General features: G+C 33.2%; 8 protein-coding genes and 2 long non-coding RNA genes across 16 annotated transcripts in view; 5 read left to right on the forward strand and 5 right to left on the reverse strand.

Moving 5' to 3' along the window:
- The first annotated feature begins 10,506 nt into the window (after positions 1-10,506).
- LOC112328260 (uncharacterized) lies at positions 10,507-11,401 on the forward strand. The gene is made up of 2 exons (XR_002983016.2): positions 10,507-11,071; positions 11,163-11,401. It is a non-coding gene; the product is annotated as an uncharacterized LOC112328260 (long non-coding RNA).
- A 25,084-nt stretch (positions 11,402-36,485) lies between these two features.
- LOC127905532 (uncharacterized) lies at positions 36,486-37,067 on the reverse strand. The gene is made up of 2 exons (XR_008059682.1): positions 37,026-37,067; positions 36,486-36,791 (listed from the first exon to the last, which is right to left on the reverse strand). It is a non-coding gene; the product is annotated as an uncharacterized LOC127905532 (long non-coding RNA).
- Positions 37,068-57,285: 20,218 nt separating this feature from the next.
- On the forward strand, positions 57,286-64,314 carry LOC7456933 (short-chain dehydrogenase RED1). The gene is made up of 3 exons (XM_002310550.4): positions 57,286-57,899; positions 62,854-63,013; positions 63,654-64,314. The coding sequence occupies exons 1-3, from the start codon at positions 57,398-57,400 to the stop codon at positions 63,988-63,990; spliced, it is 999 nt and encodes a 332-aa protein (XP_002310586.2). The 5' UTR covers positions 57,286-57,397; the 3' UTR covers positions 63,991-64,314.
- Positions 64,315-65,966: 1,652 nt separating this feature from the next.
- Positions 65,967-81,955, reverse strand: LOC18100965 (uncharacterized). Of its 3 annotated transcripts, XR_002983010.2 has the most exons (8): positions 70,528-71,036; positions 69,812-70,059; positions 69,535-69,690; positions 69,237-69,396; positions 68,969-69,111; positions 68,573-68,608; positions 66,746-67,631; positions 65,967-66,651 (listed from the first exon to the last, which is right to left on the reverse strand). XR_002983010.2 is itself a non-coding variant. In XM_024605906.2 (7 exons), the coding sequence occupies exons 1-7, from the start codon at positions 70,601-70,603 to the stop codon at positions 66,879-66,881; spliced, it is 1,572 nt and encodes a 523-aa protein (XP_024461674.1). In that variant the 5' UTR covers positions 70,604-71,036; the 3' UTR covers positions 66,730-66,878. The 3 variants fall into 3 exon arrangements, 2 of the variants coding, with proteins under 2 accessions (XP_024461674.1, XP_052310267.1); XM_024605906.2 differs by lacking the exon at positions 65,967-66,651 and having other exon boundaries at positions 66,730-67,631; XM_052454307.1 differs by lacking the exons at positions 65,967-66,651; positions 69,812-70,059; positions 70,528-71,036 and adding an exon at positions 81,908-81,955 and having other exon boundaries at positions 66,730-67,631.
- A 2,363-nt stretch (positions 81,956-84,318) lies between these two features.
- On the reverse strand, positions 84,319-86,294 carry LOC7456931 (60S ribosomal protein L30). The gene is made up of 6 exons (XM_006380387.3): positions 86,149-86,294; positions 86,029-86,073; positions 85,789-85,894; positions 85,572-85,673; positions 84,675-84,743; positions 84,319-84,574 (listed from the first exon to the last, which is right to left on the reverse strand). Exons 2-6 carry the CDS (start codon positions 86,047-86,049, stop codon positions 84,534-84,536), a joined length of 339 nt encoding a protein of 112 aa, XP_006380449.1. The 5' UTR covers positions 86,050-86,073; positions 86,149-86,294; the 3' UTR covers positions 84,319-84,533.
- A 2,606-nt stretch (positions 86,295-88,900) lies between these two features.
- LOC7456930 (uncharacterized) lies at positions 88,901-94,321 on the reverse strand. Of its 2 annotated transcripts, XM_052454438.1 has the most exons (6): positions 94,003-94,321; positions 93,102-93,568; positions 92,111-92,948; positions 90,129-90,329; positions 89,883-90,034; positions 88,901-89,710 (listed from the first exon to the last, which is right to left on the reverse strand). In XM_052454438.1, the coding sequence occupies exons 2-6, from the start codon at positions 93,537-93,539 to the stop codon at positions 89,240-89,242; spliced, it is 2,100 nt and encodes a 699-aa protein (XP_052310398.1). In that variant the 5' UTR covers positions 93,540-93,568; positions 94,003-94,321; the 3' UTR covers positions 88,901-89,239. The 2 variants fall into 2 exon arrangements, with proteins under 2 accessions (XP_052310398.1, XP_024461014.2); XM_024605246.2 differs by having other exon boundaries at positions 92,111-93,568.
- Positions 94,322-95,670: 1,349 nt separating this feature from the next.
- Positions 95,671-101,408, reverse strand: LOC18100964 (uncharacterized). The gene is given in 6 exon segments (XM_052454383.1): positions 95,671-96,477; positions 97,553-97,665; positions 100,477-100,494; positions 100,496-100,562; positions 100,798-100,842; positions 100,845-101,408. Coding segments are annotated over 6 exon segments (504 nt in total). The 5' UTR covers positions 100,990-101,408; the 3' UTR covers positions 95,671-96,361.
- An 11,107-nt stretch (positions 101,409-112,515) lies between these two features.
- Positions 112,516-118,447, forward strand: LOC7490234 (MICOS complex subunit MIC60). 2 transcript variants are annotated; one of them, XM_052454764.1, is made up of 12 exons: positions 112,516-112,779; positions 112,961-113,027; positions 113,432-114,148; positions 114,689-114,793; positions 114,872-115,024; positions 115,130-115,207; positions 115,373-115,465; positions 115,554-115,673; positions 116,897-116,974; positions 117,132-117,311; positions 117,666-117,767; positions 117,893-118,447. In XM_052454764.1, the coding sequence occupies exons 1-12, from the start codon at positions 112,769-112,771 to the stop codon at positions 118,127-118,129; spliced, it is 1,941 nt and encodes a 646-aa protein (XP_052310724.1). In that variant the 5' UTR covers positions 112,516-112,768; the 3' UTR covers positions 118,130-118,447. The 2 variants fall into 2 exon arrangements, with proteins under 2 accessions (XP_052310724.1, XP_024461549.2); XM_024605781.2 differs by having other exon boundaries at positions 114,692-114,793.
- Positions 118,448-122,917: 4,470 nt separating this feature from the next.
- On the forward strand, positions 122,918-134,360 carry LOC7456929 (protein CELLULOSE SYNTHASE INTERACTIVE 1). Of its 3 annotated transcripts, none has more exons than XM_024605464.2 (8): positions 122,918-123,417; positions 123,547-123,714; positions 124,115-124,188; positions 125,089-128,146; positions 128,973-131,517; positions 132,602-133,056; positions 133,643-133,759; positions 133,896-134,360. In XM_024605464.2, the coding sequence occupies exons 2-8, from the start codon at positions 123,649-123,651 to the stop codon at positions 134,034-134,036; spliced, it is 6,456 nt and encodes a 2,151-aa protein (XP_024461232.2). In that variant the 5' UTR covers positions 122,918-123,417; positions 123,547-123,648; the 3' UTR covers positions 134,037-134,360. The 3 variants fall into 3 exon arrangements, with proteins under 3 accessions (XP_024461232.2, XP_024461231.2, XP_024461233.2); XM_024605463.2 differs by having other exon boundaries at positions 122,918-123,245; XM_024605465.2 differs by having other exon boundaries at positions 122,918-123,154.
- A 9,736-nt stretch (positions 134,361-144,096) lies between these two features.
- The window catches only part of LOC18100963 (heavy metal-associated isoprenylated plant protein 23), a 1,311-nt gene continuing 1,228 nt past the window's right edge, over positions 144,097-144,179 (forward strand). The window contains exon 1 of the mRNA XM_006380383.3: positions 144,097-144,179. This exon is cut by the window's right edge and continues 445 nt beyond it. The gene's annotated coding sequence lies outside the window, so the exon portion shown is untranslated.

Consider the following 144,179-nt stretch of genomic DNA (forward strand, 5'->3'; position numbering starts at 1 on the left):
CTCCACATGGGACGGTACTGTTTTCTACATTATCGGACTAAGCTTTGTGTTTTGATGTGTTCAAAAAAATTTTGTGTTTTGTTTTATTTTTTTTATTCATGCATTGTATAGAATTCTTTCATGCATCACATGTTTTAATTTTTTAAAGCACACACAAGCTTCATGTTAGCTGGGGGACTAGCAAATTACCTTATGACTTTTAGTCAAGGTTTAAGTTTGTGTAAACCCCAACTTTTCGTTGAGTGTTTAAACTTGTAATGATTGGTACATGTGCCAACCCATTACCTATTGGGCCCCCATATTGCCTTCAAGAGGGTGATCACTGGGGCAACGAGAGACCCTTTTTAGAGACCAAGTAGTAAACTTACCATTTGTCTCACTTAAAAAGATTAGAACCTGCCTTTAGGATGTATGCTCTGTACACATTGTTTTACATCTGAGCAAACCCTTCTTGAAGCATCTTGAATTCAGGACTTACGGGGGATATAATGGTCATCACTCAAGAAATTTCTATTGTAGAGTTTGAGCAATAATAAAAATTCTTGTTTCATCATGCAAGAGATATGACCATATGTCACCCCTCGAAGGGCGAGTTCATCATATAGATTACATGTTCATACATTTGTCATGCATGCACCGGGATGAAAAGTAGGTTCCCCCATCTGAGGTCAATTGCACTGATTGAAAAAAGATGAAAAATGAAGAAAGAGGTCAGATAGAGGCTCATTATCAAAAGAAAATTGGAGCATCAAAGGTGAAGTTGCTAGTCTCAGTTCTGCTTGAACAAGTGTTGAGCATCAAATGGAAAGGGAATGTCTGCACAATCTTAAGTGGGAACACTACTTGTCCACGTCCAATTGAAGCTGCACCTCTCCTTTTCAGTCATGAACAACGGCAGCAATGCTTTCAATCATCAACTAATGACAACCGTTGTTCTTGTTCAACTACACTGATAGTCGTTCAAAGCCTTCATATCTTCCAAGAGCACCCAATAGCTGCTAGCTTTCTGTGCCTGGTGCATTAGCCTTCTTTCCAACCATCTCTATTGTGAACACCATTCCAATCCAGCAGCATCGAATGCTGGTCTGAAAAAAACAGAAGCAGACATTGAACTTCAACGTGGCAGAGCTCTCTCTACAGAAATCTGTTTGTGGCTCTGCAAGTGGGGAATCCAAGAAGGGATGCAGTAGTTTCAGATCATCTATAATTTTCTCCCATTAGTGTTAGCTTGAAAACGCAAATGTAGGGAGAAGAGACAGATTTGGACTGAAAAAACAGGAAGAAAACTAAAACTTCAACAGAGTAGAGCTTCCTCTACAAGTGTCTGTTTGTTGCACCGTCAGTAAGGAATGAAAGAGGAAATAGGTGCTGCAAGTTTCGGGCGCTACCAAGATTACCTAGCTATTGGAAGGTTTTCCAACAACCCTTAACCAACCACAACAACATTGGAAGAATGACATGATATTGTGAAGATTGTTGAAAGAATTGAACGAGCTATACAGAAGTGAAAGATTGAAGGTTTTGCCATGGATTCCAGAACAATAATGAGAGATGAATAAGAAGATGGCTCTGAAGGTGAAAAACCTTAGTTGTGTGCCAGGTCTTGTTGTAGCATAAACTTGTCTTTGTCAAGATTGAGATCTCTTTGCCACTCAAGTTTGCCTAACAACATCTGCCAGATTCCAAACTTGTTACCTCGAGTATGTTAAATCCCATGCAACCACTATTTCTAGGTGGTATAATCCAAATAAGAGATTTGAATATCATGGGGGGACTTCAAGCCATTCAGTTGAATAGTTGCAAGAATTTCAAGAACCGACTTCAGAGGATAGTGAACAGAAGGCAAATTAAATTTCTAAAAGATGAGGTCATTGGCCACATTGTCATGGACATCCTCAGAATGACAAGTGATTGAAATTGCTCGGCGAAACATGGATATCGCTAGAGTAGCTGATCCAAGAAAGGTGTTGAACTGTCAATTTTTGTAATTCCTCATAAGGCTATTTTGTAATTTTTGGTTTGTTTAATGTACTATTTGTTTTTTTTTTTATTTTGGTGAGTTGTAACATGTAAATGTGGGTGTATAAAAAAAACATAATAAAAAGTGATGTGTGTGTTTGTTTTTATTTTATGTATGTTATTGAATTATAAAATCAAAAAGACAAAAAAAGAATTTAATGTTTTAGTTTGCATATGGTCAAGTATTTTAAGGGCAAATAAAATCATGTTATATTTCCCGTGAAAATGCAAGAACATGTTTCTGTAAATATTGTGGGATTTAATAAGTGATTTATTAAAGCCTTAAGAATTTGGTCAATATGTTAATTTTTTAAATCACATCAAATCATGAAGCAGTTTATCTCAGGTAGGGTGCGCTAGGGGCGCTAATACCTTCCCTAGCTACAACATGTCCCTTACCCATGAATGTCTGATAAGGACCAGTACACCTAGGTTTCCTAGTACCCTTAAATCAAATACTAGGTAGCGACTCCCAAAAACAAGGAAACGAATGAAAATCGCCATCCGATGCCGCGCGGGGGACGTGTGACACTTCTCGACATAGTGTTTCTTTATCACTACAATCATTTTTAAGTTTTTTATGGATCAATATTTTTTGGCACTTTATAAAAGACCAAGTCCTATTTGGAAGTTTTAAAAACACTATGATAACTCATTGATAGTTGGATGAAGTTTGTATCTATATCCAACATTTCTAAGCTTAGAAGAATACCTATTATTATTTTCGAATTAAAATGTATTTAAGAAAGTCATCAGCGCTTAAAAATATGGTTACTAATTAATGGGTTTGTTCTAATTCTTCTTCTTCTTCTTCTTTTTTCCTTAAAAGAAATCTTAATTAGACTACACAATATAGGAAATAGCTCTTACCCATTATATAATTTATAATAAAGAAGAACAATTTTTTTTTATTAACGTGGGTGTTCAGGCCAGTTTGCGCGCATCTCGACTAATTCCACGGGCCCTGAAGTTAACGATCATATATGCCTCCAGTGACCCTGAAGTTTATGAAACTCGAACTGGTGATATTTATACAGCAAACCTAGAATATAACTAGTTGATCTACACCTCTCATGTTAGAATAACAACCACTTGAATTCGAACCTTGTTTCACTAAAAGGCAAACGACTAGATATACAATCAGTACTGGACTGGATCGCCTTGTATATTAATAAAAAAATTGAGAGGAGGTGTTATTTAAGAAATTATATAATTGTATGGGTGGTTAAAAACGTTGTCAGCTACAAAATTTTAAAACATAAAAAAAGTTATATTAATCAACTAATTAAATTAGAGCACTTTAAACACAGTTGAGATTTCTCTCAAGTACTACATGTCATTTTCAATTGATTTGCTTAATTATTTCGTAAATTAAATCAACTAACAGATAAGAAAGAATATAACATAGCGGGAAAGAGAAGGTTATATGGTCAAAGAAACAAGAGTTTAACTAGCTCAAAACTCTTATTTCTTAGCTGACTAATTTAATTTAGGTTCAGTGTCTATGAAGTTTGTAAATTGAGTTAAGTTATTTTTAATTTTTTTTATTTTATTTAAAAGAAGATATAAATATGATTGGTTAGAAGTAAGTTTTGATATAATCAAACCGTCTGTCATGAAATAGACACAAGCTCTTGATTTAATAAGAAATTAAAATCTTAATTTCTAATTTATTGATTCTAACATACCAACTCCCTTTTTTTTTTTTAATTTTGCTTTAGTGATTTTTACTAATAATGTAACTCATTTTTGCTATAAATTATTTATAAAAAGATAACTTTTAAAATTATGAATTAAAATAAAAGGTTATATACTTTTCGTAAGCCATACAAAATAACAAAAACAACTAAAACAAAAGAAAATAGCTTTTTTATATTTTTTTACTCATCACTATATTATAATGACTATTTTGTTTTTTTCAAAAAATACTTGTTTTTAAATTAGAAGTAATTTTATGTTTTCACACGGTGTGTTAATAATTATTGATTTGTTTAGAGCATTTTAGTTTATCTAATATTTTTAAATAGTAAAATAATAAAAATACTATGAAGGATAAAAAAATTAACACAGCTAGCGCAAGGATATTTCAGTATTTTTTGGATTTTTTTGTTTTTAATCTAAATATATTTTTGATTTTTTGAAAGAGAAAATGAATTTAAAAATTAACTAAAAAATAAATTATGGCAAGTTTGTCGGAAACTAAGATACTATTAACATTTTATGCACATGATATTCATGTTAATAGAAGAATTTTATAGCAACACATTAAGGAAGGTGGAAATTATGATGACGTTAAAACATAAAAAAACGAAGAATAGTTCGTTTTGCAACTCGGCAAGTCAAACATAGTTTCCCGGTTTATCTTGACATGGTGTTTCTTTATCACTACAATTATTTTTAAGTTTTTTTATGGATCAATATTTTTTGGCACTTTAAAAAAGACCAAGTCCTGTTTAGAAGTTTTAAACATTGTTTCCCGTTCATCTTGTTCTTATCCAATTTTTAACCTATGTTTTTGATAAATTTTCAGGAAAAAATCAAAAATAGCAAAAAAAAAAATAAAAACCCCAAAACATGCATTTTTAATATATTTGCATCGTTTTTAGCATTTTCAATGTCATCTCAGAAGAATTTAAATTTTCAAAGGTATTTTGAACGCGTTCAACTTTTAACGCGTTAATTTTACAATCATTGATTTTCCTTATTGAGTCGACGTTGATATTGCTCGTTTTCAAAAATACAAAAAAATAAGAAAAAATCAAAATTGACAAAAAATAAAGAAGTTGAGGGACCAATGTGTTTTGGGGACCAAGCCACTTGGCCTATAAATAGAGGTCACAACACACACAAAGGGGGTGGATAAAAAATTGAGGGGAAGAAAAAAAAGAGGAAGAGCCATCAGCTAAACAAAAGAAAAAAAAACCTAAAAAAAAACACTATCACTTTCTTCTCCATTTTCCAAGCCACTGCTCTCCCTCTCCAAGCAGGCGACCACCCCCCAGCTTTTTCCCTTTTGCTTTCTCTTCCCCAGCCGCTGACCATTAGATAACTCTCGTCTCCCCCAGCCACTTTCCCCTCTCTACACCGGATTGACATCCCTCCTTACCAAATCCATTCTCTTCCCCTGACAGACCAGACCACCACAACTCAGTCTCTCTGCTCAACAACCGTTTCCACCTTCAGCTCACAGACCCCCGTCTCCTCCCACACTAGCAGCCCGAGCACGGCGGCGCCCACAGACTCAGATCGGTCGACCCTTCTCCAGCAGCACACCCACAGAGGCTGCCGCTCACCCTTCAACCAGACGATATTCCCTCTCGCTCTCCTTCACCCGACAGAACCGAGCATGTCCCCATCCATCTGCACCGACGTGTAAGATGCCCAGTCGCCAGCAGCCCTTTGGTCATACACCGGCCACCCGAAGCGAAGGAGATGGAGACGTAAACCAAAGAAAGATTTGCAGTGAAACATATCTGAAAAAAAAAAGATGAGGAAGCACATCTGAAAAAAGGAGAAAGAACCAGAACTTTGCTTGTGTTTTTTCTTGTTTGCAGGTCACCGTCGGCGAGAAAAGGAAGAAGGGATAAAGCCGTTACAGACCCCCTGCTTGCCTAGATTTTCTTGCGGCAGCGCGTGGGTTAGTGGCGGTGGCGTGTGGAGAAGACGCGCCGCCACTATTCCTGCAGTTGCAGAAGGCCTTTCCTGTAATTCCAGATTGTTTCGGAGGCTATTTTTGTAATTTTTGGTTTGTTTAATGTACTATTTGTTTTTTTAATTTTGGTGAGTTGTAACATGTAAATGTGGGTGTATAAAAAAAACATAATAAAAAGTGATGTGTGTGTTTGTTTTTATTTTATGTATGTTATTGAATTATGAAATCAAAAGGACAAAAAAAAAATTTAATGTTTTAGTTTGCATATGGTCAAGTATTTTAAGGACAAATAAAATCACTTTATATTTCCCGTGAAAATGCAAGAACATGTTTCTGTATATATTATGGGATTTAATAAGTGATTTATTAAAGCCTTAAGAATTTGGTCAATATGTTAATTTTTTAAATCACATCAAATCATGAAGCAGTTTATCTCAGGTAGGGTGCGCTAGGGGTGCTAATACCTTCCCTAGCTACAACCAGTCCTTTACTCGTGAATCTCTGACAAGGACCAGTACACGCGGGTTTCCTAGTACCCTCAATCAAATACTAGGCGGCGAGTCCCAAAAACAAGCAAACGAACGAAAATCGTCATCCGGCGTCGCGCGGGGAATGTGCGGCAAAATGGTGACTCCACATGGGACGGTACTGTTTTCTACATTATCGGACTAAGCTTTGTGTTTTGATGTGTTCAAATTTTTTTCGTGTTTTGTTTTATTTTTTTTATTCATGCATTGTATAGAATTCTCTCATGCATCACATGTTTTAATTTTTTAAAGCACACACAAGCTTCATGTTAGCTGGGGGACTAGCAGCTTACCTTACGACTTTTAGTCAAGGTTTAAGTTTGTGTAAACCCCAACTCTTTGTTGAGTGTTTAGACTGGTAATGATTGGTACATGTGCCAACCCATTACCTATTGGGCCCCCATATTGCCTTCAAGAGGGTGATCACTAGGCAACGAGAGACCCTTTTTAGAGACCAAGTAGTAAACCTACCATTTGTCTCACTTAAAAAGATTAGAACCTGCCTTTAGGATGTATGCTCCGTACACATTGTTTTACATCTGAGCAAACCCTTCTTGAAGCATCTTGAATTCAGGACTTACGGGGGATATAATGGTCATCACTCAAGAAATTTCTATTGTAGAGTTTGAGCAATAATAAAAATTCTTGTTTCATCATGCAAGAGATATGACCATATGTCACCCCTCGAAGGGCGAGTTCATCATATAGATTACATGTTCATACATTTGTCATGCATGCACCGGGATGAGAAGTAGGTTCCCCCATCTGAGGTCAATTGCACTGATTGAAAAAAGATGAAAAATGAAGAAAGAGGTCAGATAGAGGCTCATTATCAAAAGAAAATTGGAGCATCAAAGGTGAAGTTGCTAGTCTCAGTTCTGCTTGAACAAGTGTTGAGCATCAAATGGAAAGGGAATGTCTGCACAATCTTAAGTGGGAACACTACTTGTCCACGTCCCATTGAAGCTGCACCTCTCTTTTTCAGTCATGAACAACGACAACAATGCTTTCAATCATCAACTAATGACAACCCTTGTTCTTGTTCAACTACACTGATAGTCGTTAAAAGCCTTCATATCTTCCAAGAGCACCCAATAGCTGCTAGCTTTTTGTGCCTGGTGCATTAGCCTTCTTTCCAACCATCTCTATTGTGAACACCATTCCAATCCAGCAGCATCGGATGCTGGTCTGAAAAAAACAGAAGCAGACATTGAACTTCAACGTGGCAGAGCTCTCTCTATAGAAATCTGTTTGTGGCTCTGCAAGTGGGGAATCCAAGAAGGGATGCAGTAGTTTTAGATCATCTATAATTTTCTCCCATCAGTGTTAGCTTGAAAACGCAAAAGTAAGGAGAAGAGACAGATTTGGACTGAAAAAACAAGAAGAAGACTAAAACTTCAACAGAGCAGAGCTTCCTCTACAAGTGTCTGTTTGTTGCACCATCAGTAAGGAATCAAAGAGGAAATAGGTGCTGCATGTTTCGGGCGCTACCAAGATTACCTAGCTATTGGAAGGTTTTCCAACAACCCTTAACCAACCACAACAACATTGGAAGAACGACATGATATTGTGAAGATTGTTGAAAGAATTGAACGAGCTAAACAGAAGTGAAAGATTGAAGGTTTTGCCATGGATTCCAGAACAATAATGAGAGATGAATAAGAAGAAGGCTCTGAAGGTGAAAAACCTTAGTTGTGTGCCAAGTCTTGTTGTAGCATAAACTTGTCTTTGTCAAGATTGAGATCCCTTTGCCACTCAAGTTTGCCTAACAACATCTGCCAGATTCCAAACTTGTTACCTCGAGTATGTTAAATCCCATGCAACCACTATTTCTAGGTGGTATAATCCAAACAAGAGATTTGAATATCATGGGGGGACTTCAAGCCATTCAGTTGAATAGTTGCAAGAATTTCAAGAACCGAGTTCAGAGGATAGTGAACAGAAGGCAAATTGAATTTCTAAAAGATGAGGTCATTGGCCACATTGTCATGGACATCCTCAGAATGACAAGTGATCGAAATTGCTCGGCGAAACATGGATATCGCTAGAGTAGCTGATCCAAGAAAGGTGTTGAACTGTCAATTTTTGTAATTCCTCAGAAGGCTATTTTGTAATTTTTGGTTTGTTTAATGTACTATTTGTGTTTTTTTATTATTATTATTTTGGTGAGTTGTAACATGTAAATGTGGGTGTATAAAAAAAACATAATAAAAAGTGATGTGTGTGTTTGTTTTTATTTTATGTATGTTATTGAATTATAAAATCAAAAACACAAAAAAAGAATTTAATGTTTTAGTTTGCATATGGTCAAGTATTTTAAGGGCAAATAAAATCATATTATATTTCCCGTGAAAATGCAAGAACATGTTTCTGTATATATTGTGGGATTTAATAAGTGATTTATTAAAGCCTTAATAATTTGGTCAATATGTTAATTTTTTAAATCACATCAAATCATGAAGCAGTTTATCTCAGGTAGGGTGCGCTAGGGGTGCTAATATTTTTCCTAGCTACAACATGTCCCTTACCCGTGAATGTCTGATAAGGACCAGTACACCTAGGTTTCCTCGTACCCTTAAATCAAATACTAGGTGGCGACTCCCAAAAACAAGGAAACGAACGAAAATCGCCATCCGATGTCGCGCGGGGGACGTGTGACACTTCTCGACATAGTGTTTCTTTATCACTACAATCATTTTTAAGTTTTTTATGGATCAATATTTTTTGGCACTTTATAAAAGACCAAGTCCTATTTGGAAGTTTTAAAAACACTATGATAACTCATTGATAGTTGGATGAAGTTTGTATCTATATCCAACATTTCTAAGCTTAGAAGAATACATGTATTTAAGAAAGTCATCAGCGCTTAAAAATATGGTTACTAATTAATGGGTTTGTTCTAATTCTTCTTCTTCTTCTTCTTCTTCTTTTCTTGAAAGAAATCTTAATTAGACTACACAATATAGGAAATAGCTCTTACCCATTATATAATTTATAATAAAGAAGAGCAACTTTTTTTTTATTATTATTAACGTGGGTGTTCAAGCCAGTTTGCGCGCACCTCGACTAATTCCACGGGCCCTGAAGTTAACGACCATATATGCCTCCAGTGACCCTGAGGTTTGTGAAACTCGAACTGGTGATATTTAAAGAGCAAACCTAGAGTATGACCAGTTGAGCTACACCTCTTATGTTAGAATAGCAACCACTTGAATTCAAACCTTGTTTCACTAAAAGGAAACGACTAGATATACAATCAGTACTGGACTGGATCGCCTTGTATATTAATAAAAAAATTTAGAGGAGGTGTTATTTAAGAAATTATATAATTGTATGGGTGGTTAAAAACGTTGTCAGCTACAAAATTTTAAAACATAAAAAAAGTTATATTAATCAACTAATTAAATTAGAGCACTTTAAACACAGTTGGGATTTCTCTCAAGTACTACATGTCATTTTCAATTGATTTGCTTAATTATTTCGTAAATTAAATCAACTAACAGATAAAAAAGAATATAACATAGCGGGAAAGAGAAGGTTATATGGTCAAAGAAACAAGAGTTTAACTAGCTCAAAACTCTTATTTCTTAGCTGACTAATTTAATTTAGGTTCAGTGTCTATGAAGTTTGTAAATTGAGTTAAGTTATTTTTAATTTTTTTTATTTTATTTAAAAGAAGATATAAATATGATTGGTTAGAAGTAAGTTTTGATATAATCAAACCGTCTGTCATGAAATAGACACAAGCTCTTGATTTAATAAGAAATTAAAATCTTAATTTCTAATTTATTGATTCTAACATACCAACTCCCTTTTTTTTTTTTAATTTTGCTTTAGTGATTTTTACTAATAATGTAACTCATTTTTGCTATAAATTATTTATAAAAAGATAACTTTTAAAATTATGATTTTAAAATAAAAGGTTACTTTTCGTAAGCCATACAAAATAACAAAAACAACTAAAACAAAAGGCAATAGCTTTTTTATATTTTTTTACTCATCACTATATTATAATGACTATTTTGTTTTTTTTTTAAATACTTGTTTTTAAATTAGAAGTAATTTTATGTTTTCACACGGTGTGTTAATAATTATTGATTTGTTTAGAGCATTTTAGTCTATTTAATATTTTTTTAATAGTAAAATAATAAAAATACTATGAAGGATAAAAAAATTAACACAGCTAGCGCAAGGATATTTCAGTATTTTTAATAGTAAATTTACATACATATATTATTATATTTTGAATCAAATAAATTTAAGTAATTATGGTAAGAGGTACTGGGGTATTTTAGTCCGAAAAAAATAGCCAATTAAGGAAAAATCTTCAGCAACCCTCTATTCCCTTCATCATTCTCAGCCTTTCTTTGCCAGATTTCAGCTAAAGAAACAACCATGTCTCCATCTTTCATCTATTCATATTTCTCTCCCTTCACTGCCAATCATCATAGCATTATCAACCACCACAAAACACATTTTTCTCCTCACAACTCTCCCACAACAAAGCACAACCCAAACCAGTTACCACCGCCTTCTACCGATCAGCTCCACCAAAACCCATCCAAAAATGGCATCGCTATCAACAAACAATGATGATAGCAGTAGCAGTAGAAAAAGCACGTGAAGAGAGAAAGAAAACAAAAAAACCAGAAATTTCCTTGGCCCGATTTCCCTTCTCAAGTGGCGGTGGACTTCATCACCGGAGTAGGGAGGAGAAACGAAGAAGGCATTCCTGAGCTGAAAAGAGACGCGCCCCAGTAGTGGTAGAGTGTACTCCCGCACGTCGAAAATAGTGACAGCACGTTAAGCCACGCAACTTCATTGTTCCAGTCCAATTCCAACAGTCTTCGGCCTAAGTTAGCAGCTCTCGAAGGTCATATTTGTAAACCAATGCATTGATTTGTCTATTTTGAATGATTTGTAATATGTTGTTGATTTTTATATGTATTGTTTAATATTTGAAGGGTTGGGAACTGTGTTTTTGCATGGAAAACCGGGGGTAAGAAGCCGTCGAGGATTTATCTTTCAAGCTATGATTATGTTGGGATTAATAATTGTGTTGGGAGGATGAGTTTGAATTATCCAAGGTATAATTTTTTAACTTTAATGGAAAAATTCTACTTGTGAATGTGTACATTTGGTTTATTGTAAAATTTGTGCTTTTATTTTATTTCAACGATATGATCATATGTTATTTTTTTAATTTTCCAGGTGTGGTTGCTTGTTGATTTTTTGTTTTATCAAATAATCGATACGAGAATGGTACAATCCTCTTAAAGATCTCAAGTTCAAACCTTTTTATTTTTAAAAGGTTATGTTTTTGTTTTATCGAGTAATCAACCAGGGGCGGAGCTACGTAGGGTAATGAGAGGGCAATTGCTCCCTTAATCTTTTTTTTTTAATTTCTTTTATATTAATATTAATAATATCTAGCAGATTTAATTTTTTTTTTGTTGGTTATCAATTAATCTAAATTAGCTATTATTAACTTTAGAGGTAAGAAAAAAATCGAAAAAATGATTAAATCAAAAAAATCAAAAAAAAATAACTGAAAAAACCAAACTGTGAAAAAAAATCAATTAACCCAAGTTAGTTTTTTCATTTTGAAAGTATTCTTACATTAATTTTATTTGATATGAGTTAGTACATATATTTCAAATTAATTTCTCTATATAATGCATATCTATATATTACATAATATATAATATCAAATATTTGTTAATAGTTTGCCCCCTCATTTAAAAAATTCTGGCTCCGCCACTGAATCAACCTGAGGATAGTATATTCCTCATAAAAATCCTGCCCTCGAGAAGTTAGAAATCTGTCATTTTTAAAAATATAAATAAAGGATTTTATTTTTGTTTTTTATCATAGAGTTAATCCAAGAATGATACATTCCTTGTAAGAATCTTGTTCTCTAGAAGTTAAAACTTTATTGTTTACACATAAAAATCAAAAGTTTGTTTTGAAAAGATGGTTGATATGAATTTGTTAAAGAATAATATAAATTATATCTTTGGATTTTACCTAACCGCTTAAGCTATTAAGTTGAATTGATTCTTTGACAGACTTTATAGATATTTTTCTAATATATGAATGAACATATTATTTATCATGTGTGAAATGCTTGCAATTTATTTTCCGATATACTTCTCCTTATCATTACAAGTAAGATTGTGCTAGGTCAACATGCCACCACAAAAACCCGTTGCGTGTGAATAGTGGTCTTTGGATACATTTTAGACCAAAGAAATGGGCCAAAGCCCAACTTATCATCCATTATTCCTTCTAGGTTCAATGCCTATAATTTAAAAATAAGAATTAAGCTTTGTTGTTGGGCTTTAATCTCAAATCACTGTTTTAGATCTTTATAATCTTTTACCTTTAATAACAAATACACATAATAGTTTAGACAAGTTCTTAGCATGAAAGTACATTAGGTATCATTTATTTTTAAAAACAAATGCATTAGCTTATCTCAGGTAAGATATTTTAGAATAATTTTCATCTTTTATTTAACATAACCAACTCCTTATCTAGAATCTTTTACTATTAATTAGTGTTTCTAATTACTATAAAACTAACTATCAACTTCTTTTTCTATTTTACCCGATAAATCCTAATCATCTTGCCGAAATGTCCCTTATGACACCTGTAGTTATCGTTTCTTCTTAGATGATTCTTTCAGTTCTTGTATATATCTTCACACAGTGACGGAGGCAGGGGGAGGCTGGCAGGGGCCCGGGCTCCTGCAAGGAAATTTTTCCCAGCCTCTCCCTTTGTAAAATATTTAAAATTTTAATTTTTTTAAAATATTTCTTTTAATTTGACCCCCTTTTACTTTTTTCTTCTTGCTCCGCCTCTGTCTTCAGAGAGTACCCACCCATTGTTTACTTTCAAGGTTTAGCATCCAAACTAAGCTCATAAGGACTTTATTGTCCTGAGTTTGAAGGAGATATTAAATTATATTTAGTTTTCATATTTAATATTGTTTATTATAGATGATTCATGATCATTAAATCTATATATTTACCTTCCTTGTAAATCTAAGTTTGATAGCTATATACGAGTCTTGTACTGTTATTTTGATATGCACAATACAAAATAAATATTTTGTCACTATCCAAAGCTATTTTCAAAAGGCCATACTAAAAAGCCTCGGTGACTGCAAAGTTCTTGTTTTTATGATTTTTAAAAACACACAGCTCTAAACTCTTACAAGAAACCATTACAAGCCCAGAATTTACTGTTATCCGACAGTTTTGGAATTTTGATAATAGTTGATGTTTCTTCTGTTTGTTGTTTGCTTCTTTGCACAGAATTCTATTTGTAGGCATAATAATGTTATGCTAAGTTGTTTCTGTGATCAATGATGATCTCGGTTATCAAGTTCTTGTATCTCTCATGGATAAAACCTTCAAATTTTAAAGGGTGTTTGTTTATGTGGTTGTTTTTGCTTTTGAAGCAAACCACATAAAAAAAATTGTTTGGTAAATTATAAAACATAATTTACTGTTTGTGGGATCCAATTTAATTTGCATTTTAAATGCAGGTTAATCCAAAGCAACTTTAAGTTGCTTATCTTCTTATGCCGTATGTGGAGATTGACTTAGGCCCCGTTTGTTTGCTGGAAAGTAGTTTTCTTTTGGAAAGTGAATTCCGGAAAAGTATTTTCTGATGTTTGGTAGTGTAATGGAAAATAAGTTGGAAAACACTCTCCAGTGTTTGGTTATGTCATGAAAAATAAGTTAGAAAATAACTTATTAATGTTTTATTTTTTTCAAGTTTATTAATATAATGAGGAACAAATCTTACAAATTAAAAAGTTGAATGAGAATGAAATTGAAAAAAACATATAATTTCATAAATTATCTCAAATAAAATAAATAATAATCAAAATAATAGAGATCAAATAAAAAATAAAAAAATTGAAAGATGAAGAAATTAAAATAATAATAATTAACATTTCATAAATTATTTCAAATAAAATAAGTAACAATCAAAAGAATGAGGACCAAATTTGATAGATAAAAAATTTCAATTAAAAAATGATAAGAAAAAAGCAAAATAAAAATAAGGACCAAAGTTAATATAAAAATTAAATTCTAAGGGATGAAATTGAAAAACAAATATTCAAAACAAAAAATGTATATAGCAATCAAAAGTTTGAGGACCAAATTTGATATAATCGGCAAATAATATGACATTTCTAAATTTTTCACAACTTCCGGAAAGTGTTTTCCGCCCAAAATAAAAGAAAAACACTTTCCTGGAAACCAAGTCAAATTTTTCTTTGACTGGAAAGTGTTTTCCGTTGACCAACTTTTCTAATGGCAAACAAACACAGGAAAGTTTGAAAAATGGTTTCCTGAAAACCACTTTTCAGGAAACAACCGCCCCCTTAATTCACTCTGTACTGTTCACTTTACAAGAGTGAATAGTGGAGAACATCTTCACTGTTCATGGTTGGATTGGGTTCGGCCCAAACCTAAATATATTGGACCGGGTCTGACCCAATAAAAAAAATCCATTTTTTATTTTTAATTGTGTTTTATTAAAAAAACTAGTGTTTAATAGTATTCAATGACACAATATAAATTAGAAGGAGATCACATGATGACGTAACATTTGTAAAATTTGATCATAATCCCAATTTTGTTCCTGATGATATTTACTTGATTTTGTTGTATGCTCAAAAAACCATGAAAACTGTAGTCCTTATCGGATGAATTTTGTACGTGATAGAATTGTAGATAGTTTAATGGAATAATAAAAAATATTTTATATAAAATATTAATTATTTCATGATATAATAACAGTAGTTAAATCTATAATATTTAAATTAAAAACCATCAATATTAATATATATCTTTATTTCATGATATAACCTTAATTTGAAAAACATTCTTAATCAAACATATTAAATTATTTTTTGTTCAATTTTCATTTCAATCACAGTTTTAACCAAACATATATAAATATTAAACCAATCTAAAAAAAAAATATTTTTTATAAAACAATATTTTCCAAACCACAATTACAAAATCTATTTCAATACTAAACACACTTTTATTATTATATAAAAGTGCGGGAGTGAAGAATATTCAACACATCGAGAGGATATTCTTCATTCCAATATAGAATTTTCAGCTAAGTGGGTGACATTTATAAGCAGTAGATGACAATGAAAGAAGAGGAAAACAAACAATTTGTTTAATAATCATGTTTATCTTTCACATGTTGGATTTCTAGCTGACTTCGTCACAAGAAATAATATAGCTTTCAAAGCTCATCCACAAGTGAGGTCTTCTCAAAGAAAAAAGTAGTAAGTGATAATTGATTATTAAATACAGAATTTAAATTAACCAACGACTTTAGGTTTAGCGTTTCAACACATGACTTTCAATTTATGCAAATGAAATTTTGATAGGTGTAATTAAACGAACTTGAAACATATTTAACGTTTATGTACTATTGAAAGTTTCAAGCAAATGCGCCATAAATTTATGAACGTTGTTAAACGTGTTCATCCACCCCTCTTCTAGTCTTCGCCATCAAATAAGACAGACGGTCTTTTTTTCAGAGTGCCTCACACCCCCATCAGATTTCTTGAAGTATGTATTATTTCTTTATTTCCAATCAAGCAAGATCATGCAACAAGACATTGCATTCTAGTATAGCTTCTTCGATTCAATTCATCGTATAAATGGTGTATTAATCTGCTGCTCCTGTAACTCCTAGCATTCTTGTTTGTCTGGGCTCCAAAAGGCCTAGAATAAGCAAGGGAAAGCCACAGAGATTGTGGAGGATACACTTAATGTTGCCACCAACTTCAGGCGTCTCTGGCTGCCTTAACCATCCATAAATTTGATCACTAAACACATCTACCAAGGTACATATTAAAAACGCTTATCTCTTAATCAGTTTTACCTCTCTTTCCATGCAACTTTAAAGACTCGTAGCTATATAAACAACTTTATGGCTTCGGATTTAAGGCAAACAACCTCCTCTCTCATCCTCTCTCTTCTTATTTCTTTAATATATAGCTCTATTACCATGTCATTTTCTTTTCAGGCAAAACTCTTTAATTCTTATACTAGATTAATTATCGGAGGGTCACCATCTCAATTAAGGTACGTTGAAAAATCTAGTTATCACCGTCACTCAGCCGTGTAAGAAAAAACAACCTCGCACTTGAGGACAACCTCGCACTTGAGATCGTGGCCTAACAGGGGAAGAGATTTGTTCCCTTTTTCTGTATCCGGGTTCGATACTCTCTGTGCATGTTTGTCACTCCCGTGGTGTCTTACCTGCCCACTAGGTTTGCAGGGTGTTTAGTGGGCCTGGAAATTAGTCGTGTGCGCGTAAGCTGGCCCGGACACATCGGGTTATCAAAAAAAAAAACAAAAAACAACCTCATTCTTAAAGGCTTCACGACCATATCCGATATGGTATTAAAAGAATCAAATTTCATCAGGTTTAAATAAAGGGTTTAGATAAGCTGATATGGGATGCTTGGTACCAGCTGGTATAAAATAATCGTTTATCATCACCGTTAGCAATTTCATTCTTATATTTTCTAATTAATATCAAGGATCTTAGATTCTTAGTTGCATATATAATTTGCTAAACAGGTTATGCTACCCACAGGTGTTTCGGGTTCGGCTATGCGAAATAAGTTGGTACCCAATCTGTCGCCATCGTATTGCTGCAGATTGGAAGAAAATTCAGAAGACAAGCCAATGTTAGAGTAATTTTTATAAGGATATCACTGCTACGTATAGAAAGTTTTGAGGTAGATGGCATCCAACGGACATGGAGCTTCATCTAATTTGCACCAGAAAATTGCAACCCATTTATATTGAAGGGATAGATATGCTCGGAATTTTCCAAGACCCACTTGAAGAAATGTTTCTACAGTTAGAAGAAGACAAATAACTATTGTCATACACACAAACAACAACAAAAATAATGTGGGTCCGCATCAAAATCCAAGCTTTCTCCTTTTTCTTTCCTATAAGATTATGGATATTCTAAAAAGTTTTGCAGCAGAGGACATTTGAAAAGAGCTTCATTAATTTGATTTCCACAATAAATTGAATTACCTGTATAAGCATACAGTAGCAAATTAAAATTATAGGAGAAAATCTAAAGAAACTCATCCACTAAAGTTCATATTGAAATGCATCTATATGGTGGTTTATAAAATATAAGAACAAGTAATTTGTTCAACACGAATTACAGACTAAAATATTCTTTGCAGACCATTACCATGTAGTGCAGATAGCAAAAAGGGCGCCATCTCCTCGTCACTCCCATCATACCCTATCTGATTTTGCATCCGATCATACTTGGCTACAATCTCATCTGGCAAAACCTTAGCCCTGCAAAGTGGGCATGTAGCCAAAGATTGCTGTAACCATTTGTCTAAGCAATCCTTGTGGAATGTATGTTTGCAATTCAATTTCCTCACACTTTCGCCTTCCGAAAATTTGGACAAACAGACAGCACATTCCATCGAATCTTGTTGCCTCGTCAATTTTTCACTGTAAGAAATAGTTGGATTTTTTTCTTCCATGTGTTTAAGATACTGAGTGGTGCTAATTATTGGTTTATTGGACTTCAAGGTACTTCCGATGACCGACTGGAATAGAATTACAATTTCAACGAGTAGAAGACTGAGGAAGACTATGGACATGGTATAGAGGTGGGAGAAGAATTCAGAGAGAGAGGCCATGGCTGGTGCTAATGAAGAAGTTGAGATGTGAAACTTTACAGTACGATAATACTATACAGTGTTCTTTAGGCTTTATAGTGAATGTGGCTAGGTGCAGTTCCCTAAGCTTTGCTACATTTAATGTTCACCCAAAGTTGTGGAGAATGCACGTGACCGACCTTAAGTGGTGAAATGTGGAATTCAGGAAATATATTAAAATTAAAATGGTAGAATTTTCCTGGTTCAGTTAAAAAAAATATATAGTCCTAGAATTCTAATTACGATTCTAAATTAATATTGAAGTTGACTGAATTGATGTAAAATTCAAATAAGTGGAAGAAATCAAGATAGTTAAAAATGCTTAAGTATTTCAATATATGTAAGATACTTTTCAAAATATATTTGAATTAAAAAAATCAAAATAATGATTTTCAAAGTGTTTTCAAAAAATTATCAAAATGTTTAAGGGTATTTTCACTTATTAGCACCATTCAAAAAACTATTGGTCAAATAATAAAAAAATTAGTGAAATAACATAATTTGAAATATATTGTGGTTCCCGAATGTGATATTTAGAGATGTTTTTGTTTGGGAACTGTGACATTTACCAAACACCAAGCTAACTCTAAATACAATCTTTAAAAAATACTCTAATCCTAATCCAAGCTCCTAACCATAATCCTAATCTAAGCCCCAAACAATAAATATTAGGCAGTGTTTTTTTTTCCATTACAATATGCTTTCTAAAGTGCTTTTCAAATTGTTTTTCGCTTGAAAAACATTTAATTGATGTTTTTTAGATGATTTTATTGTGGTGATGTCAAAAAATATAATGCATTTTCAATTAAAAAACACTTTTAAAAACAAAATTGTACTATAATATCAAATTCACATTAACCCTAAAATCCAAACTCCAAGCTCTTAACTTTAAAAACTAACTATAAATTTTAAACCCAAACACTAAATATTAAAAACTAACCCTAAACTTTAAAATTCAAACTCCAAACCCCAAAATAAAATCTTTAAATTTTTGATGTGATTACACACATATTAAATGGTAAGGACAATAAGGTTGGTGTGGTGTGAGTTATCACATTCACTTCATTCTTTAAGAGAAAAATAAATAAATGAAAGTCTAAAATAAAATCTCTAATTAAGAATTATCAAATCTCTTGTCGATGTACAATTAAAACTTGCTATCCAATTACAAATGAAATTTAAGCAGTTTATAATTAAAATTTCTTTTTGATTTAGGGTGAATTGCATAAAAACTACAATTTTTTCCCATTTTAAACTAATATTTCTTTTATTTTCTTTCTTTGGTTTTTAGGCACATTCATGTAAATTATTCTATTGTTACTTATATAACAGTAATTGGTTTTGGTAATAACACAACATATCAATGTTGACTTCGTTCACTTATAAATGCTTTAACTTAAATGCTAAAAATCATAAACATAAAAATTAAGAACTAATGAAAATTAATAATTTCTCAAACAGGTAAACCTTCAACAATACTAATATTCCAAAAAAACTCAACCCTATAATTTATTAAATGTCTATAACTAAGTGTCCAAATATTAAAAGCCATGTCATTAACTCCAGTATCATCCTCAAATTCATAAATAAAAAGTCCTTTTATATTATCATCATCATCATTATTTAATGTCTCAACCAAACCTGAAATACCATCATCTTTATTGTTACTAGGCTTGGAGGAGTTATACATATGTTGCTCAGCATATGGGTTCTCAAACATACTTTGATCACCTATTTGTAGCATATCATGCATCAATGACAAGTTTAATCCACCTTTTATTGTCCTAAACAGACTAGAAGACTGTGATTCTTTTCTACCTGTTCGAGTAGATATGGAGATGGAGATAAGAGTTAGATCACACTCTATATTAGAGGAGGAGCTGATTTATTTAGGTTGACTACCAACATATAACTCTGTCATGTTCAATCCACATCGGATGAACAATTCAATAATAGTCCCAAAACTCACATCATATAAAATTGGTATGGGATAATATAGATGTTCCCTAACATGACACTTCAAAGTAATATCAACTTCAACATCATTATAATTCCACCCAACTACTTGACATATAACTTTTTTAATATCTTCTAGCGACATGCCTAAATTAGCATTCAATAACACATTGCTTCTGCCATTGTAAGTTATATTATTGTTCACATCGGGAATAACAGTATAACCATAATGATATAACATAAACATGTAATAAGACATTCTACAAATAAAAATTCATTTTGATTATTTGGACATAATTTAAATAAAATTGCATGAAATCAATCATAATTGCATCAATTGATCTAATTTCTTCCTAATTAATGTTAAAACAAGATACCCAATTACAAAAATTAATTTAAAAATTCAATGCAATGCCTAATTAATCTAATTTCTACCTATTTGATGTTATTTTCATGCTAAATTGTATGATATCAATCATAATTGCATCCATTCTTAGCTAATTTATCACAATTAAAACAAACCCAGATACGATAATTAATTCTAAAATTCAATGCAAAGCCTAATTAGTCTAATTTATACTTTATTGATGCTATTATCATGCTATGACATGAAATCAATCATAATTGCATCAATCTGTAGCTACTTTATCACAATTAAACCAAGATACCCAATTACGATAATCAATTTCAAAATTCAATGCAATACCTAATTGATCTAATTTTTATCTAATTGATGTTATTTTCATGCGTAATTGCATGATATGAATCATAATTGCACCAATTCATAGCTAATTTATTACAATTAAAACAAGATATTAAATTACAGTAATTAATTTCAAAATTCAACACAAAGCGTGATTGAACTAATTTCTACCTAATTAATGTTACTTTCATGCTCAATTCCATGAAATTTATTATAATTGTAACAATTCAAAGCTAATTTATCACAATTAAAACAAGATACCCAATTACGATAATTAGTCCCAAAATTCAACGCAAAACCTAATTGATCTAATTTATACCTAATTGATATTATTTGCATCATAAATTACATGCAATCATACCTAATTATATTAACTAACTCTTAATTTAGCTTAAATAAAAAAAAACCCTAATATATCAAACTCAACCCTAAACAATAATCCAATCAAAACTCAAACAATAACAAATTAACTATGAAACCCATAAAAGTAAGAGTAATATAGAATGTTTACCTTGATTAATCTACTAGGGAGTGGTGATAGTATTGTGGTAGTGATGGAGACGGCGATTTTAAGTTAAAAATGACTAAAAGAAGGCTATAAATAGTCGTTCCACGATGATTTTTGGGCTGACAATAGTGGAAAAGAGGTTTGAGGTGTGATTATTTTGGAGAGAAATAAGAAGATATACAAATTTTTATTTGGTAAGATGTCGTAGTTTGGAAACGTGATAGTTTAAGTTACCATATTTTTCAAGCTCGACGTGCATCAAACTGTGCTATTTTGTTAAAAAAAAAAAATAGATTGTGTTTTTTTTTTTTATAAAAAAAAGTAGTTAATAGTGCTTTTTTTTAAAACAAAAAAGTCACTCAAAGAAAGTGGTAGAGGTGCTAATAAAGCACTTTGGCATTAGCATTATTTTTTGGATAATAATTTTGGTCCAAATACGTTATTGTCAAAGTGATGATAAAGGTCAATTTTAGGGGCCGAGTCACGTTACGACTGCTCTATCTTCACTTCCCCCTCGATCGATTTGGACTTTCTGTCATAAAAATCAACACATCTAGATGCACCTCGTGAAAAGTATAGGATCAGGTAAAACGCATGAAAAATTATGTTTGATGATTCTAGAACTCGTCATAGTTTTAAAGTTACCGCTTTAGAACAACTAATTAGCAAAAACTAAAGGAGGGGTATCTATTGGGTCAAGATTTTTTATATTTATATTTTATTTATTATCTAGTAGGTAGAAATTTTAAATATTTATATGTTATTCCTTAAGCTTCGGGTATTTATAAACATATCTATTATCCAATTATTATTTATTTTTCAACAAAAAATAAAATAATAATATACATATTTGAAAGTGCATTTTTATTTTTTGAATTCAATAATATATATATATATATATATATATATATATATATATATATATATATATATATATATATATAAAAGGTTAGGTTTGGGTCGGGTTTTAAATCAAATTTGACAATATTCATACATTATTCATTACCCATCGAATAAGATAATTATCCAAAACAAACTCATTTAGTTGGGTCGGATTAGATCAATATTCATCAAATTCAAATAAAATTGTAAGGTGAATTCATTATTTACCTCCTTAAATCATGATTTATTAGAAAAGTACTTTGGTTTTTTATTTTTTTTATCTTTTAATATTGAATTTATTGAATATTAAGTTTCATAATTTATTTTGATTTATTTTCTACGAGGTCATGCTGGTTTTATAACTCGAGTCATGTGTTTGACGGGTTAACTTAGATTGACTTAGGTTTTTTTATTCTTTTCTTTTTAATTGATTTGTTTTTCAATTTTACCATTCAATATTGCGTTAGATAGGAATTGTGCTTCATAATTTAATTTAATTGCTTCATATGATGTTATCTCGATCTCATGACCTTAATAATTTGATTGACAAGTTAATTTGGGTTGACTCGAGTTGTTTTTTGTCTCTTTTTTTAATTGGAATTTTTCTAATTTTATCCTTCAACATTAGGTTGATTGGGAACCATGTTTTATGATTTGTTTTAATTTACTTTTTATATGGTTATCACGGTCTCATAATCTAGAATATGGATTTGACAGATTAATTCAGGTTGATCTAGGTATTCAATATGTTGTCATTTTAAATTATTTTTAAAAAAAATATTGTCTTGAATTTTTTTTAGCAAAGTTATGTTTTTACCAGTCATCCAGATTATTTTTGGATTTGCCAAATAGAATGGTTACCTCAAATCAACCCCAATATATTTTTAAAAACATTTACTACTACAAAATACTTTAGCAATGTATAAATATTTTTTTTATATTTAAAAAATAATTGTATCGTAAGCCAATAATCTCTATTACTTAATTGTTAATAGTATAGTATAATGAGAGTTAGTTTTTATAACGACATACAATTCTTTTTGGAGACTCCATATTTGATCACGGAGCGTCTGCGTAAGGATTTTGTTAGTACAAGGTATTTTAGGCACAGTGGGATAAATTCTCCTAAGGGGTGTTTGGGGAGGGGGTTTTCACCAGAGTTTTTAAAATTTTATTTTTTTTGTTTTAATTTTTTTTTTGTTTTTTGATGTTTTTATTGTATTGATATCAAAAATAAATTTTTTAAAAAATTATTTTAATAAATTTTTAAATAAAATATACTTTAAAAAACAATCGTTATCTCTGACTCAAACATTATCTTACTGTATTTTATTTGTTTTGTTGGGTTTGGGTTTTTCCCTATTTGTAAAAACAAAATTACAGGAACTTGAAAGGGAGTCAATGGAAACTTGTGTGGTTACTCGGTGTTATAATACTGGAAACAATGATTCGCAACAATAATGATTATTAACACAATTATTTAACAATAACATAACAGTCTTTATTGATCATTATTGTCAAAATAATAATCCAATATGTAATCACTTGCTTATTAATAAGATTTGGTATTCCAAGTTTATCTTTCACACTTCTTCACTCTTTTTTATAACTATAATGAATGTTTTATATGATATTTAATTACCAAGTTTAATTGTACATATATTTAGTAAATCTATAATTTGAAAAATAACTAAGATTTATCCGGAATTACTAATGATTCATGACAATGATAATTGCAATTATTATTGAAAACCTGCAAAACCTGCATTAGCAATTCTTAACTATGGATGATGTCACCATTCCATATCAGCTAGAAAACGAGAATCTCAGTCGCTTACATAGCACGAGGGTCACCTCTCTTTCTAAGAGGCACCATTTTAAAAACAAAATTCATTACATGGTTGAACTCATATTAGTTAGGACAATACCTCTTACAAGGTCTATCGTATACGGATGTAGACACACATCATCGTGGGTGTCATATGTGGGAATGTTAGCAATTGAATAATGACGTGTGTCCACATTTGCATATAGTAGGCCCCCAATAGGTATTGTCCCAACTAACATGGGTTCAACCACATAGCAAATTTTGTCTTTGAAAAGGCGTCTTTTGGGGAGAGAGGTGACCCTTATGCTATATAAGTGACTAAGAATCTCGTCTCCTTGCCTAAGAATCTCGTCTCAGACAGCAGCAATGATAATGTGTGTCCAAATCCGCACACAGTAGTCTCTCCAAGAGATATTGTTCTAGTTAATGTAGGTTTATCCATGTAGAGGTTTTGTTAGAGATTAATATCAATTATATCTTGAGGTCTCACCTAATAGCTTAAGCTTTTGGGTTGAAATGGGTCTTTGATATGATATCAAAACCTTGATGACCAAATGGTTATAAGTTTGAATCTCACCATCTTCATTCTCTCTTCTAATTAAAATTAATTAATAGCACAAGGTAGTATAGATATGTGCAAGTTTCAAGCCCAAAAGACTTTTACTTGAGAGAATGTGTTAGAAAATAATATAAATCATAAATTGAAGCCTCACCTAATAGCTTAAATTTTTAAGTTGGGATAGTTCTTTGATATGTTTTGTCCATGCAAAAGCATCTCTTAATGAGAGAGGTGATCTTTATGCTATATAACCGATTAAGACCCTCATCCTCTAACATATACGGGATTGTGACATCATCATTTACAGTTGTGATTATCATTGTCATATCAAAAAAACTATTTTAACTTCTAACTTTACTTATGATTACTACTTAGGTGGAGGAGAAAAATGGTTTATTTCTTAGAGATAAGAAATTATGTAGATCTCAACCTCTAACTTTGCTTATGATGGAACTAGCAAATTGCTACACCAATTGGATGGTTGGACCTAATAATCAGATTTCTACAAGCTAAGCCCATTGAAATTCATTAGCCCCATGAAAATAACATTCAATGTTAATGTTATGATCAATTGTTTTACTCTTAACTCACCTTGTTGCTAGGTCTATTAACTTCTCTACTAAAAGAATGGGGAGACTTAGCTCCTTTACAAGCCGTCAATTTTTAATAAAAAAAAATTATTTTTTCTTTTCATTGAATTTTTTTATTTTTTTTTTAATTTTATCATTCAATATTTAGTTAATTTTAAATTGATATTAATAATTTATTTCAGTTTGCTTTCTATGAGATTTTATCAGTATCAAACAAACATCCTGATATTTAGTTGGCGCTCAATTTTGCGATTTTTCATTTTTGTTATCATATCATTAAATAAAATAAAATAAAAAGAACGACAAAGTTGTTTAACCTAGTGGAGTCCATAATCCGAGTCACGAATTGGACAGGTTAAGCTAAAAAGCCCAAGTTCATTTACAAATATCAAGTCAATCTAATATATTGTCATCTTAATATTAAAAAAAATCATCTTAAAATTTTGTAAATGCAAACCCTGTTTTTTTTACCGATCATCAAAGTTGCCTTTGAACCCGTCAAATTCACTAGGTCACATTAAGGAACTCCTATATAGATTAATTTTAAACTCGAGTTAGGTAAGGAATCAGATATGGAGGTTTAAAGGTTGACCCACTAAGCCAGACCTTTTTTTTTCATTTTTTTTTTCTTTTAAATTCCATCTTATAATTTTTCTTTCTTTCAAGTAAATCCTTTTTGTTTTTTTTTTCAATTTCACCCTTCGGTATTTTGTTGATTTTGAATTAGTATTTATAATTTGTTTCGGTTTGCTTTCAATGAAATTATCATAGTCTCAAACAAACATCACATTATTTGATTATTGCTTAATTTTGCAAACATCTATATTTTTTTTATCATATCATTAAGTAAAAAAAGTTTTTTAAAAAAATTATTAAATCTAATGGAGGCCATGACACGAGTCGCGAGTTTGGTAGGCTAAACCGCGAATCTCAAGTCGATCTAATATGTTATTGTCCTAGTATTGAGAAAAAAAGGGGGAAATTACACTAAGCCATAGTTTGATCGTTTTTTCACTTTGCCTCCATTGTTTGAGAAATTATACTTTATATCGTCAACTTAATATCTTTATAACACTTTACATTCTCAAGTTTTAGCGCAAAAAGAAAAGTCAACAAAAGAATTGGATTATTTACAAGTTTGCTATTATTTTCTAATCAATGACTAAAAAGCCCTTACAATATTAAAATTACAACTTTGCTATTAAATTGATAATTACTATTTTGATATCAAGCTAATATTACAGCTTTGATAAAAATTAGAAAAGACCTAAAACTTTTATAGTGATATTTCATTAAACACTTTTTCTACAACACAAAATAAACCTTCATTTCATGTCTATTTGGGAGTGAGTTTCCAATTGCGTTTGTATTAGGGGTGATCATTTTCGGTTCAGTTTAGTTTTTATTAAAAAAAAAAGTAACCAAAACTAGTTTTTTTTTTTGAAAAAACAAACCGAAACAGGTTCAAACTGACTGGTTTCAGGTCGGTTATTTTGGGAAAACAATCGGTTCAAATCGACCGGCTCGGTTTTTTCCGGTTTGATTCGGTTTGGCTCGGTTTTTCTGGGTTTGGGTTTGGGTTTGGTTTGGTTTGGTTTTTTTGGTTTCAGGCTTATAAAACCGAATTGAACCGGTCAGTTTTTTAAAAATTCTAATCGGTTTAATCGGTTTTTTTTCATGATTCGGTTATTGTTTTTCGATTTTCTCGATTTAATAGGTTTTTTTATATTTTTTCTCACCCCTAATTTGAGCATTTGCCTTTAAAAAACATCAAGTGATGCTTTTTTTAATGTTTTTTAATGATTTTGATGTATTAATGTTAAAAATAAAAAAAAATATGAAAAAAATTATTTTTATACATTTCTAAGTGAAACACTTTTGAAAAGTAACCTGCACCACAATATTAAACATGCACAATAAGTGTCAATGATTTTCATCAACACACATGCCATAAAATTAAAGAATATTTTTATGTCTATAAATCATCACCTCCAAAAGATATTTATGGAACTCGAATTCATATTACCCCCTTCAAATCTGAAGTGGCCTATTCATTTTATTCTTATCCACGCAAGCTTTAGTAGTAACAACGAGATGTAATATAATGTTTGAGAAAGGATTAAGTCCTAATTGGAATTCATAGATTTCAATATCTGACATCAGTAAACATTTTACTACTAAACATTAAAGTCATAAGACTCCATTCTCAAGAAGAACAAATTCCACAGAAAGATTACCTTTTCATTGCAATTACCATTAATGAAATCATCATGGTCATACCTTTGCTGATTTGCTAACAATTCTTCCTTTAGCTCCTTAACAAATTCCATGCATTCCATCTAACACTTTAGTCTCTTCTTCTACAAATAACAATAAAAAACTTAAAGGTGTTGGAAAAAAAAATTATAGTAATTGAAACAATAAGACTAAAGCATTTTTAGTCCCTCAACTTCCATTTCTCTTATTCTTTCTATAATTTAAACAAAAATCAAACCCTAAATAAGAGTAATAAAGAAATTGTATTGACAAATACAAAACACATGAGTGTTGATGGATCAACATAATGTATGCCTAACTCACTTTCTTGAAAGGCCCATGAATAGAAGGGTCAGAGATAAGGTGGGGACACAACACCCTTGGGCTAATCCGATTGCTAAGACCAAACGCTTGTAGGTCTGGCAAGATATCATACCCAACTCCATTGGGCTCAGCCCAAGCACTTGTGAGTCTGGAAAGATATCAAACCAACTATATTGGGCTTAAATATGCGATGAGCTCAAGTGCTCATGGGTCTAGCAAGACGTCAGACTCAACATCATTATGTTCAACTACGTGCTAGGCCCAAACACCTGTGGGTTTCGCAAGAGGCCAGACCCAACTTTATTGAGCTTAGTTATGTGCTAAGTCTAAACGCTCATGGGTTTGGCAAGATGTCAGGCCAATACCCTTGGGCTCAGCTATGTGCTTAACTCAAATGCCTATAGGTCTTGCTAGACCCACGAGTGCTTAGGCTCAATGCGTAGCCATGTGCTAAGTTTAAACGCTCATGGGTTTGGCAAGATGTCAGGCCAATATCCTTGGGCTCAGCTATGTGCTAAACTCAAATGCCTATGGGTCTAGCAAGATGTTATACCCAACTTCATTGGGCTTGGCTACGCATTGAGCCTAAGCACTCATGGGTTTAGCAAGACTTCAGGCCCAACACCATTGGGCTCAACTACATGCTTAACCCAAATGCTTGTAGGTCTAGTAAGATATCAGACCCAATTCTATTGGACTTGGCTACGCGCTGAGCCTATGTGCTTGTGGGTCTTGAAAGACATTAGGCCCAATATCCATGGTATTAGCTACGTGTTTAGCCTAAACATCTATGCATCTAACAACATGTTAGACCCAACTTTATTGGGCTCAACTACGCGTTGATCCCAAGTACTCATGGGTCTGGCAAGATGTTAAACCCAACACCTTTGGGCTCAACTATGTACTAAGCCCAAATTCTAATGAGTACAGCAAGCAAGATGTCAGTCGCAATACCCTTGGGCTCGACTACGTTTTGAACCTAAATGTTTGTGGGTTTGGCAAGATATAAGATCCAACATCCTTGAGCTTAGCTATGTGCTGAGTCCAAATGCCTGTGAGTTTGGCAAGAAGCATGACCTAATTCCCTTGGGCCCGACTATGCACGAAGCCTAATTGTATTTGAGGCTAGAAAGGTGTTAGACCCAACATTTTTTAGTTTAGAATCATTCCAGATGCAAATATATAGTCGATGGTCTCTATTAACCTCATGTTAGGTCATAAGGCTATCCCTAAGACCTTGAACCCGGGATGCTAAAAGCTTAGGGTAATTATTTCCCGACATCCTTGGGTGGTTGAAAGTCCTCTAGGAGCTGGATATATTCCAATCGACATTATTGATATGAAAGAGTTATTCTTATCAATATTAATGTTGATGTAATGGATTTCTTCCTTACTAAGATATTCAAGAGAAAAAGACTTTTGATCCCTTGAAAAAAAAAGGATATGGTTCATTGTGCAAGGGCTATAAATACCCTCCAAACAACCCAAGTAAATGATTCATAAAGCATTTATCACAAAAGACCAAGAACAAACATTATTGTTCTTAAAGTTTAATGTTTGTTTCTTTATTTATTACAATCCTTTACTATAAAGTCAGTATTAATCATCAGAGGGTCTTAAAACTTTACAAAAGGGATTGTTTTGCAAGAACTAAGACCTCAACCACCAATCCTCTACTATTTGCATTTCAAGGAATGAAATGTTATGTGAACATGTAATCATTCACTCTCCAAACACTTAAACCCTATTCCTGAGCATATTGGATTCTATGAGATCATCAAATGCCATTTATAACCATTACAGCCTCAACTCTTTCCATGTTTTGTATATCAGTACAAGCACAAAATGAGAAGTAATTGAACACAATGCTATTATTTACGAGTAATATGAAAGGCTCTTCTTTATGGAAAAATAATCAATAGCTAAATTGACCTTAAATCCTTCTACAAAGCTCTATTTTCTTTGTTTAAATTCCTTTGATATAGTCAATGCTTCAATGGGATTTATGCTTCAATGTTTCCATCCAACCACCAACTCGACCCCAAAGAGGATCTCTAGTAAAAAAAATAATTTTATTTTAAATTTTTTATTGATGAAGGATGTAAAGTATAATTGTCTAAAAAACAAAAGTAAAGTAAAAAAATGATCAAACTATAGGAGATTCGATGTAATTTTTCAAAAGAAAAAGGTTATCTTGAAATTTCTTTTAAAGTCAAATCATATTTTTTTTTACCGTCATTCAAGTTGCTTTTAGATATACCAAGTTGACTGCATCACGTTAAGACCACTTTTACGTGGGTTAATTTTAAACTTGGTCCAGACAAAGAGTCAGGTCTAGAGGTTTCAATATTAACTTGTTTGATCAAATTTAATAATGATAACAAATAATTCCTATGGTTTAATATTTTTTTATGTTCAAAATTTTTTTATTCGATTAGCATAGTAGCACTAGCCAGTAAACTAGTTAATTATCTACATTCATTGGTGCTTGTTTTAGCTTTTTTGTGTGCTTTGACCGCCCATTCTAGCAAGAAAGAGATGAGTCATTGTAACTTCCATTGCACGACACTGATCTGATCCTGACTTTGCCTTGACATGATCTCCATGGCCATTAGCTTTGTTTATCTTTACTCGTTTGAATTCTAAAGTTTTCTTTCTATGGTCAGTGCTAGTTGTTGCACTGTCTCTGTAGTTTAATTTCCACGAAGTGGGTGTTGAATGAGAATTTGCAGGGATCGTTTTAGTTTTCAGGACATGAAGTACTTTTTGGCCTGCTTGAGAACGACAAGCACTATGACAGCGAAGCTGTTTTCTTCTCGATTTGCCATTAATACTTTTCTTTTCTTAGATGGATTTATTTCTGTAATTATGGTTGAGCTTGTTTCAGATTTTCATTATGAATTAATTTAATTTTACTTGTGAATCCATTATATATTGCAGGTGAAGAGAGTTTATAAAAAAAAAAAACTATAATTGAATGTAATTCAATCCTAATTCAACACTTGACTTGATGTGTGATTGATAATATGGTGCAATGTATATTTTAAAAGTAATATTTAATTTATAATGTATTAAAATAATTTTTTTTACGTTAACATTTCAAAACTATTAAAAAACATCTAAACAACATCAATTTTATTCTTGTTTACAAAGTCTATTAGTTATTATTAAATTAATTAGGAATAAATAAGTTTTTTTTTTTTTTTTTTGCATTTTAAGAGCTCAATTAAATAAACAAAAATCTTGAAAGTTAAAAAATTTTTATTAGGTTAGCTCAAGAGAAATGAGGTATTTTAATAAATAAAAAATATTATTTTAAAAATAAAAAGTTATTGGTGTATGCAACGGAAGCCCACGGCGCCCTTCGAGTGGAGCTTGTTGTGCCTCCTAATGGCAAAACACCAGCTTTTATCATGTCATTAGAAACGTTATGGTGTCCTTTTTTTTCCTTTTAAGACGACGTGTGTGGGGATGCCAGCAAAATCTTAAAATTGTCCTCTAATTTATATAGATATCAAATTTGATCCTTATTTTTTTTACTTCTAGTTTTTGTTATTGGATCTTTTTAAAAATCTCGATTTGTTTTTAATTTCATCATTCAATCCCAATTTGTAATTTGTTATTTTTTTCAATTTAGTTCTCATTCTTTTGATTGTTTTAATTTTTGTTAGTCCTTTTGATAAATTTATTTTTATTTTTTATTTTAATTTTGGTCCTCATTCTTTTAATTATTTTTTTGGTCATTTTGCTAAATTAATTTTTCTTTTCAATTTCACTAATAATAAAAAATAAAATTTATTTTTATTTTCAATTTTGATTCTCATTCTTTTAATTGCTATTTTTTATTTTGGATCATTTTGAATAATTTTTTTTTTCAATTTCAACCTTTAACATTTAATTAGTTGAGAACTAGGTTTTTTTGGTTTTTTTATATAGGGTGTTTTCGGTCTAATGACTCAGGTCACAGGTTTAAAAAGTTAACACGAGTGATTTTCTTTGTTTTCTTGTATATCGATTTATTCTGATCTCATAACATAGACCGCAGATCAGACAAATTAATCTGGGTTGACTCGATCCTTATTATCCAAGTTACAGGTTTATCATGCTAACTTATATTGAATCAAAATGGTTTTTTTACCCAATTTTATACCTCATTTAAAAGTTCTTTCCCTCATTAATGACTTAGAAACACTAGGAAATGGAAGGGTAACCAACCTCCCTATTATAGATATATTATCCCCTTAAGATCTCCAACAAATTTCACATTAAATAAAAGTCCTCATTGAAGCCTTTCTAGCTAAACACCAATAGCTTCATGCTTTTCTACTTTCTTAATGGGTATAACACCTAGTTCCACTACATGCATCAATAAGGGTACATATACTTCTTCAGTTTCTTAAAAGAATAAGGCAGAACAACATGCAAGAAAGTAGGTGTGAGAACACTTGTACGTTCTCCAACCCTTCAAAGGTGCCACTCCTGCCATGAAAAGCATTCTTAACTGGATGCTCTAGACTTGAACTCTAATGGTAAAAAACTATAGCCTCAATAAGTCTTAGCCATAAAAGTGGCTACCCCCATTTATCTTCCTCTGAATCTTATTCGTGTACTCCTTATAAAAGAAAGACTACAACACGAGATGATATAGATAACAAAATAAGCTTCTGGGAATGAATATTACCCCTTCAAGTAGGGTATTCTCTATTTTATCATCGAGTGATGCATACTCATTTCTTTGAAGATTGTGTGTACACTAAGGCCAACTTAGGTAACTAAATCAAAATATAAAAAAAATAAGTACATTTAGGCACCAAATAAGTATAAAATACTAAACATTAAAGAGGAAAAAATATAACATTTTACATTTTCATCAGTTATGCTCTATAACTTGATGAGAATAAATTCATTAGCCTTTTAAATTGCATTTAATTTCAAAGACTATAAGGGCAACTGATAAGCCAACAAGAAAAAAAAAAAGAGTAATGGTTAACCTTTTCTCTAATGGACCTTGGTTTAAGCAAACAACCACTATTAACACTTATGACCCCTGATCAATGAGATTTATTTTGGATGTAGACAATATGCGATTAATAGAATCAAAGGTGTGGACAATGAATTACCATTCTTTACTCTTTCACAAAGATCATAATTACTTATTTCTAAAATCAATAATGTTTTGGTAATTCTTTTGAGAGAGCAGAATCCATTCAAAATTGGTAATTAATTCGGCTGAGACAGCAGAAACCATTCAAAATTCAAATACCACTTCACAAGATTTGTTTGTTAGAGAGTGGATAAGGATGTGTGGGTGTGGGTGTCTGTACTCCATGGATAGCTGTACAACTTTATCCACGTAAACCATCAAACGAAGACGAAGTTGCATTCTTCTCTTAGAATTCTCTTCGTCTAATAAACTTGATAAAAAGTTTAATTAGGCCGTATACCATACATGCAATTTGAAAGTATTTAGTGATTGATCAGTTGCTATCACTGATTAGGTTTAGAACATTTACATAGTAAAGTATAGGCTGAAACACCTCCGCCATAGAAAAAGCTCGCTTCCAATTGGGGAAACGGTCTGTTTTTAACAGATAACTTTATATGTGCTTGTCATTTGAACTTTATAAGTGAAGAGTATTATATTTTCCGTTTATATGTCTTCAAACTGAGTTGGGTCATTTATATAATGGCATTATAGTTTTTATATTCACTAGGGAACCACAAATTGGTTCATTATCCAGCGTCTGTACTCTGATGTAGGTATAATGTATGCAACTTCAGCGGCTTTTTGTGAAAGCTCTCCACCACAAATGGCGTCTCTCTCTCCATCATAACAACACTAATTAATAAGAAAATTTATCTTGAAGCACTGCATGTAAGACTTTATTATAGACTATAGAGATGTGGCTGAGCAGTAATGGTTGTCATTAGCATATGTTATGGTGACCGTATGTTTTTTTAGCATTATCACTGCTAAGATTATAACTTAAATGATTTATAAAACTCATATTGCAATGTCATTTGCCAAGTTCTTTTGCCACTTCTACAATCTTTAATTAGGCTTATTAGGTTACTTCTTTCCCCATCATGACTTGAACCACAAATGTTAGTATAATTACCCACCATGCCATATATAACACTGCAAGTTGCATATCAAATAATGTTCTCAATATAATCTTTGTTTAATTTTGTCTCATTGAATTCCAAGCTAACTATTCTAACAAGAATGCTTCGTTTTGTATTTTTCACTACCATGTTTTGGACAATTACAGATGATACTGATCGATTAGAACTATACTTCCAAGTTCCAAGTATCTTCTTTGGTGAAAAAAAAGATATGTGGTACACCCTTATACGGTATATACATAAACTAAATTGTTTGTCGTGTTATGCTGCAAGTCGGATTAAAAAAAAATTAACATAAAAGGAAATATCCAAGCATTGCTAACCAAGATTTTCAAAAATGTTTTTTTTTACACGACACGAAAAATACAGTATAAACTCGGATCAGAAATTTGAATCGTAAAATCGTAAGTAATTTTTTAACTAATTACATATTGACAATTTCAGTAATTAAGAAATTAAATTACATTAAAATCTGATAAAGTAAGTCAACAATATTATAATCAATGAGTGATCTAAATAAAATAAGAGAGATAGATAGTATGAATCAATAAATTAATGACATGGAAAAATAAAAAGTCTCAAAACAAAACTTCTCAATACAAGGAAATCATTGAATGGTAGAAAGTACACATGAACTTGGTGACAACTTGGTTGTTCCCATCACAGACTCATTATGGGTTGCAAGCTAATGAGTTTAAACTAGTAATTAACTAACATAAATTCAATAATAAAATAAACCCCTAAACAATGTCTAATGCGCTGGGAAAAAATCAAATTCAAAATAATTATTCAAAAATAAATAAAATAATAAAAAAATATAAAAAAAAATTTCATGTTAAAATTCCTCCATATAGCCCAAATCTTCAATTTTTGCATATTCTTGGCATATTTGAGTCTTGATTTCAAACATGTCGTTCTCTCTCGTCTGGATAAAATACTAGGCCTACGATATATGGTTGGAAGGCTTTAAATGTCTAGTTTCCAGCCCAACTTTATTCACAGTAAAATTCCACCGGTAGCTCCAGATATATCCCAAACAGTACACGAAAGTCTAATTTGACATATTTGACAAGATTCGTCAACTAACTTTGACCATTTGAAATATTATGTTTTCGAACTCTATTTGACCTTAAATTTACCACAATATATTTTCATGTGTCTAATATTTTCCTATAAAATTTTAGCTCTATCCAATGTACGGTTTGAAAGATATGTTCAATCTCGTAAAACTAGTCAGCAGATATTTTAAGACCAAATTTGGACCTGACTTTGTTCATATTACAAATTTAGCAAACTCGTAAAATCAAACTGAGTTTACCGATTTTACACAAGTCTGATTTTACTGATTTTCGAGTTTGTAGTCTGATTTTGCACGTTAGATACATGTTGTCTCGTAAATCGTATAATTTTACAAGTTAACTCATGATTTTAACAACAATGTTGCAAACATTTTTCTAGTAAAAAAAAAAACCATATGCGGGTTGACCTGATGTGACCCGATTGAATTGGCGGATCCAAAAACAACCAAGACGGCCGGTAAAAATCAACAAAATTCATGAGTCGAATCAACAATATATTGGATTGACTCGAGTCAACCCATATAAATCAGAAAAATTCATGTCTCAGGTCATGAGACTATGATAACTCAGATAAAGGAAATAGAAACAAATTATAAAACACAATTCTTAAATATCAATCCAATGTTGAAGAATGAAATTGAAAAAAAAATCAATTAAAAAAATAACAAACATGAGTCAACCCGAGTTAACCTGTCAAATCCACACTCTGAGTCATGAGACTAGGATAACCCTATAGAAAGTAAATCAATATTAATTATGAAGTCTAACTCTCAACCAACCTAATATTGAAGGATGAAATTGAAAAAAAAAACATAAAAAATGATCAGAGTCAACCTCGGTTAACCTGCTAAACCTATGACCTGGATCATAAGATCAAGATAACCTCATTGACAATAAACAAAAAAAATGACTGAATCGACTCGGGTTAAACTGTCAAACCCTTGATCCAAGTCATGAGACTAGGATAACCCTATATAAAGCAAATCAAAACAGATTATGAATCATAATTTCTAATAAACTCATTGTTGAATGATAAAATTGAATATAAAAAATTAATTTAAAAAAATACAATAAAACAATCCGAGTTTACCCGAGTTAAACCCAACAAAATTTTAAAAAAAAAATAGATCTAAAAAACTGAGAGAAAAAACTACTGTATTTCGTGGGGATGCACAATCACCGCCTTAATAATTTAGTGGAACCATTTTCTATATGACCTTGACAGATAAGCTAGCCACTTGGCCATATAATTAATTAATTTATTAAAGGATCAATTAAATTCGTGGCTGCCAAGTAAATTTGACCCCATTGACGTCCAACTACGCACCCACCATTCCTCTCCATAGCTATGATGTGGTGCCTTTGTGATACTAAAATGGCATGCCACAAGTAAACCACTGTTAAAAGAAGAGCCACTATTTTAAAATGTAACATCGATCCACTGCTTCTCTTAAAAAGAATTTCGTGCATGCAGCACCATTATTTTCTTCTATCTGTGCTCTAAAACCGCCTTCTAACGTTATGATAATGCAAGATTAGTCAGCTTTGAAACACATACTCTAGTGTTGGCTAGCTCACTAAGGCCTCGTGAAACGCCTATAAATACCCTAGCTAGCCAACATCTCCATCCCAGAACCGAACACATTTAGCTCTTAGCTAGTTTCTTGTCTTAGCTAGCTCTTCACTTTTCAAAGCCAATATGTCTTCAATTGGAGTTGCTTGTGCTGAAGTCTACGTGAAGCAGAAACGCCAGATGGAGAAAATAAAGAGAATGGAGGAGGAAAGAGTGAGAAGAGGAGAGAGTGTCGTTGAAGAGGATAAAGTTGGTGGTTCTGCTTCAACCAGTGGAAAGTGCAAGAAGAAGGTCCATCCAGGTAATTTTCCTGCCTCGGAGTCTGAAGGGAAGCAAGGAGAAGCGAGGGATAATGTGGCTTAATGTGGCATAATTACTAGGGAGATGTTTGTGTGTGCTTCTTGTGTGAATCTGTGTATATTTTTGGGTTTTTTTCTTTTTTGCTTCTTTTTAACTGATCTTCAACTCAGTTTCTCGTTGTATTTCCTAATTTCTTGTTAGATAAGTGCTTGGGCAAGAAGAAGGTCCATCCAGGTAATTTTCCTGCCTCGGAGTCTGAAGGGAAGCAAGGAGAAGCGAGGGATAATGTGGCTTAATGTGGCATAATTACTAGGGAGATGTTTGTGTGTGCTTCTTGTGTGAATCTGTGTATATTTTTGGGTTTTTTTCTTTTTTGCTTCTTTTTAACTGATCTTCAACTCAGTTTCTCGTTGTATTTCCTAATTTCTTGTTAGATAAGTGCTTGGGCATCGTTTTTTATCCAAAACTCAACTTTGTCATGATCTATATGGTAGTTTTGTCCTTGCTAAAACTGCTATTTAGCACGCAGCACGTAGGTAGCATATATTACTACTACTCCTCTCCTTCTTGTGATGAGCTTTGCTACGTGGTACTGTTAACCCTTTCCCATGCCATGACTTCCCTTTCCACTGCCAATGATATGGGCATTGTAGCACAGATAATGGTGCAAATGGGTTAAATTTACTAATTCTGTCAACAGAAAAAAGGAAAGTATATTTCCATGCTTAGTTAAAATGCCCACCTCCGTTTGTCAGGACGCAAATATTGTTCCCGTTTTCGTCGTTTTGGCTCTCATGAAAGTTCCATGCACTCAAATTTACTCTCTAATCTGACAAAGCACTGGTTATCCAATAAAAAACGTAAATAATTTGTGAAGATTTTACACTACATTCTGTCAGTCACATTTATAAAGATATCCTGAATTTTAGTATCAATATAAATGTCTCAGGATGGTTTATGGGTGTGTTGGCAGTACATTACAGGACTTCAGCTATTCAATTTAAGTTCAAATTATTGGCTAAGTTTTAGGAGATTAGCAAGCTCTTTCAAAAACTATCTCTTGTTTTACAAGTTCAAACTTGCCCCTCTTTGGTATCAATATAAATGTTTTCGTTTTTGGAATGATTCTATGTGAACCTATGATTTCTTTGTAATTTCTCAATTCAGTTTTTGTTCGAATAATTTTATTTAAATAATATATTGTTTATCAAAAATAGTACAATTTTGTATATGAATACCTAACAAAATATAATTTTCAATTTGCAATCGTAGTTTGTCCTTGCCAATATATTTTTATTAAATACTAAAAAAATATTAAAAACTTTAAATTTTATTCATTCTACATATCTAAATGGTTGGTGATGACAGCTCTAACAACTGGCTATCTAAAAATAAACCTCATAGGATTGGCTTGGTAGATAAAAAGGTTTTTTTTTTCTTGACATCCTATCTTTCTAGGTCCAAATACTGAGATCATCATTTAAGAGTATTTATTATTATTTTTTTAAAATACAACAAACTAATATATAAAGAATGAGTCCTTAAGATTGTAGGATATTCCATACACTCAATAAAAAACTAGTTGTCTAAATAACTAACAAGAATTGCATATTGTGCAAACGTTTTGATTCCATTATTACCTCTTAAAAATTTTAAAATCCTATATTCTGTAAGCTTTCTTGGATAAAAAAGCTAATATTTTTCATTTTCTATCAGTTGATTATATTTAATATGTAAGTATGCGTATACTTTTTAATTTAATTTCATACCATATTAATTATACATTTTAATCCTAAAAAAATGATTTCTAGAAATGTTTTTTTTTCTATTTGACTGTTATATTTTATAATTTTTAGTATTAACTCATCAATTGATAAAAAAATTGTTAAAAAACTGAGAATTATTTCGTTACTATCAAATATTTAGACATGCAAATTTTAAACCTAATTTGATAGATATTTTATCAATACACAAAATTATATAGTAAGATATGAATACATTTTTCAGTAATGTTTTTAGAAGCAACATGAGTAATTTTGTATGGTTTGTAAATAATAGATTTGAACGTTCATAACACATAGTAAAACCATAGCACTTTAGCATATGCATGGTAGATAGCCTCCCTATTAATGTGGAATAGTGAAAACAAATTTTTGCAAAGATATGTTAATTCTCTCTTTTATCAATATTTTTAGACAATTTTTTTGTTGGCCTAACCCAATTTTAACGGGTCTAAAAAACCTCAGAAGAAAGGCACTAGCTCAAGCATCGTGCTTGGGCCTAAAAGAGCATTAAGCCCATAGCTTGACACCTGGACCCAAATGTTTGCGGGCTAGGGTGAGGGTGCGCACTAGATGGGATCAAGTGTTGAGCCAACCTCAAGCGTTGGTCACATGCCTAACATCTCAATGCTTCATGGGCTTAGGCCTTGCAGCCGAACCTAAGCATGTTGTCCAACATTCTTGGGCCCGATGCACATCTTAACTCCTTGTAGGCCATTCCTTGTGGCTTGGACCTAACACTTGGCTCATGAGATTTTTTACTTGACTTAATGCATATAAGACACGGGACGTATAGAGCTAAGTCTACACTTCATCTCATTAATACACACACAAGGGATATTTGTTTCACGTTAATGATTATGTTAGGGATATTTGTTCCTCATTAATGTTTGTATAAAATATATTTATCCTTAATTAATGCTACATGGGTGAAATGACTCATCACCCTTCTCTTTCAAACAAAAAGACAAGGTTCATAGGATATAAATACCATATGAATCACCTAAGTAAGAGGTTCAATATTTCCATTCTCAACACAAACATACAATTCCTTTACAAAGTGTTTATTCATACCAAAATAAAAACAAACAGCCTTATTCTTAGAATTTAATACTCATTTGCACACTTATTACATCTTCTCTCTATAAAGATTCTAACATGAGCATCTAAGGGTCCTTAAATCTATCAAAGAGATGTTTTTGTAGGTATCAAGATTTTTTCATCAAGAGATCAACTTTCTTAACTATAGAGAGTAGATTTAATTGAATGAACATTTTATTAACCCATAATCCAACCACCAAAAAAACCTTATTTCTAAGGATTTGGATTTCAAAACTTCATCACATGGTGAAGCACATGATTTGGCATGATGAAAAAAAGATGTTCATTTATTTCTTTGAAATCATGGAGTCCAATGCATTTAAACAAAATTAATACAATCAGAATTGATTTATTAACCAAAATAACAAGTAGAATTCATCTTGCTATGCATGCATTCAAGCTAGATTTGAGGTTCAATTTACATTAAATAGGGTAGTATTAGCCTAGGGATCATTAATGTTCAAGTTTACCAAGACCCTAAACTTGTCAAGTCTTATAACTAGAATTTTACATAATACCAAAAGAATAATTCATCGATATTTAACATTGATTCTGTTAGAAAAACATTTGCCAACAGAATCACGAATGATAATTGGCCATTGAAAAACTTGTCTTTGATGATTTATATTTTGTCGGTCATGACGTCGATAATATAATCACTAATGGATTTTCAAATGAAAAAGCAAGCCAAACAAACAGTTTTATCAGCATTATTTCATCATTAATTTCATCGGTGCATATGAAACATCACCAATAGAAAAAACCATTTGTAATTCCATTTGTGATTAAATTCATCGTACCCATGTAATTAACCCATCGATGATTTACATATCATTAGTGGAGATTCATGTAATGTTTTCCAACTCTCTACAACTTTCTGAGGGACTTAGTCCGTTGGTAATTCTATTGGTATTTTATATTCCATTGGTAATTCTATCAGTATTGTATTTAATATTTTTATAAAAGAATAAATAAAATACATAAGACTAAATATTTATTAAAAAGTTATAAAAAAATATCAGTTTGAATATAATTTATCTAGAGGACAAAAGCTGAAGAAGGAGGAGGAGGTAGATCTTCGCCGAGACCAGGTGGGCAACGAGGTAGACTATATGTACCATCAATGTTTGACAACAACTCATACAATCACCTAAGTCCAATCATCTCAGACCTAATTTGGGTCATCTCAGCATTAAATCGGGTCGTCTGAGCTTCAACTTGTTCTAGTACAATTGTCTGGATAGCTAAAGATTGGGTGCTCAAACCTGATTACAAGAAACCAACGGTCGATACACTACGACCCATCAGCATATCCTCAACTGTTACGTTTAAGATACCAAAAACCCGATTTCTATCGGGTCTAATAGACGATCCAGCTTCTAATCACAAATCCAGATCGAGTTCTGGATGGGTTAAAGGATCGTTCTCGTATCTCTCCTGTAATCGAGTGTTATAAATATCCTGAAAAATAAAAAAAATAAAAACAATCAGTAAATTTTTTAAAAAAAATAATAGCATAAGAAAAACTTTGTTGAAATCTAACTTATCACAAACTTCTAAGCTCGGTTATCTACGAGTTGTTGCACCTCTTTCAAAAAATCCTCATTTCGCATGTGAGTTTCTACAAAAAGCTTTATTGTTCTTGGTTCACATCCAAGAATCGTAGTTCGCAAAAGGAAGCTACTATTAGTTAAACAATTTTCATATAAAACAACAATTTAAAAAAAATATATGAATTTAATAAAATATAATTTTAACATGCGTTTCGCATGCAAAACGAATGAAATGGATTCGTCGGTATGTATCATGAATCTTCATGTTCTAGTTCTCTATACCGAACGGATTGCCGCATGAAACACTTAAACATCATGTGCTGGATATAAGCTTTCTAAATTGCCTCCGACACGTGCGGATGACTGAAATCCCTCCACATAACCATGTCTTCCCAACCTAAAAGACCTTTCTTTTATATATTTCTTTGATTTTTATTTTGCAGATCATACTAGAAGTCACGCAACCTATATGTTATAAATAAATTATCGGTTAAGATAACAAAAAATAAAATTTGAACATTGAAAAAAAAATAGAATATTTTGAATTCAATCTTACCTGATGGCGTTGTGATTCTCCCACACCATCCTCACAATAGTATTGTTAGCATGCTCCCAGTAAAAATTTTCCTTACACGTCAATTTTAAAAAATAATAAGTTCATTAAATTAAAAAAAAAACTAACCGAATTAAAATAATAATTAAAAAATTATTTATGTATGTACTAACCTTGAACTTTTCAAACCATACATCAATCATAGGCTTCCATTCAAGATTTTTGGAAACTTAACTCCACTGAAACAATGGCACTTCCATCGATGATTTTATCATCGATGTTATCGTGCGAGCAGCCTCCACATTTGTAAACCTGAAATCTCATTCATTCATTGAAATTAATTATTAAAACATTATCCATTGTTGTTTATTTTTTAATCATGCAGGAAAGTAAAATAAACTTACTTGTTGTGGTCGGGTTTTCACTTAGCAATATACTTCCTAGTAAATACATCGTACTCAGAACGGACACCTTCTCTATGGGTCGGCATCGCACTCGATGAGCCTGCATCAAGAGAGGATGCATGTGCCTCAGGAGCCTGTTTATGGTTAGCATCTAATGACTCATGGTCCTCAAAATCGCTTCCAAAAGAACCAGCAACGCTCCTATCTATATTACTCACTAATGACCTTTTCTTCATCATCTAAAAACGTTAAGCATAAAAAAGGTAATAACATGCTCATTATATATGATTTAAAAAAATATTGACAATACATCTTCTATACGAGAGACTACCTGAAATTTTATTACCTACAAATACACATCAACAAATAAAGCCACAAACTAGTTTATTTTATTTAAGACTAATATTCACCTATTTTCACTTTTTCAAATACATTCATTCAGAAACCTTAATTATCTAAATTTGAAGTAACTCGACTATTGAAAAAGAAATAAACAAAAAATTGAAAAATATTGTTTCGCTCTTTAGGGTGAAAAAGAATTGCAATCAACCATTGAAATTTTGGTATAGTGAATATAAATGCAGTATTCGACTTGGACAAAAAAACTTCAAAATTATTTTTCATTTCTTACTATATTAATCTTACATTCTACATGTTATCACACTAATGAACCAAAGATACGAATATCTAACTTATCAAACTCACCATTCCCTTTAGTTAAGTACGGCATAGTATTTTTTAAAAAAAAATTGTTAAATATGATGATTTCACTTCAAGAAAAAAGTTTAACTAACAACATGCCTTTTCTCTTAATCTAAATAAAAATAATTTTTTCATTTTTAGAAACAATAAGTATTTTCTTGTCTCTGAAAAGAAATTATATGCAGTGCAACTTCAGCGCTTTGACATTCTCATGCTTACAATTCAAAAGAAGAATTAAACTAGTAATTCATATATATATATATAACCAATTAAAAAGTCAAATTGTTAGTTTTTGTGCCATTTATTTTTTAATTCATGCTTTTTAAAGCAGTGAACAAAGCGAAACAAAAAATTAAATAAAGCTAACGATACCTGATGAGTCGACAACCATATTGCTAAAACAGTGACACCTACCTGCTTGTGATCTTTATCTTGTTTTCACGGGAGGGTACTTTATTAAAGAACTAGATAGATCAGTCTAATTTTTTTAACTTAAAAAAAGTATTTAAAAAAAAAAAAGGTTTTTCACTTGACTGAATTTAATAAAAACTCAACTAATTTAAATAATATCAAAAAATATAATGATAATATATAAACTGACAAAAAAGATTTACAACGAAAAAAAATTAAATAAAAAAAACATGATCCGAACCCATTCAAGTTACCATGCCAAATTTGCGACCTTATGATTATACCGAGGTAACCTCTTTGATAACAAATTGAATATAATTATGAAGCTCAATTATGAAATAACACTATGTTGAAGGGTGAAACTGAAAAAAAATTAAAAAAAAATGAAAAGAAATAAAGACTTGAGTAAACCCACCAACCCTGCGACCATGAATATAGGATTGAGATAACCTCATAGAAAGGAAAGTGAAAAAAAAAACACAAACAATAATTCCTAATAAATCAAATATTGAAGGATTAGATTAAAAAAAATCAGTTTTAAAAAATGACCTAAAAAACCAAAGTCAACTCGTACTAACCTTTGAAACCTTTGACCCCAGTCATGAACCCGAGAGTAACCTCATAGAAGGAAACTCCTAAAATACAACGAAGCAAAATTCTCAATCAATAAAATAGCAAGAGATGAAATTGAAAAAACAAATACAATTAAAAAAAGGATCCAAAACAAAATAAATGGTAATAAAAAGAATGGGACCGGATTTAACATAAAAATAAATGGAAAACAAATGATGAGGGATGAAATAGAAAACAAAACTCAATTATAAAAATGAAAAAAAAAATCAATCAAAAGAATGAAGATCAAATTTGATATAGAAATTAAATGAAACCAACTGATGCGGGACGAAATAAAAGAATCAATAAAAAAATAAAAAATAAAACAAATAGCAATCAGAAAAACGATGACCAAATTAGATACAAAAAAATCACATGATACCTTTATATTTTGGTAAGGAGAAGAGAGAGAAAATAGGGGATAGAAGAAAAAAGTTCATCACAGCCTAACCGCTGCACCATCATGCACACGCGTCGTGTTAGTGTATATGCCCTGTAACTAATCAGTTGGTTAAATGTAGTACTGATTTTATTCATGTAAAACATATTTATTATTAATAAACACTTTATTTATCTTTAATATTCATTTATATTTCATTAATGAATCTATTATTTAATTAATAAATCTAGAGTAAAGATAAAGTCCATAGGACAAAAAATATTTTGCAAAGGAAATTATAAAGTTGTTATAATTATGAGATTCTTATTGAATTAAAGCATCATTCCTAAATATTTCTGGTCAATGTTCTATTAAGACTAGATATTAATTAGAGTTGTTGATACCAGTACATATTATTTTTTTTTTTCTTTATGAAAGGAAATTGTTGCTCTCATAAGTTGAGATATGAGGAATACCTAGAACTAATATATATGTGCTTGTCAGATGATATATATATTAAACTGACACACATGAGAATTTTATATGCGAAGATCACATATGTTTATAGAAAGGCTCACATGACAGTTGTGTAAGTGATTTTTAGACTTAAGATCAATAAGTTATCTTATATATGGAGTGTTATGCTTTGATCCTGATTACACATTGTTCTAATCAAGGGTAACAAGGTATAAGATAAACTATATGAATGTATTTGAGTAATCAAGAAATGATTCATCATCCTAGGTAAATTAGATAAAGTGTTTCATTTATTCTCAAATAGTATTGATTGTGAAATCATTAGCCAAGATGAAATGAGATTTGGAATGAGTTTTAAATCTTATTCAAATAATCAATTACTATAATGTTGATAACAAAAATAATTTAACAAAGTAAACATACTATATGCTATAATGTCTAAATTAGAATATTATTGATGAAAACATAATAACTACACTAAGAAATTGGTCATTGAAAGGTTAAGTCAAACCACTTATAATTTTCATAATATTTTGGAGATCATGACAAGTTGCTAGACATTATACTTGATCTTTAAATATAAATCAATCAATTATTGAATTGATAATAAATTAAATTATTTAATTTATTTAATCTTATTTTGCTTAGGATTATGATTTATATTTGGGTCAACTTATTAGGGAACCTAATGAGTCACACACATAAGAACCATTGGTTATAAATTAAAATGAAATGATTCATCAAGTGTGACTTGATTATAAATAAGTTTTAGAAATTAAGAACTAGAATATAATTAATACAGAAGATAATAATTCTAGATCTAAAAAAAAATCAAGTGGTGACTTGATTAAATAAATATATAAAATATCCTAAAATAATATATGTGATATTATTTAATAGGCAAATTGATATTTTATCATTTATAGAGTTTTCAGGTTTTTGTATAAATAGAATGTTATGCATCTTATTTACTGTTCGACACAATACAATACAGTACAGAAATAACACTAGATCTGTCTAACAGGATTATTGGAACTCTTAAGAAATTTTAAATTTATCGTTTCCATTGTGTGTATGCATTTTGAGAAACCCAACAGTGATATCAAAGTCATCGTTAGACAATTAGGGATGTTAATTGCATGTTTTAATTGTTATTAGTATTAATTATGAATTAATTTTATATGCAAAATTACTTTTTTTTTCAAAAGTAATTTCTCTCACTATTTAAAAAAATCTAGTATTATTCCAATCAGATCTAGCTGGATTTTTTGAGATATGGCTGGACTTGTGGCTAAGAAAACAACCATTGGCGGCGCCAGCACTACTGGTACTACTAGTTGTGCTGTGAAGTGTGAACACAGCCAACTCCCTACTAGCTGGCAAGGGAGTCGCCAAGGGTTGTTGTCACGCCATGCACATCCCTTAAAGCAAGGGGCGAAGCTGTGCCAACTGCCAAGCAGCAGCCTCGCACTTTAGGAGGTGTAGTGCAAGGGTTGCTACCCCTCTTTGTCACTAGGTGTCACAAACAGAATGGAAGCAGACGCGAACTTAAAAGAAGGAAGCTGCAGTAAAGCTTGAAATTTAAATACAAGACCTAACGATTGCGTTTTGTGCATTTTCATTTTTTATAACAGTAGGCCAGCTGGCATAACCACGTGATTAAGGCCACGCTGGCAATTGCATTTTTTGTCTTTAAATTCCCTAATGATTGGAACAGAATGGGTGTAGAAAAATTATAACAGAATTCTTAGATTCTCTCCTCTGTCCTTTCTCTCAACACGTCCTGAACGTGTAAATCCTTCTTCTTCTTTCTCTAACGTCCTTCTCCCTAGTTCTTCCATTATTCTAGTCAAAGTTTTCCTGTTAACCTGCAGCAAATTGGTATCAGAGCACACGTCTTTGGACTCAGCAAAATGGCACCAGAAACCAGGTCCCAAGACGTAAGAAGAATGGATGATTCTTTGGAAGCTGCTAATCAAAGAGTCAATGGAATAGAAGTCAAGTTGCACGCTCAGTCAGATGACCTAGCACAGCTTAAAGCCATGATGAAAGAAATGGCGAATCAACAAATCTCTATTAAACAAACCCTGCAAACCCTAGCAGGTGAGGCAAGTTCCTCCCAGAATATTCGAATGCCCCAACACCCTGCTCCTGCCAGCAACCAAGAGTGGATAGGAGAAGGACCACCTACCTACAGGTCACGCAGACCCAGAAGAGATTTCCCTTCTTTTGAAGGGGAATAAGTACATAAATGGTTGTACAAATGCAACCAGTATTTCGACCTGGAAGAAATCCCTGAAACGGACAAGCTGAAACTAGCTTCGTATTATTTGGATGGCTTGGCACTTTACTGGCATCAGAATTACACCAGAAACCTGGAAGGACATGAGGTTACATGGGCAGAGTATGTGGATGCCTTGTGCTGTCGGTTTGGAGGACAAAAGGACCCCTTAGAGGAGCTCACTGAACACAAGCAGGAAGGGGACTTGGAAGGTTATATCAGGGACTTTGATATGTTATGGAATAGAGCACAAATTTCTGAGAAGCAAGCCTTGGTGTTCTTCCTATGAGGCTTGGAGATAGAGATTAAGAACCTAGTAAAGATGTTTGAGCCAAAATCACTCAAACAAGCCTATAACCTAGCTAGGTTGCACAACAACACTCTCACATACCGGAAAATAACCCCTCATTACCCAAAACAACAGAGTCAGGCGAGTCCCCACTCACAGCCGGTAAAATTTATATACCCTGCCAACACTTACAAAACAAACCCCAATCACCCCCTCACAATCACCCCCTCAATCCTTTAAAACCTTCCCCACAAGCCTTGCTGCCTACACCTACCAACCTACCCCTCAACAATAATAATGTTTACCCCAACCACAAACCTACCAGACCTATCAGAACCAAGGAAATGGATGAAAGAAGAGCCAAGGGCCTATGCTTTTGGTGTGATGATAAGTTCGTACCAGGGCATAGATGCAGAAATCGAAGGCTATACTCACTATGTATAGTGGAAGATGATGGAGACAATTCAGAAGAAGAGGAATCAGTGGAGACAATGAATGCAGAAGCTCTCACCCCTCATTTATCACTCCAGGCAATCCATGATCCATGGCACAGCAGGGTGTCAAACCATCAAGGTATGGGGAAAGATAAACAAATGTCCCATATTAATTTTGATTGATTCGGGGAGCACTCACAACTTCCTCCACGCTGATCTGGTTGACAAACTGGGATGCCCCACGACAACCATAAAACCTATGATGGTTGAGGCAGCTAATGGTGGCACCATGTCCTGCACTTCAATATGTAAGAACCTGCAATGGAAGATGCAAGGAGTTCAGTTCCAGGCCGACATATTTGTTATGAAGTTGCAGAACTATGATATGGTTCTGGGAATCCAATGGTTGAAGTTGTTGGGAAATGTATTGTCCAACTATGAAGAGAGATGGGTATCCTTTTGGTGGCAGAACAGGGAAGTAACTCTAAGAGGAGAAAATCCTAGGTTAGCTCAATCTATATGCCTGGAGGAACTAAATGGACTGCTAAGCACTGAAACCCTACTATCAGAAGTTAAGCTTTGCAGCTTAAGAGTGGTGGGGAAGGCTGACTTGGTAAGCCCTGCTCAGGGAGTACCCCATGCTTGGGAAGACAATGAAAACTCACCTTTACAGACTCTATTAGCAGCCTATCAGCATATTTTTTGTGATCCAAAAGGATTACCCCCAGCTAGGAGGCATGATCACAAAATACCCCTGAAGGATGAGAGCCAGGCTGTCAATTTGAGATCCTACAGATACTCAGGATTACAAAAAGATACTCTAGAGACTCTAGTGGCTGAAATGCTGGAGGCAGGCATAGTGCAGCCCAGCAATAGCCCCTTTGCCTCTCCAGTCGTGCTGGTGAAGAAGAAGGATCAGACATGGCGGTTTTGTGTTGATTTTCGAGCTCTCAACAAAATCACTATCAAAGATAAGTACCCCATTCCTATAATAGATGAACTGTTAGAAAAACTAGAAGGGGCAGCCATTTTTTCAAAAATTGATCTAAGGGCAGGTTACCATCAGATTCGAATGGTTTCAGAATATGTTTTTAAAACAGCCTTTAGAACACACAATGGCCACTATGAATTCCTAGTCATGCCCTTTGGCCTATCTAATGCACCGGCCACTTTCCAAAGTCTAATGAATGATATTTTTCGAGATCATTTGAGGAAATTTATTTTGGTTTTCTTTGATGATATACTAGTTTACAGTAAGACCATGGCCGACCACATACAACACCTTAGGTTGGTATTTGAACTGTTATGTACCCATCAATTAGTAGCAAAGAAAAGCAAGTGTGTGTTTGGGACAAAACAAATGGAATACCTGGGACATGTGATCACCAAGGAGGGAGTGTCAACAGACCCACATAAAGTTACTGCTATCTTGCAATGGCCAGTACCTACAACCATCAAACAGCTTAGAAGTTTCCTGGGCTTAACAGGGTATTATAGAAAGTTTGTGCAAGGTTATGGAACTATTTGCAGACCTCTTACTCAGTTATTGCAGAAGGACTCCTTCATATGGACAGACACGGCTACCATGGCTTTCAAGCAGCTCAAAGAAGCAATGTCCCAGCCCCCTGTGCTAGCTCTGCTGAATTTTGACAAAACATTTGTAGTAGAGACTGATGCTTCAGGAATAGGTATAGGGGCAGTTCTGATGCAAGAAGGACACCCCATTGCATTTGTGAGCAAAGCTTTAGGTCCTCGACAGCTAGCACTATCAACTTATGAGAGGGAGTTGTTGGCCATTGTCTTTGCTGTTACCAAATGGAAGCACTATCTATGGGGCAGACGGTTTCTCATCAGGACAGACCACTCCAGCCTAAAATTTCTGCTAGACCAGAAGACTACACATGTTGCCCAGCAGGTATGGCTAACTAAGCTTTTGGGTTTTGATTATGATATTGAATATCGAAGGGGCAAAGACAACCTATCTGCAGACGCCCTCTCCCGAGTTTCTCACAATGAGTTAGGTGCCTTAACCCTTTCTTCCATTTCCACCACTATCATGGAAGACATTAAGAAGACTTGGAACACGGATCAAAACCTGCAGCAGCTCATAGCAGACCTCACCAAGGATGCTAGCTCACACCCCAACTACTCATGGGTCAATAACACTCTTATTCGAAAAGGAAAGGTGGTGGTGGGACAAGCACCGAACCTGCAGAACCAACTTATCAGACTCTATCATGACTCTGCAGTAGGGGGGCATTCAGGAGCTACGGTAACTTCAAAAAAATTGGGGCAGGTGTTCTATTGGAAGAAACTCCAAAGGCTGGTAAGGCAATATGTTAGGGAATGCCCAATTTGTCAGCAGAACAAGGTGGAAAATGTCAAGCCTCCAGGTCTGCTGCAACCGTTACCAGTGCCCTATGCTCCTTTTATAGATATTAGCATGGATTTTATTGATGGGCTACCTAAATCAGAAGGAAAGGAAGTCATCTTTGTGGTGGTCGATAGGTTTAGCAAGTATGCCCACCTTATGGCCCTAACCCACCCCTACTCTGCCATTACAGTAGCCAAAGTCTTTATGGAAAATGTGTATAAGCTGCATGGGATGCCAGCAACAATTGTGAGTGACAGGGACAGCATCTTCCTCAGCCAGTTTTGGAAAGAGCTATTTAAACAGCAGGGGGTCAACTTGCAATACTCTACAGCCTATCATCCACAGTCTGATGGACAGACAGAAGTGGTCAATAAATCTATCGAGGGCTACCTAAGATGCATGACAGGAACCATCCCTGCACAATGGGGACGATGGCTGAGCTCCTGTGAATGGTGGTACAACACGAACTACCACACCTCTACTAAGAAGACACCCTACGAGACCCTATATGGAATGACGCCTCCAATTCACCTTCCCTATACATCTAAGGACTCACCAGTAGAGGCTGTGGACCAGTACTTAACTCAAAGGGAAGACATGCTCAAGCTCATCAGGAGCAACCTCCTGCAGTCCCAAAACAGAATGACACAGCAAGCAAACAAGAAAAGGAGCGAAAGAATGTTCTCTGAAGGTGACTTAGTTTATCTAAAACTACAGCCATATCGACAACAATCGGTTCACAAACGAAGCTCTTACAAATTATCAGCATAAGTATTACGGTCCCTACACTATCATTAAGAAGATTGGAACTGTAGCCTACAAACTACAATTACCTGCTACTGCTGTGGTACATCCGGTATTTCATGTGTCCCAGCTGAAGAAACATGTAGGCAATCATGTTGTGCAGTCTGATCTTCCTATTCTTTCGGAGAAACCACTGCTGCATCCACAGAAAATTATTGAGAGGAGAATGGTTAAAAGAGGGAATACTGCAACAACCTAGTACTTGGTTCTATAGAAGAACTTACCTTTGACAGAAGCGACTTGGGAAGATGCGGAGGAGTTTAATTGGCGATTCCCTCAATCTCACCTTGAGGACAAGGTTGATCTCATGAAAGGGGCATTGTCACAAACAGAATGGAAGCAGACGCGAACTTAAAAGAAGGAAGCTGCAGTAAAGCTTGAAATTTAAATACAAGACCTAACGACTGCGTTTTGTGCATTTTCATTTTTTATAACAGTAGGCCAGCTGGCATAACCACGTGATTAAGGCCACGCTGGCAATTGCATTTTTTATCTTTAAATTCCCTAATGATTGGAACAGAATGGGTGTGGAAAAATTATAACAGAATTCTTAGATTCTCTCCTCTGTCCTTTCTCTCAACACGTCCTGAACGTGTAAATCCTTCCTCTTCTTTCTCTAACGTCCTTCTCCCTAGTTCTTCCATTGTTCTAGTCAAAGTTTTCCTGTTAACCTGCAGCACTAGGAGCAGTGGCTAAAGGCTATCGTCGGCATGGGTGCCCCACTCCAGCAGTAGCAGTTGTAACAGCTACCAGCAATGGGCTAACAGCATTGAGAAGAAGATGATGAGGGGGAAATTACAATTCTACCCCTACAACTTGCGTCTATTTACAATTATGTTTTGGGAAAGTTTATGATTATGCCCTTATCACTTATACACGATTACAATTTGGTATTTGGGGTGAAATTATGATTCTACCCCTGCATGTATAAAATATTGATTTTATATTTTAAAAATTAAAATCCTAAATCAAATTAATTGTAATATTAACTTTTCTAATTAGATTAGGATCAAATTAAATTTTTTAATTAAAAGTTGATGACTTCGAGTTGTTATACTTAATGAGCCTACCAACTACATGGAAGCAATATCTAATATTGATTATGAGAAATGACTTAAGGCTATAAAATTTAAAATGGATTTCATGTTCACCAACCAAGTATAGATTGTGGTTGATCCATCTAGATGAATAAAACTCATTGATGTAAGTGGGTCTTTAAAAGAAAGACTGACATAAAAGACAATGTAAAAACATACAAAGTTAGACTAGTTACCGAAGGTTACAAACAATGAGAAAATATTGACTTTGATGAAACCTTGTCGTCAATAGTTATGTTAAAACCCATAAGGATTTTGCTTGTTATACTTGCATACCATGATTATGATATTTAAAAAATTGATGTCAAAACTGCATTTCTAAATGGGAATCTTCACGAAGATGTGTATATGACAACTTGAAGATTTTGAATCTAAAACATTTACCAAAAAATATGCAAGCTACACAAACCCATTTATGGACTTAAGTAAACTTCAAGGAGTGAGAATATTTATTTTGGTGAGATAATCAAACAGTTTGATTTCATCAAAAATATGGATGAACCTTGTGGTTATAAAAAGATTAATGAGAGTGGAGTTATTTTCTTAATATTATATGTAAACAAAGTATGAAGGTATCTTGTAGAATGTTATGCCTTTTATAAATTGTAAGAAGATAGAAGAACTTCTAAAAAATACATCAAAATATGAAGGTATCTTGTAGAGGTGGTGGCACTTGATCCCAAAAAAAAAAATCAAGATAAGACCTAAAACTATAAGTAATGTTTTTATCAGATATACCTACAGTAGTAATGTATATTAATTTCTTGTATACATGTCAAGTATTGAATACATCCATCCTAATACTATTAGAATCAAGGAATGCTACATTTAAAGATATGTTTTTGTTTAAGAAAACATATGAAAATCATTTACTTAAAAAATAATTGAGTTAACTTTAGTCGTTGTCATCAATAAAAAATGTATATCTATCTAAAAATAAAGGTTGGAGAATAAATTAATTAGAATATTTTTAAATAATTAGGAGCTTGATATTTATGAACTGTAAACATACTCAATTAGCAAACTGAGTAGATTTACTAGTAATCCAAGTTTAGATCTTTAGAAAGCAATAAAAATTATACTCAAATATTTACCTTTGACTATAGGTTATAGTATATTGGTTATTAAGCAATAGTAGAAAGATATAGTAATGCTAATTAGATATCCAACACTAAGAATTTAAAATTTACTATTGGATATATCTTCACACTTGGTGAAGCAACTGTATCATAAAAACCCTTTAAACAAATATTTATTTTAATATCTATGATGAAATTTAAGTTTATTTATCTTGAAAAAGCTAGTGAGAAAGGATTTGAAATTACTTAAAGGATATTTTATGTTAGTTAAAAGTAGTGCTAGAAATCTTTGTCCTTTATGACAGTTAGTTTGCAATTGAAAATACAGAAAGTAATATGTATAATAGTAAGTTTAGATATATACAGACATAATATTGTTAAAAACATATATACACAAAGTAATATGTATAATAGTAATCTTTGTCCTCCGCTTTTTGCATCAACTATACATCTTTAATAATCACAGGCATAAATGCACGGGTCAGCTGTCACATCAAAGTGCCTAACCTACACTATAACGTGTCTCTCCTAGAATCAATATCTCTCTATCACTCCAAATAAATAAAAAGAATAAAAAGATTGAAATGAGAGAAAGAAAACTCAAAAGGGCTCAGGCCCATTCACCAAGGCCCCATTAGTAACCCAAGAGATTGGGTCTCGGCTGCAGCGAATGTTTAATTTAATTATATAAAAAAAAAAATCTCTATTTTTTCACTGTTTTGACCCCACCCCAAATATCTAAATAAAGTCCTCACAATTTTGACAGGGAAAAGACACAGTTACTAACACCTACATGTAACCCAAAATTAAGCAAATCATCCACAGGGAAGGGGTATTTTTATTTTAGGTCTAATCTAGGTTTTTTTCCCCACTGGATGCCAAGGATATTCTCATAACCTATATTAATTTAATCTTGTGACTTATAATAATTTTAATAATTTAGATTATTGACTAAAAATTGTGTCTTTTACTCAATTTGTTTTTATTTATGCAATTTTTTTTCTTGAAGAAACCATGATTTGTTTTTTACTATCAATATGATTATTTGAATAAAAATCTTAATTAACTAATATCTAAAATATATTCTTAATTAATTTAAGAATTTAATAAATTTATATATTTATAATATTTTAAATTAGTTTATTTTTAAAAAAAAATCAAATTAAAAACAAAATCAAGCCAACCACATGGGCCTTAAAAAACAACTTAGGTGTGTGGGCCTACATGCTAGGCCTATATGTCTAGCATTTATTAAAAAGCCTAGGCTCGTGCCTAGTATTTTTTTAGTTTTTTTCTCAATTTTTTTTAATAGGCAACAGGTGACATGTTGCTTATTGTTATGTTTTTTATGAATAAAAAAATTAAAATCCAAGTTTTTGGACTCCAAGAAGTCAATTTTTAAGTTGTTTTTACCCGAAAAAACCTTAAAAATACCATAAAAATCTTCAAAAACAACTTATTAACCCCAAAACACTTAAAAAACCAAAAATCAACTGGAGCAAAAAAATCTAAATGAACTCCAATCTACTTTTTCAAACATATTTATAGGAAGAAAAAATTACACAAAACATCTTGTACTTTGGTTTAAATTATGATGACTCGTTATAATTTGAAAAATTACTATTTACATCTTAAACTTTATAAACAAGCTAATACTTCACATTCTTCTAAAAAGAAGTCAATAAAAAGTATTTAATTATTTACAAGATTGCTCATATTTTTTATTTAAATACTATAGAGCCCTTACGATATTAATATTAGAACTTTACTATCAAACTTTAATTATTTTTCATTTGTTGACTGAAAAGCCTTTGTAAATGGTAATTTGTATCAAAGAACATGATGTATTATGTAACTTTCTCTTGGAGGAAAAAAAAACCATTATTATTAAACTCTTTTTATTAAATGAAACTCATTAACATTAAAATATGCTATTTTAGTTACTGAAATATGGTCAACCAAATGATTTTTTTCTCATCCACTATTTTTTGATGTTTTTCTCTATTTTCTCTCAAACTTAAGAACTAATATTAAAATGAATAAAGTTTTGGACTAAAACGAATAATTTTTAAACTAAAAGGATAAAAAAAAGTTTGACAAAATTTTAAGATAAAAAAAAATTACTCATAGAGATTCTCACCTAAGTATATTTTTATCAATTTGAACAAGAATTGATAAAAAAAAAAAGGATAGATAAAAAAAATAACATTATATTCATAGATAAATTAGAACATTTAATTTTTTTAAAATGAATTGGATACTACGTCTATCATATAAATAAGTTTAGGGCGTGTTTGGAAGTGAGGTGAGATGAAGTGAATTTTGATTTTTTTAGAGGTACAACTTATTTAAACACAACTCACACCTTACTAAAAGCTATAAATACATGCTTTTTGTTGTTGTTTTTTTTACCTCATTAAAAAAAAAATCAAACTCACCTCACCACACTTCCAAACACACATTAGTTAATTATCTTTTTTACCCCGATATTAATTTTTTATATAATATTAATCATATACATATTATATTATTAAATGATTTTTTTAAATTTAAAACGTATTGAAAAATCATTTATTTTATAATAATACAATTAACTCAATTAAAAATATAAAAGATAAATGAGGCATCGAACTCCATTATAAAAGAATAAACTAAAAAAGGAAGGGGAGTTAAACAGTGTTTTTATGGTAGCAGAAAATTAATTTTACTATGGATTCCAACAGTAAAATAATTATTTGCCCCTGAATCATATAACATTTGTTTTGGTTGATGGGGGTAAAAGGGTCTTTTTTGTTTTTTACGGATAGTCAAAATATGTCTGGTGTCTAGGGATAGTTTTTGTTTTTCAATTTTTGATGCACAATTAAATTACTTAAATGCCCTTAAAGTAAAAAAAAAACCTTCAGTTGAGGCTTATTTTTGCCTTTTCAAGTTGATTTCTTTTTGCTATTTACTGATTTATTAAGGATATTATGGTCTTTTAATGCAAATGAAATAATATTAAATTTAAAAAACCTAATGGCACGTGTATTGTAAGTGCCAGCACGTGGAAGGTGTCCACACACTTTAATTAGTGCATGCGACGCTTTCTTATGGTGGAACCTGCCTTTCAGTCGTGTCGTTAGATATGTTATTATGTCCTCTTCTTTATGGTGTGACGTGTGTCAATGACGGGTGGACGGTTTGTCATCAGTGGGGCTTTTTTTTCTTTTTCTTTTTTCTCTCTCCCTCCTCATTGCATATTGGTCTTCCTTGTTCTTGACATTTCTACTTCTACCCTTTTTATTTTAGTTTCTAATTTTTATTCTTGAGTCTTTTGTAAAAGTTTTATCTCTTTTCAAATTAGCCTATATATATATATATTATTTTTAAATTTAGTTCTTATTTTTTTTATTTCTTGTTTTTCTCTTTAGCCTTTTTATAAAAAATTTATTGGTCTTCAATTCTGGCATTCAATCCAAGTTTATAGTGTGTTATTGTTTTTAATTTGATCCTCATTCTTTTAATTTTTTTCTTTTTATGGAGTTATTTTTCTTGTCAATTTAACCCTCTAATTAAAATTTTATATCCTTTTTCTTTTATTTTTTTATTTTATTCTTGGTCATTTTGTAAAAGTTTTATTTCTTTTAAATTTAGTCCTTCAATTCCAATTTGTCATATATAATTTTTTTTCAATTTGATTCTTATTATTTTGATTTCTAATTTTTTTCTTGATATTTTTATAAAAGTTTTATTGATTTTCAATATATTTTTCAATCTAAGTTAATGGTAAGTTAGTGTTTTCAATTTGGTTTTTTATTTTTTTTATTTTTTTGTGGTGTTATGTTTTTTTTTATAATTTATCCCTCCAATAAAAAAAAAATTTCCCTCTATTTTATTTTTTTACTTTTATTCACCTTTATTTTTTTAATTACTATTTTTTAAGATCATTTTGTGTTGTTATTTTTTTTTCTCGTTTCATTCTTTAGTATTTAATTTGTTTGGAATTATGCTTCTTTATTTTTTTCATGAATGATACTTCTAATTTAATAACTTGGATCATGAGTTTGAAAAATTAGCACATATTTTTATTTTTTTCAGAAAAAATATAGGCTCGCGGTACAACCTAGAATAATAATAGTGTTTAATATTATGGTCCAATCATAGTTTTGAGATTTATTAAATTTTTTTAATTTTAAATTAATTTTTTATATTTTTAGATTATTTTGATATATTAATATAAAAAAATATTTTTAAATAAAAAATATTTTAAAAACAATCACTATCAAAGCATTAAAAATATAAAGATAGACGGAACGATATCTCTTGATACACAGAAGAAAAGTAGCTACTTCTCCATTATTGCAGTGCCGTCTCAACTGTCAGAAGTGACACACTGACTCACTTCGAAAAAATTAATAATATATGTAAAAATAAAAACAGCTTAAAAATGGCAGCCTTATTCACTTCACATTGTGCAAACAACGAAGACGCACCTTTTACTTCTCATTCACTTCCTATAAATGCCCTCAAAATCTTTCCTTTTCAATCTAAGTTTTTCAACTGCCAAAACCTGCTACCTATCAGAAAAACCACCCAAATGAGTAGTAATTCAATGGAATCTTATGGCCAACAAGTGGTTCTAATCACTGGTTGCACTCAAGGAGGTATAGGCCATGCCTTGGCTCGTGAATTTGCTAACAACAATTGCCTTGTTGTGGCCACAGCCAGGTCTTTGATTTCCATGAGAGACCTTGATCAAGATAAGAGATTTTATCTCCAAGAATTGGATGTTTTGTCAGATGAAAGTGTGCAGCATGTTGTGTCAAACGTTGTTGAAAGATATGGTAGAGTGGATATCTTGGTTAACAATGCTGGAATTCAATGTGTTGGCCCTCTTGCTGAGGTCCCTTTATCTGCTATGCAAAACACTTTCAATACCAATGTCTATGGTAATCTTCTTCTTCTCATCTAGTTCTCCTCTTGTTTGTTTCATTAATCTGTGTTTCTTTTGATGTTTTCTTCTTATGCCTTTTTGTCCTTTTCACTGTTTTGTTCTTTTTTGAATTGATGTGTGCATCTTGATTTCGTTTACTGTTTTCGTCACCCCCTTTGTCTAAATTGCTGGGTTTCTCTGTCTTGGTTTGTTTACACGCCATTTTGTAAATGGGACTTTGGAGTTCTTGTTAGGTTCCAGACTGTGCAAAGATGAATATTTCCCCCCTCTCTCTAATTCTTATGGTGCAGATTGATAGGAGTCATGATAGCTAAGATGGTTTTGAATATTTGGTTTGTGATTTGTACATGAACAGCATAATTAGGTTGAATTTCAACTTGAATATGTGAGATCTGGAATTGGTGGTTGATATCCCCTAGGTGCTGAGTAAATATCCAGATCTTTTTCTGCTCATTCTTTCTGCTTTTGGGAGCCAAAAACCCAATCAATCAGAATCTGATAACCTTAAAACTATGGAATTGGTAACTGCTATTCTGTTCTCTTAAAGTAATCTAAAAATGGCCGACGGTTTATGAAGATCAGTATCAGCCACTGATTTATTCTTTTATATATATATATTGATATCAAATTGAAAAAAACCAGGAAGGAAATGGAAAAAGTAAACAGAGTACAAGCTAAATGGAAAAGAAAGCAAGCTAAAAATTTATTCAAAGTCAAGCAACAAGATCACTTAACCTATTCAACTGATTTCTTGCTAGGTTGGCCTAATGGGCCTTGAAATTCTATATTGTTGTTCATATTGGTGATTCTTCTCTGTTTCCTGTAATAATTCTGAAATATTCAGCTAATGACTGGAAATTTCTTCCTCCTTCTAAGAACATTTGTCCTAACCACATTTTGAAGGATTTCAATAGCAGACTTGAAATGTAACTGGTTTTCAATTTCCTAGGTTCTCATTTTTTCATTGTAATATGAGGTCCACGATGCGCTAATGATTATATTTACTTCTATAAATCTCGCAAATCAAACAATGTCAGTATACAATTTACTCTTTTAAATTGCATCCTAGGACTCTTTTTGTTTGGATCTTGTTATTGATTCTGATGCTAATCCTGTTTGTGTGTGAGCGAGCAAATGTGGTTTCTGGTGCCTTGGTTTTTTTGTCTAACCGTGATAGTCTTGGACTCAAGTAAAGTTATGCATTTGGACCGTGGCAGTGTTGCCTCACATGATTTAACTTATAAACTATGGGACTGCAGTATTCCGAAATAACAAAAGAAAGACAACAAGCACAAAAACACAAAATCATGTTAAAAAGGGTCGCTGCACAAATTCTAATTTGAATTTTTATTGCTATATATTTTCTCTTCAAGTAGTCTATCTCTCTAAAACATAGTTTTAAAACCCGGCTCGGCCCGACGTGTCGACTCGGGACCCGGCTGACCCGGGACTGAAACCGAGCCGGGTTTAAGAAAAAATAATGGAAGTCAAAAACTCGGGTGACCCGACAAGTTGACCTGGTGACCCAGTTGACCTGGCAAGACCCGGTCAAAAACCAGGTTGCAACCCGTTGACTATTTATTTTTTAAAACCAAAACGACGTCGTTTTGATTTATAAAAAAAATTGGGGTTGACCCGGGTGACCCGATCAAAACCAAGTGACCCGGGAAAAACCTGTGACTCGGGCCTTGGTCCGGGTCGATCACCAGGCCGGGTTTAAAAACTCTGCTCTAAAAGGTTTACAACTCCTAAATAAACCCAAAAACCTACCAAAATAAGGTCGGAAACTAGAAGTCCTAATTAGAAAGGAAAAAATAATAAAAGTCCTAAACAAACTGAGAAATCAGAAAAAAAAAAATTGGGTCAAACAACACATTTTTGGTCTAATTTATAAGTGTTCTGAGCCTTAGGTGGTTATAGCCAGCCGACCCTCTTGTGAGGTTGGGCATTTGGACCCTCCTAGTCAAATTTGAGCATATTCTTGGGTCGAAAGTTATAGGTCTATTTTACTAGACCAATCACTTTGCACAACCCAAGTCTCTTATTGAGCTTAGTCTTATCTCATCGGTCCATAAATATCCTTGCAAGGCTATCCGCGTAATCCAATCGTGGCAGATCCAGAACTGAATGATTAGAATATCCTGTATCAATTTTCTCAGGTTGGAAAGAACTCGTTCTCGAGTTTTGGTCATCCATCCAACAACATTGTCATTGTTGTCAACCATTAAAAGCAATGTTGGCACCTTTGTGCTCTATTGACCAATGGTGTGTTGGCACTGCACAATTAGTCAACTCAGATAAAGTAAACCAAGAATCAAACTCCATACCACTCCTAATCTTTACAAAACTATTATTAGTTGTCAACGACTTGTTCCACATTGTATCCTTTCTCAAATCATTTTGATTCTCTACGCTATCCTTTTTCTATTCCATAAATTAGGATAAAAACAATATATTTTTACCCTTGCTCTAAATAACCACCATCTCTCTCTTGTGTGCCAATGTTATATGCTTCCCCTTTATACTGAGGGTATACATGTTATGTTGTCTATCATGTACGGCATTCATGTTATATTGTCATGGTTTGCCTAACGATAAATGACAAGCATCTATAGATACCACATCATACCGAACACTATTAAAATATCTTTTGTCTATAGAAAACGAAACAAGATAATATTTGTCCATGATTACCTTGTTGTCTTGATTCAGCCTGTTTAGTTTGTAGAGCTTGAGGTGTTTTCCTATCTCGAGTCACAACTCTCTATTACCCCCAACTGACACTACATTCTCACAACTACTATTGTTTATAATCAGGTTACACAGCTTACAAATTGAATGGAAGAGGCTAGTGCATAGTCAATCCTCGCTTGAACCACCATTAGGAGTAGGCAAGCTCATTTGGATGACTAAGGTATCATTGCCATCATCTTGCAAAACCTTCTCATTGTCATCTGAATCATCATAAATAGGATCACTTGCCTCCCCATCACGTCATCAAGTTGTTCTACTAACAAATTCTTACCCAAACGACTCTCTAAGCTAAATTTGAATGCAATTCAACAATTGAATAGAAAGTTATATGTTTTTTTGTTCAGGCCTCTTCTTGAGCTTAACTCTATTATATTAGTTCATAAATATTCATGCAAGGCTATCTACTTAGCCCAATTATGACCGATTCGTAATTGATTGATTAGAACCACTTGCATCACCCATCTACTTATATATTGCAATAAAATAACCAAATTAGCAGGATTCTGTTGCTGTTGCTGGTAACTGTTTTTCCTAATTTTGACCATTTTAATTTTGACCATTTAATTGTTTGTTTGAACATCTGGAGCTGCTTACCCCTCTTCATGATGCATGATACTCAGGCCTGATAATCATGGCGCTCTCTGGACATTGACACACAAACAATTCCTCTGATATCTATTTTGCATATGTACATGAATTTTGAGTGATCAGGAACAACCTTGCCACATAAATTCCCCATTCCCTTTTTTGTCAATGAACATTTCCAGGGAGAACAATTATGATGCTCAAGCCAAATATCCTGATGCAGCATCACCTCCAATCCACACAGATTCACTATTGTATATGTCACTGTCTGCGATTCACCACTTAGATCTGTTTCTGTTAAAGCATGCATGTTCTTAGCAGTAATTCTTTATTCCATTTTAATAACCATGACTCACAGCTATGAATGATGTAAATTTAGGATGCACAGGCACCTATTTCTTTTACACTTAACTGCAATGTTTGCTGTTTTCTGTAGTCAACTATTTTGATTATACATTAAAAATAAAACTTTCCTGGTAGTCTTGCCATTAGATTTGAACTTGGGTACACTTATCCCAAAACAACTCCTAAGATATTTTGGAAACTTCTGAGGTTATGCTACCTCATGAGTTAAGTCAGATTCTTCAGTAAAAGGTCTTTGCAGGAAAGTAATTCATCATAAGATTAATTGAAGTGTAATATGTGATTTGATGCTGGCAGTAAATTTTCTGGGCAGAATTATGAAGCCTAAAGTCAAAATACCGGGGATAAGTAGATGTCATAAATTGATCTCTCATTGTTCTTGACATCCATGAAATGTATGGATATGCTTTTGTTCTCCATGGTATGAGAGGCTGCCTTGAGCAGTAATATAGTTGTGAAGGTCTATGTTATCTACTTGAGTCTTGAACGTGGCTCAAATTGGTCTTATAACTATTTTATCTCTTTGGTACAGCTTATTTTTTGCATTTGTAGAGGTTCGTGTGAAGCGAGCTATTCCATAACTGCACCTTTTGGCACATTCAGTTGGGTTTGCAAACATCCTACAATTTCATTTCATTTAATACTGGAGTTACCATAAGAGCATAACAGCATCGCAGTCATTTAAACCTTATTCTCCGCCTTTTGGTGTTGTAAAGAAAGAGTTTATCTACCACCTTCTTTCCTCACAAAGCGCTAGAGTTCAAATGATTTTATACTTTTGTTTCTATTAAGCCGGCAAAGAATTTTCTTTTCTGCACAACTACACAAGGAGGAGCCTCCAGTACCTTGTAAACGTCCTGGTTAATAAACTTCTAAAACAGCTCATATTAAAATATCGGAAGACAGTCTATCAATATGGAAATTTCTTGGGACGACTGTATTGGTAACAATGTGCTGCCTTGCATTCTTGTTATTCAGAAGCTCCAGTATTCTGTCTGGTACACTCTTAACACATGGTGCAGCATTCATAATTCATAAGCAGACTTTCCTGAAAATACAGCAAAGACAAGTTTATTGTTGTAAATCATGGATTAATCCGTGTCTCGCGTCTGAGTTATCTATGATGTCTTTGTATGAATTTCAAGCCTCTCCCAGCCTAACTGATCCTGCTACCACCTAGCATGCTATTGATGAAATACCAAGATATTGTTTTTCCTGTTCTTTTTAACATCAAGCATCTAATGTAGGGACAATGAGGCTGGTACAAGCTGTTGTTCCTCACATGGCATCTAGCAAGAAGGGAAAAATCGTAAATGTTGGAAGTGTTACTGTTATGGCTCCTGTTCCGTGGGCTGGAGTCTATACTGCAACCAAAGCGGCTCTTCATTCACTAACTGATACCTTGAGGTTTGTATCTTTTGAGATACCTGTGTTACCTACCTTCTCCTATTAAATGTCTGATTCATATCTGCATAAAATCATTAGTACCAAAGTGTTTCGAAGAGTACGGACCACCCTTCCAGAACCTGAAGCCTACACACTTAAGCACACAAGCATTTAGACACATATCTGATGACATGTGCAGGACTCTTTGGCTTCCGTCTTCTAATAGTCAATTAATGTGCATGAAGAGAACTGGATAGCAGAGTTTCATAAATTACTACTGCAAGACAGTCTTTTGGTGCACTTAGTGTGATTATTCAGATGAATCAAATCTATAATCCATTTTCTTAAACTTCAGTTCAGCATAACTTCTGATTTATCAACAATGTAAACGAATATTTATTTCTGCCACCTTAAGCTTAAGATAAATGGACATTTTTAAAACTAGAATCTGAGTTCTTTTGTTATTTGATACATAGTAATTATTTAAACAAATTAGATTATGATTCATATATGATCCAGAAATTAATCCAAAGCTATATTTCTTCTAGTCGAATAAGAGGAAAAGACATTGATGATTCTCAATATTTATACAACATGGGAAACATTGCTATTTTTTATGCCGGAGATGCTAATAGTAAGAAATTGCCCATTTTAAATGCAGGCTGGAACTCAGGCCTTTAGGGATTGGTGTGATCAATGTTGTTCCTGGAGCTATTAAATCAAACATAGGAAATTCTGCCGTAGCCAGCTACAACCAGATGCCTGAGTGGAAGTTATACAGGCCATTTGAAGAAGCAATACGGGAGAGAGCGCATCTTTCACAAGGACTTAAGGCCACTCCCGCGGAAGAGTTTGCGAAGAAGACGGTTGCTGCCGTGCTAAAGGAAAACCCTCCGGCATGGTTCTCCATTGGCCAATTCTCCACTGTGATGTCAATCATGTACCATTTGCCACTTTCTGTTAAAGATTTTATCCTAAGGCGAAAATTTAATTGCTGAGTTCTGCATCATGTAAGTGAGTTGGTCAGCTTTGCATGTCTACAAAGCCTTGTAATTGCACATGTCCCCGCATGGTTCTTGTAAGCATCTTCCTCGTCGTCCCTGCACAGCAGCACAATACAGAAATAAGTAAGTTGTGGGGTTATGGAACTGAAAAGGATGCTGCTAAATTTACTGCCAACTTTGTTGTTCCCACCACTTGGACCTGTTGAAATGACTAATTCAACCTCTTTATTTATTCTTACTATGAATATTTAATATAATGTCTCTTCTGAGTTGGAATAAAATAATTATCAATAAAAGGTCGCGAAAAATGTATGTATATGTTTTTATGACTTGACTATGAGTGTGCTTCTATAAATTATTATCCATTAAAATATTTTGTTTTTGTTCGAAGATAAAAGTATTTTTGGGCTAACATGAATGTCGAGCAAGATTAAGTCTCCCAATAGATGATTTTAAAAGTGTATTCTCACATCCTATATAAATTTAATTTATTTTTGCCTTTTTATTTGATATTGAGGTTGAACTTGTTTTTCATTAAAATTTAATTTTTTTTTAATTAATTAATTTTTTTTTGCTTTTGGGATTGTTTTGATGTCAAAAATAAATTTTAAAAATAAAAAAAATATTATTTTAATATATCTCTAAACAAAAAAAACATTTTAAAAAGTAATTTATACCATACTTCTAAATATTGTTAAATAAAACAAAGTTTCTTAATTATCAGCCTAACCCTTAGAAGATCATGAATTCTTTAGTATTTTTAATATATTATTATACCATTAAAACAATATTATCATTGTAATTCATCTCAATACTAATATGTTATCCTACCCTACCTTCTAAATAATAAAAAATCATAACATAGTAAAATTCTTAAAATATACCATGATATTAATTCCTAAAAATAGGTTATTTTTTTTTAATTATATGACTATTTAAAGTTTAAACACTACCTAAAATCTTAAATAACACATAATAAGCTTCTTTCCAAGACTAATATAGTATTTTATTAGTATTTTACTTTGACTAATAAAACTCTAACAATGTTTTGAAAGTAGCAAATAAAAAAAAAATAGAATTGTATTAAATTATTAAATATTCTTAGTATTTCTTTTGTTGGAGATCCTTGGTATAAGTGAAAGGGTTCATAAAAATTTTATTACTCCTTTTTGCAAGCTCTGCTAGCATTAAAAAAAATCTTTAAACAAAATAATTTATACAATTTTTATCCTATGAATTTAATTTATTCATATGAATTAATTTTAAAATTTTAAAATGAAAAGATTCAAGAATAATATTAAATTAATGCTAAATATTGTCGTACAAAAAGTAAGTAGATCTTGAATAAAGATTTTATTCCCATCATATACCTTATTTATGATACAAACAGATTTTATTGAAAAGACAATATTAACAATTATATATTGAATGACAGTTCATAGTTTTATTTTTGTAAAATTATAATTATGTTATATAACTATATATAATTCATAAAATATTTGAAAATTTTCTTTTTTATTAAAATTAAAAAAAAATCTTGTAAATATTAATGAACAATATTCAGTATACAGTTTAATAATATATTAGATAGGGGTTTGCGTTATGTCATGGGTTGACCCAAAATTTTCTAACGTAAAACATGATGCTAAGAAGATGCATGCATTCCTAAGAAAAAGTCATTGATTTTATTTTGTTTAATAAGTATGAATAAAAAAAATACAATGATAATAAATAAATTGAAAAAAAAAAGATAATATAAAAAAGGCTAAAAAAACCCTGATTCAAGCTCATTCAGGTTAGCATTTTAAATTTACGACTTATCCAGAATAACCCAATTTAATGAAAAATAAATAAAATTATCAAACGAAGGACAAAATTAAAAAAAAAACAACCAAAAAAACATTTAAGTCAACCCTATTTAATTTGTCAATCTCGTGACCATGAAAATAAAATTAGAATAACCTCATAGATAAAATACTAAAAAAATAATAAATATTAATAAATTAAATGTTGAAAAATAAAATAAAATAAAAATAAAATAAAATAAAATAAAAACTAAAAAAAGTTATTGACGGGCAGGTGTCGTAGCGAGAATGAGCAGCGCTGTATTGACTGTCTTTGAAACCAAATAATACAAGTCTTTTAAACAGTTTATCACTGAAATTCGAGCACTGATCATGCTTGTGCAAGAGACAGGGCCTTTGTGGAAGATAAATGGTGCGCTCAGATGTTTACTTTACCCCAATCAATCATCCCTGGAGTGTTAAAATGCGTAAGGTGGCCATCTTTGCAAGATGTTCAGGGTAGTTCTAAATACAGATGATCCTTGCTAAGATGGTGGCCAGGTCTAGCTGACGCTGATAAAAGGTGCAGTTGCCAGGGTGAATTTGTTTTTCAAACGAATGTTTGATCAGCATTGCAGCTGAATAATATGGGCTGTAATCGCGGTCTAGATACTGCGTGGTCTCCTTTGTTTCAACGAGTATTGTATGGTTTCCAGTGTGCATGATGCCTGTTGACGAGTCTTGAGATTTTCCATCCGTCCTCTTAGCATGAGCGCACACCAAAGACTTGAAGGGTTAAACAATCTTGCTCATTAACTAAGAATATGTGCTTACCAGTCGAGATATCTTTAGCTTGTCATATTTCTGGGTGCTGGAACCTCGGCATGAAGCATAAATAGCGATTAGATAGTGTATGATATGATATGTCATAATAGAAATCAACTAGAGCTTGTGCCAAAGATTACTTTCTCATTACTGGAAGTCCTACTCATGTGAAAAGGAGGAAGGTCGCTAATTACAAGCAGCGTACCTACGTGAAGATCAATTAAACTGGCCTCTGGCTAAAATTAACAAAAACACCATTAGTATGATTTTTCACTAAGAATGAGAAGGGTGGCCATAGTACACCATTCCATGTGGTCGCAGAGGCCTGAAATTAGGACCCTGGGGTTGTTGGTTTAAAGACATTTGTTGTTGCTGGTTTATTGTGGCCTGCTGTTGTGCCAATGGTAGCGGTTGCTGCTGAGGTATTTGTGATGGTTGTTGCGCCATGGACACCATTGGACTTACCATATAGGGTGGGGGTGGGGGTGGTGGTGGAGGTGGTCCTGGAGGCAAGGGAGAAATGTTACCATAAGCATATGGGGTCATAATCCCTCCTGCTGGCTGTAAATATTGCTGAGAGGATTGGTTGGGAAGCATGTGAAACTGAGCTTGAGCACTTGGAGTCTGATTCTGCATTGAAGGTTGGGGCAGCAAAACTGACTGATACGAGTGTGTTGTTGGAGCAGCAAGTGGTTGGGCTGGCATAAAAACATTTGGATCTGAAACAGGCAATGAGTTTTCCGGTTTTGACAATGAATCATAGGCCTTCGTTAATTGAGCATTCTTTGCTTCTTCAGCAGCAAACGAAGAGAGAACAGAGTGCATGATCATTTGAGAAGATGAGGAAGCTGCAAGCTTTTCTGCAACCTCAGCAGCAATATCAGCAGCTGTCCTCTTAGGTGTTTGTCCTGCTTTTGCATTTGAATCAACTGATACTGTTGTTGCAGTAGATGCTTTTGACACATATTCTTCACCATTAAGCCGCCTTCGCATGTTGCTGGCTTCCTCTACCTGTGCCTGAGCAACCTGAAATTGACCAAAAATTTTAATTGAATAAAACAAATGCCCCAATAATCATCAGATATAGATAGCCCTGATGGGGACAGACATGAGTCTAGATGGCCAAGGAGGCTTGGAATTAAGATTTCAGAGCAGCAATGCTCAGTAAATTAATCAGAACTTATTGAACTGATTGCATCTATAGGGCCCACGTTACAAAGTGGCTTCAAAGCATACTGGCCTTGAAACATCCAAAATTGTGAAAACTCATTGAATATGTCAATGTTACGAGGATGTGCAGGCCAATGTATTTCTTTGTCAGAAATACAAAAGGTGTATTAACTGAGCTTCCAAAACAAGGTGTCAAAAGAGAATGCAAAGACTGGTGTTCTTTTAGAACAATACAAAATCAAAGGTTTATTGGTTGAATCAAGGGCTATAGGCAACAGTAAAAAATCTTTTTCACGTTTTATATGTTGGAATTTCAGAGTACAAAGGAAGGATATCAAGGATCTACCATTAGTAAGTCCGCTCAAACTCTTAATGACACAAGGTATGAACTTTTATCTAAACATTAAAAATCCCTTCAGATATTGTTGATAAAAGTTCACCCTAACTCAACAAGTTTATAGGCTAATATTTATAATACAGATATTAATCTCATACATCTATATTTCCAGAAATTTACGGCTGCCAACTAAACATGAAAACAGTCTCAACTGATGTTAGCAGCCAAGAATGTATAATCAGATAACTGCAAAAGCATATAGCATTCATAAAGGCTAACAATGAACTAAATTGTGTATTATGGCATAAATTTATTATCTCTATTTTATCAGCAAAGATGATCACGATTGACTGAGCAGCATACATGCACATTCTATGCATATGCCCAGTGTTTATCAGAACCCACCATAAAAAAATTGAAAACAGAATAAATATTCAAGGTCCAGAATGAACATTCGTACCTGCATCTGAGTTTGAACTCCCTCCAATTCAGATTCCTTGGAAAAAAACAGATAAATAAGTCACAATTTAATCAAATAGAATTCCACAAACTTGTGCATCTCATTCATTCAAAAACACACTGGAAAAATCCATAGAAGAATACAAGCAGGGTAAGACATCCTCCTCTACAGGAAAAGAAAACTAATAGAGAAGAGCATTTCAATTGCAGAACATCTGCTGGAGAAACTCCATTCAAAAGGCCCTGCAGATATGCTCTATAGAGAGGCCGGATAACAATTTTATCACAGATTCTCCAGAGTTCCTCTCGGCCCAAACACTCCATATGATGACAATTTATGCATAAGTTAATAATTTACATTTCAACAACTACTGAAGGTGATGATAAAATCAGATACCTGTTCGTGTAGAGCTTCTTTTAACAGAGACACAAGTGCTACTCTACTTGCTTCAATTGATCTAAGTTTCTCAATGCTTTGTTTCAAAAGATTCTCTTCATCCTCTAGTTCCTTGGCCAAAGTCTTTCGTTTTGGATCTTTATCTGAGTAAAAAAAGTTGAGCTTCAGAGACCCACAAATTTTCAAAGTCAAAACTCAAGCTGTAAAAGCATTTCCAAGAAACCACTTTAATCTGGTTCTTTATTAACTTCAAGTTCATCTCTCTTACCATTACCACTACAGGCAACATCAACATCTTTCTCCATCTTCCTCACACGACGAACTGAAGATTTGCAATTACTCATCTCTGTCTCTTCATTGGGTTGCTCACTAACCACCAAATGAAATGCCGATACTATTTTTTCAGCATCGCCTCCGATGGACAATTTCTAGTTTCCAGAGCAACGACAAAACAGTGACACACATTATCAAGAAAAAAAAAAGAGGTCGATAATATAGAACTAGTGCATGCATCCATAAAAACAAATGGAGGAGAAAAGGAAACAATGAAAGGTCCTTGGTCTAACCGTTCTAGTGGATCGTGAATCTCGTTTTGTAATTTTGACGGAGCGTGAACGTTTTTTGTTGAGCTCCAAGGGTGGAGGTGCATCTTCTCCAAGAATTACCTCTTTGAGGCTCCGGGCACGTGACCCAAATACTTTCCTTTCTTCCCATATATTTACCTGGTGATTATGCAAACAAAAGTTTAATTATCCTAATGCTCCAACTTTCTTGAAAGACACTACACCATTAAGCACATCAATGGCATCTTAAACTTCTGTCAAGGCTCAACTAACATCTTACCAATCTAGAGACTGCCTTCTTCCCACGGTCATCACCTTTCTCAACTACATTTTTTAGCGCAGCAGGAAGAACTTTCCAAAACTCCTTAACAAATTCATTTCCTTTCCGCTTACTGTTCTGTAGGATGTCATTTGCAAGATACAATAGAGGAACTTTCTGGAGCATATCTGAGTTGTGGAACTGTTTATCCCATGTCTCTACAACTGATTCTGCTTTGCTTCGGTGAAAGATGCACCAATGGGACAAAGCTATACAATAAAGTTAAGGTAACATCCATTCCAAGTCAATAGATAATCAAAATTCTCTGTAAGAAACAGGGATAGTCAGAGATGGACTTGCCAGAACCATTTCTCTAACTTGATGAACATTGAAGTAGAAATGCCAAATGAAAAGGAATCAAAGTCAGACCTCAAATACATCAAGCAATGACTTTGAAATAGATCCAGAAACTAAAAAAAAACATAGGATAAAACTATTAAAATCAGAATCAGTTCTATCACAGCGGACAGTATTGAAGGCAGGCAGAATTTTCTCCGCGAGGTAACACTATTTTCAATGTAGTGTCCAATTTCTTGCTTACAAATAATGGGATGTCCAGAAGCAGAATAAAATACAATTTAAATCGCAAAAAGTTACCAATTTGTTAGGCATATACAAAGAACTGAAATAAAGCTGCAAGAATTCATTAATTCAATAAACAAGACAAAGAAGGATACTTTCAATGCACTGCTGGGTGCCATTGAGCTTAGAAAGCTTATCTGCAAGTATCTCTTCACTAAATACACTATCCATATCACCCTAAACAATGACTTTCGCTAAACCCCACCACGGCACCACCAAACCCTAAAAGAAAACACTTCAATTGTTGAAACCAAGCAAGACCCTTTATAAATCCAATTGAAAACAAGAAGTTACAATCATAAAAACACAGCTACAACTATCCAAACTGATGAAAACTCCAATCTTAAAGCCCCAATCTTTAAGCCCTAAATATTAGCAGGGAAGAAAAGGGTTGTTTCAATTGCCCAAAAGAATTTCCTAGAGTATACCAAATTTGAGCAAATACAGAGAAGAAGGGAGGAATATGAATTGGACAGAGAGAGAGATGGACACAACAGATCGAAGATAGTAAATAAACAAACCCTAAAATTCTGAAATAGAGAGAGAAGGGTGAAACGACGACATTGCAGGAAATAAAAGAAAGGGGATGGTAGTTATAGATTTGTTTTTTCTGGTACTTTGTATATAAAAAAACCTTACAAAATAAAAGGAAATGAATTGGCTACTGAAAACTAGATTTAAAACCCGGTAGAATTTCAAGTTAAATTGTAAGGTGCACATTTTATTGTATTATGATTTTTTTAAATGAAAAATAAATAATATTAACATTAAATGAAATAAATTAAAATATATATATAAATTGATAAACTTATAAATATTAATTAAAATATACAGGAGCAATATTAATTAAATTTATTTCTGCCGCTAGGGTATAATTTTAAATTAATTCCCAACTTAAAAAGAACATAATAATAATTATGTTGTGGATATTTTTTAATGTTTTATATTTTTTTTAATTGAGCAACAAAAAAATGCTGCGTCTACTTTATATTATAAATGAAAAAAATATATAAGATGATAAATCCAAAATGAGTTGTTAACTTGATTAAATATTAATACACAAAGCTAATTATTTTTATAGGAGAAATAAAATATAGATGCATGTATATATGTCTTATATTAAATTTCTTTTTTTTATTTTAAATATTTTCATTCATTAATTATCATTGCCAATAATAAATTATTTTTGTTTTTAAAATTTTTTTTATTCAAATACAGTTAATTCATTAGTTGTGTTGCTCGCGCGCTGCAGCGAGATGGCTCCCTAACCGTGGATTTACTCGGAGTGAGTAAGTACCCTACCATAGGGGGGGAATGTTGAAAGCAGCAAAACTAACGGAGAGCATGAGCTTGGAGATCAAATTAAGAGCATCGACATTTGCCTAAACAACAACGGTGATAAAAACATTAAGAAAAATGCCTTGGCGAGGCCAAGAAATACGTGGTTTGCAAGCGAAACTTGAGATGCCAAGGGGGTCTGGCTAGGAAAAGCTGCTGGAATTGTTGCCATAGGGGCGGCAGTTTGATAGGAGAGAAGCGCACAAGGAGGCGGCCAATGAGATCGACACCGTGCAGAAGAGCAACCCGAGCACCTGAAAGCTAGCTGGCATGCAACAAAACAGAATTGTTAGCAGCGGTCGTCAACGTAAGAGATTAACGTAGAAACAAGAACGAAAAGCATTTTGAAATGTCAGCAAGCTGATCGCAGCAGGAAAAAAATCAAGAAATGGAGCAAATGCAAATTCATTAAAAAGGGACTGAAAGCAAAAACATGGCAGCGTCAATGAAATCATAGCTGATGCTTATCAAACTATTGAAACATGAAATAAAGGATCGATAAAACCTTACCAGTCGAAGTTGTCATTTTTGATGCTATGATGGGATAAAAGTGGTAAACTTGGCGTGTTGTTCAAAAGGCCATTCTTATTTCCTGGTCATTTTGTGGACATTTAAGAATCTTCATTTCATTCAAGTAAGCTTTCCAATAAACACTCTAAAATAGACTACGTATGGGAACAATTTCTCAAACATTAGTGTTTATCTATCATATGCAAGTACTGTTTAAAAAAAATCCATTCACCGCGAAATGATATGTGCAATTCTCATGCTAAAACAGAGACAAACAACTTCTCTTCAAGGAAATCTTGGATTACAGATCAGAGGACGATTTCTTACCTTCGATAAAGCCAGGATGCTCCCCCATTTAATTTGATGGTAATCTCTTTCACATGACATCCACAGTCCAAAAGGGACAGCTTAAGAGTTCCTCCTTGTTCTTTGAAAGCTACAGTAAGCCCCACTTCCATCCAATTTCATTTTGTTGAAAGACAGTATAAAGATTATTATTCCATGATGTCAAATACGACAACAGAACTTTCAAAAAACTTATACAGCTTTGGACATTGCCATTAAATTAATCATCACGAAAACTGATAACAGAAGCATCCAAGGTTGCTGTCATTCTATATTTGCTGGCGTTGAAAATATCCCAACATTCGAGGGAAAAAAACAAGAAAAACTTTTCCAAACAAGTTTCTGAGTGCTATGCATCATCATGATATTCACACCATATCAGGAATGCCATATGTATTCTCAATCACTACTTCCAATTGTCTGTAGCTTCTTCTTTTATCCATCCAATTATGATGCTTGCTCTCATATGAGAGATGACATTCTCCCATCTTGCTGAAGGCACACCAGAGAGACAGCAAGTGCTCAAGAAGAAGAGAAAGCAATTGGTTATATAGGTGGTCGGTTTATTTTCATGGTATGTTGAGTAGGATACAAGACAAGAGCAGTACTATTTCGAATACATGGCCATGGAGAAAAGGGATAGAACTGTAGAGACCCCTGCTGATTTATTAAAAAGGAAGTTGCTTGAGATCATAGCAATTATACCGCAAAGTTACATTTCAAAATGGAAAAACTACAAAGCCATTTTGACAACAGCAAGAATGCTTCCCAGGTCTTCGGTATACATGTCAGAGATTCTGAAATCACGTTTACTATGTATAAGTTGAAACACACATTTAAATTCATTTAAGCATAACCTTTACTTAGTTATACCTTTTAACATGGTGGACAAAAAAATCAAAAAAACGATTAAACTAAAAAAACTAAAAAAAGAATAATTAAAAAAACCAAACCGTGAAAAAAATCGATTAAACAGATTAGAATTTAAAAAAAAAACAGACCGGTTCGGCTTCGGTTTTATAAGCCTGAAACCGAAAAAATCGAACCGAACTGGAAAAAAACAAAAAAAATAGAAAAAAAAACCGAGTCAAACCAGTTTTTGTTCTCAAATAACCGAACCGAAACCGGTTGGTTTGAACCGGTTCGGTTTTGGTTTTTTTAAAAAAGCCTGGTTTGGTTATTTTTTTTATAAAAACCGAACCGAATCGAAAATGATCACCCTACTTTTTAGTTCATTAAAACTTCACGTTTTGTATTTTTCTTTTTCTTTTTTACAAATAATGGGTGCAATATTTTGTCAAACTTTTATATGTAATGTAACGAATGAAATAAACTTGTAACATCTCAAATTGAATTCAGATTAAAAATCTGAAATGACCCGAAATTTTCAGTAAATTAAAATTTATTTTAGTTTTATTTTTTAAAATAATACAAGGTATATTCATTATTCGAGCTGAAACGAAATAAAATTAACAACCTTTAACTCCTTCTAAATGTTCGTCCTACTTTCACATTTAAATCCACTAGCAATGATGTTGTGGTAGATGCTTTTGAGTTCTTTAGTGGTGTTTGGTATTATAGTAATATTTATTTTTTAAAAGTAATTTATTTTCAAATGTATTTAAATAATTTTTTTAATGTATTTTTATATAAAATGATTTAAAAACATAAAAAAAATAAAAAAAAATTATCTTTTTTTTAAAAGCATGGTGACAATAACAGTTCACCAAACAGGTCTTCATCGTCAAGCCGGCTTCACATGTGCGGGCTTCTTCCTCTACTTGTGCATGTGCAACCAGATATTGACCAAAAAAATTAATTGAATAAAACAAATGGTTCAAAATCATCATCACAACATGAAGATGTGTAGCCCTGATGGGGACAAACACGAGTCTAGATGGCAAAACAGGCCTGGGATTAGGGTTTCTGAGTAGCAATGCTTGGCAAATTAATCAGAGCTTATTGAACTGATTACATCTGGACAGCCCACATTACAGAGTGGCTTAAGAGCATACTGGCCTCGTAAGCATTCAAAATTGTGAAAACCATTGAATTTCAGTGCTATGAGAATGTGCAGGCCTCTGTTTTTCCTTGTCAGTAATGCCAAAGGGATATTAGCTGAGCTTCCAAAACAAGGTGTCAAAAGAGAACGTGAATACTGATGTTGTTTTAGAACAACAAAAAACCAAAGGTTTGTTGTTTGAATCAAGGGCCATAGGCAACAGGCAAAAAGTCCTTTTAACATTTCTTATTCTGACATTTATCAAATGCATCCCAAATTAATCAGAGTACAATGGATCCAGAATTATTAGATTCACTTGGACTCCAGAATACTTATTTGTCAGATCTATATTATCTTGTACTTGATTGATTATCAAGTTCAAGTGTCTTGAGTGTGACATGTTTGTCAAATTCATATTACCACATTCCCTTGGGCATGCCAAGAAAGAATGGTCGTTACCTTGGACATAGCTAACTACCAAGTCGAAGTAACTTGGGTCAAGCATGTTTGCCAAGCACGTATTACCTTAGACTTTACTTTGGGTCTGACATGTTTGTCGTACCCGTGTTATCTTGAAGTTGGCTAACTGGCTAGTCCAAATGCAATGGACTTGGCTGACTACCAAGTCCAAATGTCTTGGGTTGGTATATTTATCAAACCCATATTGTTTTAGACTTAGCTGACTGTGAAGTTCAAATGTCATAAGTCTGACATGTTCGTCAAACTCACATTATCTCTTTTTTTTTGGCGTGTTAAGAGAGGATAATCATTCCCTTGGACATTACAAGAAAGGATACGCATTCTCATAGGCATGTCAAGAGATTGGCAATATCGTGCCCAGGGTTTAGCATACTACCAAACCCCTATTTAGAGCATGCTTATTCCCTTGAACATGTTTAAGGGAAGAGGATCATAAGAGTTTTTTAGACCCGTTAAAAATAGGTTTATCAAAGAGATGTTAGCAGCCAAGCTTGTATAATCAGATCACTGCAAAGGCATATAGCATTCAAAAGGCTAACAATTGAGTAGATTATGTATTGCTGCATGAATGTATTATCTCTATTCTATAAGCAAAAGATGATCGTGATAGACTGAGCAGCATACCTTCAAATTCTACGTCTATGTCCCTTGTTTATCGGAACCCAGCATAAAATACGTGAAAACATAATAAATATTCAAGGCCCAGAATGAACAAAATAAAACATGCATCTGAGTTCAAACACCCTCATAAAGAAGTCAAGATTTAAGCGAGTAGAATGGCATAAACATGCGCTTTCGTTCACTCACAAACACACTGGAAAAATCCATAGAAGTGTTGGGTAAGTCCAGAACTCAAACACACATAAATTTACGTGGTTCGGCAACTTGCCTACTCCACGGAGCTACTGGTTTGTATTAATCAAGCTTAGAAACAATACAAACAACAAAACAAGGAGGAGGAGAAAATCTTCTCTACTCAACTCAAGCTCTCTCTCTCACGTTTTTCTCTCTGTGTTTTCACTCTTCACTGCGTTCTTCACACACAGACTCAACAGCTCTTCACTGAGCATACATATATATTAAGCTAAGAGTGAAGGGCATAAATCATGCCATGATTTATGCCCACCGTTTGCCTCCACTTGTGCTAAGTGGAGATTAGGTATTCCCACTAAGCACATAGTGGAGGTGGGACATTGCTTGTCTCCAAATAGCTAACAATCTCCCACTTGGAGACAAACAATGAAAAAATATCTTTTATCCTTGAAGACCAACTGAAGTTTTGCACAACTTCAGTTTATCAAGTGTAACTCCTTTGGTTAACATGTCAGCTGGATTCTTGCTTCCACAGACCTTTTCTAGCATTAGTTGCTCGTCATCCAGCAGTTGTCGGATGAAGTGATATTTGATCTGAATATGCTTCGTCCTGGAGTGAAATGCTGGATTCTTGGCAAGGAAGATTGCACTCTGACTGTCGCTATACAAAGTACCCTTTCCATTCATCTTGCCCAATTCTTTCAGAAAACTCTGCAGCCATACGATCTCTTTTGCAGATTCCGAGACTGCAACATATTCAGCTTCTGTTGTTGAAAGAGCGACGATCTTTTGCAAGGTAGAACTCCAGGAAACAGCAGTACCTCCTAGAGTATATACATATCCTGTAGTGCTCTTTCGGCTATCAACATCTCCTGCTAGATCAGCGTCTACAAAACCTTCAAGTTTCAAACCACCAGCTGTGAAGGTAAGACATGTCTCCGATGAACCTTTTAAGTACCTCATGATCCATTTCACCGCCTCCCAATGCTGCTTTCCAGGATTGCTCATATATCGGCTTACAACTCCCACTGCATGGGCAATGTCTGGTCTGGTACAGACCATAGCATACATCAAAGAGCCGATAGCTGAGGCGTATGGAATCTTATCCATGTATCCACATTCTAGCTCAGTTTTTGGTGACTGATCTTTGTTGAGCTTGAAATGATTCCCCAGTGGTGTACTTACTGGTTTAGTATTATCCATACTAAACCTGCTGAGAACCTTCTTGACATACTCTGTTTGTGAAAGCTTTAGTACGCCTTTGTCTTTATCTCTGAAGATTCTCATGCCAAGTATTTGTTTAGCAGCTCCCAGATCCTTCATTTCAAACTGTTTTGACAACTGTTGTTTCAGCTTATCAATCTCCTCAATGCTGGATCCTGCAATCAACATATCATCTACATATAATAGTAGAATGATGTAGGAGTTGTCAAAATGTTTGGCATAATAACAATGATCAGCTTGGCATCTTGTATACCCGGAACTGCACATGAAGTTGTCAAACTTCTTGTACCACTGTCTTGGAGCTTGCTTTAAACCGTATAGGCTTTTCTGTAGCTTGCAGACTTGATTCTCCTTTCCTTGCATTGCAAACCCCTCTGGCTGTTGCATGTAAATATCTTCCTCCAAGTCACCATGAAGGAATGCTGTTTTTACATCTAACTGTTCAAGATGTAAATTTTCTGCAGCTACTATCCCCAGAACAACTCTGATTGTTGTGAGCTTCACAACTGGAGAAAATATCTCAGAGTAGTCAATGCCTTTCTTTTGTTGAAACCCTTTGACAACAAGTCTTGCCTTGAACCGTTTACTTCCGTCATGCTCAGTCTTTACTCTGTAAACCCACTTGTTTTGCAAAGCCTTCTTTCCTTCAGGCAGTGTGGTTAGCTCCCAAGTCTTGTTCTTCAGCAACGAACTCATCTCATCCTTCATGGCTAACTCCCACTTGCTTGAGTTTCCATCTTGTAAGGATTCTTCATAACTTAGCGGTTCACCACCATCTGTCAACAAAATGTAATTCAGTAAAAGTGTGAACCGTTGCGGGGGCTTTATCGTCCTCGAAGACCTGCGAACAGCTGGTTCAATTTGCTCCGCTTCTTCTTGTGTAGTAGCGGGTACAGATATGCTTGAGTCTTCTTGTAAAGGCTCTTGATTGTTGTTCTGCTCAGTAACATCGGGAAGGCCTTCTAATCTTATGAATTCAGATCTTTATGGACTTGTATCTGAATCAGTCATATCTGTTTCTGCACTTGATCTGTCTTTGTACAAAACTTTCTCATTGAAGATCACGTTCCTGCTTCTGATAATCTTTCTGTTCTGATCATCCCAGAACCGAAATCCAAATTCTTCATCTCCATAACCAATGAAGAAACATTTCTTGGATTTGGCTTCTAGCTTGTTGCGAGCATCAGAATCTATATGCACATAGGAAACACACCCAAAGACCTTTAAATGAGAGAGTTGTACCTCTTTTCCTCTCCATACTTCCTCGGGCAATCTGAACTCCAAAGGAACTGATGGTCCACGGTTGATCAAGTAAACTGCAGTATGAACTGCATCAGCCCAGAATGTTTGAGGTAGCCCTGAATGCAACCTCATGCTTCTAGCTCGTTCATTGATGGTCCGGTTCATTCGTTCAGCAATGCCATTCTGTTGCGGTGTGCCTGGAACGGTCTTTTCCATTCTGATACCATTAACAGCACAATACTCTTTGAAACCTCCATCAATGTATTCTCCTCCGTTATCGGATCTCAAGCATTTCAACTTCAGACCTGATTCAGTCTCAACCATAGCCTTCCACTTCTTGAATGTTTCAAACACATCAGATTTATTTTTCAGAAAGTAGACCCATACCTTTCTGCTAAAATCATCAATGAAAGTCACGTAATACCGAGAACCTCCAAGAGATGCTACTGGAGACGGTCCCCATAAATCTGTGTGTACCAGTTCTAGCTTTCTTGGTCTTAAGGTCCTGCCAACCTTTAAGAAACTGAGCTTCTTCTGTTTTCCAAGAACACAGCTTTCACAAATGTCTAGATCAACATTTTTAAGCTCTGGCAGCTTTCCCTTCGATTAAAGTACCTTCATCCCCTTTTGACTCATATGGCCGAGTCTACAGTGCCATAGATGTGCTTGATTTTCTGCTTCAGTAGAGGCAATAATGTCTGCAAATCTTGTGGTCATATACAGGGTGCCGGTTTTCTTTCCACGAGCCAAAACCATTGCTCCCTTTGAAACCTTCCACATACCTCCAGAAAAAAGGATTGAATGACCACTATCATCAAGTTGTCCGACCGAGATCAGCTTCTTCTTTAGATCAGGAACATGCCTTACATTTTGCAAGTTCCATATAGATCCATTCATTGTCTTGATTTGTACATCTCCTATACCCACAATATCCAATGGTTGTCCATCGGCCAGATAGACTACACCGTGATCTCCAGCAATATAGTTTTGCATCATTTCATGGTGTGGTGTACAGTGAAATGAAGCACCAGAATCAAGAACCCAATCATCAACAGGACTATGCACAGCAAGAATCAAAGCATCTTGTACCTCGTCTGTAGTGGCGTTTGCAGAGTCAGCTTCAGGTTTTTTCGGTTTTGTGCAATTCCTCATGAAATGACCAGGTTTGCCACAATTCCAACATTCAACCTGCTTTCTGGGTCCGAACTTGCTTTTACTTCTGTATCTTGATTTGGATCTGCCTCTGGATAAGCCTCTATCTTGTCTCCTCCCTCGAGTGTTAATGTTGAGAGCTGATCCTGAACTTGAACTTTCACCTGAGTCTTTCCTTCGCACTTCTTCAGCTAAAATCAAGTCTCGGATGTCATCATATTTCAGTTTGGATTTTCCAGCTGAATTGCTCACGGCTGTCCTCATACCTTCCCAACTGCTTGGAAGTGAAGCTAGCAAAATGAGTGCACGGATCTCATCATCAAACTCAATCTCAACAGATGACAATTGATTTGTAATGGTATTGAAGTTGTTGAGATGTTGTGTCACAGAGGTGCTTTCTGTCATCTTCAAGTTGAACAACTTCTTCATCAGGTGCACTTTGTTATTTGCTGAGGGCTTCTCATACATCCCAGACAAAGCTTCCATTAGTCTTGCAGTGGATCTTTCTTTTGTAACATTGTGAGCAACTCTTCTCGACAAGGATAGCCGGATAATGCCCAAAACCTGTCTATCAAGAAGTTGCCAATCTTCTTCTGGCATATTTTCTGGTTTGCTCCCCAACAAAGGAAGATGAAGTTTCTTTCCATATAAATAGTCTTCAATTTGCATTTTCCAATATCCAAAATCTGTTCCATCAAATTTTTCAATTCCCGCAGCTTTTATTTCATCTGCCATTTTAATATGTCTTGGATTTGAATCTGTCAAATCTGACCTTACAGATGTGTCCGGAACGGCCAAAACTATTGGAAACGACACTGAGATCACCCCAATCGGACTTCGGATGGCTCAGATATTAACAGTCAAAGTTTCAGGTCAACAGACGGTGCTGATGAAGCCACGTGTCAGGCGGAAATAGTGTCTGAGAAACACTTAATCAAAACCCACTGTGATGACGTGGCTAGATGACGTGTCATACACGTCAGCAATCCGGGCCCACCTTAGATGACGTGGCAAATGCACTCACTTTTGTTGCTGACGTGGCAGTTGATGACGTGTCTGATGACGTGGCGGATGACTGTGCAGAATTGCTGGCGTGGCAGATGACTGGCTGCTGGCGTGGCGGGTCAACCCGGTTCAGTTGCAGACAATCGGGTGAAGACGACGCGTGGAGAGCATGGCGCGAGTGGTCGCGCGTGGGCAGTGCTGTCGTCGGTTCTTCGCCGGGTGTTCACCAGTGAATGCGTCTCGTCTTCCTCTACGCGATGGTAATGTCAAAAACACGTTTTGAGAACTTTTATTTTTGAGTTTGGATCAAACACCCTCTTTTTCAAGAACAAGCTCTGATACCAGTTGTTGGGTAAGTCCAGAACTCAAACACACACAAATTTACGTGGTTCGGCAACTTGCCTACTCCACGGAGCTACTGGTTTGTATTAATCAAGCTTAGAAACAATACAAACAACAAAACAAGGAGGAGGAGAAAATCTTCTCTACTCAACTCAAGCTCTCTCTCTCACGTTTTTCTCTCTGTGTTTTCACTCTTCACTGCGTTCTTCACACACAGACTCAACAGCTCTTCACTGAGCATACATATATATTAAGCTAAGAGTGAAGGGCATAAATGCCATGATTTATGCCCACCGTTTGCCTCCACTTGTGCTAAGTGGAGATTAGGTATTCCCACTAAGCACATAGTGGAGGTGGGACATTGCTTGTCTCCAAATAGCTAACAAGAAGAATACTAGAAGAGCATTTCAATCACGCTGAACATCTGCCGGAGAAACTCCATTAGAAGCTCCTGCAACTTTGCTCCATAAAATGGCCAAATAACAATTTTATCACAGATTCTCTAGAGTTCCTCTCTACCCAAACACTTCATATGATGGCAAATTATGCATAAGTTGATAATTCACATTTAAACAACTATTAAGGTGATGATACAATCAGATACCTGTTCGTGTAGAGCTTCTTTAAACAGAGACAAAAGCACCACTCTACTTCAAGTGATCTAAGTTTCCCAGTGCTTTGTTTCGAAAGATTCTCTTCGTCCTCTAGTTCCTTCCCTTCATCCTCTAGTTCCTTGGTCTGACCGCTCTAGTGGATCGTGAATCTCGTTTTGTAATTTTGACGGAGCGTGAACGGTTTTTGCTGAACTCCAAGGGTGGAGGAGCATCTTCTCCAAGAATTACCTCTTTGAGGCTCCGGGAACGTGACCAAATACTTTCCTTTCTTCTTGTATAATTCACCTGGTGATTCTGCAAACACAAGTTTAATAATCCTAATCATCGCTCAAACTTTCTTAAAAGACACTACACCATTAAGCACATCAATGGCATCTTATACCTGTCAATGCTCAACTAACATCTTACCAATCTAGAGACTGCAATCTTGCCAACAGTCATCACCTTTCTCAACTACAGTTTTTAGCTCCGCAGGAAGAGCTTTCCCAAACTCGGTAATCAAATAAAATGCTAGGAACAAAAATGAAGAAAAAAAAAGTAATTAAAAGAATGAAGTGTATGTTTGTGAGTTTGTTAGAAGTTGTGTTTTAAAATGTTTTTTTGTTAAAAATATATTAAAATAATTTTTTATTTTTTAAAATTTATTTTTGATATCAACATATCAAAATAATTCAAAAATACTAAAAAAAATTAATTTTAATTAGAAAAAATTTAAATTTTAGACAAACAGTGTTGTGACCACAATACCAAACAAGTCCAAAGACTAAATTTAATACAAATACAAACTAAAAGACAATTAATTTTTGGAAGGACTAGAAAGAATTTTTAGGTTAGAAGAGAGCAAAAAAAAAAAAGTTCATCAATTGTGCTTATGTCATGGACATGCACCCCACACCATGAAAAGGACGATGCTCCGCTTCCAACGCATTGTGGATGGCAATGTTTGGCTATGGGTATGTGTCGCCTAAAAAGCATGGTTCCTTTCACTTGGTGACATGTGCTACATATGCTCCATCTAATACTTTTTTAATTATTTTTATATTTTTTAAAATACTAAATCACTCCTTATTCAAAATAAATAATTACAAAAAACCATATAGAAAAGACCTAAGTGCCTCTAACTGTAAGTTTTATTTATATTTTTATAGGTAATATGGTCATTTTATTGTGTATTCAAATCGCAAAAAGCTCTTAACCCTAGTTTTAATTATTTTTACTCTTAAGGGTATACAAGTCATTACATCGTTTATTTAAAATATAAAAAAACTAATTTATCATCAATAATATAATAATAACAAATAAATCTCATACAAAAAAAGGTTTAGTTGGTAAGTTGATGCCAGTTGGTTTAGATTCCTAATATGATGGTTTTCAATTTATCATATCCATTTTATCATTATAAAATAATTGAATTTCTATTTATCCTTCTTTTAATATTTTTTTCCATTTAAATTAACAAAACTGATTGCGCATCAAACTCAATGTTATGAAAAAAGATTACAACCTCGATTAAAGACTAAGAGGTTATTTGATATTGTAATAACGGTTATTTTTTAAAGTATTTTTTGTTTAAAAATAAATTAAAATAATATTTTTTTTATTTTTAATATCAGTACATCAAAACGATATGAAAATACCAAAAATAATATTAATTTAAAGCAAAAAAAAATCAAAAATTTCAAAAATATTTTTAAAACACAAAAATAAACAAGCTCAAAGTCACCAAAGAAAAAAAAAAGAGGTCATGAAAAAAAAGATAATTTTTTTTCAAAATGATATGAAAATACAAAAAATAATATTAATTTGAAACAAAAAAAATAATTTTTTTAAAAATATTTTTAAAACACAAAAATAAATAGGCTCGAAGTCACCAAAGAAAAAAGAAAAAGGTCATGAAAGAAGAATGCGTAGAGAGAGGGAGAAATGTTTTTATTTTATTTTATTTTATTTTGTGACTAATATTCCATAAGATGAATAAAAAACTAACATAAGATAGATAATAAACTATTAGGACATGTTAAAAACTCACTTCAACTAGACCATTTGCATAAAAAATAAAAACACAATTGTTAGTGTAACGGTACATTTGACTCCTCTATCTTCCAAGGCCAACAACTAGTTAGTGTAACGGTAAATGAGCTTCTAGAATCATGCAATTGATGACATATTTGAAGGACAGCCATAACTACCTTAGAAAACCCTAATCTTTGTCGGAGAAGTCGGGGTTAAAATGGAGTAAAATGTAGGGTAATTTTACCATGACATTACATTCACGTACATCATTATGGGATAGGATATAATGTTAATCACGAGTATAATAATAAACAATTAGTGTTTGTTATATCCTATCATCGCCTACTTTTCGACTACAATGTGATTTCTCTAAAATTAACACATTCATCCAAAAACCGAAATGAGGCAACATGCATCACAGATGGAATCGCCAAATATCATAATAATGGAGGGGAAGATCGTCAACAGATGATTATGCGCCGGAAAATAATTCTACCCGTACAAACCCCTCTCTTGAGGCGCAATCCTTGAGCCTTAATAATGCTGGCCAAACTTTCTCATGTACCAGATTGCTTTAACAGGAAAGCCAGCACATAAAGACTGCAGCCATTGGGTCGACCATTGCTAGTTCACCAAGCACATGTCTAACCAAAAGCTACCGAAGAAAAGCAATACTGAATTGAACCCACAGAGCTGTTAATAGAATGGAAAGGAGAATCAACAAAGTTTTTCGTTTTTTAACTGTTACACTAAAATCGTGTATGATTAGAGGTATATCTAGATGGGTAGTTTCAGAAAACTAATACTTCATAATAAAAAGCTTGCTGTATCAATAACTGAATCAAAATTTGCCACTTCAGTACACAGCAGTTCACAACAGATGGGAATAAAATCCAAAACTGAAGGATGGGATGAAAGATGAGTGTTATAGACTCCAAAATATTCTAAAAAAGATGGGGAAAATCTAAAGAAATAAAACATATTTCTGCTGTAAAATAACGGAACCAGAAGAAAAGTCTGCTCAATGATCACCAGGGACTGTCTTGATAATATCAGAATCACCTATTCCACAAAGAAAAGAGTGACGTTCAGGCAACTGTCAATGGCATCAACCAATAGAAAATATTAAGTTCAAAACACAATAATTTCTTTCATGTATTACCTGCATCAATAATGCTCAGGCAAGATACACGGAAATACTTGCCACAAGCAGTTCCCAAGTCGACATTATCTGTAAAAAGAAAAAAGTACAAGAATTAAGCCAGGTAAAGACAGTTCAGTTTCAAAATCATTGGTTCAGGTGTCATGCAAGAACTATGTAGGAAAACTCCAGTATTCTTGGTGCACGCACAGTTCAGTACAAAACCCTCTTAAATGAAGCCATATAGACAAATTGACAATCACATTATGATTCAAGTGTTTTAACAAAATGGAAACAACATATGAAAATGGAAATGAAAATAGTATAAACTATAATGTGTTCCATATCAATTTGACCATGGACTTAACTTTAAATGGATCCTGCACCAAGTATTGGGTACTCCTAGAGTTCTTCCCAAAAATATGCAAAGCCTAGGTAACTATATGCATGAACTAGCTACTGCATGGTTGCGCAACAAAACCAAAAAATTAAAGGCAAACAGTCCATAACAAGTTCTACAGATGATTAAATTGGTCAACATGTCATCTCAAAGCTATCTGTGCAAGTTACTAACATAGATTGTCTAGGCATGTAACTTCAGATTGTAGCAAGTTTAAGACAATATGTTCCATGTACCAATAAGAACTTCTTAGAACTCTCAAGTGTCTAACAATGAGACTACAATGGCTGCACTGGCTGAAAGTGTGGTAACAATCGAGTCAATCAAATTCAAAGTTTTAAACATGGTCAAGGTTGCAAAACCTTTATAAAGGAAAAAAAAATTGCGGGAATACACAGACACAAAAGGCATACATGGCTACCAGTACTAGACCAAAACCCTTTTCTATCAAAACCCGACCGATAACAGAGGAGATGCTGAATCTAAAACACATAAAACTCATAGAAGGAAACACTTACTTCCATTATAATGATGAACCCCAACCTTCGCAAGCATAGCATAATACTCAATCTCAGATTTCCTCAAAGGTGGGCAATTGTTTGATAATAAAATCAATTTTCCTGCATCATGACCAATCACCAAATAACCTCAAATTAAACAGAAAAGAAATCAAAAATCAAAATTAAGATCTTAAACATAGAAATAAAAACTTGTAATAAGGAAAAAAGAAAACACCTTTAGAGCTCCTCAGAGTTTTAAGCACAGTTTTGTAACCAAGAGTGTACTTTCCACTCTTCATCACCAAAGCCAATCTGTTGTTGATGCTCTCATGGGTCTTCTTCTACAATATTCATACCAACAAAACAAACGCAGAAAACAGATAACAAAAAATTAATACAAATATTCAAGATTTTCAATGAAACAAGTGAAATAAAAGGAATTAAAAATTTAAAACAAAAAGAGTAAGGGATTTACAGTTTTCTTTGCCGTCACCATTTCGATGTTGTTTGGCTAGTTTTCCTGGAATAGAAAATTAGGTTAAAATGGTCGAATTTGTGTTATTGAAATGCTAAGAAAGTGTAAAAATGGGCTTACGGTGGTTAGGGTTTATTGCGATTGAGAATCTGAAGCAGAAAGAAACACCAGAAGCTTGGCGGCAGTTATAGAGAGAAGGAAGTAGGGTTTGTGTATTTTTTAGGTTATAAACGGCTTGCTTACCCGTGTGCAGGTCACGTGTGTTGATTATTGCTTCAATCTGTTTAGTCCTCAAAGAGACAATTAGTTCAATTATATCCCTATAGCTTTACCAATTGTGGGAAGTTATGTTTAAGAAAAACAAGAGGCTATAGCAAAAAAAATCATCATGATGTATAATATCAATAATATGGTTATCCATGAGGGTCTTGGCATGGCGGCGGGAGGGGTTTGTCTCCTTCTGCTGCTTTTGGGTTCGAGTTCTCATGTGCACGCCTATCATCCCCGCGGTGCCTTACATGCCTACTGGGTTTGCAGGATGTTCAGTGGGCCGTGGGATTAGTCGTGGTGCGCGCAAGCTGGCCCGGACACCCACGTAAATCAAAAATAATAATAATAATAATATGGTTATTCAAATGAAAAATATGTTTGTAAGGTGTGAAAGGTGTTTTAAGGTGAAACTAAGATGTTATTAACATGATTCTTTAATTTATTTATTTTTAAATTAATCATTATATCAAGATTTTCAATTAATTATTTGTTATTAATTTCAACAATAAAGAGAAATTACCCTGCTTATTTCAGGTATCCAATGAAGTATTCATTATATAATATTATTTATTAATAAATAAAAAGTAAAATAGTTAATATATATATTTTTTTTTTTGTTGAATATTTAGATTTTTTAATACAATATGATATATACATACCTTAATATTATTATAAAACACATATATATATATTAACAATACTTGTCTTTTTATCATTTAATATATAAATACACACTTCAAAAATGGGTTTTAAATCAAGTTTAATAATATCTATATTTTACTTATTATTTATTAAATCTAAGAAATTTTTATATATTTTTGGATTGATATCTATCAAATTCAAATTAAATTATATTTTATAAATAGAAGATAATAATAGTCAAGGTAATAAAATTAAGTACGCAGTGCATGAGGAGAAGACAGGAAGGATGATTTGAACATCTTTCTAATTTTTTTGTATAAATTCTTTATTTATTGGATTTGGTTTTTATACACCTTGATGAGATTAGTACGAGTATAATGCTCTGTATATGCAGTGCCAGCTTTATTTGTATTTTATTAATTATCCATGATATTGTGGTCCTAATAAAAACAATAGTGATAAATCTTGTGCATTATAGAATTAATAGTGTAATTCTGATGGCTTTTTAAAATATTTTTTATTTAAAAATATATTAAAATAATATTTTTTTTATTTTTTAAAAAATTATTTTTTATATTAACATATTAAAATAATCTAAAAATATTAAAAAAATATATTAATTTCAAATAAAAAAAATAAAATATTTTTAAAACACAAAAAAAAATATAAGGTCGAAACGTTTACCATGAACCGCACTAGGATTTTCTACAAGAGACTACCTATTTGACTTGTCGGTAAATGACTTGAGATAGAAAATGGCAATCTGAGAAGCAAGAGTATTCAATGTTTTCCCATCTCCAACGTCACCAAACTAATAGGATGTTTTTACAAGAGTTGCTGTTATTTTTAAAAATATATTAAAATAATATTTTTTAAAAAAATAAATTATTTTTTATATTAATATATCAAAACGATATAAAAATGTAAAAAATTTAATTTTAAATAAAAATAATTTTTAAATTTTTAAAAATATAATTTTAACCATGTTATCAAACACCATCTAAAAAGCTAAAGAGATCGAAGAGGGAAGAGAGCGAGTGAGAGAGGACTGCAAGAGATTTTGAGAGAAAAGTGAGCAAACTGTAGAGATAAAGAGGGAGAGAAGGGTGATTGCGGAAGGAAAAGAAATTAAGTGTCGGTTTGGTTTGGTATTATGATTAAACTTTTTTTTGTTAAAATTTGAATTGTTTTTTTTTTAATTAATTTTTTTTAATGTTTTTAAATCATTTCAATATATTAATATCAAAAATAATTTTTTAAAAATAAAAAAAATTATTCCAACACATTTCTAAGGAAAAAACCATTTTAAAAAAAAATAACTGATCTGATTCAATCCAATCAATTTCAAGCTTTAGAATCAAAACCAAAAACTAGATCAACAAAATTAAGTTTTCTAATTGGTTAATTTATTTTTTTTATATATCTTTCTTAGTTTAATTAGTTTTTCTGGCTTTTTTTACCCACCCCCAACTCAACTCATAGGCCTCTGTAGCAACAAGTGCGTGGACAATGATTGCTACATGGTTTTTGCGATGAGACATAGAGTTTTTGTTAACTAGCCGTATATCAGCGCTCCAGAGTAAGGCGTTACCAGATGGGAAGCATCCAGCACTGAAATATTGCTGCAATGTGCTGTGCTCGTAACTGCTATATTGCACTGAAATATGCCTAGAAGACCATGAACGATGAAACTAACACCTTCGATGCTAAAGATGCGATCACAGATTATAGACTTATTATTTGCAAATGGGTATTCACTGGAGACATTTAAACAACACTACTCTAGCTATTGATCTCCCTAATTTTATATGCATCCACAACACATTTCTGGGAACCAACCTGCTACCCTAACCAACTGGCATGGTATTACATAATACATCTCTCCCAAACATGCATACCATTTACACAGAAAAAACTTCAGAATCCTACATAATGAACCGGATAGAGAGTAGAGTATAGATGCAAGGAATGTAGATCCAACCAATTTACGATAGGGAAAGTTTCTTGTTCAGAAGAAAAACAAGATATGTCCACATGAAGATCATTCCACTCATATAGAGCGCTCTCAATTCAAAAGTTTCTAATGCTAAAAAAGAAGAAAACAAAGCTTAAGCTTTAACATCAAGCAGCCTTCCAGAAAACCAAATCCAGCACCGAACCACAACCCTCTGCTTGGCTGGACAATTCCTTCCTACAAGCAACACCTGCAGACCTGCAAAGAGGCAATTATGTGATACTATCTTACCATTATCTAACATGATCCTACGAGCAGCCAGGGATGTAAATAATAGCCCAGTCCCTATTGCTTGGTGTTTTTTCCACGTTCTGCAAGTTTTGCTGCAACTTGCTCTTCCAATAACGGTAAGTAGTAGATTCGAGGAGCTGTTTTGGTTTTCCGGAAGAGGTCATCCAGAGTGACAATGGGTGGGTCATGCTTCTCAGGAAGTGGAGGTGGTGGAGGAAGATCAACTCGTTCCCTGGCATGGGGTGGGTTAGAGAGTGGTGGAGGAGGTGGAAGGGAAGGTGGGGGTGGAAGTTGCTGCCTAGAAACCTGTTGACGAGGAGAGGGTTGTGGCTGCAGGGTGGGAGGAGCAGGTGCAGCAGCACTAGGAGTGACAGGTGTAGATGGAGACTGAGGAGGAGCATCCACCCGCATTTTCACTTCCTGAGGATCAACAAACTCGGCCACTAAAAGGCGTCCACCATTTGGCGGCCATTGTAGGTTATAAACAGCATTCCGTGTCTCCGTGGCTTCTTCCACAGATGAATACTGCACAAACAAAAGTGTTCAGATACCTGGTAGATACCAAGTAGTGCTGAGACCTACTAAAAAAATAAGAAGACAATACATGTATGCTGTTGTCCCAAAGAAAGAGTTTTCCACATTTAAACATTTCCAGTCCAGATAAGGAGAGAGAGAGAGACACAGAGACATGTCTTACCGTAACATAGCAATGGGTTTTGATATGATCCATCCAAAAACTTGTGACAGTCCCAGTTTTGCCCAGGAGTTCTTGGACAGCTTTCAGAGTAAAAGGACGCAGAAAACGATCAATTCTGAGAGAATTGGTCAAAGGTTTTTGTGATGGTGGAACTGCCAGATAACAATGATAGAACAAAATGTGTCAGATGTTAAACGAATTGTCCCTGGAAACACTTATATTCCAACTAAGAGAAAATTAACTCACCAACACGTTCCTTGGGTGCCTCCTCACTAACAGAGGATTCAGAACGGGAGAAGTTGCGTCTCAAAGGAGCAGGCTGAAACCCATCCTTAGGTGTGGTGGTGGGTGTCAAATTTGAGCTTTGCTGTTCAGGAACCTTGATGTTCTCAGAATTCCATCTGCGTTGCCGCTTCAAAGGTTCCGAGTTTCCAACAATTTCTTGATCTATAAAAAACTCAAATGAAATATATTGAGAAACTGAGTTATCATGCTTACTCATGAACTATAACTTACTGCAGAAAGGGAAGATGAGTCGAGAACAGATTTGCAAGCACAACTGCTCAAGAGGCAGTAATCATACAGAACCAAATAGCCACACTTATTTTCCAAAACACAACTTTCAGAAGATCTGATGAAAGGCATAAAATCACTCAACAAATATAAAATCAACGCAGTCAAGGCAATGTGATGTAATAAATCAAGTAGACATGCCAATGGCCAACAAAAGCAGAAGCTTCATGAAGAAAGACAACTGTCATCTCTGTGAGAGTTGCACTTCCTTGTAATTTAAGCAGGTTCCTATTGATACACCCGGCCTTTGTCCACAAAGGTACTTCAGTAAAAGTATAAAACCATATAAAAACACAAGGTTACATTGATACCTAAATAACCTAAACTTCAAAACTAGAAACAGGAGAACATACAGCCAGCAAAAAGAATTTGAGGCAGAGACGCTAATTTAGATTCCTATTAAAAGACATTTTCCAATAACCATCAGCTGAAATATTTAACTCATACAAATATGCCTTCAACTGTGACAAACTTGATCCTAAAACAAACTTTAGGTATATAATATTAGCATCAGACCTTCAAGCTCACCAAAGACATTGCATGCAAATATGAAAACCAAAACTAAAAGGCACGCACACACCATATTCAATTCTCATGTATTTAAAAAAGCCAAGGTACTTCAGCTAAAGCAGAGGCCTAGAAGAGCATCCAAACTTGGATCATTTTTTCCACATTGCTTAAACAATACTAAATTGAAAGTGTAAACTAGAACCTACAAATCCTACACTTATCTGAGGGCTTCCTCAACATATAACTTTCACAAGGCCTGGGGATAAGTTCAAAGAAGCACTAGTGAAACCAGATGTTAATGCTTCCAAAAGGTCTTGTAAAACCAGTTCCTCCAGACTTACATAACTGGTAAAGAAAACCAGAGAAACTGCAGGCTGTTTTTATCCATTCACAATTTCCTTTTTTTTCTGTTTATTTTTCAATTCGGAAGCAACTTCAGATGTGGAGACTAAAGATTTTTGAAGATCTAAAATGGATACAAAAAGATCAAATAAAAAAAATTGAACTAAAAAAAGAAAAAAAAAGAGTTGTATAACTTATCACAATAGTTTTAAGGAAGAGAATTTGTTTGTGGCTGTGAGCTGAAAAAGAATAGATAGTCATGAAATTACAGACATGAATTCACAACTTCATTTGGGCTTGTCTTACAGGCAAACCCAAATCATTACAGTTTCGCATGTCTTGGACATAATCAAAAAAATTATGTGGTGACAAGGATCTCAGGGAACCACATTTTCCTTATTTCCACATACACTCTGGAGACAGCATGCCTAATCCATTTCACTAAGTAAGGAAAATTTCAAATCATCTACTTAATTGCAATGAGCAATATTACATAACATTGAAAGCATAAAATCTCGATTATTTCCTACTTCCAAAATTAGATCACTCATGCAAATATTTATCAAACTACATGGTCTTTTAAAGGAAACTATTGATAAAGACACTAATACATGGAAGCAGCCTATATGCAAGTAAAATAACCAGACCTCTGAATCACATCTGGTCATTAATAACTATTGAAATTGAAAGGCGTAAATACATCATAATCACAAAACCCAGGTGGCAATACCATGTAAAGGAGCATCAGTCAAGTCCAGAACATATGACAGTCAAAAAAAAAATTTATAAAGAACAAATCTTACCGTTAAATTTTCTTTTCTCCACAGGCACAACTGGATGAATCTTATTCTCAACATGGACCTCCTTTTGATCAGTAGATAAGTCCTTCCCAGCAACACCAACAAGATTTTCCTCCTTCACAACAGGCCCTTCATTTTTCTTTTCACTCACATCACCCACTTCATCAGAATTATACTTTGAATCAATTTGCTTACTTTCTAAAACATCTTCCTCCATGGAGTCATCACCAGAACTCCTGTCTAAATTCAACTTTTCCGAGTACCCCACATCAACACTATCATTATTCTTTCTCATATATGCATTTGTACCACTGCTGTCATCTTTCTCTTCAACAGATTCCTTCTTCTCTTGTGGCTCTTCAACATCCATCGGATGTGATTCACCACCAACTGGGACAACATTACTGAATGATGGTTCCACCATCTCTGGCTTAACATTATCTAGTTCTAATTTGACATTATCAGCAATTATATTATCCTTTAGTTCAATCTTTTCATTAATTGATACAGAATCAGTAGAAATAGAATCAGATTTTACTTGAAACCCTAAACTAGGGCTGACCTCAGATACCTGGTTGTCTGGAGCAGAAGAGTCAAGCGTGGCATCCTCGTCTGGAGGCTTCAAATTCTCATTCTCCAGCTGGGGCTTTAAACCCTCATTCTCCAGCTGGATATTTGAGTTCTCATTTGCCTCCTGTGTTCCAGAATTTTGCACATCTTGCCCACTCAATGCTACTTCTGGCACCACACTCTCAGTAACAGTAATACTGGTCTCCACAGTAGTTGCATGAACATTGAGATCCTCATCTGAACTAGAAGAATCAATACCAACCATTTGGAACTCTTCTTGAAGTTCTCCTGTACCCGTGGCTTTCACACTCAATGCTACTTCTGACACCACACTCTCAGTAACAGTAATACTGGTCTCCACAGTAGTTGCATGAACATTGAGATCCTCATCTGTACTAGAAGAATCACTACCACCCATTTGGACCTCTTCTTGAAGTTCTCCTGTACCCATGGCTTTCACACTCTCATTGGTGCCAACCTGAATCATAACATTATCCACCTTCTCATCTCTATTAGCGGCATCATCCACGACATCTTTAACCATCTCAGCAACAACTGCTACTGCCTCTTCCATTTTCACCCCTACTATAGGTGGGTTCTCTAAATGAACACCATTATCCACATCCACCACAACCTTCGCAGCATTTTCCTGCTCGCTGCGTAGTGCTTCCTCACTTTCCCTCTCAGTGCGAAGTGCTTCATCATTTTCCATCTCAACACGAAGTGCGTCATCCAACCGTCTAATCAAATCATCCTTCAAACCATTGGTTTTCAATCTCCGCCTTTTAAGCTCTTCTTTTAACTCAGTAACCTTCCACTGGTCTATGGGTTTTGTTCCAAGAACTGGATATGGTGAAGACATGATTTCCAACTAGAATTGCCCTCAAAATCCTGAATAAAATACAAAAGTCAACATACATTTTGCAACTTGAACAAAATCTCACAACTTTACTACAATTTTTCAAAAATAAAAGGCCATCATATCAGTAAATTTAACACAATTTCAAAGCCAGAAACTAAAAATTTACCAAATTCACTCAACCAATAATTAGCCGAAAACCTAGATTCAACAACACAAACCAAAAAATTCAGAACAAAAAAAGCACGTTAAAAAAGTCATTTCAGAAACCAAATGCTCTCATCATCCAGAACCCATCTTCCAAAAAAATCCCAAAACAAAGGAAACCCTCACACAAAAAAAAATTCACTGCATCACAAAAATTTACAAATTTCACAATGTGTAAATTTCTAAATAGAATAAAAAGAACAAGTGCATACAAATTATATAAGCCAAAACAAGAAGAAGAAAATGAGAGACAACTTACAGAAATAATTTCTTGGCTGCACTCGCAATAGAAACGGATATGTAAGACCCTAAATTTCAGAGCACAAAAGCCACCATTAGAGATTACAAAACCCAACAAAGAGACGGCAATTATCAGCGATTCAGTTTGTTCTCCTGAAACAGAAAGACCAAAACAAAAGGCAGAAAACTAAAACATGAAAAAAGAGAAAGAAACAAATTTACAAAAACTCTAAAATGTAAAGCAGAGAAAAAGATCAGTTCTTTTTTTTTCTTTGCCTTCTTCGTTGGAGAGAGAGAAGGTAATTTAGGGTTTTGGTTTTCTTATCGAGAAATAATAGAGAAGGAGTGCGTTTGGTACTTGAAATAGTGGCGTCGATTTTGCTGGTCAAATACCGGACTTGCCCCTAATGAGCAGGGGATTCTTTTTTGTCTCACGAGCGGTGCTCATGGTCAGTTACGGGAAGTGCTAAGAGGGTGTGTGATGTGGCTGGCGAATTGGCATTTCCCTTATTAAAAGAGTGAGAAAGATCTGCCCGGAATTGCCTTCAACCAGTATTTTTTTAATTTTAAATTACTTTATCTGCTATAAAAAAAAATTATTATTTTAATAATTTTTTAAGAAAAAACTGGATACGGTGAAGACATGATTTCCAACTAGAATTGCCCTCAAAATCCTGAATAAAATACAAAAGTCAACATACATTTGGCAACTTTAACAAAATCTCACAACTACAATTTTTCAAAAATTAAAGGCCATCATATCAGTAAATTTAACATAATTTCAAAGCCAGAAACTAAAAATTTACTAAATTCACTCAACCAATAATTAACAGAAAACTATAAAATTATTATTTTAATATATTTTTAACTAAAAAATCATTTTAAAAAATAATATTATTGTATATCCAAGAAGTGAAAGATTTTAATAATAATAATAATAATAATAATAATAATTTATTTTATTAACTTGGATATCCGGCCAGCTTATGCATACCTCAAATAATCCCACTGGCCCTAAAGTTCACGACCATGTAAGTCTCCAGTGGTCCTGAGATATGTAGGACTCAAATTGATGACCTCTAAAAAGCAATCAAGAATCTGATCAGTTAAGTTACACCCCTCAAGGTTAATAATAATAATAATAATAATTAATACTTGGATTGTTAATGATATTCATGATAATTTTTCATTAACAAAAACTGTAAAATGATGCGATTATACGCAATCAAGTTCTCCTTGCTGATTTTTTTCACAATATTCAGCGATGAGTTATGGTAGAAACCCACAGAAGTATAAGCCGAAGATCATCCACGAGCCCCAGATCCTAAAAAATAGTGTTTTGCAAAGTCAATTTTGAAGGATGCTTGACTTGAATATTAGGTCCAAAGAATAAAACAACACTTGATAATAATTTAATGATGCCACCCTCTTCTTAAAGGTCTTGGATTCTGACTCTCTTTCAGTCTCGTCCGTACGAACTCACCTGAGAAAACACAACCAAAGACAACTGTTTCTGGTTTCTTTGTGTATATGTGGTGGAAGAACATGTAAGAACTCGAGAACAGCCATGCATGCAAGTGATGAGGAGGAATGAACAAAAAAAAAATAAGAAAGAAAGAAACCTTATGAGAAAGAAGCTAAGAATTAAAAGTAAGAAAAAAAAAACCAGAAAAGAAATGAACGGAGATTGAAAAAAACATGGGACAATTTATATTCAATTCATCAAAAACTATCTCACAAAATAGAAAAAAAATATATAAATAGTATAATTCTAAAATATTCGATTATCTGTTTCAACTCATTAATCAAAATAATCTAACATAAATAACTCAAATAAATAAAATAAAATAATAAAATAGATCCAAATAAACTCAGTCTTAAGCCATCTTCCGTCTGTGCGAGTCTGGCCACGAGTAAGAATCCCGGGAATGTCCATCATATTAAGCCGTCTCCTGGAGAGCGATTTCTGAGATGTGCTGTGAGTATCTAAAGAGACAGAGGACATTATGATTGGAGCTGCCCCGCATACTTGGGAACACAGTTGCATGCCTTTAGCACCTGGTAACAATTAAAATAGCTGCATTTCGTCATGAAACATGAGTTCCCACGATCAAAAACCTATCCATTAGTTCTCTTCTGTAACTCACCATTACATCTCAGACAGAAAAGAGGACACTCAAAGAGAAAAGGTCATCTTATAATCCTACAGAATATAGATACATGTTGAGAGTGGATGCCATCTGCCAAACACGAGACCATCTTGAAACTGCAATTTCGAGACACCACAGGCCTTCTTGTATATTGCTCCATTTTCGCCACCATGGTTCAAGTTCATATTGTTGTTGTCTCATCGATTTTTAAGTATGGCTCTATCTACTCTACTCGCTTTCATCCTCACTTTCCTGAAAGTTCAAATGATTCATATTCCTTTCTAGTGGTGGAAACCCATCTTGGGAATCATCAGAAGTGCCTTCATTTTCACTTATTTCACCTCCTGTGGCAGCATAAACAGATATTATAGGGTCAGAGTGAGATCTTATTTTGCATGCTATACTCAATATCCTGAGAAAAATAAATATATTTTCCTCATCCAGATTCCAAGCATCAAGATTCACATTAATGAAAACGACCACAGGAATATAGCCTACCTGGTAAAAAATAATAACACAAGCTGGGTCCATTGGAAAACACGCAAAGGGGTTCATGGAAGCTAAGGAGCACATACATTAAACTTGATCACATAATGTATTCTAAAATTTAGAATATTTTGAGAAGAACACGTTAGGCTTGCATTACTTGCAACCATCCCTTGCCTACGTTAAAAAAGGAGTTCCAGCAGCAAGGTACTTCACTAAATATATGGTCACGTGGTGTTTTGGGCCCAACATTGAGTAAATAATGATAATTTGTTTCTAAGTAAATCAAAGAGAATTCACAAAGAAGCAAAAGAAGGATTTAAACTGGTTTCACAAAATGCAAGACCAGAAGTAAAAGTCTTGAACATTAAGTGAAAGTAATGAATTAGATTAGTTAATGGTTCAGATCAATGAATGAATGTTTTGCGTTCTACTTAAGCTGATTATAAGTTGCAAGAGAGAAATATTTGATCTTATGTTGCCAATGGCTAATGGCATTGAAGCAAAACAGTAATAGAGCAACTGATTGGGAAGGTATCAGGGATTAGTTTAGGGCAGACAGGTGCTTCGAAAATGTAATCAGAGGTCAGTGTTACAACCCAGCCTCTACAAAGTGATATAATTTGAGTTACTAGTCAAGCAAACATAGGAAAATTTAAGACAAAACTTTTATTGGCATAGAAAGGACAAATTGATAGTATAAATAAAACTGAATTACTGTTAAATTGCTGACTGACTCACAAGGTCCATAACAGTAGATCCATTATCCCAATTTTGCAGGATATATACTTCAGATAAAAACACCACACTGCTTTTACTGGTGACAATAAAACTACATTAGAAATGTGTTTGCTTCATTTCAAGAAAACAAAATCTATTGCAGTAGCTTTTATAATGTGAAAAGAGATTTTCTTGGCAACACGCATAAATTACCTTTAGCGTCAGACACAGCCTTTGGAACCTGGTTTTGTTGAGAAAGCCAAGCATTTTGGACAGAAATGATTTCAGCACTGTTTCCACATTCTGAGTATGCTTTTAGAAGTTCCCTGCACCAGGAAGTTGAAACAATGTGAAGTATGAATATCAGTAAAGATTATGACCAATTAAAACATCAGTTCGAACATTTCGCTGTAACTGCATCCTTCGTGTGTTTCATTAAACAAAAATGTGTACATGTCACACCATTTGTAGGATTATCTTCATTAAGTTCAAGTATGAAATGGTTGCACTCTAAAAGGAAATGTTTATGTCTTCGCAGCAGCTTACAACAACAACTATACTATTCAATTGGACATCCAGAAAAAATCCTTTCTTTCTCAAAACAAATTGGCTACAGAATCACCAGGTATTCCATGCTAGCAGGGATTTGAGACTCAACAGAAGGATATTCTAACTTTTCTTCGGAAGTAAATTTATGAGCCATTACAAGAATTCTACACATGTTTTCCATGTTTTTTAAAGAGCAGGTAGAAAATTAAACACTACTTCAAGGAGTTGGAACCTACAACCACATTAACCACCATAAAGGCTCCAATCAATCTTCATCATTCTAATGCATATTGCAGTTTAAAACACGTTATGTTTTTTACCCTTGCGGTTCCTGATGGAGTTTAACAATCTTTAGGCTATCTGTAGAGCGGCAGGAAGTTAAAACATATTTCAAACAAGCAAATTGAATGTTAAGGATTTGTTTGATTCCTGTTTTAAGAAACTGTTTTCTGATTTGAAAACAGCAAAACATTCCCTGCACTAGAAAACCTGTTTGCTGTTTGGCTGACTTTTTGTCCAAAACAGTTGCTGTGTTTTGAATTTTTTTTTATTATTATTATTTAGTTTTCAAAATAATTCCATTATATCCCCATCATAAAAAAAAACAAAAACAAAAAAAAAAACAATACATTCTTGTGAACACTGTAAAAAAAAACTATTGTTTTCAGCTCTCAATTTCCAACATAAATTTTGAGAGAGAAACAGGAAACAGAAATCAACAAGGCCTTTTTAGATTGTATCAAGAATTAATGCCATTCTGGAGGAGAAGTTTGTGCTATTCTTACAGCAAATGAGTGTACATGCACAGGCATTTGGGGTGGTGCAATGCACCAACATCAATCCTAGCTAACAACAAAAGATCCAATCCATAACTCTCAAAAATAAACCATAAGCTTTACTAAATTGTTTCCTCCTCTCAAAATGCATTAAGTAAGTCTCAAGAATCAAATCATTTTACCATTTGATGTTGTGGATAGTAAAAATGAGGAGACACTGTCACGTACAATTAATGGAATAGAGAGAATGGGACTAGGGAATACTTGGGGAGCTTAAAGTTCGTGCAAGTAAGAATGAAAAGTGGTGTATGGGGTAGAATGGAAAACTAACCAAGCAGTGAGGATAACAGATTTATACTTGTCCGTGATGTTATGCAATATGGTGAAAAGAAAAGGCAATCAATTTATCTGTCATTTTATTGAAGTTCATAAATGTGTTACTAAATAGGAGTTTTTTGTTCTTTTAGAATTTAGTCTATTCTCTGCTTTGTAGCTAGTAATAACTAGGAGTTTAATATTCAGATAGGAGTTTTCTTCCTTTATCATCATGGATTCCTGTTCCGCATTATAATTTAGTTTTGGGTTGGCCTATATAAGCACATCATGTATTTTGAACAGCCATTTTGATAAATGAAATTCAAGTCTTGAAATTTCTTTGTTCTTGTGGATTCAAGAAGCAGCCCATGAAGATTTCAAGGGCAAAGCCTAGTAGATTCTAGGTTCTCTATCCTTTCTCTTAACTCCTTTTGCCGGTTTTACATCAATTGATATTGGTGCTGCATCAATTAATATCATAGCTTAACCTCAATTCAAACACTAAACAACATCTTAAACCTTGACCCATAAACTTAGAACAAGGAATTATGCTTTATGGGCTTCTTCTTTTTATGGTTGTTTAGGATTCAAATCAAGTCAAACTGTGATACCAACAGATGTTGGACCAATATCAATTGATGTAGAATAGATTAAAAGGATTGAGACCTAGAATTCACTAGGCTAAACCTTTGAAACCACAAGTGGCGCTTCTTCAATCCCCGAGAAACTATGCTCTTAAAGCCACAAGAGCAAAGACATTTCATTCAGCAAAATGGAGAATACATGATATGTGTGCTTATATAGGTATACAGAAAAACCATAAACTTTAATACAAAATAGAAATAGACTGAAATCTTCAATAACATAAAAATTCCTATATAGAAACAAAATGACAAATATATTGATGGAGACTTTTTTTTCTTCTAGTGCATCAATGATTGGTATTACTGGTTGCGTTGAGAGTTTATGATTGTCTGAGTGGATTTATTAGAAAATTTGTCTTTTGGATGAAATGAACTAACAATACATCCAATTGAGGAATTAGTGGGTATTTATCTAGAAAAGGGGAGGTTTCACCAATGAATGAGTTTTGAGGTTGACCAGTAATATGCACAGATGGAATAAGTGTAGACCAATCACATATTGAAAAGTACATTAGGTTCAAAAAAAATTAAAAGGGTGACTTGCATTGTGGATGACACATGGTTGAGATTTGAGCCTCCTCAAGCAATTCTAAACTCAAATCATGGTTGAGATATTGTAAGTTTAATGTCTGATCTTGCAATGACAACAAGAACTATCAAACAAAAGCCCGTGTAAAATTGCATTTACAGGAGTCCAATAATTGAAACTGTTCATAACCAAACAATACCCATTCAATAAATTTTGTTAAAACAGATTATAAGGGTAATGCATAAATATAAGAACCAAAAAGAGTTAAACAAAAATAGTAGCATAGAAATGAATTCCATATAGAGTTTCAGAGGAAAGTTGTACCATATTATTAAAGCATAATGCCTCTGCACAGGATAGCTGACGAGGTCGACCATAATTTACTGGATTTGCTGCAACCAGCCATGGTACTGCAATTTAAAACAATTTTTCTTCAATTTCATAGAGAAATTCCTAGTAAGAAATTTTTTTTGGTTAAGGACAAATGATGTATTCAAGATAAATAGATGCACCATTGTCAAGAAGTGAATATATAAAATATAAACAATAAAAAGATGTATAATCATTTGTGATACAACTGATAATAGTGCCCATGAAATCAGATTCTTCCACCTGACATGATTTTTAGGGAATGAATTTTCGGACATAAGCAAGGAGAAGCACATCGCAGCTTGACAAATGGTACATCTCCAAACATGCCCATGAGCAATCCACGACAGCCAATCCCTTCCTCTCGATCAAGCAATAATCTTCTCTGGAGACGCAGTGACTCCCAACAGGACTGCAAACAGAGAGATGATAAGAAAAATAAAGAACCGTAATGCCCAGGTTCCGCATAAGCCTAGAGAGCTCTCTGGTGAACCACAACAGTAGGTGCTCCCACAGTTTGCTTAGCTTTAGTTTTGGATGTCTAAAAGAAATGTGGTATCTATGGAATCCTTTGAATCCACCACAACCTAGTCCCCACTATTTGGGACTTGCCACACCAGGACAAGCCAAACCCATTTGCCCCAAGAGCCGTAACTGATTATTTGAGGCAGCGGCACATGCCTTGTCTCATGGATGGAAATTCTCAAGCACTGCGAGGGTAGGAGTAAAACTCAGGACCTGGCAAATCCTGAGACAACTCCTTATCACTTCAGCCATCTATACGCATTCACAATTTGATTCTTTTACATAATTATAATTCTTCCATGTATGCAGAAAAAATCAATTGCTCTAAACACTGCTAGCCCCACCAACCTCTCCGTCCTTCCAAAAACCATCATGTAGAGAAGAAGCTCCCAATTATTTAAAAGGTGCACTTGGGCTTTTTTGAAAGGCCCGGCCACTGAGACCCGCGCCTTGTCTTGTTTTTTAATTTTTTATATTGTTTTTTTTTAATTTTTTTCTTTAATATTTAATTAATTTTAAATTAGAATTTATAATTTGTTTTGGTTTGATTTGTTTTCTATAAAGTTATTATGATCTCAAAAAAAATTTAGATATTAGGTTGGTGATTGTGCTCGTTTATTTTTGTTACCATATAATTAAATAAAAATAGTTTAAAAAATAAGTATTAAATTTAGTGGAGTCAATAACTCGAATTATTAAAATGACAGGTTAAGCCACAAAACCCAGGTTAATTTAATATGTCATCGTCTCAATATTTAATAAAAAATATGCCAACTTGATTTTTTTTAAGTCATTACATGTTTTTACTGATCATCCGGGTTGCTTTTAAGCATGTTAGGTTAATTGGATTATGTTAGGAAAATTCCTCACATGATTTAATTTGAAACTTAAATTAAGTAAAGAGTCAAGTCATGTGGTTTTAAATTTAACCTATTGGACCAGAATTAATGACAATACTAAAAAATTATCTAATGTTCTTTTGTTATGTCAACTAAGAGCAGGAGAGCTATATAGTGAATTAACTAGATAAGAGACCCAAGCATGATTTAAAATTTTTTTAAAAAAATATGACTCGGGTTATATATCTGACTAAGAAAAAAAAGACTAATATATGGACCAACATAAAAAAAAATAGACATGGGAACTTGCAACAAAAGAACGGTTAAAAAATAAAGGTGATGGAATTAAGTTTCCGGCCAATTAAATTGGAAGAATAAAAGTAAAAAAAAAAAAGACTTGGATTAACCTGACTTAGCAAAACAAATATGCAAGCTATGTAATGAAATTGGAATAGGTAAATAGAAAGAAAAAAAAACAAAAAAAAAAAAACAAAGTTAAATCCCAAATAAATATAGCATCGAATGATGAAGATGAAAAAAATATTAATTTTTTTTTTAAAAAAAAGAACATTCAACAAACCAAACTCTATGATCCAAATCATATGAATGAGATAACCAAAAATAATTAATTCCCAACTAATACAATGTTGAAGGACGAAATTGTAAAAAAATAAACTTAAAATTTTTTTCAAATTAAATCTAACAAATAAAAAAACTAAAAACAATCTAGGTCATTTTGAAAATTCACAAAAAACAATGTATAGAAGGAAAATAAAGAAAAAATAGAGCTTAATCGCTAATAATATAAATGTTGAATGATAAAATTAAAAAAACATCAATTTAAAAAAAAATGAATCAAGTAAACCTGGACGAACCTTCTAAACCTTACCAAAGTTCTCAAAATTGCAATTCATTAAATCCTAGACCCAAGATGAATCAAGAAATTCAATTCCCAACCAATTTAATATTGATTAGCCAAGGTAAATTCAATAAAGAACAACAAATAAAAAGACCCGAGAAAACCTAGATCATTTTCAAAATCAATAAAAAAATATTGTAGAAAGCAGATAAATAAAAATAATGGAGCTCAATCTTTAATTGAATAAGTTTTTAATAACAAAACTTTAAAAACATGAGCTTAAAGAAAGACAAAAAAAAAAAAAAAAAACAAAGCAAACTCGGATAAACCTCCCAGATCTGGGCTAATCTTCATAACCTATAGCCTGTGAAATTCTAGATCCAAACTCAATCAAGAAGATCAATTACCAATCAATCTAATATTAGATGATGGAATCGAAGAAAAAAAATCAATTTAAAAAATTTGGTAGAGTAAAAAAAGTTATAATAAAAAGAATGAGGATCAAATTTGATAGGAAAAAAAAACTAAAGATGATGAATATATATATTATTTCAATTAAAATAAATAGCAATAAAAAAATGAGAACTAAATTCAAAAGATTAAAAAATTAAAGGGGGATGAAATAGAAAAATAATTCTAGTCTTGTAAAATGTTTTAAAAAAATCATATCAAATATTGAGTGATGAAATCAGAAAAAAAAATCAATTTAAATAATTAGCAAAAAAAAAACCCAATAAAGAACGATAAATAAAAAGACATAGGATAATCAGGGGTTATTTTCAAGACAAATAAATTTTTTTACAGAAAGCAAGTAAAAAAAAACATAACTTTGTTTCTAATTGAATAAATGTTGAAGGGTGAAAACAAAGGAAAATAAAAAAAAAACCAAGCAAACTCGGGCGAACGATCTAAATTTGATCGAATCTCTAAAACTCGCAACCTGTGAAACCCTGGACCCGAGTTCAATCAAGAAGCTTCATTTTCAACCAATCTAAAATATCAATTTTTAAACTTTGTCAAAGTAAAAAAAAAAAATAGCAATTAAAATAATGAGGATAAAAAATGACACGAAAAAAAACCAAAGGATGATGAAATTGTAAAAAAAAATAGCAAATTTAAAATTTATCCCATACAAAATAAATAGCAATCAGAAGAATGGGGTACCAAATTTGAAAGACAAAAAAAAATGGAAGAGGGGTGAAATTAAAAAAATATATAATTTTATAAATGATTCAAAATAAAAATAATAATAAAAAAGACAACGACCAAATGTCAAGGAAAAAAAACTAAAGGGCTAGCTCAAAATTCTAGAAAGAGAAAGAGAAAAAGGTGAAAAAATGGCTTTCGGTGCCAAATTAGAGGTGCATTTGACGCACGTGCACCCCATCACGTATGGAACACCGAGACTTTTCAAGCGCTGCTGCAAAAACAACGTTTAGTGACCGAATAACCATATACGTGTTGCTTGAAGGGTGTGAGAGGTGCTCACTTGTGCATGCCCCAACAAATTTATTTTAATTTCTAACAATTATTGAAATAGAAAAATACCTCTAAGTTGAAATTAACAAAAAAAAAAAAAACATGATGAAAAGACCAACAAAACAATGGAAGATAGTTTTGTTAATTTTTCACCAAGGGGCAATTAAGTAATTTAACTTTAACAAAAAAAATAACATAAAAGCTATGTTACATGAGGCTTTTTTTTTGTGACGTCTAAGTAATTTAACTGTTCTCAAAACCTAAAAAAAATTAATCCACCTCCAAGCAATTTGAAAATAACATTGTATTATGATAAAAATATATATATATATATATATATATATATATATATATATATATATATATATATATATATATATATATCTTGACCCAAGTTGTTATGACTAACTTTGAAAATAACATTATTTCAATAAATATTGCTCCGAATTTGAGGCACAGTAACTTCTTTTTCTCCTTTAATTAATTAATTAATGAATCCCTCTGGTCTGAGTAGCGCCCTGTCTCTAGCCTGCCAAAAAAACCAAAAACTAAACCGACACACCTGCAAGCTTCGCGACGACTTTAATAACTTTACCTGCACTGCCATATAAATTTGCACATAAATCATGTTAGCAACCTTAGCCGCATAGGGATTGGTGAGAAGAAGATTGAGAACGAGGATGGTAAGTATTTTACTTCTTGAATTTTCGTGTCCTTTACACACACATATTCGTTTTTTTTTACATAGATATTCGGGTCAGCTTGTGTATATCTTGATTAATTTTACGGGCTCTAAAATTAACAATCATGTAAGCCTCTAGTGGCCCTAAGATTTGTGAGACTCGAACTAGTGATCTTCATGGAACAAACTTAGAATTTGATCAATTGAGCTACACCCTTCAAGGTTTACATAAATAGGTTTTAGTATACAAATAAAATGCTGCAATAATATTACCATGAAAGTAGTAAAAAAATATCAAGTTGAAATAAATGAAACCTGATCTGACTAAATATATAATAAACGATGTTGATCGATTTTTAAAAAAAAAAAATAAGCGAGGTTTTTCTGAGCACAAAAATATGGGTAGGCTGTGGGAAACCCTATGAGAGCATCTCTAACGCAGCAGCTAAAAGAATAGGTAAAATGAAAAAAATTATATTTTTACATTTTATTTTTGCTTTTAATCATTTCAACCGGTTAGCCATATAAATAGCTAAAATAGTTATTCTTATTTTGAAGTGTCAGTTCTATATTTCTCTGTTGAAAAGGTAAAAGTAAATGAAAATACGCTTTCTCTGTTGGCCAACGTTTTTCTAATTTGTTTTATATCCGTTGGCCAATGTCTTATTTTGTATCCGTTGGCCAACGTCTATTTTTTTCTTTAAAAGCAGAACAGAAGGAAGAAAACTTATATGCAAATTTCAAAACTTGCATTGTGCCTCACCCTTCTCTCTAATTTAGAAAAACAAGAATCAATTGTTCTTCAGTTAATTAATAACATCGGTTATATTAATTAGCTGAAATCAAAAGGTATACTTGCTTAAAGATTTTTTCTATTTTTTCTTTTGCATCTCTTGATTCTTGAGACATTTTGTTGTTAATTTGCTATTTGTAATTATTTTTTATTTCTTTGTTATTTTATATTTTTTATATGGGTTAAGGAAGATAATTTTTATTTATGTTGTTATCTTTGACAAAGAAGTAATGATGGTAGTTGATATTGATAAAAACATAGAGTGACATATCTTAAATTTATTTTTGATTATCTGTTTTAATTTGAGGTTAATTATATTTTGTCTCGTTGAAAATACAACTAAACCAGTATATCAATTATCTTCTAATTCCCAAAAATGATCAAATTATAATGGTTGCATGATTAGATTAATGTTAGAACAAGTAGGAGACAATGCTTATTATTAATTCACATGTATGGGAACTATAAAATTTCTATATTTAAAAAATTAAAATTTTAACAGTAATGTATAAAACTGAAAATTAAAAATATTCATATAAATAAATTTTAAATTTAACTTAAAATTGTATCTTTTAACTTTTCACATTACTTTATTAATTTTATATTTACTTTTATAAATTACTCATATTAATTATATAATTAATAACATCATAATTATATTATATAAAAATATCTAAATTAGTTATATAATTATATTAAAATTAATTTAACATAAAATATATTAAAATATAATTGGCTCCTTTCAAAAAAACTATATTTATATTATTTAAAAAGCCATTTTATCAATTTGGCTCTTTAACATAGCATTTCTCATTGGAGATGCTCTGATTATGTTATTAAACTCGACCCAACAGATCGACCTTGAAACCTCATAACTCAACTCCTTGCATAGCTTCTACTTTAAATTAAACAATGTGGGAGTTGTTACAAAATGAACCTGTCAATTTGACGGGTCTAAATGTAATACAGACGACTAATAAAAATGTTGTTTAGCTCTAAAAAAATCTCAGGGTGACATACTTTTTTTTTAATATTGAAATGGTGACAAATTAGATCAGTCTTAGTTAATTCAGGTTAATTGTCAAACTCACAACTCGAGTCATGTGCACAATCACAATACACTAACTTGGTTGGCTAGCTGTCTCTTTTTTTTCCCTTTCCCAACTAATCTCCCCCATGTTAGGTCTTCATTCAGCTCGAGCAGGATGAAAGTCATACTAAATTGAAGAGTTATTTAGAGAATCATGAAGAACAAAGAGGGCTTAGGTTCGGGTGGAATGAAATTTGAAACTCAATTGAAGAGTTGTTATAGAATAAAGGACTAAGCTGTATCATGGCGAGGATTTCATTCCAAAGTGGTGCGTGTCTGAGAAGGAGGTTTGGTGTGACTTTAATTATCATTTCTTCTTCTATTTCTCTTCCTCATTTCTTCCCCCCCCCCCCCCCCCCCCCCCCCCCCCCCCCCCCCCCCCCCCGTTGATTCACATGCATGGTTTCTTCTCTAAAATATAAAGGGATGTTTTTTTTTTTCAATTTCAATTCTAGTCCTATTATTTGCAAATATTTAGAAAACAAAAAATTCAAATTATTTTTCACCATATCAAGCATTAACTCAATCTTAACCCAATCTTTATTGACACCATGAAAACTCCATGCAAAGCTAATTAAATCAAAATATCAAAGCCCAAATCTCAATCTACCAACTATAAAAGGATCTAATTAAAAAAAAAATATGATAATGAAAAAAGAGGGGGTAAAGCCTAAATCTGAATCCAACTAATTATGAAAGGACCTTATTGAAAAAAAAATGATAATGAGAAAAAAACAAAGAGAAAAAAAATACTAAAAGGACAAGAATAAAAGGCAAGCAGTGAATGAGCAGTAAAAAAACAATAAAATACCTCGGCTAAATGGCATGTTACTTGTAATAAATTTATTCTCAATTTTATTTGTGAGTTTCTTTTAAAATAAAAGATTCGTGTAAAAGATTTATGAGTTTCCAAGCTCTTCGTATTTGCAAAAAAGTTGTGAAATCCAAATTATTCATTTGAAATATTTGAGTTTAAAAAATATTGATTATAAAAACATTTATGAAAGCAATTGAAATCTTTGTAGACTTTCAATTTCATAAAGCAGTTGAAAGTTCGAGTAAAAGGGAATTTTATCAAAGTAAAATCGTTTTTGGATGAATGAATGGCCATGGTGATAGAAATGATATGGGAAAAGCTGCATTTTTTTAATTATATAAAAAAAAAACTGAAAAAAGAAGGGGTTTTGCTAAATCTCTCCCTGCATAACACCCTACAAAACACTCTTCACTTGGAATAATATTTGTTTTTATTTTTTATTTTAATTTCATTCTTAGTTTATTGAGGAGTTGAGTTCAAAATTGATTTTAATTTATTTTTTATAAGATTATTCTAGTTTCATGATCTAGACTACAGGTTTAATGAGTTAATTTGGTTAACTTGAGTTTTTTTTATCTTTTCTAATTGATTTTTTTTTAATTTTATCCTTCAACATTGGACCGATTGAGAATTACATTTTATTATTTATTTCACTTTACTTTCTATGATGTTATTTCTGTCTCATGATTCTCGACCATTGGTTTTATATGTTAACTCAGGTTTACTGGAGTCTTTTTCTATGTTTTTTTTTTAATTGAAACTTTTTCAATTTTATCTTTCAACGCTAGATTGATTAAAAATTGGGTCATAATTTATTTCAATTTGTTTTTTATTGGATTATCCCGGTCTCGTGACCCGGGTCCCATGTTTGCCAAGTTAATCCGAATCAACGCAAGTTATTTTTTTGGTCTTTTTTAAAATGATTTTTTTATTTTTATCATTCAAAATTGGTTTTATTGGAAACTGAGCTTAATTTGTTTTGATTTTCTTTCTATAAAGTTATCATAGTCTTATAACCCGACATGTGGATTGGTGAATTAACATGGGTTGACCCGAATCGATTCAATATATTATCATCTCATTATTTATAAAAAATCTCATCTTAAATATTTATTTTGGGTCAAACTATATTTTTACCGGTCATTTAGGTTGCTTTTGGCCTTACCAAGTTGATCAGGTTATATCAGGTTAATCTCTATATGGTTTTAAAAAAAAATTACTATAAAAAACATTAGCAACACCAAAATATTTTTTTACATGAAAAAAATATTAATTTAACCCACAATATAGTTCAAGTCAATGATCTAGCTAACATTAACAAAGTCGTGAGGGGGTTCTACTATGCAAAATGCACTTTAACTCCTCTCATATTTCATTGTGGATTCGCATAATGATTTTTATTTTTATTTTATTCATAAAACTTTTTTTTGAGCGATTTGATCCTTTTATGGGGAAATTGAAGGATAATTGCTTTCAATTTGTTAATGAAAAGCAAGATTGAAAGTTAACTTCGGTCCTTCTACTTTTCCAGATGATAGATTTTTTATCCCTATATTTTTTAAAATTTAATTTTGGTCCAAAATTTTATTTTTTTATTTTCTAGTTCCTGGTTTGATAAGAGAGAGAGAGAGAGTTGCAAGATTCTGATGGTATAAAAAGAAAATCTCGGTTGACACCGATTTTGACCATCAATATGGTCAATCTTGGTATCAACATTTTCATCTGAATGTTCTTTCACCTTTAAATTGTCTAGAAAAGTAGATATGATATTAGGAAGTTTTTGGGTCTCAAGATAATTTTTTATTTTTAGACTGATTCTTGAGTTATTTGAAGGCATGAAGAGGTTCACTTAGGTCTTTGGTATATTTTGGGTTAAAAAATTATCGAAAATAGATTTTCGAGTCTAAAAGACCCCTGACTTGATTTTCCGATGACCATCTAGTTGTCTGAATCTCAGTTGCAGGCAACACGTTGCCTATAATTTTTTTAAAACAAATACTAGGTGAACGACGTGTTGTCTGCCAAGTTTTCTTAAAAAAAAAAAAGAATCCCAATATATACAAGATTAGACATTTTTTTGTTGAGTCCTAGATGTGTTGAGCCTTGGCTAATAGATCCAAGCACCTAGCCTACCTTTTCTTTTTCTTATTTAATGTTTTTTTTGTCCTTAAACTAAAAAAATTAAACATTTCATAATTTGTTATTTAAAGGTCTATTTTTTTTATTTAACTTTAAAAACAAATCTTTCTGTTATTTAACTTTTAAAAAAATCTGCCTACTTTTGTTATTCTAGTCCCATGTGCCTTGCTATGTTTGTTTGTTTTTTTAATGTATTTTTTGTCTATTAAATGGTTTTTCAAAAATTCATCCTTTGTTATTTAAAGGTATTTTTTTTCTTATTTAACTTTTAAAAAATGAATCTTTTTGTTGTTTAACTTTAAAAAATTAAGTTTGTTTTTGTTATTTTAATCCTAAATGCCTATTCTATCTTTTTATTTTTATTTTGTTTTGATAAAAAAGGTTGTACACTAATGATTATCGTATAATTAAATGAAAAATAATTCTATTGATTAAAACTTATTAAATCCAAAGGGATGTATGACCTAGATTACGGATATAGCATGTTAACTTGAGTTTACTTGAATATTTTTTTATTCTATTTTTAATTAAATATTTTTTAACTAATTTTGTCGTCGGTGTTATAGTGACCTTAGAAAAAAAGAATAATGTATATGGTTCTTTTGGGAAAAGATCTAAACTTGTAAAAATGATATTTGTCACCTAGTATTATGGTTATTACAAATTGTAATTAGTCTTTAAAGATTTGTGGTAAGAGAAATCGTTGTTTCAAGTCTAACATTTCTAAGGTTTGGTCAATTTTATCACTCCTAATTGCTTGGTAAATTGACAAATCTAGAGTAAGCCCCTTCAAATCACAATATAAGTCATATTAGTTAATGACTCGATGAGCCCAACATAAATCATTGGAAAGTTTCATAAATAGAGCCTCAATGAGATTCACTTGTCCTATGATACGTGGATTTCCCTTGCAATATTTGTTGAATGAGATTTTCGAATCCCAATCCTAAAATATCTAAGCAATACTCATTTTGGATTGATCTATTTGGAAGTAAGATCCAGTGATATTAATGTTAACATCCTTGATTTTTGTTATAGATGAATATTAGACTAAAAGATTTAATATTCTTAATTTTGTTATCGATGAATATTATACTAAAAAGAATATTGTTAAACAAATCAAAAGGATGCATTAATCCTTGTTAATCTTCAAAATACGAACTCAATATAAGTCTATTATATCAAATATTAAAAGTGACTAATAAAATATTTTTTCTATGATTTTAAGCAAATAATATTTATGAAGGATTTTGAAACGAGCATTAGACTTGTGTGGATGGAGAAAAATGAGCTTTGGCCTCCTGTCTAACATGTCCTAAAAGGTGCCACTCATGTTTATTGGGTCCATGTGACGTCATGTTAACCCAACCTAGATCTTCTCACAACAAAAGAAATGGTGCACTGCACAAAAATTATAGGAGTACATAAATAAAGACAATAAAAAAAAAAGATCATGATATTTTTTATATTCACATATATTTTTTTTTTATATGTGAAAACATTTTTACCATAAACATAAAAAATTCCACAGTTTAAAAATGTATAACACGTTAAAACTAAGATTTTAAAAACCATGTCAACACATTAAAATTCTCAATTAAAAATAACATCAACATATAAATTTCACAATTCAAAAAAACTATCAATGCACATAAAATTTCACAAATTATAAATATGTATTGACAAACATTAAAAATTCACACCTTTAGACAGTGTATACAACGTCATCCAATGTCTAAACACCTCTTTCTGAGGCAACATTATAAACATCTTGTTGTACCTTTTCTATTGATGTCGTTCATGTACATGGCGGCTAAGCTCTAGCAAATTCTTTTTTTTCTACTCCATCTTTTCTCTCTCTTCTTCTTGCCAAAATATATAAGTGTAATTTAATTTGTTTTTTCTTTTCAATTTGGTCTTTATTCTTTTAATTTCTTTTTGTTTTTGTAATTGAATTTTATTTTTGATTTAATCTCTTAGATTTCAAATAATGTTTATATCATATTTAGTCTTCATTTTTTTAATTTTTTTTTAGATCCTTTGTTGATTGTATTTTTTTTTATTTCATTCCTCATCGTTTCATGATTTAGAATTTTGCTTTGTTATTTTTCGGGGTTTTCCTTCTATGGTATAAGTCATGAGCTCATGATCAGGGTTGTTGGTTTTAAAGAGTAACATAGGTTGACTTTGTTCTTTTTTGTAATTTTTTTTTTCAATTCTATCTTTTAATATTTGATTTATTAGGAATTGATCTTCATATTTTTTCGCTTAATTTTCTTTCTATACGTTCATCCCAATCATGTGCCCATGATCGCAAGGTTAGCAAGTAGACTCAGATTTTTTCTTCATTGCTTCTTTAATTTTTTTTTTAAAATTTGCTTTTCAATATTGAGTTGTTTGATAATTTAGCTTTATGGTTTTATTTAGTATGTTTTTTATGAGGTTAACCTGATATCATAACTACCTCTCATATTTGACGTGTCAACTCAAACGGCTCGAGTTAGATTTTTTTTACTTTTTTATATTGTCAATTTTTTATTATTAATTATTATTATTATTATATTTATTTATTTGTATTATTTAAATTAATAAATTTATTAAATAAATTAGATAAATCTAAAATTGTTTTAGCTTTATTATAGAAACGCTTGCATTTTCGTAGTTTTTTTTTTCTCGTTGAAAAAAATTTGTGCGGGCTGGGAACGTTGTAACTTGTAGCCCCTATCCAGTAATTCACTAAACATTACACGCATGTAGGAGTTCTTTTTTTTAAAAAAAAAAAAAAAAAAAAACCGGCAGTAGCAGACAGTATAGCTCTTTCTCGTGGAGACATCAATTGGAAGAAGGCGATCATTTCACCTTCAATCCAATCCAAAACGATTTCTTCCTTTCAAATCCAATGCTAACATGAATTAAAACCCCAAAACCCCAACTGAAAATCTAAGCCTTCTTTACTACTGAGATTTTTTTCTCAGTCATTTTATCAAGCACTTACACTCTAATAGAATATAAGTCTCAAGAACAATGCTTCGAAGGTATGGCCTTCACATTTTATGCTTTAGTCACTCACCTTACATTATTTACTTGTAAAAATCATTTCTGTGATCACTTTTGGGTTTCTTCTTGCTGTATAATAACTGGAAAACTTTGATTTGGTGATCGAGCTTAATTGCTGTTTTCTCTTCTCTCCTCTCTCTCTTTTGCGTTGTCTCGCAGGTCCCTTTTGGAGTTATCAAGTCGTCGTCAATCATTAAGCAGGATACCGAGGCAGATTACTTCTCAGGCATGTTTCTTTGCTAACAAATTGTAAATTTTGCAATTATATATTAGATAGTCTTGTTTTTAGATTTGAGATAATTCATTCTAAATTCGAGCAAATAATTGAGAGTGGAGTTTATCTTGAACCTAGAATTTATTTTCCGAATTTTATTGATATCATACAAATTCAATTTATTAAGCTTATGATATGGCACCACAAGTCTCGAATGTTGATTTTTCTTTTTGTCAATATCTCACTTGCTTGTCTGTGCCTGACCTCATAATTTCCCCTTTTTATTATTGAGTTAGTGTTATTTGTAAATATATACTTCTATTTTTAGCTAACATCTTGATTTTTGGTAAATGTTTGTTGCTGAAGCTAATGTGTGGTTTGCTGTTATTGGGTTCTTTTCTGTGGTGTAATTTCAGCGTGTGTCCCCCTTCCTTTCTTCAAGGAAGGAATTCTCAACCACTTTCCAGAAGAATGCATCCCCAAACGGTGATCAGAATGATAAATCAGAGAGGACGGGTTCACTTTTAGCAAAAGGCTTAGGTGCAGCTCTTGTTGTTGGGACATGTTATTATGTAGGTTGGTTAGACCCATTTATTGAATTAATTGGTAAAAAGAAGCAAGGTTATGTTAACTCGGGCGGGGATGGCATTGATCATGAAGATGTGTCAGCCATGAGTGAAGAGGCTAATAAATTAAGCCATTTTATAGAGGAGGCTGCGCAAAAGGTTCAAAGTCAGACAGATCTTCCTAATGTTGAAACCAAGAAGGACAAGGTTGAAACTCGTATAGATGTTCCCCATGTTGAAACTGAGCAGAAGGTTGAAACTCCTTCGGATCTTCCTCATGTTGAAACCGAGCAGAAGGCTGACACTTTCAGTAAAACAGAACCTGATCATCAGTACCAGGTAGACCATGGGACAATCTCTGTTGAGGAGAGGCATGAACCAAAATTTTCTCAATGTATAGGTTCTGAAGGCAGTCTTGGCGTGGAAAGCCCGGAGTTGAAAACTACTGAAGAATCGAATGAGGGAACTCAAGTTACAGAAGTACAACCTCAGGATGCAACTGTTCCTGTAGAGAGGGAAATAAAAGCAGTACAAACTCAGAATGTTACTTCAGAAGACAGATCTGAGGTGCTCTTGATAGTAATTGCTACTAATAATTTGTAATTCATGTTGCTTTGGAGTGTAAACTACGCTGGAAGCATACTGTAGAAGTTCTTAGCTGTAGATAGTTTACTAGTACCCTCTGTATTAATTACCTTAAGTTTGGGCAGTCTCTTGTGTTCAATTTCTAGGAAAAAAAGAGAGGCTAAAATACAAAACAGGAGAGCAAGATAACAAGAATAGAATTTCTACTGTATGCATGTCTTATATTATGTTCTTTATGTTAAGCTATAGTCATTTTATTTCTTTCTTGTCTAGCCTATGAAGCCTTCATAGGGAGGCTCTTTCAATAGGGAGACAGCTAAAAACCAATGTTAGATTTCTATTTTTATCCTTGGTAACATATTGGAAAGGCATTCACTATGCATATGATGGTGATGCCGGTGTTGCTAGCTGTTATACTTGTTTTATGTACCATAGAAATGAATTTTAAAAATGTACTTTGTTCTCTATGTTTGTTGTTCTGTTCTGCACAACTTTAAAATCTGTTTTGGTATCTCTTTGCAGCAGGATGCCTTTGGTGAAGGTGTAGGAACATCAAGTCTACTTGATTCATACCATCTCGATGACGAAGCTGAAAAGAACACTGCAACAGAGGGCCTTGGAGAACAGGTTGCTACATTTCTATCATGTGCATATTTTTGTGATTGAGGCATGTACTTGCTTAACTGAGATTCTTTGGAACTACAGGCTATTGTTAGTGCCATAGAAGAACTGAATGAGGGTTACCTAACTAAAGATGGAAAGTTAGTTATTGATTTTCTCGAAGCAATTCATGCAGCTGAAAAGAGGCAAGCTGATTTGGATGCCCTTGCTTTTGCTGAAGAAAAAAGAGCACTGAAGGTATCGCTGTTGCATACTTTGTAGCATGGGCATTTCTTGATTAATGACTACTGCATGTCCTTTTCTTTCATTATCTATTTGCACTTATCCTTCGCTCTCTTTCAGGAGAAGTATGAAAAAGAACTGAGGGATTTAAGGGCTAGGGAACTTATGCATGTTGAAAAGGCAGCAATATTGGATAAGGTTGTACGGATTATGGTCTTCTTTTCATGTCTGTAGCATTGTAGCAAGAGAGTTAATAGAGTATAGTTATGGTTGGAGATAAGCTATCTGTTTAAGCAAATTCTCCAGCCCCCTTCCTCCAATATAGTGCCACCTGTGACTAGATGACAACTTCTACAATTTCAGGAAATAAAAAGAGAGAGAGCCAAAGCTGCAGCTGCAATCAAGACACTTCAAGAAAGGATGGAGGAAAAACTTAGGGTGGAGCTTGAACAGAAGGTTTGCATATGTTTTTCTCCATAAGATTCTGTACCATATGCATGGATTTGATAACGCTCTACTCAAGTTGCAAACATTTTAAATGCAGGAAAATGAAGTGGAAATGAAGCTGCAAAAGTTGTCGGAGTTCGCAAAAGCAGAATTGTTGGCTGCAAGTGCACGGGAGAAGGCAGCACAGATTGAAAAGATGACTGAAGCAAATCTCAATGTATGGTAACTCCTGGAAATTGATGATCTTACTTATCATATGTTAGTTCATGGTTTAAAATTCTCCCTTTTCAAAGGAAATTTCAATTGTTCAGAAGAAAAATATTTGGTATGCATTTCTGATGAATTGTTTTCTTAAATTTGGGAAATATTTAGTGGGATGAAGAATGAAAAACATGTTGATTGTTAGTCAGATGTGCCATATACTTGATACAAGGATGCTGATGTACATAAAACTTCAAATCCATTTAAATCTTGTATAGGAGGTATAGATAAAAGCATTTACCAAGAGGATTATACTGGAGATGATATTCAAACTAGTTATTTTCTCTAGTAACCACAGGTTGCAAATTAGGTTTTCATGTTTTGTTCTTTATATGTGCGTGTTTATCTTTTTGACACCGAGACTAAAATTATATCATCCATGTTCCTGAAGAAATTCCATGCGTTTAATAAGTACATGTAAAACTACAAACAAAATTCAGTCACGCTTCAAACCCTACCAAAATATGTATTTAATAAGGACAAAAACTTGCCTTTCAGAATGCAAAGGAACAGATGAACTAAACCTGTTAAGTTATGGCATGGATTGCACTTGCAATCCTGGTCCCCAGATCAGCACACTACTTTCCATCTTGACTGGTTATTGCCAAGCCTTTCATTTCTCCCTGAGGATTCATGATCTGCCTCAATGACAGTAGGCATGACCTTCCTGAGATTTTACTTCCTTGTCTCGGCAGTGGCCATCACCATACCCCCAGCACAAGCAGATGGCAAGCAGTGCAAGCTACCCCCTACTTCCCTTAACTAAGATGGTGTACAGATTATTAACACCAGTGTTGTTGGCACAATTCTGCAACTGGGTATTCCTCTGCCATGAGAGTTTCAGGATAATTGTGCTTAGCACTTGTAAAATCCATGTCTACAAAGATGAGCTGTATTTCCTCTCAAGGCTTCGTGTAATATAGACAGTAGCTGACCAAAATCATATTTTTTGCCCACCAGAAGTCTTTAAACTTCTTTAGTTGTTTGGAAAAGTTAAATTGTGAAAATTAAGCCTATACCATTATGGCTAAATGTTTCCACAAGTAGAGTGTGTATGCTTGTTCACTAGTATTTCACAGCTATTAGCATGTGTTAACATCTTTCACTTGTTGGCATTTTAGCACCATGGAAGTTTCTATTATGCAAATTGTTTGGTGATAATTCTTCTTGTTTTTACAGATAAATGCCTTGTGCATGGCATTCTATGCACGATCTGAAGAGGCTCGTCAAATTCACTCTGTTCACAAGCTTGCTCTTGTAAGGATTTCTTGTTCTTCTCTTCCTTTCTATTTTTTTTTTCAGGATACTAACGTTCACTCTCTCTTGTGTGTGGGTGCTTGTGTTATACTTGTGCATTTCTGATATGAATGTTTACCTAGTCAGCAAACTGATGTACTACATGCACATGTTACAGGGAGCGCTTGCATTAGAAGATGCACTTTACAGAGGACTACCGATTCAGCAAGAGCTAGATGCTTTAAACACCTATCTTGAGGCCATTGATAAGGACTCACTTTTACTTCTGGTTCTATCAAACCTTCCTGAAGAAACAAAGCACCATGGTCCTGATACTCTATTGGAATTGAATCAGAAGGCAAGTCACTTGTTGGGTCCATTTGTTAGCATGTGCTTGTAAATGGTGTAATCCAGTTGTGCAGATTGAACAATATCATTTCATGATCTCTTATTAAACTTAGGTTTACGAGTATTATCTTTGGCAGATTACAAATTGCATGCCATTCTGCTTATAATAAATTCATTTTTATTGAAGTGTTAATATGTAGTCCAATATGAATTCTAACTTCCACTGGTATGATGATAATGCTTGAATGTCTTTGCTTTTATTCTATAGAAAGCCCTGATGTCACCGAAGCTGGCAACTAACAAAATCTGAAGTGTTTCTGTTTTTTTTTTCCAAGATCATTTATCGATCTTCATTTTCTTACAGTTCAATGTCATGAAAGGGAATCTAAGACATTATATTTTGATCCCACCTGGTGGTGGTGGCATCTTGGCTCACGCTTTGGCACATGTTGCATCCTGGTTGAGGGTAGGCAAATACGAGATCTATCTGAGAAACTTTTTGTATTTGTCACTTACTACTACTGTTCGTGAACTGTCTCTTTGTATCGAACTAGCTTGGAACTAAACTATCCTGATTTGTCTTTGGTACAGTTCAAAGAAGTCGAACCCTCTGGCGACGGTATTGAATCTATTATTAGTAGAGTTGAGGGTTTCCTTGCTGAGGGAAAGCTTGCTGAAGCAGCAGATGCTCTCCAAAAAGGTGTCCAAGGCAGCCAGGCAGAAGAGATAGCTGGTGATTGGGTGAGGCGAGCAAGGAACAGAGCTATCACAGAGCAAGCTCTAACTGTACTCCAGTCATATGCTACATGCATCGGCCTTACTCAATGATGTTTTTGTCTTTTCCAATCTTTACGCACAAAAGAGAAGAGAGAATGTTTGTCCTATTCAGCAGCTTAAATTTAGAAGAGCCTTACAAGGGTTGTGAGCGAGACCCAAAAATGTGTAGATCCATACCCCCACATGAATAAAATTTTGTTTCTTTCCCGCTTGAACACTGTTGGTTTTCGAACATGGTGTGTTTACTACTACTACGTAGTAGTAATAAACAATTTGTAAGGGATAAGAACCCGACTACCGTCAGCCTCTGTCTGGGATGGATAAAATTTATTTATTTGTTTAAAATTTATTTTTTTATATTTTCAATTATTTTAATGTTTTAATGTTAAAAAATATTTTAAAAAATTATTATTATTATAATCTAAAAAAACAGCAGACAAGAAGCAGGGTGTTTTACCCATGTACCTTGTGGGCAGTGGCTGTTGAGCTTGATTATAGTTTTAGCTGATTCTTTGAAAAATGTGCTCCTGAAGTACAAAACAATAGTGCATTTTACTCCTTTTCATTCGTAAGTATAAAATACAGTAACATTTTTTTAGTTGTTTGATGGTGAGGGGACTTTCCTCCTCTTCTTTTGAATTACGACATGTTTTTTTAATGTATGATTCTCCTCCTTGTCCGTGTGCTTGAAAGATTCTGACATGTGCTCCCAAAGAAACTTAAATTTGATGTCTGAAATTTTCTGTTATTGCTGTTTTCTCCATCGTTTCTTTGTTTTACGGCGTGTAATCCGTCAGGTTAGGTTAGATTTCATTCTTCAGTGGTGGTTTGAGGTAATATAATTTTTATATTTTTAAATTATTTTAAACATGAGATATTGATATTAAAAATATTTTTTAATATATTTTTAAATAAAAATACTTTAAAAATCAATCTTCATCAATATTCATCGGCCATTATAACGTGGGAATTGATCTGTCGGCATCAGTAGGCGGACATCTCTTCGGACTCTTGTGAATGGGGTTTAGAAACGGTTCCTGATTTGAAGTAGTTGAGTCATTCCTATCCTCCTTGTATAAATAAAAAAAAATATTTTAATATATTTTTAAATAAAATATAATTTAATAAATAATTACTATCACAATTTTAAACACCAATATAAAAAATGATACCATGATGACAAGGACAGAAAAGAAAAATAGTAAAATAAAGAAAAAGGACAGCTTGTATTGCCGGATAAAATATCCTGTGAGGCAACTCACAGCTTGCAAATGATTCTAATGGGCTGTTCTGAATTTGGAACATGGAAGTAGATCTGTCTTTGTTGTTTGTCATTTCATTTTTTTATTTTCTAAGAATAGGGGGACAGCTTGAATGTTCGGTTCTTTACATTTTATGAGAATTGCACATGAAGAAACATGCCCTGCTAACTAACAGGAGCCTTTCATCAGTCACAAATACAACTTAATCATCGTCGTCGTCATCATGATTATAATCATGATTACAATTATGATTTTGTTGGTCCATTTTTTCATTTTTCTGAGGGCTAATAGTCCCTATCATAACTGGTGAGAAATCAGCTTCCATTATAAAGAAATGATTTTTCTTTTGTCAAATAAAAAATAAAGATATTATTTGAAATTTGGTTGTTATTTTTTAAAATATTTTTTTATATGAATGTATTAAAATAATATTTTTTATTTTTTAAAAATTTATTTTAATATAAGTACATAAAAATCAAAACTATTTTTTAAATACAAAAATAAACACTACCGTTTGAGGCGTTTTTAAAAATTCATTTTTTTTTGTTAAAAATTAATTATTTTTTGTGTTTTGAATCATTTTGATGCGCTGATCTTAAAAATAATTTTTTTAAAAAAAAAAACAATTATTTTAATACTTTTCGATATGAAATTTTTTTAAAAAACAACTATAACCACACTCTAAATAAACTATTTTTGTGCTTAAACAAGTTAAAAATCAAAGTCTTTAGTGGCTGGTGTTGAGTCCAAATCATTTCCCTCGTATGAAATGAAAAAAAAAAAAATTGCATCAATTTTATCTTTAAATAAAATGAATTAGCTTTATCTTTTCCTTTTTAGACAAATGCCACTGACTTATTTTCTTCCTCCCCTTCGATCTTTCATTCTATAAAATCGTATTAATCAATCCTAAATATTAATTATTCAAATACATCAATTTTTTGTTCAAAAAAAATAGATAAAACAAAAAATAATATTGAATAAAAAAGATTATTAAGTGAATTTGGTATTTTACTAACGAGATATTGGTTTACTGAAAAAATAATTTAATTTTTTTAAAGTCAGCAATGGTGAATTGAAGAGTTATTTATATTCAAATTTCCCTACAGAAAACTAAAAAGATATAAAGAAAAATCAAGTTGGTTAGCAAGAGTTCTGAGGTTTGCAGAGGGCACTAAAGTCATTTTACTAGGACTAGAAATAACTGATGGTTTTAGTTAGAGCTAACAGGAATTGTTAAATTACAAAATCATCCTCATTAGGTGTATCCTTCTGTCCAGAATGCTTCATTGCCTTCCACCCAATTTTTTATTTAAAAAATTGAACATTATTTTATGCCAACTAACAGATAGAGAGAGAGAGAGAGAGAAGGAGGTGGTCTGATTTTGATTGTTTTCCAGTTTTGGCTCGGCTTGGCTATGCTAGGCTAAGGTTGCTTTTCTTGTCATTTTCTTTTACCCTTTAATTTTTAATTTTTTTTCAATTTAAAAAAAGTCAAGAAGATTTAAATGGAAGAAGCGAAGACCTGCAATTGCCAGCAATCATTTTCGTGTTATAGAAATGACCATGATGAATTCATCATTGAACAGTGAAATACAGCTGTGAGCAGGAACGCTGTATCTGTATATTAGTTGGGGTGTATGGTTATGATCGTTTAAAATGTTTTTCACTTTAAAATACATCAAATAATATTTTTTTATTTTTTAAAAATAATTTTTGATATCAGCGCATTAAAATGATATGAAAACATAAAAAAATATTAATTTAAAACAAAAAAATTAAAAAAATTTATTTTTTTTCAAAAGTGCTTTTGAAACACAAAAACAAACAGGCATGTACTAGTGCAGTCCCACCATGTTTTTAATTTTTTTAGCTTTTTGATTATTATTTTTAATAGTTTTGATATACTACTATCCAAAATAAATTTTAAAAAATTAAAATAATATATTAATTTAATATATTTTAAAGAAAAAAACACTTTAAAAAGTAATATCTACTATACTTCTAAATAGACACTAACCATTTTTCTCAACCTCGTCTTTTTGTTCTCATGTATAAAAAAATTTAATCTAGATTTGTTATCGTATCCCTTTCATGTAGATAAGGATATAAATTATTTTATAAATAACCTTGTTGTTTCAATTTGAGCTCATTACATCTTTAATTGAGACAAAACATTACTAATTTAATACAATAGACCCCTTTCAAAATCAATTGAGATCCTTCAAATCTGACACTCTTTACACAATAGTTCTTGGTTTATAGTTTATTCAATTTAGTCTCTAATTAAGTTTTAAACTTTGATTTTCTTCAATCTAGTCCCTGGAAAAGTTCGGTACAATCCCTACTGTTGCGTGCTTTTTGCAGATAGGTCATTGGTCTTGAATTTTTTAAATTTAGCCCTCAATTAGCCCTCAAATCTCATATTTCTTGCAATCAAACTCCTGATTGCATTCAATTAAGCTTGTAAAAAAATACATTTAGTCCTTCGAAATTTCAAACTTCTCAATTAAACTCAAATTAGATTTCTAAACTTAATTTATCTTCAATTGAGTACTTGATTGAATCTTTCCAACCCATTAGAAGTTTAATCAAGTCCTTGAATTTAATTAATTCTTTTATTTTTTATCCAATTGGCTTTCAAACTTATTTTTTTTTAATTAAGTTCTAAAAGAAGTCAAATAAACATGTTAGAAATTTAATTAAATCCTTAGATTTAATTAATTCTTTTAATTTTGATCAAGTTTAGATTTCAACCTCAATTTTCTTCTTTTCCTTTATTCCATCTTGTCAAAACATCATGATATAGCTATTCTTCTGGTGTGTTGATCTTTTATAGTTTAAAGACTTCTCACTTCATGTACTCAAAATATTTTTGAATTTTTAATAAAAAAATATAAATTTTTTACAATAACAAATACATGTTTAAAATTAAGTTACGACAAACAGAATCAACATTAATTAATGAAAAATGATTCAATTTAATTAATTCAAATAAATTGATTCAAGTTCTTATTACATAAAAGAAAAATTTCTTAATTCAACATTGTACTGATGCCAATAATGAAATTTAAAAACTAATATATATTTTAATTTTTTTTTTCAAAACTAGAGCCTTTAAGCTTCACTAATAATATGATTTCTAAATATGACTTCACAGATTTAAAATTTAAAAAAATTAAAAAATCAATTTTTTCTATTTCTATAAAATGAAAACAGTAATAAATAACCCAAATCACCTCCTAATAGATTGGCTAATTATTTCTTAGCACCTTGTTCCCTTGTCTTATAGCACAAGGTAAAAGAAAAAACCTGTTCCCACACCAGACAACCTAATGAACGCTAGCCCCTCCCCCTCCCCCTCCCCCTCCCCCACACCCAAAATAAAAATAAAAATAAAATAAAAATAATAAGAAGAAAATCCGACATATAAGCCGAGCCAAGCCGCAAAGCAAATAGTAAAAATCAATCCAGGTAGGCTTGAGGCTGTCGGTGGTCACTCCCTCTCAACCTAACTGAAATCTCTCTCTCTCTCTCTCTCTCTCTCTCTCTCTCTCTCACACACACACACACACACACACACACAGAGAGAAGCCAACAACTGGAAACCTCACTCTCTCTCTCACTGTAAAAGACTAAAAATCATTTATATTTTCTCTTAAAAAATCTAACTGAAAATACTTTATTTTCTCTCTCTGGCAATCAAAATGCAATGCAATGAAATGAAATGCCTTTTTATTATCTTCCCTTCTCTTCTACGATATCTTTAGATGCTCCTCCTCCTTTTCCTTTCTCTCTCTCTCGCTCTCTAGAGGTGGGTGGGTCATGACTCACGAGTGAGCGATTGAATTCTTTATTTGTCACCGCATTTTCGTTCCTTTGAAAAAATCTCTTAGATACTAGAGGTGCTGCTGCCGCTTGATCTATCCGTACTTCCATTTCATTTTCATTGAAAATCCTTTCTGTTTGGTTACTGATGGAAGAAAATCAGTCAAATTCATAATTTTCTGTCATTAACAACGGCGTTTTCAGTTGAAAGCGGAGTTAAAATTGATCTACTGTTAGAATTGAATTCAAGTTAATGAAGCAACTTAACTCAGTCAAGTTTAATTAAAATTAAAAATCAGTTTGATTTTGTGTAATTAGCAGCAGCATTAATTACGCTGACTGGCTTACTGACTGATCTGATTGATTGATATTTTGCAGGGGAGTTTGATGCATTGATTGTGTAAACAAGCAAGATCTGGAGAGAGGTTCATTCTTTCGCTAATTTTTTCAAGTGGAAAAAGGAAAAAAAAGAAGAAAAAGATGGCGGCTACACTTGCTTGGAGGTTATCTGCTACCAATGGCAGCAGCCTGGCCACTGCTGATCTGGTAATCGATTGATTCATTATATTAAAATTATGAGATATTTCATGTAAATTTTTATCGAATTTAGTGTGCGAGCCTCTGGATCTCATTCATACTCCACATGATACGTATGTTTTGTGTTTGGTTCTGTTAATTGAGGTTTAAATGTATGCTATGGTGTTTTCGGTTTTCGTTTTAGAAATGCCAGTTACTTCAACGATATTTTTTTAATTTTTTTTATGTGTATTGCAATACTATTATCTGCAAGTACATTTGTTCCTCTAAGATATGAACTGTTAATATTTCTTTGACGAGTGCCCCTTTCCCGCCTCTGGTTTCGAATCTCAAAATATATTGGCTATATTTTTAGTTTATATGCGTGTGTTTGGTTAAATATTAATTAATACTCATTTCACAATTGCAGGAAAAAAATGGCGATCTAAAAATTCAAGATTCAGAGCCACCAACTCCCCATTCAGTTATGAAGATGGGTGTAAGGTGAGTTCAGAATTTATTCATTCAGCTGGCAAGGTTGATATCCTCCTGTGATTACCTGTATAGTTCTTCGAAGGGCAGTTTCTTTTTCTAATGCTTTTGATAACTACCATGGACATATGCTATCCTTTGGTGAATAGTTTTTGTGCTGTATTGAGCACCACTATAGGTGCCTCTTTCTTAAGCTTTGTACTGATGCTAATACTTTTGTGTAGATCAGAGATTTGAGGGTATGTTTTCCCAAAATGTCTTGAAGGGAACTGAGGACCTGCTTGTTGAATACACATGCTTTGCTTCGAGTTTTAATAATCAATAAACTTCTAGCACTTAATTTCTGAATTGATTTCCACTTAGGTGAACTATACAATTCTAGACCTGTTTCCACTGTTCCTAGATTGATTTTGGACATACTTCCTTTAAACTGGAAAAAATGGTATATATAATGCGGGTAGATTTTTTTTTTTTAAAGATGGGTGCTGCTAATAATTCTGGTTTCCAGATGCTCTTTTCTAATTCAGAAGTAAAGGGAAGTTCTTCTTTTGCAATTACTGGATGTAATGAACAGGAATAGAGCTTTGTGCTCCTTCTATAAGAATGACTTCTCTAACTTATGCTATATCTGTGCTTAAATTGTTGTTCAACATTTTATTTCATGTCATCCTCTTCCAGATTTCTAATTTCCTCCATGTTTGACTTTTCTAGCACTTTCAACTTGAAATATCCTTTTTTTGTTTGATTGTGCTGGTTCTCTCTTCTGGATATATTAACGACTGCTTTTTTCTTATAAGTTTTTGCAAGTTATTTCTGTTTCCCTGAAAATGAGGTCAACAAAGAGGAAGTTTCTCACAAAGCCTAATAGCAATGAAAATTGTTGCTCACTTTTCTTTCCTAAATTATTTTCAGAGACCGTACTAGTAGCATGGAGGATCCAGATGGCACACTAGCAAGTGTAGCACAATGCATTGAGCTGCTACGTCAGAGTTCCTCATCTGTACAAGAGAAAGAGTATGCATTGAGACAGTTGCGAGAACTTGTTGAGACACGTGAAAATGCATTCAGTGCTGTGGGATCTCACTCTCAAGCAGTTCCAGTGCTTGTTTCTCTTCTCCGGTCAGGATCATTGGGAGTGAAGATACAGGCTGCTACTGTCCTAGGTTCTCTCTGCAAGGAGAATGAACTAAGGGTAAAAGTCTTACTTGGAGGATGCATCCCACCATTGCTTGGTCTCCTCAAGTCCAGCTCCGCAGAAGGGCAAATTGCAGCGGCAAAGACAATATATGCCGTTTCCCAGGGTGGTGCTAAGGATCATGTTGGCTCAAAAATTTTTTCAACTGAAGGAGTTGTGCCTGCACTCTGGGAGTTGCTTCGAAACGGGCTCAAGACGGGCAACTTAGTTGATAACTTGTTGACTGGAGCTTTAAAAAACCTCTCCAGCAGCACTGAGGGATTTTGGTCTGCAACAATACAAGCTGGAGGAGTGGATATACTAGTGAAGTTGCTCACAACAGGACAGTCAGACACACAAGCAAATGTGTGCTTTCTTCTTGCATGCATGATGATGCAAGATGCATCTATTTGTTTCAAGGTATTGGCTGCAGAGGCTACTAAACAGCTGCTCAAGCTGTTAGGACCTGGCAATGAAGCCTCTGTTAGAGCAGAAGCTGCTGGTGCCCTTAAGTCTCTTTCTGCACAGTGCAAAGATGCAAGACAAGAGATAGCTAAATCTAATGGCATTCCTGCTCTGATAAACGCGACAATAGCTCCTTCAAAAGAATTCATGCAGGGGGAGTATGCCCAAGCATTACAGGAAAATGCAATGTGTGCTCTTGCAAATATTTCTGGTGGCTTGTCATTTGTCATCTCAAGCCTTGGTCAAAGCCTTGAATCATGCTCTTCACCTGCCCAGGCTGCTGACACTTTAGGAGCTTTGGCTTCAGCTCTGATGATATATGATAGTAAAGCTGAATCCACTAGGGCATCAGATCCTGTGGCTATTGAACAGACTTTAGTTAATCAGTTCAAGCCTCGTTTACCATTTCTTGTGCAAGAACGTACCATAGAAGCATTAGCTAGTTTGTATGGGAATGCCATCCTCTCAGTTAAACTTGTGAATTCTGAAGCAAAACGGTTGCTTGTTGGTTTGATTACGATGGCTATCAATGAAGTTCAGGATGAGCTTGTAAGAGCTCTTCTCACACTTTGCAATAATGAAGGCAGTCTATGGCGTGCGCTTCAAGGACGTGAAGGGGTCCAGCTATTGATATCTCTTCTTGGCCTTTCATCGGAACAGCAGCAGGAATGTGCAGTGGCATTGCTTTGCCTTCTATCTAATGAAAACGACGAAAGCAAGTGGGCCATCACTGCTGCTGGTGGTATACCTCCCCTTGTCCAAATTCTAGAGACAGGATCTGCAAAAGCCAAGGAAGATTCTGCTACAATCCTTAGGAACTTATGCAATCACAGTGAAGATATACGTGCATGTGTTGAAAGTGCTGATGCTGTTCCTGCATTATTATGGCTACTGAAGAATGGGAGTCCCAATGGGAAAGAAATTGCAGCAAAGACTTTAAATCATTTGATCCATAAATCCGATACAGCAACTATTAGTCAGCTCACTGCATTGTTAACCAGTGATCTACCTGAATCAAAAGTGTATGTCCTGGATGCTCTAAGAAGTATGCTTTCTGTGGTTCCCTTGAGTGATGTACTACGGGATGGCAGTGCTGCAAATGACGCGATTGAGACAATGATTAAGATATTGAGCTCTACTAAAGAAGAGACTCAGGCCAAGTCTGCCTCTGCTTTGGCTGGAATTTTTGAAACCAGAAAGGATTTACGTGAAAGCAGCATTGCTGTTAAAACACTTTGGTCAGTGATGAAGTTGCTGAATGTTGAATCGGAAAACATCTTAGCAGAGTCATCTCATTGCCTTGCTTCAGTATTTCTTTCAATTAAAGAGAACCGGGAAGTGGCTGCTGTTGGTCGTGATGCATTGTCTCCTTTAATTGCACTTGCTAACTCATTGACTTTGGAAGTAGCTGAACAGGCAACATGTGCTCTTGCAAATCTTATTTTGGATGGTGAAGTTTCAGAAAAAGCAATTCCAGATGAAATTATTGTGCCAGCGACTAGGGTTTTGCGTGAAGGAACAATTTCTGGGAAGACCCATGCAGCAGCAGCAATTGCTCGTCTCCTTCATTCTCGTAGAATTGATAATTCCATAACTGATTGTGTCAATCGTGCAGGAACAGTACTTGCATTAGTTTCTTTTCTAGAATCTGCAAGTGGTGGATCTGTTCCCACATCAGAGGCCCTAGCTGCACTTGCTATTCTGTCAAGGTCAGAAGGGACTAGCGGACACATCAAACCAGCATGGGCAGTTTTAGCTGAATTTCCAAAACGCATAACCCCAATAGTTTTGTCGATTGCAGATGCAACACCCTTGTTGCAGGATAAGGCTATTGAAATATTATCGAGACTTTGCCGAGATCAGCCTTTTGTTTTAGGAGAGGCAGTTGCTTGTGCCTCTGGATGTATACCTTCAGTGGCTAGAAGGGTGATCAATTCCACGAACCCAAAGGTCAAAATTGGAGGAGCTGCACTTCTTATTTGTGCTGCGAAAGTTAGTCATCAAAGAGTGGTGGAAGATCTTAACCAATCGAATTCATGTAGTCATCTTATTCAATCACTTGTCACAATGCTTTGTTCTGCAGATGCTTCTCCTTCAGAAGACCTGGTTGATGATGACAAGGAGGTCATTAGCATCCACAGATATGCTAAAGAAGGTGAGAATGGTGAATCTCATAAAGGAACAGCAGTAATTTATGGTTATAACTTAGCTGTTTGGCTACTTTCGGTTCTTGCCTGCCATGATGAGAAAAGTAAAATTGTTATAATGGAGGCCGGAGCAGTTGAAGTCCTCACCAACAGAATCTCCAGTTGTATTTCGCACTACAGTCAGGTAAAACTTTTTGCCCACCGTAAACTGAAGGTATTCCAGTGTCTCGTGCCATAAGCTCTCAATATCAATGAAAATCTTGATTTCTCTTAGAGTAATGCTGCAAATGAGCCTGGCCAAGCTTTGATATATTTAGAGTTCATATAATTTTAGCAAATTTCAGGCTTGGCTTGTGCTTGTAGCGAACCTAAGACTTGAAGCTCAAGCTTTTCTCCTTGGGTTGGTTTGAGTTTGACATAGTAGATTGATAAATAAGCAAGTAAACAAGCTTACCTTGACCTTGGATTCATCATGAAAAATCATTCAATAAAGAAGTGAACACATTATTTTTTTTTAAAGAAACTCAAACTCGTGTATCTCATGTCAGAAATAAGGTTGATTAGATTTGATAATATAATAATTCTTATTTTATATACGATAATTATTTAGCTGAACTAAGATTTGCTTATTAAATACATGCTTGTTTATGAATTTTAATGAATCTACATGCAAGCCTTTGGATGACGTGGCCCGATAAGCTTTATATCATGATCTTGAACAAGCTGAGCTTGATCTAAATCAAATGTGGCTGTATCAACATGAGTTTCAAAATAACCTCGAGCTTGACTTGTTAATTTTAACGAATGAGCTTGAATGAGTTTATAACAAGCTAAGCTTCAAGAGGCTTTGATCATTTGCATCCCTAGTCTGGACTTTGGAGGTAGAAGAATTATGAGATTTACATGAAAGAAAAAACGTTATCATATTTCACATGCTACGCAGCAGAGAAATCTTTTCTGCATTCTGATTGTTGTTAACCTTTGTTGCTTCTCTATGTTCACCTGTGCAGAGTGATTTTAGTGAAGACAGCAGCATATGGATTTGTGCTCTACTGCTAGCTATTCTGTTTCAAGATAGAGACATCATACGTGCACATGCAACCATGAAATCTATACCAGTACTTGCAAGTATGTTGAAGTCAGAGGAATCTGCAAACAGATATTTTGCTGCACAGGCAATAGCCAGCCTAGTGTGTAATGGTAGTAGGGGAACTCTTCTGTCTGTTGCAAATTCTGGGGCAGCAGGTGGTCTTATCTCCTTACTTGGCTGTGCTGATGGTGATATATCTGATCTTCTGGAATTGTCTGAAGTGTTTGCTTTAGTGCGTTATCCGGACCAAGTTGCCCTAGAGAGGTTATTCAGAGTTGAAGACATTAGAGTTGGTGCTACATCTCGCAAAGCAATACCTGCTCTTGTTGATCTACTCAAACCAATTCCAGATCGTCCTGGGGCACCTTTTCTAGCATTAGGACTTCTAAATCAGCTTGCAAAAGACTGTCCACCAAATAAGACTGTTATGGTTGAATCAGGGGTTTTGGAGGCCCTGACTAAGTATCTTTCACTTGGTCCACAAGATGCAACCGAGGAAGCTGCAACTGATCTGTTAGGGATCCTATTTAATAGTGCTGAGATTCGGAGACATGAAGCTGCTTTTGGTGCTGTCAGTCAACTTGTTGCTGTCCTGCGCCTGGGTGGAAGAGCTGCAAGGTATAGTGCTGCTAAAGCATTGGAAAGCTTGTTTTCTGCTGATCACATCAGGAATGCAGACACTGCCCGACAAGCTGTCCAACCCTTGGTGGAAATTCTTAATACTGGTCTAGAGAAAGAGCAGCATGCTGCTATAGCTGCATTGGTTAGGTTATTGAGTGAAAACCCATCAAGAGCCCTTGCAGTTGCTGATGTTGAAATGAATGCAGTGGATGTACTTTGCAGGATCCTCTCGTCAAATTGCTCAATGGAGCTGAAGGGCGATGCTGCAGAGTTGTGCGGTGTTTTGTTTGGAAATACAAGAATCAGGTCTACAATGGCTGCAGCTCGCTGTGTTGAGCCTTTGGTCTCTCTCCTTGTAACTGAGTTCAGTCCTGCTCAGTATTCAGTTGTCTGTGCATTGGAAAAACTTGTTGATGATGAACAACTGGCAGAACTAGTTGCTGCACATGGAGCAGTTATTCCTCTTGTTGGCCTTCTCTATGGTAGGAACTACATGCTTCATGAGGCTATCTCCAGAGCACTTGTGAAGTTGGGGAAAGACAGGCCCGCTTGTAAAATGGAAATGGTAAAAGCTGGAGTAATTGAAAGCATACTTGATATCCTCCATGAAGCACCAGATTTTCTCGGTGCAGCATTTGCAGAATTGCTCAGAATATTGACCAACAATGCTAGCATTGCCAAGGGGCCTTCTGCTGCAAAAGTGGTTGAGCCCCTTTTCCTGCAGCTGACGAGACCAGAATTTGGGCCTGATGGACAACATAGTGCTTTACAGGTTCTAGTTAATATTCTGGAACATCCACAGTGCCGTGCAGATTATACCCTCACCTCTCACCAAACTATTGAGCCACTTATCCCCTTGCTTGATTCTCCAGCTCCGGCAGTGCAACAGCTGGCTGCTGAGCTCCTCTCTCATCTGCTCATGGAAGAACATCTTCAGAAGGATTCAGTGACACAGCAAGTAATTGGTCCCCTTATACGGGTTCTTGGTTCTGGCATACACATCTTGCAGCAGAGAGCTGTAAAGGCTCTTGTTAGCATTGCACTAATATGGCCAAATGAAATTGCAAAAGAGGGTGGTGTGAGTGAGTTGTCCAAAGTTATATTGCAAGCTGATCCTTCTCTTCCCCATGCCTTGTGGGAATCTGCTGCTTCTGTTTTGGCTAGCATTTTACAGTTTAGTTCTGAATTTTATTTGGAAGTTCCTGTAGCTGTCTTGGTAAGGTTGCTCCGTTCTGGCTTAGAAAGCACTGTGGTTGGTGCATTGAATGCTCTTTTGGTGTTAGAAAGTGATGATGGAACTAGTGCTGAAGCTATGGCTGAAAGCGGTGCCATAGAGGCTCTTTTGGAACTTCTCAGAAGCCATCAGTGTGAGGAAACAGCTGCAAGGTTGCTTGAAGTCCTACTTAACAATGTGAAAATCAGAGAATCAAAAGTTACTAAATCTGCGATCTTGCCATTATCACAATACCTCTTGGACCCCCAAACTCAAGCACAACAGGCAAGATTATTAGCAACTTTGGCACTTGGTGATCTATTCCAGAATGAGGGCCTGGCTCGAAGTACTGATGCTGTGTCAGCTTGTCGTGCTCTAGTCAATGTGCTTGAAGAGCAACCTACAGAAGAAATGAAAGTAGTAGCAATATGTGCTTTGCAAAACCTGGTCATGTATAGCCGATCCAATAAAAGAGCTGTTGCAGAGGCTGGTGGTGTTCAAGTTGTATTGGATGTAATTGGTTCAAGTGATCCCGATACATCTGTCCAGGCTGCAATGTTTGTTAAACTCCTCTTCTCCAATCACACCATTCAAGAGTATGCATCCAGTGAAACAGTCAGAGCCATAACTGGTAAGTTTCTCTTCTCCCTGTGCGCAGTTTGTCTAGTTTTGGCAAATACGAGAACATATCTATTGATTTTGTAATGACAATTTTTCTTTCTAGTATTACTCTGTGGTTTGTAGTTTGGAATTTTATTCTAACATTTAGTTAACATAATCTCTGAGAAAGCTCTTATATGACTTCCTTCAGGCCAAGTTTGGAACTTAATTTAAGTAAACAAAAATCGAATAGATCTTCTCAGTAAAGTAAAAGCAGATGCAGAATTTGAATAGAAGTGGTATAGGATCTAATTGGGTCAAATGAATTTACTTTCTAGTTCATATTTTGATTGGTGAAACAGAGCAGACATCTAAATGTGAGCTAACTTATCAAACTCTTACAGTAACAGTTGATAGATCACATGTAATGTTGAATCAGATTGTGTAACTGCTTACTATTCTCTATACCATTAAGCAAAATAAGCGTAAATTATAAAGTAGTCCCTCTAGTTTCAAAAAGTAATCAATTAGTATGTTTTATATCTATTTGTAACTTAATCTTTTTTGTCCATTTCATTAAAAAAAAAGGAAAAAAAAAAGTAGATAATATGGAAAGATTGATGAGAAAAGAAAATATTTTTTGAAAAAAAGTAATATTAAATTAAGTATGGTGTACATTGGTCAAGGGGCTAATTAATTAGTTTGCGAAACTAGAGACTATGCAATTCATTTTGCAGAACTAGAGAGACTAATTTATAATTTATTCAGCAATAATAGTAACATTCTGATTTTTACCTAAAGCCATGTTGAACCAGAGGAGATGAACATTAACTTCTGTACGTTTGTGAAAATATTTCCTCATGTAGTAACCATTTCTTTATTCAAGCAACATGGCCATTTATTGTTCTTTTCTTGTAAGATGTGATAAGCAGTTGAGTGGTGGAGCAATCCTGGCCAGCGGCTAGGTTCATCAGTATTTGGAAATTAGCTTACCTATGGCTTTAGGATTGGGTGTATCATACTTTTCCTGTCAATTGCTGCTGGGGTGAATTTTCCTGCAGGGATGTTATTTTATTTTTACTTTTACCTAAACAACTTTCTGTTTGGTCTTGCAGCTGCTATTGAAAAGGATTTATGGGCCACTGGGACAGTGAATGAGGAGTATCTCAAAGCTCTAAATGCCCTTTTTAGCAACTTCCCAAGGTTGAGAGCCACCGAGCCTGCAACACTCAGCATACCCCATCTGGTTACATCTCTCAAGACAGGATCAGAAGCAACTCAAGAAGCTGCCTTGGATGCTCTTTTTCTTCTTAGGCAAGCTTGGTCAGCATGCCCAGCTGAAGTTTCAAGAGCTCAATCTATTGCTGCTGCAGATGCAATCCCCTTGTTGCAATACTTGATTCAGTCTGGCCCACCTCGATTTCAGGAGAAGGCTGAATTTCTGCTGCAGTGTTTGCCAGGGACACTCGTGGTTATTATCAAGCGTGGAAACAACATGAAGCAGTCGGTGGGGAACCCTAGTGTTTATTGCAAGATTACACTTGGAAGTACACCACCAAGGCAAACAAAGGTAAGATGAATCAATCATCTTGTTTATTGTTTTGCGATGTTTATTTCTCCAATTTTCAGTTTTTTTCAATGAAAAAATAAAATAACAGGTAGTTTACATAATTGGACTATCCAATTCATTTATTCAGACTAGGGGTGTGCTCTGTTCAGTTCAAACTGAAAAACCGAGCTGAATCGTCATAATTTGGTTTGTTCGGTTCGATAATTCGTTTTTCATTTTGGGTCAGTTTGAAAACCGAACAAACTGAATTCCTTTTTCTTTCTTTCAAACCTTGAAATAAAAAAATTTCAAATTAGAAAATTCTATTTAAAAAAGAATTGTAAAACAAAAAAATTGAACTGAAAGTTTTCAGTTCAATTCTTTTTTCATAAATCCGGTTCGGTTCGGTTCTGTTTTTTTAAAAGCTGAACCAAATAAAGCAAAAACCGACCGAACAAACTGTTTGCTCACCACTGATTCTGGCCATCGTTTGGCTCTCCCAACTCACTATTTTTCATGTAAAAAAAATTCTCTCCCTATTTTTTTTTTTTTTCTAGAAATTGCTATATCAACTTCTCAAAATGAAAAATATTTGTGAGTTTTTCAGGTCGTATCAACTGGTCCCAATCCGGAGTTTGATGAGAGCTTTTCATGGTCCTTCGAGAGTCCTCCAAAAGGCCAAAAGCTTCACATCTCTTGCAAAAATAAGAGTAAAATGGGGAAGGTAAATGAAATGATTTTCGATTTTGTTTTTGTGAGAAAAAAATCCAAAAAGTAATTTAGATGCTTCCTCGTTTTATCAGAGATATCTTCCCCCCTTCATATTGTCACGTAACCTATCTCCTTTGATCAAACAACAGAGTTCTTTCGGCAAAGTAACAATCCAGATTGATCGGGTTGTCATGCTTGGAGCAGTAGCTGGGGAATACACTCTGCTGCCACAAAGCAAGAGCGGACCCTCAAGGAATTTGGAAATTGAATTTCAGTGGTCAAACAAGTAAGTAACAAATGTTAATGACGTAGCAACCATTCGGCCCAAATTGAGATTTTAGGGAGAAAACATGTCCCCATCAACACAGAATTCTTTCTCTTCCTTGTTTCTTCTCCAGTCTGGTTTATTTATCAACCTCTTCTTTTCAGTTGTAAATAGTTTGCCAGAAGAATTTGATTTTTGTAGCTGTTTGCCAAAAGCCGTAAGATAGCAATTTGTTCAAATGTATTCTTTTGCAACCCTAGTTTCTTCAAGTTTTCTCCTTGTACCCATATTATTGTGCTTGCCAACCTGAGAGGAAAATAATAATCATGGTTCTGGTTTCGGATATTAATCGTCTTTTTAGCCATGTTCTGCTTCTGCTTCTGCTTCGTTGTTTAATTATTGTGAAAGAGATACAATCATCTTTGTACCCATGTTATTCACGTCAGAGCATATGTTAATCCATCTTTGTATATGGTTCATCCTATCAGCTGTGTTTTCATTATTATCGAACAATAATATTTGAAAGGTTCTCTTGATTACATTGTTCAAGTATCGAAAAAATAATCTATTAAGAATGCATAAAATATTTGTTTTTTATAGAAAAAAATCCAAATAAAAAAAAAATGGACCAAGGTTAATTTTACAAGTAATCTATTATCATTCAATCAATTCCGAATATTCTAACGCTATCCTTCAATTAATTGTTAAACTTTATTGTTCTGTTTTAATCTTAGCTTTACTTGACTAAGATGGACGTTGCCATAAATATAAATCAAGCTAATTGAAATTAATGGAAATAAACTAAATATTATAGGTGAAATTGAGAGAACATAAACTTGAGGAGGCAAATGCAAATTTACCTTTTCTATGTTGGGGTTACGTCCATCTTTCCACGTGTATTGGTTGGTTAGAAATGGCATTTACATTAATTATTAATTAATTAATAAAATATTAAAAAGTGATTAAATTATTGTAGTCACACCTACAAAACATGCTCTGTGTTTTTTTTTTTACCCTTCCACAAACTTTTTTTTTTTTAATTTCATAAACTTAATAGCAGGTTGTTTTGAGAATGGAAGTTTATAGTTTTTTGTCTTTATGTTAGGATATATACCAATCTTATAGATTTAGTTTTTTTTATTTATTTCAACTTTTAACATTAGATTTGTTTGAAGTGAAGTTTTATAATTTTTTTTTCTATGAATTTATCTTGATCGTGGGTTTAACATGTTAACTTGGGGTGACTTGTTTATTTTTTTGGGTCGCTTTTTCTATATGATTTTTTTCTTAGATTTCATTCTTTAATATTGATTTTGTTGGAAATTGGGCTTTATAATTTTTTTCAATTTGTTTTATATGAAGTTATCCTGATTTTATAACCGAGTCATGAGTTTAGTAGGTCAACTCGGGTTGATTTCATTTATTTTTTTTATCATTTTTAATTAAGTATTTTTTGAATTGGGTTTCATATTTTTTTTTATTTGCTTTTTTTCAGGTTATCCTGATCTTATGACTTGGGTCATGGATTAACAGGCTGACTCATTTAATTTTTTAGGTCCTTTTTTAATTGAATTTTTTTTTTAATTTCACCCTCCAATAACTCAATATTTGTTATTTATTTATTTTTTATTTTATCTTTCAATATTATATTGTTTGGAAATTAGGTTTCGTAGGATTTTTTTTTCAATTTAATTAACAAAAAACTAAAGAGAATGGCAAATCAATATAGCCACACCCACAAAACACTATTTAGGGAACGTTTGGGAACGCGGTTCAACCCGCGTTCCCAAAAAATTTGAAATTTGTTTTTTTTTTGCTAAAATTTAATATGGTTTGTACGTTTTGGATCGTTTTGATGTGCTGATGTCAAAAATGATTTTTAAAAAATAAAAAAACATCATTAGCATGCATTTTGGCACGAAAAGTTATTTGAAAAGCACTCGCAACCACACTGCCAAACAAGCTCTTATTAGAATAGTGTTTTGTGTTTTTTTTTGTTTAGTTTTTTTTTACCATTAAACAACATAATCTTCTTCTTTTTTATTTTTTTTTAATTTCATCATTTAATATTAGATTATTTTGAGAATTGTGCTATGCTATATTTTTTGATTTTTTTGTTGCAATATATATCGGTCTCATGGATTTAGTTTTTTATTCTTGATTTCAATATTCAATATCAGATCTGTTTGAAGTGAGCTGCATACTTTTTTAAATTTATTTATATAAAATTATTCTGATCTAATGATCTAGGTTGCGATTGACTTAGTCATCTTTTTCCCTGTTTTTTCTAATTTTTTTCAATTTCATCATTTAACATTAAGTTTGTTGAAAATTGGGCTTTGTATTTTTTTCATTTGCTTTCTATGGGTTATCCCGATCTCATGACCTGAATCGCGAGTTTGACAGATTGACCTGAGTTAACTTTGTTCATTTATTTTGGTCATTTTTTATTTGACTTTTTTTTTTTTAATTAGGTTTCATAATTTTCTTTGATTTGTTTTCTATGAAGCTATCTCAATCCTATGATCTAGGTTATGAGTTTGACAAGTTAATTCGAATTAATTCAAATATTTTTTTTTTGTTTTTTTATTTAAATTTATTTTTTAATATTGAATATTGAGTTATTAAGAATTTACCTACTTTAATGATATAAAATTTACATATACTTAATAATAAAGATATGTACCATACAATAATGTATGCTCATTCCATAGGATCCCTCCCATGTCCCACCACCCCACAATGAATGTAGGTGCATAATACGCACCCTACAGCCACACCTTCATCTTTTTTTTTTATTTATTTAGATTAATATGGATATTCGAGATATCTTACGCGCACCTCGATTAATCCCACGAGCCCTGAAGTTAATAACCATGTAAACCTCCAGTAATCCTGAGGTTTGTAAAACTCAAACTAGTGACTTCTAAAAAGCAAATCCAAGGTTTGATTAGTTGAGTTACATCCCTCAGAGTTTTTTGTTTTTTTTGTTTTTTTTTTGAGATTGTGGAGTACCGTATGGTTTTCAGTGGGGTTGTTCGAAGTTGTTCTTTTGATATTCTTTGCTCTGGTTTTTTGATGCACTGGTTTTTTTGATGCACCTTGCCTTATCCTAGATGGTACAAATCATTTTTTGGGTATAAAATATCGGGAAAAAACGGAATAATGTGAGCAACCTCGCTGTTCATTCAGCTATGGTATCCTAACCTCTGTTTGCTATTGTTTGCAGGTTCAGTTCACGCGAGAATTAGAAAGGCCTTTAGTCTTCACCCTCCATTCCTTTTCACTTAATAAAGGAAAGATGCAGACAATTGTTTAGGGTTTATAAGAACGATGCAGACAGATGCTCTTCTCACCGTGACCTTTAATAATGAATAAAGGATGTTCTTGGTGTTATTTCTTTTTTATTTTTTTTAATTCTCGCTATGGGTAAGATTACCTTTTTATGTAGCAATGAACAATATTTTCTCCACTTTGCCAATCCAAAAAACATACACTAACCTGGCAATTTAGGGGTGATTTGGTCTTTTTTTTATAGCTACACATTAACCAATTGGCAAATTCATCAGGGACAAGCCTGCTTTTGATTTCCATTAAAAATAGTTAAATGATTTAATTAGCATTATAAGCAACAATAAAATTAACTTGCATCTGAGAGTACTTTAGAAATTTTAATTTTTTAAACACAATCAAATTACTTATAAGTCCCAGGAAGAAACAGAAATGAAGCTTCCTTCCTGGGACTTTTTTCCCTTTAATTTTTTTTTATGGTCATACAATTTATTTTTTCACAAATATAAAATTTTAATAAAAATAAAAAGTGGTTGGTCAAAGTATGGAAGTGTCCTACCATTTATATTATATATCCAATTTAGTCTTTATTTTTTTTTATTGCTATTTGTTATGTTTTTAATATTCTTTTGATTAATTTTTTTTCTTAAGTTTTATCTCTGATCATTATATTTTATTTGATTTTTATATTAAATTAAGCCCTTTTTCTTTTGATGTTTTTAAATCCTTCAACTAATTAAATATTGTTTCGATTTTATCCCTTATAATTTGATTTTACTTTTTAGTATCGAATTTGATCTTTATTGTTTTTTACTTATGTTTATTTTGTTTTGAATTTTCTTTTATTGTTTTTTTTAAAGATTTCATCACTTAGCTCTTTTTTTATTGAGTCATGGTTTTCAAAGGTTCGCACAAGTTGATTTTGGTTTTTTTAGGTTCTTTTATAAAATTATTTGTTTCAATATTTATTTTATGTGGAATTGGTTTTTGTGCCTTTTCTCTCTCTTTCCTTTTTATAAGATTATCTCAATCACATGCCCATGGTCACATGGTTGGCGGGTTAACCCGGCTTTAATTGAATTTTTTTTTTGCTTTTTTATCGAGTTTCTTGCCTCAACTTTTTTTTACTGATAATTTTGCTATATTGTTTTTGGGTTTGCCTTCTACATGGTTAGTCCCAACATCATGATCATGAGTTTTGAAGGTTAATAACAATTGACTTTGGTCTTTTTTTTTATGCATTTTTTTTAAAAATTATTATTTTTAATTTCATTATTCAACGTTTATTATTTTAGAGTTGATCTTTATGCTTTTCTTTATAACTTTTTTTTCATTGAGGTTATCCCAATCATGTTTCCATGGTCATGGGGTTAGTAGGTTAACCCTGATTGACTTATATATATATATATATATATATATATATATATATATATATTGAAAGTTTCATGCCTCACATTCTGTTATTGAGAGATTTGCTTCGTTGTTTTTTTGGTTTTGACTTATGTGTGGGTAGTCTTGATTTTATGATCACAATCACGAGTTTCAAATGTTAACATATGTTGACTTTGATATTTTTTTAAGTCACTTTTAATATATATATATAAAATTTAATCCTTCAATATTTAATTTTTCTGTGAGTTGGTCTGAGTATTTTTTCTTTCATTTTCTTTTCTACGGGGGTTTCCCAATTATATACCAATGGTCGCAATGTTAGCGGATTAATGCGGGTTGACTTATATTTTTTTTGTTTTTCTTAATTATTTTTTAAAAGTTTAATCATTCAACATTGACATGTTTTATAATTGAGTTTCATGACTTGATTCAGTTTGCTTTCATTTGTGATTTTTTTTTAATCTTTTATTTGCATAAATAATTGTTTGATTAAATAAAAAAATATATTTTAAAAAACAAAGCTATTAAATACAATTTAGTGCATGGACCATGTTGCGAAATTATATATCCTTATGTTTTTTCAATTTCATCCTTTAATATTTAACTTTTTTAGAATTGGTATTTGTGCCTTTTGTTTTCACTTTTCATTCTATAGGATTATCCCAATCATGTACCCATAGTCACAAGGTTAGTGTATTTATACAGTTTGACCCATGTCTTCTTTTTCATTATTTTTTATTTCAGTTTCTTCATTTAATATTGGGTATGACTTTTTTTTTTTTACCTTTTATCGACGCATATGGTTGTTTCATAAAAAAAATCTCTAGGACACATAGTTGTTAAACAAAACTAAATACATGACCCGTATTGCAAGATCAAATATTTTAATCTTAGTTATTTCTTTATTAAATATCAATCTAATTACTAAATACGTGTGTATAGACATTTCGATGATTGAAAAAAAATTTATATTAAAAAATACATTATAAGAGCATGGGTACAAAACTAGTTGTTAGCCTATACAAAATGGGACATGCACTATACTGTTGAATGGGACCAAATTAGTAGACGGCCCATCAAGTCTCAAAATGTTTTCCACACAGCCAGAGCTGCCAATCAAAAGAATTTGAAGAAGGCAATGCGCAAAGCAAGCACCATCCTCATTCCTCAATCATTGATGGGGAAAGTCCAAAAGCCTTGAGACTTAGGCGAGGTGGCTGTCAAAGCCCTATTAGAGGCAAAAGTTGGAACTGCATAAAGAGAGGTGGGTTCGTGTGGAGCTCGGCCGAGACAACTACGTGACAATAAAATCATTCCTGCCCCTATTTTAATTGATCATAAAGAACGAATATACGGACATATCCCTATCTGTGAAATTTGAATCGAAGTTGTTTTTATCGAGAATCCAAAATCTTAACAACTTCTGGGACGTTTACGAATTTTAATGCATGGTTTCTAATTCCTAGGTTTCCATCCTTGTTTACGGATAAAAACTTCACTTAGATATGAGATTTCTTCGGCGGTTGTTCTGGGACTGTACTTGTGCTTGCCTGAGTTGTTTATGTAAAACAGTAACGAAAAACACTTGTAGGTGGCTTAATTTATGTAGTTCTGGAGAGTCCGTGTGGATTGAGGATTGACGTGGGTGGAGAGTTTATGATTCTTTGTTGTTTGTTGTCAAGAGTCTGTCTTTAAAATTGATCTCCGTCTGCTGTGTAACCGAGTGTATTTATATATTTATCTCGGTTTTTTTCTATAAAAAAAATTGTATCATTAGACAATAAAATGACTCATCGATTGGTGTGAGACCATATTCTTCTTCGAAGTATATTTATTTTTATTAGTATTCATATGAGCTTTAGGTGTAATAAAAATACAGCTATCACATGATGGAAATGATGTTTGTAAGAAGTTTGTATGCATGAGATAAAAAAAATTGTGTTCTGTACATTAAATTGTTACTACCAATAAAGATAAATTTAAGAGAAAAAATAAGAAAAACCATCTAGAAGGTGGTCCAGTGGTAAAAGCTTGGGACTAAGAGGTTTGCTCCCTCTGTGGTCTCAGGTTCGAGCCATGTGGTTACTCATATGATGGCCACTGGAGGCTTATATGGTCGTTAATTTTATGATCCGTGGGATTAGTCGAGGTACGCGCAAGTTGACCCGGACACCCACTTTAATTAAAAAAAAAAGAAGAGAAAAAGTAAAAAAAGAAAGAAATTTGTACTGGTCGTTTGGACCAAGCCCAGACACCAACGCTTGGTCGCCCAGGAGCAGGGATCCTGGCGCCCTGTTTGCCCTACACAGTCACTCAAGGCTTTTTTTCTCTGAACATCAGTACGTATTTCGGGAGTAACACAATTTTGTTCCTTTTTTAATGTCTCAGGTTCTTTTCTTTATGGAAAACACTAAATGGTGTAGAAAAAGCTGGTAGGTAGGTTAATTTGATGAACAGATTGGTTTGAATATAATTATAGCAAAGTAAATGTATAATTTTCCTGTGCGTAGAATTTAGAACTGCTCACAAATATTCTTCACAGCAGGACTCTCTTTACGAATCTAAGGCCACCAAAATCCCGGTTGTTGGGAGACAATACACATGCGCAGGAAACTATGTACAGTAGCATCCCAGTACCTTCCGACCTCTATGTATATGCTAAACGAAGCTCTCTCTCTCTCTCTCTCTCTCTAAAACTTCAAAGCTAAAGCACCGGAGCATGACAAGAAGCTTCGTATCATTTTTGAAATTTGATACCGTTGAGATGCCTTAGGTTAGGCATGTTTTTCCAGCTGTAGGCGCAGCCACCAAAGAGGTCGGTGGTTCTGCAACTTTTGATCGACCTTGAATAACAATAATCGTGCCCATTTAAGCCAAAGCAATTCAACGACTGCCTGGCTCCTGGAATTTGATGCATCATCGTACGTAATTTCAGCTGCATATATAGCCAAAGCTTTCTAGCTCCACCACCCTATTACTATTTATGCTTAATTTTGTATAAACAAAATTACCCTTACTTCCATTTTCTTTTTCACTTTATATAATTTTTATTGAAAATTTTGTGAAATATTTTTTAATGCATGGAATTAAGAAAAGAACGCACAACATGGTATTTCTGTAAAGAAATCTTTTGATATCGTTGTAGCTTATGCTTTTTTTTGTCAACTCGTTTAGTTAATCAATTAACTTTTGTTTTTTTTATTAGGTTTTCTGTGTAATTGTGTTTTAAATTTTAATTTTATAAAAAAACAAAATAACTTGTTTTTTTTACTTATTTTAACTAAATAATTTTTTAAAAACCACAATTAAAGATATTCTTGAATGGTTTGTCTTGTCTTCTCCTTTTTCTTTGGAGCATTTTTCCATTGATCATAAGCATGTCAAACATCAAGATCATCGTCCATTTTTATTTAATAAACTTAGTTTTATTATTATTTAAAAAAAGTTTGTTCTAACGCGCCTTCTGACCAATCAAAACCAGCCAACCAATCCAAATTAACAAAAAAAAAAAAAAAAAACCTCAAACTAAAGAGGCAACAAACGAAGAGACAGCAAGCCCCACTCTTTACTTTAGAGGGAGCCTTCTCCTTCCTTTACATCTCGACCGTCCACGTGTCGACCACACTGACCCTCTGGTCTTCTTTTCAAACGTGTGGTGCTGTCCCCATTCTACGTGCCAGCTGCTTTCACTTTCATTTTGATTAGATATATATATGTTATTATTATTATTATTGTTTTTTATACGCCATTTATCGATGGTTTTTGGCGCTCTGTAGTGAATTTTTTTGTTTTAAATTAATTTTATTTTTAGTGTTTTTGGTTTTTTTAATATATATTAATGTTAAAAATAAATTTTAAAAATAAAAAAATATTTTAAAATAGCAAACTTTATCACTATCACAGGGACTGCCGTAACGAATCAGTGATTATATATATATTTTTTGTAAATAATATTCTCTGCAAGCAGTGGGTCGTGCTAGGGTTTTTTTTTTCAGATGGTTACTTTTCACAACATAGCTTTTTTGTAATTGTGTTTCGTTAAATTTTGAAATTTTTTTTTTGCTAAAATTGAGTGCGGTTTATACTTTTGAATCGTTTTAATGTGCTGATGTTAAAAATGATTTTTAAAAAATGAAAAAACATCATTGACATGTATTTCGGCACGAAAAGCTATTTGAAAAACACCCGCAACCATACTGCCAAACACGCAGTACCACCCCATCTTTCTTGCTCTTAGGAGTTCTTGCATTCAAGTCCCTATGACATCTTGATTCTTTCACTGCCATCCCTATACTTGTATGCCACCTGATAGTGCTTACCTCCATTTTTAATTTGTGGACATGGTGGTAATTAATTAAATAATGTTTTTTTTTTTTAATTCATAACATAATATATATATTTGGTTTATTTTTAGTGTATGTTTGCGACACCACCGTTTTCCCAAATTTTAATATTTTTTTTTATGTTTTTGGTGTGTTAATGTTAAAAATAACTTTTTTTTAATATGTTTTCAAATGAAAAACACTTTGAAAAATAATTTTTATTACTGTTCCAAACACCCTTTACTTGTCGACAGAACTAGCTTTTATTTTTGAAAATTTTAAATGTTATTTTTTTTAATATATGTTCTTAGATCGTTTTGGTATATTGATGTTAAAAATAATTTTTTTAATATATTTTTAAATAAAAAATACTTTAAAAAATAATTTTTATCACTGTTCCAGACATTTTTTACTTGTCAACAGAACTAGCTCCTATTTTTGAAAATTTTGAAGGTGAATTCTTACATCATATACTTAGTCAGAATAAATGTTTTTATATACTAATTCCAAGATTGGAACTTAGAAAAGATAAGAGAGAAGTAGCAAGTAACAGTAATTTACAAGGCAGGCAGTAGACACTATACAGCAAGTATATAGATATAACTGACAAATGCAAGGGCGAAGCCGCAAAATCTTGTCATTTTCTTTCTTGCAGCATTAGCATAAAGGTTTCCTGAAGGATATAATGTCAAACTTGTTAAAAGTGTTTGTTGAATAATATAAATTTTATAAATTATATTTTAAAAATTTATTTAAAAATTTAAAATTTAAAATTAAATAAATTCTTTAATCATATCAAGCTTTAATAACTAAACGATTATGAATTTAAATTTTATTATTTTTATTTATTTGATAAAAATCAAGCATATTACAGTGTAACTCTATTCAAGTTTGAAGTTTAAATATTTTTTTATTTGAGGGAATATGTATAAATTATTTTTTAATATTAAATTTAAAAATCTAAGTTTTTAAGTTAAATTAATTAATTTTCTCATTGGTTCACTACTGTACGAGGGGCCACGACCTTTTTTCCTCTGTTTGAATCAGATCAGGAAAAGGCCTATATAACAAGTAGACCTGTGTAATCTCAAGGGAAGTAAAGAAGGAGAACAGCCTTAAAACCCCCTTTTCTTTGCATGTTACAAGGCAAGAAAAGAATCCAT

This window comes from Populus trichocarpa, chromosome 7 (assembly GCF_000002775.5).
Source record: "Populus trichocarpa isolate Nisqually-1 chromosome 7, P.trichocarpa_v4.1, whole genome shotgun sequence".
Lineage (NCBI taxonomy): Eukaryota > Viridiplantae > Streptophyta > Magnoliopsida > Malpighiales > Salicaceae > Populus > Populus trichocarpa.

Bases quoted from the DNA above. Each gene is read 5' to 3' on its own strand.
- LOC7456931 (XM_006380387.3), bottom strand. From the start codon at position 86,049: ATGGTGACGGCAAAGAAAACT. The intron at 84,744-85,571 runs GTAAGTGTTTCC...TTCTTTTTACAG, and splicing joins GGTTCATCATTATAATGGAA to ATAATGTCGACTTGGGAACT. The intron at 84,575-84,674 runs GTAATACATGAA...TTTGTGGAATAG, and splicing joins CCTGAGCATTATTGATGCAG to GTGATTCTGATATTATCAAG.
- LOC7456930 (XM_024605246.2), bottom strand. From the start codon at position 93,539: ATGTCTTCACCATATCCAGTTCTTGGAACAAAACCCATAGACCAGTGG. The intron at 90,330-92,110 runs GTAAGATTTGTT...AGTTTTTTATAG, and splicing joins GGAGAAAAGAAAATTTAACG to ATCAAGAAATTGTTGGAAAC. The intron at 90,035-90,128 runs GTGAGTTAATTT...GTTATCTGGCAG, and splicing joins GGCACCCAAGGAACGTGTTG to TTCCACCATCACAAAAACCT.
- LOC7456929 (XM_024605464.2), top strand. From the start codon at position 123,649: ATGGCGGCTACACTTGCTTGGAGGTTATCTGCTACCAATGGCAGCAGC. The intron at 131,518-132,601 runs GTAAGTTTCTCT...TTGGTCTTGCAG, and splicing joins AACAGTCAGAGCCATAACTG to CTGCTATTGAAAAGGATTTA. The intron at 133,057-133,642 runs GTAAGATGAATC...TGAGTTTTTCAG, and splicing joins CACCACCAAGGCAAACAAAG to GTCGTATCAACTGGTCCCAA.
- LOC18100965 (XM_024605906.2), bottom strand. From the start codon at position 70,603: ATGGATAGTGTATTTAGTGAAGAGATACTTGCAGATAAGCTTTCTAAG. The intron at 70,060-70,527 runs GTATCCTTCTTT...TTTATTGTATAG, and splicing joins CACCCAGCAGTGCATTGAAA to CTTTGTCCCATTGGTGCATC. The intron at 68,609-68,968 runs GTATCTGATTTT...TTTTTTTCCAAG, and splicing joins AAGAAGCTCTACACGAACAG to GAATCTGAATTGGAGGGAGT.
- LOC7490234 (XM_052454764.1), top strand. The intron at 113,028-113,431 runs GCATGTTTCTTT...GTGTAATTTCAG, and splicing joins CGAGGCAGATTACTTCTCAG to CGTGTGTCCCCCTTCCTTTC. The intron at 114,794-114,871 runs GTTGCTACATTT...TTGGAACTACAG, and splicing joins CAGAGGGCCTTGGAGAACAG to GCTATTGTTAGTGCCATAGA.
- LOC7456933 (XM_002310550.4), top strand. From the start codon at position 57,398: ATGGCAGCCTTATTCACTTCACATTGTGCAAACAACGAAGACGCACCT. The intron at 57,900-62,853 runs GTAATCTTCTTC...CATCTAATGTAG, and splicing joins TTTCAATACCAATGTCTATG to GGACAATGAGGCTGGTACAA. The intron at 63,014-63,653 runs GTTTGTATCTTT...TTTTAAATGCAG, and splicing joins TCACTAACTGATACCTTGAG to GCTGGAACTCAGGCCTTTAG.